The sequence below is a fragment of the Passer domesticus genome, chromosome 24, assembly GCF_036417665.1.
Source record: "Passer domesticus isolate bPasDom1 chromosome 24, bPasDom1.hap1, whole genome shotgun sequence".
In the NCBI taxonomy this organism is placed as follows: Eukaryota; Metazoa; Chordata; class Aves; order Passeriformes; family Passeridae; genus Passer; species Passer domesticus.
Window position 1 is genome coordinate 7,043,493 of NC_087497.1, and position 131,054 is coordinate 7,174,546.

Sequence of the window (131,054 nt, forward strand, 5' to 3'; positions counted from 1 at the left end):
CCTCCATGCCACAGTGCCTGCAGTGGGGACTTTGTCACCAGGGTGTTTGCCAGTGCCACCAGCCAGGCCCCTCACTCCCTGGGGCTGCTCCCCTTGTTGGCAGTGGCTCTGCTGGGTGCTCTAATTTTGGGCTCAAGCCACCCTGGAGAGCAGGAGCAGAGCACAGGGATACCAAAACAGGGTGGGAAGCTCTCCCTGCCCTGGTCCTGGCAGTGTCCCACCTTTTTGTGCAGGGTGCACAGGGGGTTTTGGGGTGCTCCTGAGCTAGTCACACCCCAGAGCTGTCCTGCTCCTTCCATCTTTTCTTGCTCCAGAGCTTCACCCCAAAACCTCAGAGGCATGGAGAAGCCTGACCACGAGCTGTGGGTCTGGGGCTGTTCTTGGGGTGTCCAGGCCACAGGCCAGCAGAGTTTGCAGGTTCATGGTGCCGTTCTGGTGGTGTCCCCCCGGGGATGGAGCTGGGCACTGCCAGGCTCTGCCCCCAGCTCCAGAGCCCAGTCAGCAGCAGGAGCTGGGAAGGGAAACCTGGAGGAAGGGAAATGTCATCCCCGACTTGTAGCTGCATCTGCACAGGCTCTGCCTTCCCCCAGATGGGGTTTTGATAGTTGAGAAGTGACATCCCCCACGGCTACACCCCAGTTTTGTACAGCAAACCACCGGCAGCACCTAGGGAGCTGCACTTCCCTCCAGGTGACACAACTGCTCTCATCAGTGCTGGCAGGCCATCATATCCCCTTGTTTTCTTTCACTTGTTCACCTGCTTATTTGTCAATTGGCTGATTGTTGAAGGGGTCTTTAATCATTCCCAGCAGGGAGGCTGGCTGGAATTCATGTCTGGGAGAGGAATGATCACTGCACAGGAATAATGTGGTTTATTCCGTGGGAGTCCAGGTCTCCAGATCTTTGATTCTCTTGACTGCAGTCAATAAAACATGCTTTGACTTTCAGGGAACCGTGACTTTCAGGCTCCCTTTGGATAGGTGCTGTCCTGAATTTGCTGCTGAACACAGAGGTGGCTTTGAGAGCTGGAAGTTTTGTATCCCCAGGAAGCATTTACTGAAATTCAGCATTCATGGCATTAGGCATATTGCAGCCCTGAGCGTGGGTAGTTCAGATGGCTGGGAACTTAAAAAACTATCTATTTATTATATTTGAAAAAGGGAAAAATAAGAAAGGACATACCTGAAGGGAGGTTTTCAGTTTGCAGAGCCAGATGTAGGTTCTGGCTCCCAGCCCAGCTGCGCTGTGACCTCCAGACTTCCCTGGACACCCAAACCTCAGAGAGGCTCCAGGTTTTGCAGAGCACAGCAGAGCACAGGCGCTCTGAACCCTGCTGTTCATTGGAAGCAAAGCTGGCCTAAAGCTCTGCATTGAAGGTTTCCCTTGGGAGAGGCACCTTGCAGGAAACTCCCCAAATGCGATACATGGGTGGCAAAATATTAGCTGAGCTTGGTGTTTAGTGGAGTGAGAGGATTTGGGAGCCACCTTCCACATCCCACCTGGAGAACCCCATCTCAGTCTGCGGGGTGGTTTGGGAGGCTGCTGAGCTGGGATCCTCCACAGGGAGGATCAGCTTTTCCCCTCCTGGGATGGGGATGGCAGCCTCGGGGTGATCTGGGCTCCAACCCACCCAGCCAGGGCCAGGCAGGACACGGGGAGCGAGGCAAGACCGGGGTCACCACCACCAACAGCTCCTGGGAGGAGCTCTGCTGCCGGTGAAACAGCTCCTCTGTGAGCCACAGCATCCAGATCTGCGGGATCAATCTGTCCACACATCCAGAAACCCAGGGTGGGCTGAGTTTGCCAAGCTAAATTATTCTCCGAGGAAGGGCGGCTGGGATTTCATCTGGGTTTGGTTTCTCGCCCTGCCCTCGGCTGTCCTGGATACATTTCCCTCCGGAGGCAGCTGCAGACCTCTGTGCAGCAATGCCAGGTGGCCAGAAAATGTGCTCCAGCCCAAAACCTGGCTGCCTTTCCCTGCTGGATGAATTATCTGTGAAAACCTCTCACGGCCTGCACAAAACAAGGTAATTATTCAGCAGGCGGGGGATAGGCAGAGCCAGAGTATGAAATTATTATCTGTTAGTGATTTACAGAGAGCCACAGACGGTGTCAGGGAACAGCAGCTGAATCAAACCTGCTTTGGCAACCTTGTGGCTCCCCAGTGCTGCAGGCACAGGAGGGCTGGAGGAGAGCTCACACAGCACTGCTGTGCTGGGGAGGGGGCTCGGGGGGCTCTGCCTCCCCAGGACACAGCCAGGTGCTCATACAGGGGAGGGACGTGCTTATATCAACTCTGTGCGGATATACAGATTACTTTTAATAATGCAGGTTACCAAAATCATAGTTGAAGGAAAGAAGAGATTTGGGTCATGTTACATATTTACATACAACCCTGAGATCTTAGGATAGCAAAAACCACCATCAGGGGAGACTTCTGTCTCACACGGCAGCCAGAGCTTTTTGGGGCACAAACAGAGGATGTTCCTGCCCATGGCAGGGCATTAGAGAGAGATAATCTTTCCAATTCCTCCCAGCCCATTCCACGGTGAAAGGGTGCATCCGGCAGATCTGAACAGCTCCCAAGCTCTGAAGGCTGGAGCTGCTTTGCTGCCAGTGTGGCTCTGCTGGAAAATCACCGAGGCAGCGGCTTTCCAAGCGTTCCTTCTCACACTTCCTTCAGCAGCAGCTTCACAAACTCTCCTCCTCAGCCAAATGCTTCTCCCTTGGCACCCGAGACTGCTCTGGCAGGTTTGTTGTTCACATTCTCCCACCATTCCTTCTCCTCCAGCCCCAGCTATGTGCCACTCCGTACCCCCCACACCCTGGCTTTTGGGTTCTAATTGACAGGATGAGGGGGGACGGATTCAAACTGAAAAAGGGCAGGGTTACGTTTTATGTTAGGGAAAAATTGTTGGCTGTGAGGGCGGGCAGGCCGTGGCTGCCCCTGGGTCCCTGGCAGTGCCCAAGGCCAGGCTGGGCAGGGCTGGGGGCACCTGGGACAGGGGAAGGTGTCCCTGAGGGTGGCACTGGGTGGGCTCTGAGGTCCCTTTGAACTCAAACATTTAGGGGATGCTCCGAATTTGGGGTTGGGCAGCGCTGCCCTTCTCCAGGTGCGCTGCCCAACCCCAAATTCGGAGCATCCCCAGCCTCCTCCTCCTCCTCCTCCTCCTCCTGCTCCTCCTCGCCGCCCCGGAGCAGAGGAGGGGTTCGTTCCCAGGCACCCGGGGCTGCCAGGCTCTGCCTCCCGCTTCCCACCGCCGGGCATTTCCCACTCACAGCCCAGCACCCCGCACGGTGCGGCTCATCTCGCGGAATGAAGCGCTTCTCCTACACACAGCACATTTGCCCGGTGATTAAAACGAGTCCCCGAGGTAGCCAAGCGCAGCAGAATTCCGGTTCATTATGCACACCCACGCAGCCAAGCTAAAAACCCAAGGCACTCCCCCAGCCCTTCTTGGGAAAGCCTGAGCAGCTCGGATTTCAGCTGCACCGGGAATACTCTGTCATCTGGTGTAGGAAAAAAGGTAAGGACAGAAGTTTCCCAAAGATTCCAAGGCATCCCCTAAGGTCTGAGAAAGAGGGCAGGGTGTGGGAGCAAAGGGGGCAGATCACACCACTGTGAGTAGCTGCTGCCTTTTGCTCCTTCCATCTTGGGTTTAGAGTGAACTTCTAACACCAAAGTGCCTAATTCCCCCCATTTCTCACAGCCTGTGCTGCGTCACGGTGTACAAAATGACAAGTCCTTGATGAACAGGGAGAACAATGACTGTAAATGTGCAGTGCATGACCTGTCCTTGCTGCAGCAGCCTCAGTCCAGCCCCATTCCCAAAATGAAAGGGGGCCAATCCTGTTCCCCGTTCCCACTGGAGCTGCAGCCTGCTCGGATCTGCTGTGAGATCACCGTGGCTGTGCCGGGGCCTGAGCAGGAGCAGCTGCTGCAGCCAGGGGCAAGGGGAAGCACGTTCACACCAAGGTTTTCCTGCCCCTGCAGGCACGGCTCCTGCCTCTCTCTCTCAAGCCTGCAGCCACAGCACTCCCTCTGCCCTGCTGGTGTCTGCAGCCCTCCCTGCAGCCGGTGCCTCTGTTCCTTCTCACCTCCCTCTCAGGGCAGACGCCTCCTCCTCCTCCTCCCCACACTGCTCTGCTCTCTTCCTCCCTTCCTGCAGTGCTGATGTCCTTCCCCAGCTCCAGAGAGACCTTCCCTGTCCATCCCTGTCCATCCCAGTCCATCCCTGTCCATCCCAGTCCAGCCCTGTCTATCCCAGTCCAGCCCTGTCTATCCCAGTCCATCCCAGTCCAGCCCTGTCTATCCCAGTCCATCCCTGTCCATCCCTGTCTATCCCAGTGCATCCCTGTCCATCCCAGTCCAGCCCTGTCTATCCCAGTCCAGCCCTGTCTATCCCAGTCCAGCCCTGTCCATCCCAGTCCATCCCTGTCCATCCCAGTCCAGCCCAGTCCATCCCAGTCCATCCCTGTCTATCCCAGTCCATCCCAGTCCATCCCAGTCCATCCCTGTCTATCCCAGTCCATCCCAGCCCAGCCCAGGTTTCCCATCCCTGTCTATCCCAGTCCATCCCTGTCTATCCCAGTCCATCCCTGTCTATCCCAGTCCATCCCAGTCCATCCCAGTCCAGCCCAGGTTTCCCGGCCCTGTTCTGCGCATGCTCCCTGGCCCTCCCCGGCCATATCCGGTCCGAACTGGCCCCGCCCCTGCCCCGCCCCTTTCCGCAGTCCCCGCCCCCTTCTCCCCGCCCGATCTCGCGCGACCTCCCCCGCGCGCCGCGTCACGCGGGGCCGAGAGGTTGCGTCACCGCGCCCCCCGTGACGTTAACGCTTCCCCGCCCCGCCCCGCCCCGCAGCGCTGAGTGACGGCGCGTCCACCAATGAGAAGCGGCCGAAGCGTGAGTGATGCGGAGAGCGGCCAATGGGCGGCGGGAGGGGGCGGTGCCGCGCGGGCCGGCCGGGCGGGAGGGCCGCGCCTGTCAGCGGGGCGGCGGGATGGCGGCGCTGTACGCCTGCACCAAGTGCCACCAGCGCTTCCCCTTCGAGGCGCTCAGCCAGGGCCAGCAGCTCTGCAAGGTCCGGGAGAGGGGCTGGGCGCGGGCTGGGGGGCGGCTGGGCGGGAAGGGCCGTGCGGGAGCCTGCGGGGGCTGGCTGGGGAGGAGGCTGGTGGGAGAGGAGTCTGAGGGGGGCTGTGAGGGAAGGGGGGGTGTTCCCTGAGGGGATTTGAGGGGGGTGGTCCCTGAGGGGATTTGAGGGGGGTGGGCTGTGAGAGGTTTGGGGGGCTCTGAGGGGTAAAGGGCCTCCTGGAGCATTGTTTGTGAGGGAGAGCACGCAAGGGAGTGTTTTAAGGAGGAACTGCGGGCTGTTTGTGGGGGGATCTGGGGGATTTATGAACACCGGGGCCTTGAGGGGTGTGCTTGGGCTCTGTGGGGGAGCAGTGGGAGGGTGTGGGTGGGGGCCGGCGGGCTCTGGGGAGGTTGTGAGGGCTGGAGCGCGGGGCTGGGGCTGTGAGGGCATGTGCTGAAGGGCTGTTCAGGGGAGCTCTTGGTCAGGGGGCACCGAAGGCACTTTGGGGCGTGTTTGGGGTGGAGCTCACGGGGTTGTTGGGAGTAGAGGGGAGGTGGGAGCTGCCCCTGAGCCTGGGAGGATCCGGGGTGTCTGCAGGAGATCTGGTGGTGCCTTGGAAGGACTGGGGTGGGTTTGGACACAGTCTGAGGAGGGAGAACAAGATCGGGGTGAAGCAGGGAGCACGGGGCAGGAGCTGGAGAGGCCTGGGCTCACTGAGGCCGGGACGAGGGCAGAGCACGGGCAGTGCAGGGCGCTGGGGAACGCCCGAGGCACAGTGTGTGTGCCTGCCCCGGGAGCCGCCCCGGCCCCGCTCTGTGCGTGAGGCACGGGGCTGTGCTGCCTCGCCTGTGACACCATCACCTTCCTCCTCCTCAGCGTGACTGCACAGGGAGGGCGTGCTTGCAGCTGTGGGGTTTGGGGAGCTCATGAAACGCCTCTGTTGTTGCAGGAGTGCCGGATTGCTCATCCCATTGTTAAATGCACTTACTGCAGGACTGAGTTCCAGCAGGAGAGGTAAGTGCTTGCTGAACTGGGGAGATCCAGGTCTCAGGTGGAGGGATCACACCTGGGGAGCTGCAATGCTTGCACACCTTCAGTGACTGAGCCTCAGCCTGCAGATTGTTGCTGTGGAGGACTTGGGGGACCCTTGGCCACCTCCAGAGGTCTGCTGGGCGAGTTGGGGTGTCTGTGGTGCACTTGGATTACACCTTTTGCTTGGGGTTTTTTTCAGTCAGATGCATCTTCCCATGAGTTTTCCTCTTGCCTGGTGTCCCACATTTATTTCCTGCTGTGTGTCCTTTAGCTGGGCTCTTGCCTCTTTGCATTTTGACAAGTGGTGTGGCTGTCAGAGGGAGGATTGGTAAGCACAGAGCTGTGCGTGGCCGTTGTGTGAGGTGTTCCTTCCTGTGTTTGCTGGACAAACACACCTCTGCCCTCTCCTGCCATGACCTGCAGAGTGCAGCCTGCCCTGATGCTGAATCACTCACTGCCAGTTAGTCAGTGATCAGACCCTGTGTTTGTGTGGACAAAACCCGGCTGTCGTCTGGGGATGCCTTAATTAAAACACACCTAGTAAGTTTTGGCCATTTATCCTCAGCCAGATGGGGATAAGAAAAGCATTTTGGTATCTGAGTTGCTAGAGAGGCTGAGTCCAGAGCCGAGGGGAGGCTGGGATCCTAAGCAGGGGTCCTGGGATCCTGCCCACAGAGCTTTCATTTCTGTTGGAATGTGTTAACAGAGTGATCTGTCCTTCTTAACAGCAAAACCAACACGATATGCAAGAAGTGTGCTCAGAACGTGAAGCTCTACGGCACAGTAAGTGAGGGGGCTCAGCCTCCCAGCCTCTCTTCTTTCATCTCTTGCCTTTATCCTGCTGAAATCTCAGAGCCTTTATGGACTGGCTCAGCTGTGAGACCATGACTGATCAATAATATGGGTCACTCAAGCATAGAGCTTTGACTTTTTCTGTTCTTTTTGCACAAAAAAGAGCTTTACATCGTCTGAGGCCAGGAAATGATCTGTTTGATACCCAGTAGCAACAAGACTGTGCTTACACAGACTGAGATTGCTGCAGGAAGCAGTGATAAACCTTTATTTCCTGCTTGTCTCAAATCTGAAATAGAGATTTTGATTGGTTCTATTTTGTTGTTTTCCTAAAGATTTCACAGCGCTTGATAAATGGTCTGAGTGCCATGGCTAAATTCACTTAGCTGGAGACCAGGGATCCAAATGGAGTTTTGTCTCCTGGATCAGCATTATACTCTGTGTAGATTAAGGAAATAAAAGTTTGAAATTATGGGGAGCATGGGAACGAGCAGTATACTATTGTAGTTCGAAGGCTGTAGCAGTTGTTCTTTTTTTTTTAAAGCCAAAACCCTGCCAGTACTGCAACATCATAGCAGCATTTATTGGAAACAAGTGCCAGCGTTGCACCAACTCAGAGAAGAAGTATGGCCCTCCTCACTCGTGTGAGCAGTGCAAGCAGCAGTGTGCATTTGACCGCAAGGATGACAGGAAGAAGGTCAGTATTTGTGTTAAAGAAGGCTGAAAATGTAAAAGGGCTGATCAGAGTGATCCTCTGCCCATCTTCTTTACCTCTTCTGCAGCATTGCTGACAGGACGAGGAGGAATGGCTTCCCACTGCCAGAGGACAGGGTTAGATGGAATACTGGGGAGAAATTCCTCCCTGTGAGGGTGGGCAGCCCTGGCACAGGTACCCAGAGCAGCTGTGGCTGCCCCTGGATCCCTGGAAGTGCCCAGGGCCAGGCTGGACAGGGCTGGGAGCAGCCTGGGACAGTGGAAGATGTCCCTGCCATGGCAGGGGGTGGGACTGGATGGGTTTTAAAGTCACTTTCAACCCAAACCATTCTATGATCCATGTCTTTTGGTTTTGAAGTGTTTTCTAGAGTTGAGCTTTGCTCATGTTTAGAGCTGTTTAATCTTTGAACCCCTGTGTGCCTCTGCCAGATCTTCTAAGAAAGATCTCTTGAACTTGGCCCAAGAGCTGGCAGAGGAACAGAGACCTCTGATTGAAGTGTGAGGTGCTATCTGGGGAGAGGGATGGGGAATGATATTTGTTCCATAGCCTGAGGAACTACAAGTGTCATACCTCCACCAGGAAACCCCTTCCATGGCTCTTGTACACCCTTTGCTCAAACACCCCAAGAGCTGTGTAGGAGGTGTGTCTTCTTGAGTGAACTGTAAACATCTGTTGTTGGGATGCTGCAGCCATAGTGGGTGCCCTGCTGGGCCTCCTGGAGCAGACACCCTTGCTCCTTTGGTCTCCAGTGACTGCCTGTCCATTCAGAACATTCTTTCCGAATCCCTGCTTGTTCATATGTAACCCTAACCTTGAAAGTGCTTCTTTTATTTTTCTCTATTTGCTTTGTGGGCAGGAAAACAGACCAAAACTTGTTTCTGTCTCCCCTTCCAGGTGGATGGAAAGCTGCTGTGCTGGTTGTGCACACTGTCCTATAAACGAGTCCTGCAGAAGACCAAAGAGCAGTGCAAACACCTGAGCAGTTCTTCCCGAGGCAGCCTGCAGGAGAAGGAGCAGTTCAGTCGGCTCAGCAGTGGCAGCCACTATAACAGGTGACCTTGGAGAGGGCTTTGGGCAGGGTCTGAGTTCAGGACAGTCTGGCTAAGTCACTCTTTGCTTGTTTGCAAACCTCACTGTGCTGGTACAGCCTTGTGCTCCTCAGTGATCCAACTTACTGAACTTACACACTATGAAAGCCAAGTTGCATTTGTAAAATTTAATTATTAAAATGCAGATTTTAAGCAGGAGTTCTTCACCTACATGCTGCTCTGACTCATTGTTTTCTGTTTATTTTTAGTCTCCAGCTACTCTTCAAGGAATGACTTTTTATCATTTTAGCACTGGGAAATACTGTTTTAATAGGATCAAAGTGGGTGGGAATATTTATCTGCCTCTCTGTCTTAGACTGAAAGTCATTCAGGTTCTGACATACAATTTCCTCCTTTTTCTAGCCAGAAAACCTTATCCACGTCTTCCATTCAGAACGAAATCCCAAAGAAGAAAGCCAAGTTTGATGCCATATCTGCCAATGGTGACAGGTGAGCCTGTTACATGGGGAAATTGTGGGTGGGGGTTTGTTTGCTGAGTTTATGTAAGACAGAGTTATGTGTGAATAACAGGAAGCTCTTATGCTAGAGCAGGGGCCTTGGGCTTTGAGACCTCGAGGGGCTGCCCTAGAACCTGGCAGGCAGTGCTACATGGAATCTAGACATAGACTTGAAGAGGAAAAGAATACTGAGCACCTGAACCTGCTTGGGTGGAGCAGGATTGAGGTGATGTTGGCTGAACTCCCCAACAGTCAGGAAAACTGCAGCCAGACCAACTTTATCATGTCTCAGGGAGAGAGGGGCTGTGAGCTCTGCAGGTTTTGTGCTTTGAGGTCTGTCAGACTGATCTGCAGGGAAAGCCTCAGAGGACAGGAGAAGATCCAGGCCCACTTCCCATGTCCCCTTCTGCTTTTGGGGGAGAAACAAGCAATCAAACGGCTTTGCCTGAAAGGTTGTAGACTCCCTGTCCTGGAGGGATGGGTCATGAGCAGCTTGGTCTAGTGGAAGGTGTCCCTTCCCATGGCAAGGGGATGGAACAAGAAGCTCTTTGAGACTCGTTCCAGCCCAAGCCATTCCATGGTTCTGTGGTTCTAGGAAAGCATCCACCCCATTCTGTTGTCACACTTGGTGCTGGATCACGTTGATGCCGGCCGCCTGTGCAGTGGAATGGGAGTCACTAGCAGAAGCAGGAGGTTGAGATGGATTTGTGTTTTTATGGTCTTGTGCATGCATATTTTCATTCCTGCCTTTCCTCTCTGATTCTCAGCGTTCCTTCCTCTCCCGAGATGCTTTGCCCCCTTATCCAGAGGGCCCCGTCCACGTTGGCGCAGTGGGCTGCTTCCCAACAGACTCTCGGGGCCCACCATTGTCCTGTTGCTCAAGGCATTGACATCCTGAAGTGAGATCACCTATTGTTTTCTCCCCTCCCTCCCTGGGAACTGCCTCATGCACGGGAACTCTCCCTCTCAACGGATCTCTGTCTAAACAGCAGGGATTTGGGAGCATGGACCAGAGCATAGTTAGTGCCAAAGGGTTTGTTAAAGACACTGGTAATTAATTCATCACTACCTGCCTTCAGTGCCTCTGAGATCACAGATCTCTCCTGTAGGTGCTTTTGACACGTTGTCACTGTAAAATGCTCCCGTGGGAAATGCCTGTCCCTGGAAGTGTTGGTGGCCAGGCTGGATGGGGCTTAGGGCAGCCTCATCTAGTGGAAGGTGACACTGCCCATGGCAGGGGGCAGAGCGAGATGAGCTTTAAGGCCCCTTTGACCCAAAACATTCTGGGATTCTATGATTCTGTGAAATAGAACTTTAATAATTTTATAGGGCAGTGGCACCCACAGAATGGTCTGAAAGACCTTTTATCATCTGAACAAAGCTGGAAAAATTTAAGGGCTAATTGTGACTTAGGAGCCGTGGCTGAGTGTGGAGGGGTTAGAATTCCATTGCCTTCAGTGCTGGTGGAGCCAGAGGAGAGAATGGAAACAGGGTCCTGGTAGAACTGGTGCAGCCCATTAGTACTGGTGCAGCTTTCCCTCCAGAGAGGCTGCTGCTCTGGGCTGTAGGACAGCACCAGCTGTTTTTATCTCCTCATTAAATCCTGGGCTCATTGTAACAGCCCTTCTGGCTTGAAAATACCCAAAAAGCAAAATGACCTGTGCTCTGGGTTGGTCAGCTGTTTGTTTGGAAAACAGGAGCATGTATTGAAGGACTCAACGGCCTTCCTTTTGCTCTCATGTCAGATATTGTCAGTCTGGCTCCTGCCAAGGCTGTAGGCCTTGCCACAGGCTTTTTTTGATGAGTTCCAGTAACAAACCAAGTGTAAATTTAGCAACTAAAGAGCTTCAGCGACATGCAGCAGAAAAGGCAAAGCTGCAGCTGCCCTAAATAGACAAATGGCTGCATGTCTTGAGAGGAATAATAATGGGGGTTCCTTAAGTGTGGGTTTGGAGTTGCTGAGGGTTCTTTTATGAGGGTGAACCCCCTAATCCTTCCCCTTTATACAGCTACCAGATTGTCCCTCCCAGAGTCACGTTGGTGTCTGGCACAGCCTGAGCATGGAGTTAAGGTCTGCTGCAGCACAGGGGTGTTTCCAGCAGCAGCAGAGTCTGGAGCAAACTGACACAACCAGCACCTCCTCCCTGCTGAGATCAGCCCCAACATCCTGTACCCTGGCTCCAGCCAAACCTCTGGTGTAGCCCTCAAATGGGCAAAATTTGGGCGTGTTTGAGCTCAGTTGATTTTGGCAACACCTTCAGTCAGGGTCCAGCTTCTCTGAAATTACTGCTTCTTCTTGGATATGGTAGAAATTCCTTTACTGTGTCGTACTGAATTCCCTGTTTACATATTTCAGGGTGGTTGTTGCTCACAATGGCTATGATATGTGGACAGGGTGATTTCCAGCAGTCATTTAAAGGGTGGTGTTGAATGGTTTGTTCTGGGTGAGTTCTGGGAGGAGCAAACAGCTCTGTTGCTGCTGCACTGGGAGTAGTTTTCTCTCCCAGGGACTCACAGCATGTCTTGCAGCAGACCTGGCCTTACTAATCCTTCTGTGCTGCCAGTGCCCCATGGTCTTGTGCTGCCCAACACAGCCCTTCACCTCCAGCCCCTGCAGCTGGTCCTAACTGGGGCAGTCTTGGTGTCCCCATCATGTTGTGCCAGTGCTGGCAAAGTGTTTTTATGCAGCAGACTCTGCAGATGAGCACACTGCGGTCCCTTCTCCTGTCACTGCAGACAAGGTGCTAAATTGTGCTTGTAACACCAGGCAGTGACAGCACTGCTGGCAGGGGGAGGGCAGCAGTGCCTCAGGATGCTCAGCAGTGAAGTTCATCTGTAAAAAGATTCTTATTTGCATAGGAAAGTCCTGGCATAGTTTAAAGCTCTGTGACTTGGGCTGTACTGCACTGAGTGGAGGTTGTTTTTTCATAGAAACCCAGAATGGCTTGGGTTGGAAGAGACCTTAAAGCTCATCTCATTCTGCCCCTTTCCATGGGCAGGGACATCTTCCACCATCCCAGATTGCTCCAAGGCCCCTCCAGCCTGGCCTTGGACACTTGCAGGGATCCAGGGGTAGCTACAACTGCTCTGGGTAAACTCTGCCAGGGCTTCACCACCCTCACAGGGAAGAATTCCTTCCCAAGGAATCTATCCCTCCTTTCTGGCAGCAGGAAGCCATTCCCCCTTGTCCCCACTCCCTCTCCAGCTCTCCTGGAGCCCCTTTAGGCTCTGGAATTGGCTCTAAGGTTTCCCCAGAGCCTTCTCCAGGCTGAACACCTTCAGCTCTCCCAGCCTGGGTTCAGAGCAGGGGGTTCCAGCTCTTGGAACATCTCCGTGGCCTCCTCTGGGCTTGTTCCAGCAGCTCCACATCCTTTTGATGTTGGGGGCCTGGAGCTGGAGGCAGCTCTGCAGGTGGTTTTTGTCTGAGGTGAAATGTGGATGCTGGTTTAGTGCCTGGTCTCTGCCTCTTCATGCCAGCCTGACTTGAATAGCAAAATCTTTCAGCTTGGCATTTGCCTTGCCTAATTTCTGCCATTTAACAGGTGTGGAGTTTAAGGCAGTCGATTTGGTTTCTGTTCCAATCAATAGAGAGAGGCAGGTGCCTTGGGAACAGCTCCATTTTTGTCCTCTGTCTCTGCTGAAAACAACAGGAGCTCAATAATTTCCCTTTAATTAGTGGTGTGCCTTTTAGGCTGTTCAGACATGGAGAGCTCATGTCCCCCTGACCTATCCCAAGGGGCTGCATCTTGAGTTTATTTGTAGAGGAAATGTGTTTTTTTTCTTTTTTGGTTGGTTGTTTTAATTTTGATCTGTTTGTTAAAGGAAAGGACTGACTTGTGTTTGGAAGTTTTCCTTCAAATTTTAGAGTCTCAGGCTGCTTCTGTAACATGGGGTTTACTGTCTTGTCTGTCTTTAAAAAAATGCAAAGGAAAAGGAAAAACACATTCGAAGGGGCATTTTGCAGCAGCTGGACAGGAAAATACAAGTCTGGTGTTTTATACCCCTCCAGGAGGAGGTCTCAAGCCGGCTTCTCCCCCCTGGTGGGTGCAGGAGCCCCAGGGGTGGGTGCTCTGTGCAAGGCTGTGGCCCTCCTGTCCCTTCCTTCTCCCCACTGGGTGGCAGGGCTGGCTCTCACCTTCCTGGCTTCACAGTGTGCTGGGCACCACAGTTGCCAGGCAGGGAGTTTTTCATGCTGGAGCTGCTCAGGGAAATGTGGACATCTCCTGGCACTCTTTATTACCCCAGGGTATGGTAGGAGGGAAGCCTGCCTGGGCACAGGAGTGGAGTGTCAAGGGATTGTTTTCAGCCAGAGGCAATTAGTGAGGAAGCCTTTCTTTTCTCTGTGCTGTTGGTTACTGTTGGTTTTGTTTTTTTAAATTTATTTCTGTCCTCCCCAGCATCTTTGCACTGAGTGGGGAATTAAATCTGCTGTTAATAATGTGCTTGCACACAGAAAGGTGCTGGAGCACACACCATCATCTTGCACAGCCTCCACTTGGGAAAAACTATTGGGAAAGTTTTAAAATGGAGCTGTTCCGTACTAGTGTGTGGGTATGAACCTCTCTGCCTAGCACAGAGCTGGATCCAGTGTGCCCAGAGAGCTGCCACATCTTAGTGTGGACTCTGCTGTCAGCACGTTTTAGCCCTACAGGGCTCCTCTGCTCCAGGCAGACCCTCAGTTCTGAGTTTCCCTCTGCCAGGTTTTCTCTCCCAGTGCCTCAGGGCCATCCTCTGACTCTCAGATCTGGGAAGCTGCCTCTGCTTGGTTTCCCTCTGTAGATCCCCAGCACAGTGGGCGAGTGAGCCTTTTCCCCTGCCACATCCTCACTAATGAGTCCTGTCAAAGCAGACTGTAGTGCTTTTAATTAGAAAATGGATCATTTCCAGGTGCTAGAGGAGACCCCGTGTGAAGTGAGCAGCAAGTACTCTCTGCCTTAGGGTACAGGTTGGGGACTGGAAGCTCAGAGTTAGAAATATCCTTGAGAGAGGCAGAATTTTGGGTTGAGACCATGCTTTCCCCACTCTGCTGCAGCTCCGAGCTTTAAAGCTGGGTGTTGACCTACTCTGGAGGCTTTAAAAAAAAAGTCAGGCTTTGGGTGACCCTGACAATTTATTTTTATTTATCTGATAGCAGCCAGGCTTGAAGTAATCTTCTAGGTGAAGCTTTGTTGTCTTATTACTGTTCAATTTTTATGCAGCAGTTTCAGGTGTGTGTGGCTGGGAGTGTGCTGCCACTTAGCACAAGGAGATGCAAATCAGCTTTAGGGATGGAGCAGAAGGCAGGGAGGATTCAGGTGGGCTCCCTGGGCCTTGTGGCTGCAGCTTGTTGTGTCTCATGGTCTGGCAAGGTCCCTTGGCACAGGGCTGCAGGTGTCTGCCTGGGTCACCGAGTGACTCGTGGGGAGGTTTGTGATTTACCAGTGCAGCAGTGACTCATGCTCAGATAGCTCTGCTGATGATTGCTCAGATCTAGAGTACCTGGTGGTGTACAGGTGGTGTGCTCAGCTATTTCTCTGTCTTCCTGGAGAGTTTTTCCTACTCTGGAATAATGAAGCTTCTCCCTAAATTGCTTTGTCATGGCAGAACCGTATTACAAGGTCCAGTATGTTTTTACCCCTTTTCCTTGCTCAGGACAATTTAGCTGTTTCCTTTTGCTCTGTTTGTTGAACTTGGAGGTTATTTGTTTGTCTTTCATGTCCCCTCCTTGCCAGAATGTTTGTTTACATTCAGTGGGAAGTTTTGCAGTGCATCCAAAGACTGCTTGTGAGCAAAGAGATTTCCAAAGGGATGCACTCTGATTGCTGTCTTCAGCTCTCTGGTTTGAAAAAGGATCATTAATGATCATGAAATGATTCCCATTCTCCTTTGAGTGCACCCGTGGGAGTTTCCCTGCCTAGTCAAGAGCAGGGTTTTGCTGAGGGCTCTCCCTGTTCTTTGCTGCAGTTTTTCTCCAGACCTCGCCCTGGACTCCCCTGGCACCGACCACTTTGTCATCATTGCCCAGCTGAAGGAGGAAGTGGCTACTTTAAAAAAGATGCTTCACCAGAAGGATCAGATGATTTTGGAGAAGGAGAAGAAGGTACAAGGCTTGCTTCCCCCCAGTAGGCTGACATGTTCTCACAGATCACACTGTGACACAGCCTGGCTTTTTCTCTTGGAGTTAACGTGTCTGGCTGTTTCCAGGCTGCCTCTTTCCAAAGAGGCCCTCTGGACCCACCCAGGGGATCTCATTTCATAAAGGGTCATTTCCTGACCACTTTCTTGGAGAGCTCTGTGTGTGGGCAAGGCTGGGAATAAACATGCTGCTGCTTGGAGAAATGCAGTGCTGGCCCTTGCTGCTGCTCTGTGCTCTCAGTGACACAGTTGTGGTCTCACTGCAGCCCCTCAGCACTGCCAGCATGTGTGTGACCTCAGCCAGTCTCACACACTTCTGTAGAGACACTTTCCATGCAGGGGGGTCTGTGGTGAGGGCAGTTGTTGCCTCTTCCAGCTCACTTGCTCCTTCCTGCTTTCTGCACAGATCACGGAGCTGAAAGCTGACCTGCAGTACCAGGAATCACAGATGAGGGCAAAGATGAACCAAATGGAGAAGACACACAAGGAGGTCATGGAGCAGTTACAGGTGACAGCATTGTCTGTGTTGTATCCAGGAGGGATTGAGGACACTCCTGATCAGAACAGCCTGTGAGCCACTGCACACAGAGCTCTGCTAATGTTTCTCAACCCTGTCCTACAGTCTCTGCTGCCATCAAGCCCCTCCTCAGCTCTGCATTGCATCCCAGCCACCATTTACACCTACCTTGCTGCTCTCTACTCAGGCTCACACTTCCTGTGTTATAAAGTGCTATGTTGTGTCCCTTATGGACTAGACAGGAGCCATCAAACTCATTTTACTTATTGCCAAAATCAGGTTTGAACCTGTTTCTCCAGTTTGCAGAACCTTTGTCAGCTCCCTGAGCCTCTAAATCACCTCCCTGTGATTTGTGTGAGCAGTAACCAGAGAGAACAAAGGAACAATTGGCAGTTCTTTTCACCCTATATCTCTAGTCCAAATAAAGAAGTCCCTGAGCTGATGGAAGCAGGGAGAGCAGGATTCTTGTCATGGCTGTGGAAACACAGCAGACTATCAGCATGAATAGCTTGAGCCACCGAAGGGATCAGGGATCGGGTCAAAGGGGCAGAAATCAGACCCAGGAATGAACTTTGCACCCTTTAATTACTTTGGGTATGTAAAGATCTAAAGCCCCAGCAATGAGAGGTGGGAGGGGATGAGACAAAAGGCCTCTGTTAGCCCTGAGGAAACAGCCCCTGCTCCATCCACACCCACTCTGGGGAAGTATCCCAGTGGAAGGCAGGTTCCAGCTGCTGTCAGAGTGCTGGTGCCTGTGAGAATCCCTCCACAGGGCACGTGGAATGGTGGGATGTGGTGTGGAGAGGGCTGGGTGTGCTGTTTCTGAAGGTAAAGGAGCATCAGATCCAGGAGCAGGTGTGCCCCAGCCACCTCCCTCTCTTGGGGCTTTCCAGTCTGTGCTCAGCTCAGGCTGGGAACTGCCCTGAACGCTCTGATGTCCAGATGCTTTATTTCTCCTGGTATTGGTTGAGTCTCTGGAAACCTTTTTCAGTGGCTGCAGAATCAAAGTTCAGATCCTCTCAGTGTGTTGTAGGTGCTTTGAACTGTTCATATGATTAATTTTTAAACAGTCTTGTGGGTTCTATCATTTTGTCTTTGTCTTTTCCTGTGGGGCTGGGATGGGAGAGCTCTCTCTAGGAGATCAGAGGTGAGCTCAACATCTGCCCCCCTTTCCAGCTGTGTGCAGGATGTCAGCAGCTTCTGCACAGGGATCCCAAGAGCTAATGATGATCCATGCCTCTAAATACCCATTTTCCCCATTTCCAGGCCAAGAACAGAGAACTCCTGAAGCAAGCAGCTGCCCTGTCAAAAGGCAAGAAGCCTGAGAAGTCAGGAGCAATAACCTCCCCTTAAAGCCAAGCCCCAGCCTGGGAGCTTTCCCCAGCACTGGCTGAGGAGTGTGGAGACCTGCTGGATCGCTGGAAGCCCAGACCTCTGCGTCGTGGACTCCGTGGGAATCCCTGGTGCGTTCCCTTCTGACAGCATGCTTGAGTGTGCCCAGTTTCAGTCCATGGGGAGAGGTCCCAGCCTTCCTAAATCCCCCCTGAAGTACTGTTTTATGGAAGAAATCTTTTTCCTAACCAGTTGCTACCACTGCCAGCCCTTTCCATGAGCAAACAGGAACCTGCTGCATTAGTGGCTCCTTGCTGGTTCCCAGCCTGCTGCTGTGAGGGAATTGCCATGGCCAGTTGTTCTGCAGATAAAATGGGAGCTGCGTGTGGCGGGAGCTGGATTTTTTTTTTTCCCCTTGAACTGTTCCTTCTTCAAAAGAGAGCTGAGAACTCACCAGCCCAACAGGTGTTCCTGGAAGGTTGTGCCACTGCTGACAACAGTTGATCCAGCTTTTTGAAGATGCTTCCAAAGTGGGGGCCATGTATTTATCTTGGAAGATTTTCGTGTTTTGTTTTTTTCTTATTTTCTCTGTCAACTTGGCAAACCAAACTGCCTGGTTTTGTGTTTCCTTGTTTTTATGATCAGAGCTTTTGGGTTGGGAGCCAGAGTGGAATGATACAGCTCCCAACCCACCCAGAATTCCCCCAGCCCTCTAGTGCCCTAGTTTTGTGGTGACCTCTGGGATTTTGGTGATTTCTGCAGCTTGGTGCGATCAAGTGTCTCTTACTCCATTTCTTTACACAGAGAGTTCAAGGCTCGGATATTCCCTCTCTTCCCCCTTTCCCTGCCTCTTCCAGATGCAGGGGCCAGGTTGGCTCCAGGAAAGCACTTACTCAGGCAGCAACCCGAGCCAGGGAGTGTTTTTTGGGGCACTCCAGGGATTTTTCTCACTGCTGATTCCAGCAGGATCAAAGGGCTATGAGAGTTCCCTGTACCAGGGATGTGCTGCCCCAAAACAGCACGGCTGCCACTGACCCTTCCAGCCAGACCAGCTGGGCTGGGCCCCCCAGGCACCTCTTTTGGGGTGATGGTGGTGGATAAAAAGCACTTGGAGGGGGAGCACCACACAGCTCCAGGCTGGCAGGAGCTCCTCGACGTCGCGACCGCCAGTCAGGGAGTGCAGAAACATCTCAGGGCTTGGAGACCCCCGAGCAGGGGCTGGAGGTAGGTGAGAGAACTCATGCTTTTGCTGCAGGGCGGCTGCTCCGTCAGGGCTTTGATGAAGCTTTTAACTACAGCTTGTGATTACTTTTTTCATCCTTTTGTTTCTTATTTGTTACTAAAGTTGATTTTGCTCAAAGGCACTTTTTTGGGATGATGTTGGCTTCTGGCATGGAAGGAACACATTTCATCGGACACTGCCATGTGTTTGTTTTTGGTTTTTCTAAGAGACTTTTGATGTGAGAACAAGCAAAACCAGAAATTGTTACACTTTGCCTGAGTGTGGCAAAAACTCACCCTGTTTTATACTTTTAGAAAATGAAGTGCATTGGTGGGAGTTTTTTTAACTGTGGGCTTTGCTGTTTTCCCTCCCTCAACATACAGAAATAAAAAGAGGGAGAAAGGCCCTGTAAATACTGTTCAGTAGGGTTTTTAATCGTGATAAATTGCTCCTGCCGTTGCATAGCTGATTTGTAGCACCAACATCGTTTCTTTGTATGTTTGTAATGATGAGATTTTCAAGGGACGCTTTGATTTGTACAAATGACACCTGTAAAAGTGGTTTAAAAAAATCCTCATCTGTGACTGATACTTTGTTTGCTTTGAAAAGGGGAAAAAAACCAAAACAACCAAAGTACCTCTCCCTGCCTGGAGCTGATTTATCTCCTGCTCTAGGGTTGGGAGTTCGGGGAATGAGACAATATTTTCCCGTTGTTTGCTTTGCTCCTACTTTTTTTTCTATCTTTAAATCCTCCCATCAAGCCTGTTGCTAGGATCCTGGTTACTTGGTTACATCCAGCTTCCCAGGACCCATCCAAGATGTATTCCTGATCTTGGCACAGACAGAGGGACCTGCTCCTTTGCTCCTTTGGCATGGAGGTTTTCCCTTTTCCCATGAGATTTCCATGAAGAAAATGCGGCTGCCCCTCATCTTTTTCCAAGGAAATCTCCACAGGTCCAGGAGCCTAAAGGGTTTTTAGCTTTGACTGTTTTCCTTATTCATATCCAGTCTCCTGGAGCTCGTGGGGATAGCAGCCCCCTCCTGCTGCTGCTCCCAGAGCAGTGAGGATCACTGACCAGTGCAAACCACAGTTTCTGATGTTTATTTTGCTGAAGCCACATCCATCTGCCTGCAGTGCAGGAATCCTGATGGAGCGCTGGCAGCTCCTGTGGATCACCTTGGGAGTCACCTTCCCTGCACGCCTCTGAACAGTGCAGCTGCAGGGGAAATGAGAGGAAACAGCCTCAAGGTATGCCAGGGAAGGTTTAGATTGGGTATTAGGGAAAATTTTTCCATGGAAAGGGCTGTCCAGGCCTGGCACAGACTGCCCAGTGAAGCTGGGGAGTCCCCATCCCTGGAGGAATTTGAAAGCCATGGGGATGTAACATCTGGGGACAAGAGTTAGATAGTGGCCCCAAGTGCTGGGGGAACAGTTGGACTGGATGCTCTTAAAGATCTTTTCCAGCCTGAATGATTCTATGATTCTAATTCCCTTCTCCACTCCACAAATGCTCTGGGCTTCCTTCTTGCAGCCCACAAAGCCCTAATGCCACAGGTTTTCCCACTGTAGTGGTGGGGTGACCAGGCACAGTGACAATCCAGCTCCTGATCTCTGAGCAGCGCATGTAAGGAAAGGAGACACTGAAACAATATTCCTCTGGTGTCCCGTGCTGCCCCAAACCCTGAGCTCTGTGCCCACCCTCCTAGCCCTGCTCGACATGCAGGAGTTGTCTGTGGGACAAATGTGCTCCTGGCACAGCCCTTCGTGTCTTCTGATGGGATATTTTTATATTAAATATTTGGCAGCATCTCCAGCCCATCTCTCCAGCTGGATCATTGCCTGATGCACACCCACAGCCCTGTCCCTCCAATATCCAGAGCTTTTTGGGGAGCAGAAAGGGGAGAGCAGAGGCAGCCTCCCCCTCTCTGCCATCCCCACTTTGCTTGCTCTGATGCAAAGGAAGAGATGTGTTTTCCCTCCAGGCTGATGCCTTCAGCCAGAGCAAACACAGAGCTCGAGGCCTCAGGTGGAACTGTGGAGTCATCATGGAATGGTTTGGCTTAGAAGGGACCTTAAAGCTCATCTTGTTCCACCCCTGCCAGGGGCAGGCACACCTCCCACTGGATCAGGTTGCTCCCAGCCCTGTTCAGCCTGGCCTTGGGCGCTTGAGCCCCTTCGGGCAGCCCCAGGGCTGGCTGGTGACCAGCAGCCCTGTGGGGTGTGACAGTGCCAGAGGAGCAGGTGACAGAGCTGGGACGGGGTGACAGAGGATAAACAGCTCCTCTGAGCCCTGTCAGCGAGGGCCACGTTCCTTGGATCAGATAAATGGATCTGTGTCTCTGAAATGACACAAATGGAAATACAGAAGTGGAAGCCTTGAGGTGGCCAGAGGCACCCAGACCCCACAGCCTCAGCACAGAGCTGTGTTTGCAAAACACCCTAAAAATAGTGCCAGGAAGGGACAAGGACAGGGAGCAGTGACCAGGGAGGTTTTCCAGCAGGGGCTGGGCCTGCAGGCTGTGCTGAGGGAGGTGTTCAGCCCTGGGCTGTGGCTGCTGCTGCAGTGCCCAGGAGCACTGAGGTGGCCCTGCTGGCAGGAGCTCAGCCCCGAGCCACAGGAGGCTGTTGCCAGGAGAATCCTGAGCTGTTTGTGCAGTGACTCCTGCTTGCTGTGCTTGGCTGTGTTGGGCTGTCAGGCAGTGCCAGGTTGGTACCATGTCTGGGGCAGCCCATGGATCTGAGCGTGGGGTTTTATCCCTTCTTTTCACTTTTTTTTTTTCCTGTCCCTTTGGAGAAACACCAAACCCAGTAAAAGAGAATCCCAGACCATTTTGGTTGAAGGGATCTTAAAGCTCATCTCATTCTGCCCCCCTCGGATGGGCAAGGACATCTCCCACCATCCCAGGCTGCTCCAAGCCCTTGGACACTTGCAGGGATCCAGGGGCAGCCCCAGCTGCTCTGGGCACCCTGTGCCAGGGCCTGCCCACCCTGACAGGGACGAATTCCTTCCCAATACTCATCTGTCCCTCCCCTCTGGCAGCAGGAAGCCATTCCCCCTTGTCCCCAGTCCCTCTCCAGCTCCCTGGAGCCCCTTTAGGCTCTGGAATGGGCTCTAAGGTTTCCCCAGAGCCTTCCCCAGGCTGGACACCTTCAGCTCTCCCTTCTTTCTCCAGTGCAGAGGGTCTCCAGCCCTCTTCGGAGCACTTTGGCCTGCTCTGGGCTCGCTCCAGCAGCTCCATGTCCTTCTGGTGCTGGTGCCCGGAGCTGGGGCCACCCGAGCGGCGCAGGGGCGGTTCCCCCCGGGGCGGTTCCCCCCGGGGCGGTTCCCCCCGGGATGGTTCCCCCCGGGATGGTTCCCCCGGGGCCGTTTCCCCCGGTGCTTTCCCTTGGCCCCGGGCTCGTTCCCGGCGCTCCCCGTGCGGGCTCGGCACAGTGCGGCCGGCTCCGGGTAGACCTGATGTCTGCCTGTCGGCCACGCCCCCTATTGTCATTGGTCTGATTATTGCTGGGTGGTCACGCCCGCAAGCTCCCATTGGTCCAGGCGGGCCGGGGGCGTGTCCCCGCCCCGTGCTATGTAAGCGTGGCGGGCGCGGGGTCCCGGGGGGGACCGGGGCCGACCGGGGGGGACCGGGACCGACCGGGGGGACCGGGACCGAGCGGGGCTGCCCGGGGGTGACCGGTGACCGGGGCCGTCCCCACCGCCCAGCTCCAGCTGATGCTGGTCGCCGGCTCGCCGTGCAGCCCCGCGGGGCCGGAGGATTACCGGGGCTGCGGGGCCCGGCGGGGCGGCCAGGTAAGGGCTCCCGGGCTGTATCGCCCCTGTCCTGCTCAGGAAGGTGCCAGGCTGCAGCAGGCTGCAGGGCTTTGACGATGCCGTGGTGTCCCGTGGAAGCAGCTCGCCCCGTTCACCCGGTGCCTCCCCGGGTGCTGCGGGAGTTTCCAGCCCTGGGCAGTGTGGGGCAGGAAGGACCCGAGCCCCGTGCGTGGAGCAAGGGCTCATTTCTGCATTAACTATGAATTTGGGGGAACTCGTGATAGCATTTGGTGCCCGGGGGGTTGGTGGCCCCCGAGGAGCCGTAAGCACGGTGCCGTCCTGCGGGCTCCCCCGCTTTCCCCCGGCGTGCTGAGCCCGGCTCGGGCGCGGTGTCACAGCTGCCTGTCCCGCTGTGTCACACGCGTCCGGCAGCGCAGCAACATCGCAGCCCGGTTTCGTCAGGCGCTGCCAGCCTGACGCAGAGGGCGTGGGGGACACGGCCCCCGGCCCGTGCCGGTGTCTGCCTGAGTCACCCCTTCCGCTGACGCCGACGGGGATGTTCCGCGGCTCCGCTGATTCCCGGCTGTGCCTTCCTTCCTAGGAAAGAGGAATCGAGGCTACCCGGGAGCTGGCGAGGGGCCCCAGCGCCTTCATTCCCCTGGGAGAGGTAAAGCGATCAGGACTGGCTTGGGTGGGGGATCTCCTTCACCCTTCCCAGCTGCGGGTGGGGTGACAGGAAGGATTCCCAAGCCCCTGATTCCTAGTTCCTGGTGGGGGTGGGATGCTGAGGATGGAGAGGGGTCACCCACCCCGAGCAGATCCTTGTGGCATTGTGGGGGTTGTTCTGGAGATGAGGGGAACTGCTGTATTTCACCCTGGTGTTTGCTTGCCCTGCCTGTGCCTCAGTTTCCCCACTCAGCCAGACACATCTGTGTTTCCCCTGCGATGCAAAGACGCGCACCCCTGCCCTGCCCGACCCCAGCGTTCTGCCCTGACATCCCCAGGGCACCTGAGCCCTATCTCAGCGCCCACACTCGCTCCTCCAGATGTTCCTCCTCGGGCAGAGATAGCGCCGTGGTTTCGTCACTGCGCTGGGGGCTGACCCCCATCTCCTCCCCCGCACTCCAGAGCCCAAACAAACAACCCAGCCCACAGGCTGAGCAGGACGGGCTGCGTGGGCTCTGTCATGGAGACCCCCAAGCCCCCTGTGCCCCCCGGGGCTGGCAGCGGGGACACGGGCAGCGGGGGCCCCCGGCGGTGCCCGTTCCGGAGGCGGGGCGCTTCCAGTGGGGTGAGGATCCAGCCTTGGTGCCCTTGGGCTCCTGGGTCCTGCTTGTTGGGGGGATCTCGACTTAGGTTAAAGGGGTTGGGAAGAGTGGGGGCCTACAGCTCACAGCCCTTCATTCCCTCCTCTCCTGCAGGTCCCTCAGGAAGGCGGGGAGAGCAGCCTGCACCAGCTCCTCAAGGCCTGTGTCTCGGCAGGCAGGGTGGACCACGTCGCCATGGTCATGGGGCTGCACCCCCAGTACCTCAGCAGCTTCTGGAAGACCCAGTACCTCCTGCTGCGCATGGACGGGCCCCTGCCCTACCACAAGCGCCACTACATCGCCATCATGGTGAGCAGCGGGGCCCTGGGGCTGTGGGGACACGGGGGGCTGTGTGCGCTCCCAGCACTGCTGCTCGGGAGGCACTTGGGACCCCACAGATGGGCCCCTCTCTGGTCTGACATCCCAAACCCCTTTGGGGCTGGTGCCTACCCAGGGTTCCCCAACACCCTCCCTCCGGGGCCCCTGGGGACTGGCACTGATAGTGAGGGGGGAAATCCCCCAGTCTGGAACTCGTATCCCCAGGGAAAATCCTCCAGGAGTGACGTGGGGTGAGTGGGCTCCCTGCCTCGGGTGGGCTCCCTGCCTCGGGTGGGCTCCCTGCCTCGGGCGGGCTCCCTGCCTCGGCTTCTCGGTGGGCTTGTAGCAGGGTGGGGGCCCCCAGGCAGTGCTGGGGCTGACTGCTGGCTGTCCCTGCAGGCAGCAGCCCGGCACCGGTGCTCCTACCTGGTGGGGTTGCACATGGGGGAGTTCCTGCAGGTGGGGGGCAACCCTGCATGGCTGCGGGGGCTGCACTGCGCCCCCCAAAAACTCCGGAACCTCAATGAGATCAACAAGCTGCTGGCGCACCGGCCCTGGCTCGTCACCAAGGAGCACATCGAGGTGAGAGCTGATGCTGCCAGCACAGATCCCCCCAAAACTGACCCCAGGGGCCGCCTCCTGCGTGCACAGCCCCCAGGGTTTAACCCTTTCAGGGCTGAGGGAGTCAGTGGGATGGGAAGGGGTGACTTGCCCCTGCCGGGTCTATGGGTGAGGCACTTCCCAAACACTCCTGTATCCCCGCCGTTGGCTTGCCCCAGCCCTGGGCTGTAGTGGGCGTGCAGCTGAGGGCTGGGGGGTCTCTCCAACCCCTGCTGTGTGTGGCAGGCTCTGCTGAGGCCGGGGCAGGACAGCTGGTCACTGGCAGAGCTGGTGCAGGCGCTGGTGCTCCTCACCCACTACCACTCGCTCGCATCCTTTGTCTTCGGCTGCGGCATCAAACCCGAGGAGGACCAGGACGTGGGGAGCAGCTGCTGGGCCCCCTCACCCCACAGCGACAGCAGCCCTGCCTCTGGGGACAGCATGGGGGGCTCTGGGGTAAGAAGGGCTTTGCCTTGCAGGGTGTGAATGTACCCTGGGATGCTTTATGGGGAATCACAAATTGGCTTGGATTGGAAGTGACCTTAAAGCCTATCTTGTTCCACACCCTGCCATGGGCAGGGACACCTTCCACTAGACCAGGCTGCTCCAGCCCCTGTCCAGCCTGGCCCTTAACGCTTTTAGGGATGGGGCAGCCACAGTTTCTCTGGGCAGACTCTGCCAGGGCCTCCCCACTGTCACAGGGAAAGATTCCTTCCCAATATCTCATCTATCCCTGCCTTCTGGCAGTGGGAAGCCATTCCCCCTTGTCCTGTCCCTCCAGGCTCTTGTCCCAAGTTCCTCTCCAGCTCTCCTGGAGCTCCTTTAGGCACAGGAAGGGGCTCTAAGGTCTCCCTGAAGCCTTCTCTTCTCCAGGCTTGTCTCCAGTGCACAGTGGCCCATCTCTCGGAGAATCTCTGTGGGCTTTATTGGGAACAGCTGATGCTTTAGAGCCATGCAGTACTTCCCCCTCCTCCCTCTGGGGCCTGGGGAAGGGTTATGGGAGCTGCTGGAATCTGGGCAGGACCAACCCAGAGGGAGACGCTCAGGGGTTCCCCCAGGTGCCAGGGCTGACCCTGCCCTGTGCTTTCCCAGGACACAGACGCCGTGCAGGAGGTGGAGGTGCTGATGGAGAGGATGAAGCTGCTGCAGGAAAACCAGCTGGAGGAGGAAGGAGTCACACAGGAGGAGATGGCGACACGCTTTGAGCTGGAGAAGACAGAGAGTTTGCTGGTCCCTTCCTCAGGTGAGGAGGTGCAGGGGGCAACTGTCTGGGGCAGGAGGTCCCCGTGGGCCAGGGGAGCCCCAGGAGGGGGAGCAGGATCAGCTCCCCAGGGCAGCTGACTCCGTCTGGGCTCATGGCCACTGCGTTGGTCCCTTGTAGATGCTTTGGATCCCTCCCTGCAGTCCAACATCCGCTGCTTCCTGGAGGACCCTGAATTCGGATACAAGGACTTCACACGGAGGGGGGAGCAGGCCCCCCCCACTTTCCGTGCACAGGTGGGTGCTCAGCTCTGGGGGTGCCTCCTGTCGGGGTTGTTCCCAGCATTGTGGACAGTGGGTGAAGGGCTGGAGCTGAGCAACCAGGTGCTGAGAACTGGGAGGAGGTGTCAACTTAGGGGGGAACCCCACCTTGCGTCCCTGGCTTTGGGGGGTGTTGTGGTTTAAGGCCAGCTGGAGATGAAACCTGACACAGCTGCTCACTCAGCCCCCACTTTCTTCCCCCCACCCAGGGAGGAAAATCAAAATAAAACTTGTGTTTTGAGATACGAACAGTTTAATAACTGAAAATAAAGTAAAATACAATGATAATGGTAAATAATGATGACAATGAAAAGGGGAAAAACAAACTATGCACAATGCAATTGCTTAGCACCTGCTGACTGATGCCAGAGCCCCCTTCCTAAACCCAGACTGGCCCCTTCTGGGTAACTCCCTGCAGTTTATACACTGGACATGATTTTCTCTGGTGTATCCCAGTGGTCAGTTCAGGTCACCTGTCCTGGCTATGCTCCCTCCCACTGGCAGAGCCTGAAACAAGAGGAATAAAGTCCTTGACTCAGGATAAACCCAACTTAGCAAAAAAACCAAACCATCAGTGTGTTACCAACACCCTTCTCATTCCAAATCCAAAACACAGCACTGGAACAACTACTGAGAAGAAATTAACTCCACCCTTCCTGAAACCAGGACAGAGGGACCCCACTTTTCCCCACCAGACCCCTACCCCAGCATCCTTTCTCCACCAGGATTACACCTGGGAGGACCACGGCTACTCGCTGATCAACCGCCTGTACCCAGACGTGGGGCAGCTCCTGGACGAGAAGTTCCAGGTGGTTTACAACCTGACCTACAACACCATTGCCATGCACTGTGGTGTGGACACCTCCGTGCTGCGCCGAGCCATCTGGAACTACGTGCACTGCGTCTTCGGCATCCGGTGTGTCCCAGCACCTGGCTGGGCTCTCCTCCGCCTTGGGAAGAGCCCAGGAGCAGCTCCAGAGACTCGGGCTTGTTTAGAGTGTTGCTGCTGCTGCTTCCCTAAGGCAAAGTGATGCTGGTGGTGGGCTTGGCTGAGGTTCAGAACAGCTCTGGGAAAGGAGAATTTAGTAAAAAGTTACAATAAGGGTGGTGAGGCTCTGGCAGAGTTTGCCTAAAGAGGTGGTGGAATCCTGATCCCTGGAGGTGTCCAAGGCCAGGTTGGATGGGACTTGGAGCAGCCTGGGACAGTGAAAGATGTCACTGCCCTGGCAGGGGTGGGACTGGATGGGCTTTAAGGTCCCTTCTCACCCAAACCATTGTGGGATTCTGTGAATGCACAAGGCTCGTGTCTGGAGTAACACACCCTCCTCTCTGCAGCTATGATGACTACGACTACGGGGAGGTGAACCAGCTCCTGGAGCGCAACCTGAAGGTCTACATCAAGACAGTGGCTTGCTACCCGGAGAGGACCACCAAGCAGATCTACGCGCAGTTCTGGAGGCACTTCAAGCACTCAGAGAAGGTGCTGCCCGACCCTTCCCCTGGCAGGGAGCTCGGGGTGCTGGCCCCGTGCCCTGACCCCGCTCTCCCGTAGGTGCACATCAACCTGCTCCTGCTGGAGGCGCGCATGCAGGCGGCGCTGCTCTACGCCCTCAGGGCTGTCACCCGCTACATGACCTGAGCCGCTCTGCTCCTGCTCCTGCCCCTGCCCCGGCTCTGCAAGAAAGGCCGGGGGGCAGCTGGAACCCTGCAAGTTCGTCTGGAGTACTGTCTCCCACTTCACGGGCTTAGAGCTGTGGAGTGGGAGCTTCCCTGCGCTTTCTCCCAGGAGGGGCGAGCCCCCAGGAAGCTGTCGGCGCTGGGAAGACCCCAAGTGCTGCCCTGGGCTGACCGAGCTGCGAGGCTCTCCTGCTCCATGCCTCTGGGGCTGCCCCAGTGAAGCCGGACAGGATGTCTGTGGTGCAGGGCTGGTGTCACACCCCCGTGCCGTGTCCTGGCACGAAGAGCACTGTCCCCCTGCCAGAGATGGCCAGAGGATATCACGGGCTTCATCCCTGCTTTTTGGGTCCTGCTGTGCTGGAGACAGCTGCTGGAGGGGGTGCTGCCCAGGCACCCCCTCCCCACCTTTCTGCCTCGTCCCCTGCAGTTTGGGATGTGAAGTGCCTTTAACCTAAGTGCCCGGGCAGGAGCAGGGAAAGGGCAGGAATACCTGAGTGTGTTTTACACCTTTTTGCATTGTTTTCCAGCCACTGGCGCATCTCCACTGCCTCAGCGTCAGGGGCTGAGGTGGGGAGCTGTGCTGGGGCATGGGGCTCCCTCAGCCCCTCTGCTGCTGTGAGGGTGGCAGGGTGGGACGGGCTGGCCATGGCTTTATCCAGACACGCCAGAGCATTCCCAGCAGCACATGGAGGTGCCTGTTGGGGAGCAGGATCCAGGGCCAGCACCATCACCACCCTTGGTTTGGCTGTTGAATGATCGCTCCAGTTAAGTTATTTCTAGATTTTTTTAATATATTAACTCCTGACTAGGCATGGAAATACCTCTGTAACTTTGCTGTTAATCTTGTTTGAAAAAAATAAAATAATTATTTTTAAATTCTTTTTCCCTTTTCACTTTCCCCTTGGTCAGCCCAGGGGCTATTCCTGTATGGCAGGAGTAGAGTGCAGGGCTCTTGCTGCTCTGGGAGTACTTGGGAGCATCCCTGAGCTGTCCAAGGGAGGTTGTGGGAGGTCTGAGTACTCCCCACTTGCCTGACGGGGATGGGTTTGACTTCACTAAACTCTCCTTGTGGTGGCTGTTTCCAGTCTTTCCTGGCTGTAGCATCTCCCAGGATTGAGGCGTGACACATCCCACCGTGTCTGCTCTGGTGCACTGCTGGCAGGGAGCGGAGCGGCAGCGCTGCTGGGGGCAGAGCAGGGCAGCCCAGGCCCGTGCCCCGGAGGTTATCAGGGCGCGGGCAGAGCCCCTGGGAGGCGCTGATAGAGCGCTGGGGAGGGCCAGCTCCGCTTGGCAGGCGCGTCCCGGCGTGCCTGGGGAGCCAGAGCTGCCTCCGGGGCTCTGGGCCCTCTGGGACCCTCTGGCGTCTGAGGGCAGAGGGGAGGCTGGCAGAGAGAGACAAAGGGCAGAGCCCGTTTTGGGGGAAGGAGGTTTGAGGGCAGCTTTTTCTGGGAAGCTGAGGCAGGAGGACGGGGCTCCCTGGGCCTGGCTGGTTGTGGCAGAGCTCCTGGTGGGGGGCACAGCAGAGCCCCGCAAAGCGCTGCTGTTTCAGGGTGCACCCTGGAGCACCAGAGGGACTTGGGGGGCTGAGCCGGCCCCTGGGTCTCCTTTAGCCCACACCCTGGGCCATTGCATCCCTTCAACCCCTTTGTTTTTCACTCGGTCACCATTACAAACCAATAAATTCCTCGTCCGGTGCATAACTAAAGCCTGCAATTTGTGTACCTATCTATAATTTATCCGCAGCTTTCACTGTTCCCTTGCAGGGCAGGTGTGTTAATAATCTCCCTACCTGAAGCTGATAGTTATGATCTCAATAGATGCTATTTTTTTCCCCACTACAATTGCCCTCAATTTAAAAACATGAGGTGTTAGTGGTGTTTAACACACATCAAAGCAACAGGAAATAACAGTAGTGGTAATAAAATAATAATAGTAATAGTAATAATAATAATAATAATAAATCTGTGCTGAAGGAACACTTTACAACTGACGGAGCCCGAAGCGCTTTGCAAAGTCGGCATTGCTGGGGCTGAGCTGTCCCCGCTGTGGGGTTCATGTGGGGCTGGAGATGAAGCACCTGGGCCCTGGGTCATCTGTCATTCCCGGCAGACGCAAGCAGACTCCTGGATCCGCTGCATGGGCTGAAATGGGCAATGGAAATGGAAACAGAGCCCAGGCGGGACGGGCCCGGGCTGGGTCTGGGGCTCGCCAGTCTCCCCGGAGCGGCAGCGCCGCTCGCTGGAGGCACGCACCGAGGGCCGGGACCAGCCCCGCCGTGAACCCAGGGATCCCCCATGGTTTCGGTCGGAAGGCGCCTCAGAGCCCGTCCCGTTCCACCGCGGTCCCCGCACAGCCCGGCGTGAGGGGGCTTCCGGGGGCGTGTCCTCCCGCGGGGGCGTGTCCGCCCGCCGCACTACAACTCCCGGCATGCCCCGCGCGCGGCTTCCGGCGGCGCGTGCGGCGGCGGCGGCGGCAGGTAAGGGCGGGCGGGGGCCGGGAGCGCCGGCACCGTGAGGGAGCCGCGCCCGGCGGGGGAAGCACGGCGCGGAGAGCCCCGGCACGGCCCGGCCCCCTGCCCGCGGGCGGCCACGGAGGGGGAGCGGGGGCGCCCGGGGATGCCGCGGAAGGGCCGGGGCTGTGCGGGCGCCGCGCCGGGGGGTCCCGGCGGAGCGGCCCCACAGGACCGGGCTCGCGGGGCTCGCAGCCGCCGCTGGCTCTGACGGCGAGGAGCGGAGTTGGCGTCCTGCGCTGTGCGGACGGCTCGGAAGCCGAGCGGCTCGGGTGGCACTCCGGTGAAACCCGGGCTCCGGTCCCTGCCGCCCTCCGTGCCTCGCCGTGAGTGTTTGCAGCTTCCCAAAGTTCCCTCTGAGGCAGCCCTGCTGGTATTTCTTTGTTTGATCTCTCCTGCCTTCATGTTGACTGAAATTTGAAACGTCCCCGTTGTGCTTTCTGGCTTAATTGCTCTTTCCCTATGTTTGCACGCAGATGAATTATTTACCTCTGTGCCTTGCACTGGGTTGTGTTTGTCCAGGTGGAGGTAGGCGAGGGCTTGGTGCCCTTCCTTGGCACTGGAATACTGCAAAGAAAGTGAAATGATGCGAGACGGTGCTCAGCTGAGGCTGAAATAAACTATAAAGCTCTTTAAGCTTTAGGATGTTTAAATGCTGCTTCCACAAGCCTCGAAAGAGAAGTGGAGCCAAGGAGTCCCAGAATGACTTGAGTTGGAAGTGACCTTAAAGCTGCTCGTGTACCACCCCTGCCATGGCAGGGACACCTTCCACTGTCCCAGGTGCTCCCAGCCCTGTCCAGCCTGGCCTTGGCACTGCCAGGGATCCAGGGGCAGCCACAGCTGCTCTGGGCACCTGTGCCAGGGCTGCCCGCCCTGCCAGGGAACAATTCCGTCCCAATATTCATCTAAATCTCCTTGTTGAGTGTAAAACTGTTCCACTTGTCCTATCACTTTCTGCCTGTATAAAAAGTCACTCTCTTTCTTTTTATAATCTTCCTTCAAGTACTGGAAGGGTGTAGTGAGATTTCCCAGGAGCCTTCTCCTTGTAATTGCTTCTTTATTGCTTAAAGAAAGCTGGAATTGTGCAGGAGTGAGTGCTAAAGTTGGTGTTTCGTGATGTTCCTGTTTTTCAAAAGCAAGTCTGGATCAGGGAAGGGGATTGATGAAGTTCCCACAGCCCACCCTGGGTGGGTGAAGGATGTTCAGCTGAGTTAGTCTGGTGTGCTACAGAAGATGCAAGGGAGTGGAACTGGATCCCTCTCCCTGCTGCGATTTCCTCAGGAGTGCCCGGTGCTCCTCAAGCAGACCTTTTAAATTAATCCAAGCTGCTTTTAGGAGTAGACAACACCTGAAATCGTCAGCTTACATGGTTTAAATTCCTCTTTGTGAAGGAAAGGGCAAAATAGAGCCAAAATGAGGCCGATTGTGAGGGACAGGGCTGTCACAGCTACAGCAAGTGAAGCTGAGTGTCTGCGCAGGGATGGCAACAAAAACCCTTTCTCATTAGGGTTTTGTTCTCATTAGGAACAAACCTGTTCCTCCCAGCAGTGCTGGGAATGACTGCGCTGCTCTGTCCCACGTGGAGGTGGTTTCAGACGTGTCAGTGTGTCCTTTCACAGGTGACAGACAATCTGCTATCTGACAGTGCATCAGTGTTTTTGCAAGGAGCGTTTTCTTTCTGGATTCCGAGGGACTGAGCTGTGTCTGAGGCCCAGAGCATTCTCACCCCGGGAGGTGGAGTGGGAGTCCTGCTGGGAGCATGGGCAGTGCCACAAACAAGGGGACTGTGATTGCATCCTTGTTTCCATGCTGCTGGATCAGTGATTATGCAGCCTTCTATTTCCTTCAGTTACTGGTTAATTTCATTTCCAGTTCAATTTGATAGCAGTTTTGAGAGCCAAATAATTTGTATTTAAACAAATGGCTTCTATTTTGATCAAATTTCATTGTGTTTGGCATGTGTTGGAGCATTCTATGTATTAAAATTTGCTGAGACTGTGGTTCCTGCAGGTTTATTAGCTGGTGATGAATATTTAGTTACAAGCTGTACAAAACCTGTGTCTGGGTGTGGGGGGGCTTAAAACAAAGCTGTGTTTTTCTGGCTGGTTTCATGAGTGAAGAAAGCTGCAGATATCCTTGGGATCATTTGGATTACCTCAAAGCATGTCCTTTTCAGGCAAAACTGGAACTCTGGGCTGCTGGGAAGCTGGTAGGGCTGTTGGGGGCAAAGACATCCCCTTGCTCCTGCATCCATTAAGGTGGGAGTGGAGATGCTCCAAGGTCATTCATAGTCAGTTCCGTAATTCTCTTTAGCAGTGATTTTCTGCATACAAGTGCCATGTGGGTTTATTTTTCTGAGTGTGAGAATGCTTTTATTTTTAACTAGCAAGTTTGGAGCCTGTGGAAAACTAATGTATGTGCAACTGTGGCAGCGTTGGGCCTGGGCTTTGTGTCGAGGGGGAAAAAGCCCTTTCAGAGATCTATTTTTATCAGTTAATTAGTCGCTGTTGCTGACGTGTCAGTGCTGTGGTGATAACTATTCCCAGTTCTTCCCTGCACAGTGGGGTCATGGTTGGGCAAGGAATGCAGCAGCCAGCATGGCTGCTCATCCCCATGGCTGGGGTTTAACTCCTTCCAGACTGTGCCCTGAATCCAAGGGCAGATTCCACGGGAGGAGCTGCCATACGGACATGCAGAAGTTTGTCAGTCTTCAGCGGAGGGGCTTTCCCACAGGTCACTGCCCTTAATTTTTCCTCTGCCCAGAGGATTTACTGTATCTCGGTAGGAGCTGAGGTGTGGAGGTGGTTGTGATTTGCCAGTGGCTGGGTGACGGGCCTGGAACCAGAGGTAAAAGGCTGCAGCTTTCCCAGTTCTTGCTCTTATCTGCTGATTTTGAATGACTCAGGACGATCTGTCCGGGTTGGAAGGTGACCAGGCAGAGCATCTAGTGATTACACGTTGGTATTTTGCTTCTTGTAGATGAGGAGTTGCTGTTTTCCTGATTTCAAAATGACGAAGCCCTTAATCTGAAAATCCTTGTGTTGTTCATTCTGTTGCTTGTGGTGTCACTTGTTTTTGATCCTCAGCTGTGCTGAGATAGGGAGGCGAGAGGCAGCTTTGGTCTCAGCTCTACCCTGGTTGTCACTGCCTGAATTTCTTTGTTTATTGGTGACTCTCGGCTCTTTCTGCTGAGGATGCGATGGGGGAGGGAGGACTAATTATCTCCAGAGAGAGGCTTTAAATGCTATTAGCCAAAAGAACAGGCTTCATCTCCTAACTTGAATGAGTTGAGAGAAATAACACAAAGCACTGGTGGCAAAGGTATGAAAATTGAGAGCAATCCAAATGGTTTCTCTCTGCTGAACCCTGGAAATAGATTTATTATTGCTTTTCCCTGAGCCTTTGGCTGGTAGCAGCTTTGGAGGAGTGAGGGAAGGGGTAAACAGATTGTTAACTTTACTCTTTAGTGTTTGTGCTTTATGCATACTGAATCGCTCACCTCCCAGCTTCGTGCAGTCGTGATGGGCAATTCATTATCAAGGACTAATTAACCGCAGCTGCTGAGTGTCATGGGGCAAAACAAGGTGCATACTGATGAGGTCGATTTGTGCAAGCCTGGCACTTCTGTGCAGTCGGTGCCTTTTGAAACGCTTTCAGGAAAGATCACTGAACTTCGGTAAAGTTTACTGCTGTTAGAGGTTTGGACCTTTTTGCTGTCAGCTCCAGAAAGCTGCTGCTTGGCTGCCAGTACCTAAAGGTTTTCCTTTAGTTAACCAAGCCCCAAAAGTTAACCCATTAATTACAGCTGTGTTGGCACGGACTCAGTTGTCTAAAATACATCAAGATTAATCCCCAGCACTGATTTAACCTGCAGGCTGCCCCGTATGGGCTTCCTTCATCAGCTCACACTTGCCTGTGGGAAAGGTGAACCTCTCTTAATGTGTTTTTCTCTCCCTTAGCTTTTAAGGGTGCAGTCAAGAAAAGTTTGGCTCTAATAGTACAGAAAAGCCTTGAATTGTAAACTTGGATCAAAGTTTGGGAGGCAGTGACTTGTTTGGTGTCTGCACAGTGTTTAGTAGTGGGCCACACTCAGCCCTCTCGCTGTGTAAACACTGTGTTGCAGAGGGTGACTTAGCAAAAAACGAGATTATTGCTGGATGTGGCCTTGAGGTTGGGATCACAAGCTGTGTCTCAGGCTGTGCTCATGGAGGTGAAGCTCCCAGAGGTGTTTGTGGATACGGAATAAAGCCAAAGGCTCTTGTCTTTGGAGTATTTGAGCTTTGAACAAAGCGTGTCACTGTGCCAGTTTTCAGGGGACTTTGGCTGTAGTCACATGCCTTTGAAGGTTGTCTTCTCCTGACTAATCCTTCTGTCCTACTGAAAATCAAAGTGGGATGTCTGTCACAGCTGAACCCGCTGCTGTGGGATCGGCCTTTCTCACTGTGCCTGCTGGAAGGGGCTTTGGGCACTGTTGTTTCTGTGCTGGCAAGAACTCTCCTGCAGATGCACAAAACTGCTGCTGCTGGTGTGTTTTCCATTCCTCTCCCCTCCAGAGCTGTCTAAAAGTTTTTGCTGGTTTGCTGCAGTGCCAAGATCCACAGGAAGCAGGTTTGCAGGTACAGCTAACACCGCCAGCCTTTGGATCCCAGTGCAGGGGAGACTTAAGTGGGTTTGAGCAGGGATGGAAGCAAGGTCAGGAGGATTTGAGCTGGTCTTTGCTGGCTGCCTCAGGTGCTGTGGGAATGCATTTTTAAAGCTGCCCTGCTGCAATACTGACAGTGGAAATCTGGATGGATCCACGGAATATCTGCTCCCTGATCCTGGATGGATGACCTTGTGCTGATGAGGTTATCTTTATCAGCTGGGACTAAGGAGGAGGAGGGTAATTACTGAAATAGGGATGTCAGATGTGTGCTAGTAAATTTGGGCTTTTATTTTTGGCAGTATTAAGTTTAGTGTCTGTTGCAAACCAGGCAGGTGAAGCAGGAGAAGAGCTATTAATGGAATCATGGAAAATGCTGAGTTGGAAGGTAACCCATCAGGGTCATGGAGCCCAACTCCTGCTAGATTTGTTCCCTTGTAAAGAGTGTTTGTGTGATGCCAGAGGAGAGCAAACAATTGTGTGATGAAGGATTGTTGTGAGGCTGCTGGATCTCCCAAATCAATGTGACACTAGTGATTACACTAACCAGTATTATCCACATCTGCTTCTAGCCTCCAAATGAAGCCTTCAATCTGTATTTTAATGACTGTGTTCTCTCTGCTTATCAGCTGTGAGTCCAGGGAAAATAAGGGTGCTCAGGTGGACAGGAGGCCTGATTTAGCTCCCAGCTATGTTGCTGTTGTGGTGTTTGATGTCAGGCAAGTCACTTTTTCCTTGTTTCATCCTTCTGTCTATCCTCTCCAAGATTACCTGTGGTTAGTGAGGATGTCATCCTCCTGTTTATAGCTAGAGGGACAAATTAATTCATCTCAGCCTTAAGGGCCATAATTAGCAGCCAGGTTCTACTGGTCTAGTCCCATCCTGCTCTGTGTCATATGGTGTGTAGGTGGGCCCTTTAGTAAACAGAGTATGAATAACAGGAGGAAGTGTTTGGGTTTGTTAGGTAAGTCCAGCATCAGCTGCGTTCAAGGAATTGTTCCTTGATTTTCACCTTGTCCTGTGTTTTGTGAATGTGTAATTTGAAATTTTTATTTAAATGTTTTTATTTAAATGCTTATTCAGGTTTCACACTAGGCTTTCCTGTCTGTGGATCTTGCTTTTTGTATTAAGTTCTTTTGCAAGAGGGGATTTTTGAGAGCTTTTTCAGTGAAATAGAAAAAAGAAGTTTGCCTTGATTCTGCAGTAAATTCCTGCTGCTCTTGGGAAGTGGGATTTATAAAGCTGCTGTGCTACATTTCAGCATGGAAGGGGAGGTGGGGGAGAAACTACCAGAAATCCATTTCTCCTTTAATATGGAATTGTATAGGTGATACTCTTGCATGGAGAGAAGCAGTCCTTGCATAAGCACTGGATACATTAACATTTCTAACTAGTAAATTTATGGATAATCTCTTCTTTTGCAGGATTTATTTAGATTTGAGAGCATTAGCCTCTGGGAAAATTAAACCTCTTTTAAATCCACTTTGTTCAGAGACTAGACTGAGGAACTGCTGGTAAGCCCTGCCATCTTCCTCCTGCTTTTCTGTGGGCTTGATTGGAATTGCAGTGCAGGGACACAGCTGGCCCAGAGGCACCAGGGCTCTGGCTTTAGGTGCTTTATCCAGTTGTGGCAAAATGGATTTGGAGCCTGTTTGCTGTTCCTGTAAGGGGCATGTGCAGCTCTAAGCACTGGCCAAACCAAGAGAGCCCCTAAAACAACCAGCCCCAGAGGTAAGAAATGTTTGTGGGAGCTGAAATGTCTGGCTAAAGCAGTTTTTCTGCATGATGTCCCAGTTTTGGGGCTGGTGGTGGCTGAAATGTCAGTGTGCTGGGTGCTGCTGTGCCTGCCGAGGCGTACCTTCATTTCAGGTGGCTGATTCATGGCTCTGTGTATTTAATCATAGTTTCTATAGCAGTGAAATCTTTAACAAGCAGGTGGAGTTTGCTCTCAGTCCGTGGCGGGTTCGCATGAATGTCGTGGCCAATTCATTCCTGTGTTCTTGCTGAGCAGAGTCATTTCATAGGGGATAACATTGAAGGCTATTCTGTGTTTCTGCTGCATGTAATGAGTACTGAAACAGCTCTTTCATTTTAATAGTATTACTGTTTTTAATATGATGCCGTGAGCATTGCTTTGTCCTGTCATGTTTTGCTGTGCTGCTGAGTAAATGCAGAGTAGGATTCCTTATGCTGATGTGAATGTTTATCTTACTACCTTTTGATTATCATTTAAGATAATTGAACCTGTGATTGTAGACTTCAGTCTTCCTGTGTTCTCCACAAACGCATCCCTCAGGGTTTGATATTACCTGTTGGCTCATAATACGACTGTGGTTTGCTCCTGTTGTACTGAAAGCTCAAATTCTTTAATTCTGTGAAATTCTGGAATTGTATCTCCATTAAGCAGGAGGGGAATGTTCTTTGCCAAGAGTCTGTCGGAGATGTTGGCTGAAGATTGTTGTGTTGAACTTCCCGTGCATGGGGATCAGCAGCAGCAGGCTGATGTTTGCCCAGGTGAATGTGTGGGGTTAATACATGCAGCACTAAAGCATTTGGGAGTGCAGTGCGTGGGGAGGTGGGTGCCAGCGCTGCTCAGTTCTGGGGGTGCAATTCCTCTCTCCTCCTTCATAGCTCCTGTTTCATTGTGGGTGTCCCCTGGAGCTGGAAATCAGAGAGGCTTTGCCTGTTAGGCACGCTGTGTGCAGGTGAAGTGGAGGTCCTGTTTATTTGCCATTTCTGTTGGTGTTGAAGGCAGGAACACTTTGTTCCCTGCTTTTGATTGTAGCAGTTTGCAGTGCGAGATCTTCCAAACTTGACTTTTGGAAGCTTTCTCACAGTTGCAGGCTTGATCCTGGAATTTAGTGTCCCTACAAGCTCGGTCTTCAAAATGAATTCTTTCTTGGAAGGCTGTGTTTGTGCTGGCTGATAGGAACCTAGCTCAGCTACCTGTAATCACTGTCTAGGTTTGAAGCAGCCATTGTGGGGTGAAATGTTTGCTGCCTTTCAGCAGAGTGCTTGTCAAATAGTCTCATTTAGTGCACCCAGATTTTTAACAGATGGGACAGATTTCTGTGAGCCTGGGCAACCACTACAGTTGCTTTGCAAGGTGAGACATTTCTGTTTTGATGGGCGGGAGAATTAATAACGCTGTGTGATTCATTCCAGTGATGTGTCTGGTTTTGGATCAGATTTGGATTTTTTATAAAGGATATTAGCATTTGTTTTCAAAGAAAGCTAAGTTGAAAGGCAAAAGATGACAGAAGCAGTTCCTGAGCTGTTCTGGTAGGATGAATGAATCTTGTGCATAGAGATCCCTGTACACTTGAGGGGACTGGGAGAATTGGTCTTGGGCAAGGTGATCACTGTGCTCAGAAACTCTTCCCCTTGTGCTGCCAAGAGGGAGAGAGTGGCAGCAGGGCAGTGCAGTGTGGGTAGGAGGCTGTGGAACACCAGCTCTGCCTTTGTCTGCAGGGACAGTGATTAACCACAGCAGGAGTCTGTCCTGTGGGTAGCCAGTTCCTAATGGAAGCGTTCTGCAGACTGGCTGAGCAGCACAGCAGCCACAAGCAGGGAAGGAGATGTCAGTGTCTGGTGCTTTTGGAGCTCGGTGTGCGCTGCAGGAACAGCCTCTGTGCTGATTTTGTCTTGGCAAAGGCAGCAATGTCTAGTGAGTATTCAGCAGTCTCTGGTGGCCAGGCCTCCATTTGCTGCGAATCCCAGGCTGCCCTAAATGCCACCACGCTGGAGGGATTACAGGGCAGGTCCAGCAGGGGTGAGCAAGGCAGAATTCAGGCTCCATCTTAATGTTTCATTGCCTGCTCTCAGGGCTATCGCTTCCTTTGGAAAGGGGTTATTTACTTCCTGCAGAATCACTCTGGGCAGAAGAAGGGTGTGCAAGAAAGGGAAAATCTCTGGTGAAGACTGAGCTGTTACATGTTAAATTTAATCATCTGGGGACATGTGGGGCAGGTGATACATTAGTCAGCTCTCAGGATGTGATCTGCCAGTGGAGGGATGTGGTCCCCAAAAGCCAGAGAGTGCCTGTGTGTTTTAGCAGATTGCAATTTAAGTGTGCTAGGAGCGAGTCTGAACTGCTTTTGTGGCTGGAGGATTGCTGGTTTATGTCATGATCCCTTAACAAAACAGCTCTGATGGAGGCAGCCTCTGCCACCGGGCTTTGTGTCTCAGCAGGACAAAGGCTGTGCTGGAAGCAGAGCGGGTGTCTGTGTGCCTGGTGTGTCCATCTGTGCTGGCTGGGAGAGAGCTGGAATTTGGAAATGCTTTTAACTGTGTGTGGGGAGCAGGTGGCTTTTCATCCCAATGAATTGTTTATTCCAGTATAGGTTGGGGCAGGGTTTTGTTGCTGTCTGTTGTTCCAAGAAAGTGGGAGGAATGAGGGGTAGAAAGCGTGGAACTGGTTAAACTGGAATTCCTGGGTAGTGCCTGCCCTTGAGTTATGATCAGCGAGGTCCTGCATATTTCAAAACCTAGGGCTGACAAATCCTGGTGCTGTGGGATCAGTTGGTGCTTTAGGTTTTTGCTTCTAGGTGTACTGGAGGAGTTTAAGAATAGTTTTGTAGCAGAGAACTCAAATAATCTTGTAAATATGAGTAAACAATCTTGGTTTGTCACAGATGCTCTGAGATTATGCAGGATGGATACTCATGGCCTGGTGATCAACCTGGCTCAAACAGCATGGAGGGATAAGGGTGGCACCTTTCCTGTGGTGTTTGCAGTGGGAAAGGGATGGAGGAGTGGGCAGGATCTGTGATTCTGTCAGATTTTTCAAGGCTGTTTGGTGTTGGGAAGCCTGACTCGATGTCTCCCCAGCCCAGTCCCAGTCCCTGAGTGGGGCTGCAGCTGTGTAAACTTCCAGAAGTGCTGTGGCTGCTGAGCAGCTCCTGTGTGTTCACTCCCTTCCCTTATTCCCCACCAACTGGTTGTGGCCCATGTGACAAACAAATCGAGGAACTGAGCTGTGTTCAGGCCAGCTGCTTCTGCACCAGGCTGGTTTTGGCTGCTGTCAGCTGCTCTCAGATCTCTGGTTCCTGCACAGGGAAGGGCTGGGAGCTCCTGGATGTACCTGGAGTGCTCCAAGGGCATGTCTTGTGGAGGATCCTGTGCTTGTGAGCCAGGGCTCCTCATGCTGGGTGTGCAGAGCCAGGTCCAGCACCCTTCCTGCTAGTACAGCCCATCCCACAGCATTTCCTCGGCTCCTGTGCCTCGAGAATGTTTGAGACGTTGATGTTTTCTCTAATTTTAAATTCCTCTCTGCTCCTTGGTGTTATAATGATTCCCTTGATTTAATTTGCACAGCTGGAGAAGAGCTTTTTTTCCTGGTTGCCTTCCTGGCCCAGGTCAGCTAGCCTGCCTGCAGGGCACGGGGAGAGATTTGTCGCTTCAGCTGGGTGTTTTTTCAACCATTGTTACTGTGGAAGGTCCTTTTGTGGCTGGAAAGAAGCCCTGATAGTTTTGTTGAGCTCTTAATGCAGCTAAATGTGTTGGCTGGAAAATGTCATTTCTAATGGAAAGTTAGAGTAGTGATGAGAGAAGAGAGCTGAAACATTCCTGTTCTTGGAGGAGTTCCAGGAGATTACTGTCTTTAAGATTATCCCACTTAAGATTTAATTAAAGATTATTTGGAGGAGTATATCAGACCAAAACCTAAAAGATGAGTGACCATGTGCTGAGCAACACAGTCTAGTGGAAGATCTCTGCCTATGGCAGGAAGGTTGGAATTAGATGATTTTAAAGGCCCTTCCAAGCCAAACCCTTTCACGTCTGTGTCCCTGCCTGAAAGCATTTGTAAGAGCACTAGGAAAGGCACAACTTCCACCTGAGATTAAAATCAACTTGGGCCCAGTAGGTCAGATGGCTGCACTAAGCACCATCCCCAGGCAATCAGTGTTGCTGCTTCATAAACTTTGTGCACAACCATGAGAACTACAAGAGATATTTTTTTGTTTTTAAGAAAATGTTCTCATTCAGAAGCTTTATGAGCTTATTTTCACAATGGGATGCCTCGCTCTCTACACTTATGTTATGAAGACTTTGCCAGATCAGTAGTGGGAATTAACTTCTCTGCTGTCCTAGTTAAAGCCTGGGCACCTTTTTATTAAAGCTGGAGCTTTGCAAGAAAATAATTGCCTGAGGAGGGCTTCTTCAAGGAAATTTGATATCTTAATTAGAAATAATTAGAAATTATACTCATGAGTCTGTGAAAGAAAAAAATAAGACTACAACTGAATTTCAAACTACCTGAACTGCTTGGCAAAGTCTGCTTCAAAAGGTGAAATGTAATGCTTCTATAGATTCAGTGATGTAATTCCAGAGTGTTGATTCAGAAAGCGCTTTAATTTCAAACAGGTGAGCTGTTCCCAGTTAAAAAGTGTTGACTCTGTGAGTTGACAACGACACCTACACAGCATAGGTTTTCTGTATCTTATCTCATATTTTTTCAAGTGGGAAAGTTGGACTGCCTTTGTGGAATTTGATTAGAGATGCCTGGTTTATGTGCTGGAACGTGCAGCAGGGAAGGCATGGAGTTTAATCTGATTGCACAAACCCTGTGGGCTGTTTATCTCAGGAAGCAGTTGGACATTCAGGGTGCTTTGGGAAAGACCCTTATGGCAGGATTGCAAATTCAGCTCTGCTGTTGCAGGATTTTTGGGAGTTCAGGTGAGCTTTCTAGCAAATTCATTTTAGTGCTTTGATGGTGGTTAAGCCCATTACTCTCACTTTTTAAATAGAGGCGAAAAGAAACACTTTTCAGACGGGTTCTGCAGTGGCTGAGACTAAAACTGGCCTCGTTCCGGGGAGGAAATGGTGGTTGCAAATGAAATTGTCTATCGAGTCATAATTACAGGGGCATGACCACAGCACTGAGTGAGTACTCAGCTGCTAAGTTTTTATTCAAAGTTCAATGGAAATGGAAACCGCAAAATGAAGGCAGAGGTGGTTTGAATTTTACCCCAGAAGCCAGAAGTAAATAAGTAACCCTGTTATTTTGTGCCTTTTGGGGGTGTGCTACCGAACTGACACAGATTATTATAGCTCATCTAATACGTGCGGCCCACAGTGCTGAGCTGCTCTCCATAGCAGTGGGTCCAGGATGAGAGTTTGCTTGGATATATCCAAACGAGCTCCTTTGGATCCTTCAGGGCAGGCAGGCACTTATATAACCTTCTCTGAAAGGTGACTTGTACTTGGGGTATTTCCCCATCTCCTCTGTGCTTTCAGTTGCTGCACTAATTAATTTATATGGGCCTTGTGATTGGGCTGAGGTCTGGGTTTGCAGAGGCCCAGCTGGTGTTTTTATAGCGAACTGGTGATGCCCCAGTGGCTTCAGCAGTGATAAAGTTCATCCTAAGAGGGATTTGTGTAGTCAAGAATTTGGTTTGTCATCTTCTGCATTTTGGAAAGAGGGAGAAACAGAAAGTACAGCTTAGATTGTGGGCAATTTAGCTCTGCATTTCAGATGTTGTTTTTTGCTTTGCTGAAGCAGGTGCTGGTAGAGCTGGTTCCTTAAGTCCCACTGTGCAAAATGGTCTTGTGGGCATCCAGAACTTCTTTAATCTCCTGGATTTCATTATATCAAGCAGTTGATCACAGAATAGCCTTGCTAGCTCCCTTTGGATCCTCCTACTCCTGTGTCAGCTTCCACAGTAATAAGAGCATCTGTCCTCTGCATGAATGGGCCATTCTGCTGTAATTTTACCCTCTGCTTTTATCAAGAAGGTAATTTTGGTCCAAGACAAGCCCTTCAGCCACTTTAAGGACAGTGAAGAGGGGAGCTGGTTTGCTCTATTAATACCAGTTTTTTCTCTGCATGTATCTGCACCTCCAGAGTGGTGGATCAGCTGTAAGCAGGTCTGGAGGCGAATTAAAGTGTCTCCCATACTGAGAGCTAAATGGAAAGAGCATTTGTCACTGGGGGCTGGTGCTTATAGGATGCTGGCTTTTTGTTCAAGGTTTGGTGAATACGGTTCTTTCAGTGAACTGAAACACCTGGGAGAGGCTAGGGTGGCTTTTTCAGACTCTGTATGGTCTGTTTCAAATAGAACTATGGAAGAACTTGCTGTGTTTGGTTTGTGAGATGAATAAAGTGCCCACGTGCTACTGTGGAGGCCTACATAAGGTGAAAGTTTCTAGGAAATTGAGTATTGCAAGTTTTAATTTGCATTTGAATTGGTTTACAGAAGAAGTTAATCTTGTCCAGATGGGGGAAACTGAGGCATGTATAAACAAAGGGCCTAGTCCAGTGTCCAGCCATCCCTGGAGGTGCTCAGGAACAACTGGATGTGGCACTCTGCTCTGGTTGACAAGGTGGTCATTGGTCACAGGTTGGACCCGTGATCCTGGAGATCTTTTCCAACCCCAGAGATTCTTTGCTAGAGCAGAAACAATACAGGGTCTGGAGTCTCACTCCATTGTTCTGCACAGCATGTCTGTGAGTACTTTTAGGGTTTACTTTTGCCCAGGTGTTGGAAAAAGCCGCTCGCCCTCCCCATGGCACAGCCCCGCAGGATGCAGCTCCCTTCCCTTCCCAGTTCCTCCCTGGTAACCTTATATTACTGTGCCACCCACAGGCAGCTACTGAGCTGCTGGAAAACATTTGCTGTTTGCATGGGGAGCCACTTATCAAATGTTCAATCTGTGACAAAAAGCCACTGGTTTCATTGACTGTAATATGAACTGTATTGAGGTTTTCAGTCCTGGTTATTCCAATTTTCTTTTAAATTGCACATAGAGTTGTTATGCTAATGTCTGATTTTTCCACTTCTTCCACAAAACCCATTCCTTGTGTAACCAGCTGCAGTGCTCCTGCTCAAAGCCATTGCTTCCCAACAAGTGCAAAAATGCTTGTAGTGTTGGGGTCCTTGGAAAGAGAGGGAAATGCTGGGCTGTTAATTAGTGGTGCACCCTGTTAATTGGCATGTTGCCACATTAGGCTGCAGAACTACTAGGTTTAATCTGTGTGGTTTTACTGAGGAGGAATATTCTGATTTCCCTCCAATTGACCTATCCACTGCTCAGTGTGTGATTAGTGCAGAACAAACTGGGTCAGCCGAGGCTGCTCAGAGGATTTTGAAACCAGCATTTGTAGTTCCAGCAGTTTGCAGAAACCAGCAAATGATGTTCAAACCATATGAGCAAACCAAGACTTCTAGGTGGAGCTGGTTTGTTTTTAGATGGAGTCAGAAAAATATATGAGTTTTTTGGCATCCACTGACTTGAAAAGGGGCTTATGCATCTCTTCCCCTTTGTACCACTCTATCCAACAAGAGGTTAATCATACCCTTACACCTTGTCTTGTAATCTGCACTAGGGCATTTGGCATGGTTGATCTATTTAGGCTTTTTAAGAATTTCCCTTGTAATACTTAAACTCCAGTTGTGCACCCGTGCTGTAATCTCTCCTTTGGGAGAATACTTTGGTGCTGTTGAAGTATTCTGCTTTGCAGAACAGCATTTTAATATTGTTTACCATGCTCTTAATCTTACCGCTGGCAGATGAAATGAGTTTCTTTAGCCCTCCCCCTGAGGAGCTGATGGAGCTTCATGGCCAACAGACCCATGGCATTAGGTGGAGTTATCTCAGCTTTGCAAAAATCCGCTCATCTGTCTTCCTGGAAGGAGTAATTATTGGTGAGAGAATAAAATGATTTTGTTTTTGAAATTGCCTTTATAAAGAGGAATGGGCAGCCAGATCCACGGGGTAGTTGGGGAGGGTTGGTGAGTCTGGTCCTTGAGAAGCATTTGCAGCTGGGGAGAGTCCTGGTGGCTTGGATTTGAGTGGAGGTTGGCAAGTCAGGGAGGAAGACTCAGGACATTCTCTGAGTGATGAAGCAGAGGCTGCTCTGTGCCTGGCTGCCATCTCCCAGCTGGCCTTATTCCTGGTGTCTGCTTTTTCTTGTTATGATGGTGAGCTATTATGGGCAGCATCAACCCTTTGCTGGGCTCTTGTCATCTGCCCCAGTGGGAGTCTTCTGGGCAGAAATGTCATTTTTTTAAGTAGTGTAAAGCAAAGGGCTGAAGGGACAGAATGAGCAACAAATAATATTTGTTTATTGGCTGTTACTAGCACCATATTAGGTCAAAATGAATAATTATCTGGGAGTTGTCAGGTGAGCTTGTTTAATTTCATGGGTCATGGTCTGTATTAATGCAGGACTATGTTCCTCAAGCCATAGGTGTGTGTTAACCCTTCCCTTTCCCTCCAACTGGTGGATATAGTTCCAAACAGTTACAAGAGCATCCTTTCTCTTCACATGTGTTTTTTTCCAAGACAGCCTTGGGTTTTGTGTCTCATTACAGGAAAAGCCCTGTAGTAGCTGCCCAGCTGCTGTCATGTCCCTCTCTGGAATGGTGATTTAGAGCTGAGCCAGCATGGAAACGGTTTCCATGCCTAAGGCAAGCCTGTTGGCAGCCACTGTGGAGAAGTAATGTGCCACTTCTGCTTGGAAGAGTTGTCAGTTTTCTACTTCAGTTGGGAAAAACAACCAACATTGGCTTAGGTATTAACTGGACTTTTGGAATCGTGCTGTAGTAGTCTTTTGAAGGAAGCTGTTCGTGTTACTGGAGGAGATGAGCAGCAAGGACAGAGTGGTCCAGCTAATGAGCTTCATTCTGAAGGAAACGGAATGCTTAATGTTCCAGAGGTCTGGGTAAGGATTGCTGAGAATGAGACAGTGAGGAAAGGGGGAAGCTGTAAAGGGGTATTCAGTAGAGCTCATGGATGTGGATTGCCCAAGGCTGGAACAAACAGCAGCACCTTGGTGTGCAGCTTTGGCACCTCGGTGTGCGGCTTTGTGGTCCTGTCATCCCCAGCCCACTCCTCTGGAGATGCTTGGTGTGCATCTGGGCCAGCTTTGACTGTTCCCAGAGCAGCTGGATCCATGCTGGTGCAGGGAATGGGTATAGGAGGGCATGGGAGGAGATCCAAAATCTGGAATTGGGCTGGTTTGCATTGCTGGGGGAGAATGTGACAGAGCACATGGGCAGAGCTGGGAAAGACAGAATTCCCTGTGCACAGGGAGTGTGTGAAGACTGAAGGAATAGGGTACCAAACACTCCAGCATTGCTGTGAAACAGTCATTTTCTATTGTGTGTGGATTAGCTGCCTAGCTGGAAAGAAGCCATCGCCTTTCTGCAGGAGTTCAGAGCCGGGTCAATGGAACAGGAATATATTCTTAGAGTGGTACAAAGAGCTGGGGAAAAAGCTGTAGAGTGTTTGAAGTCTCGAGGCAGACAAAGACCGTGGTTCTGCTGCTGTGGTGGCCAGAGTACCAGAGGAGCAGGGGAGAGTCCTGAGCTCTGCTGGCAACAGGGCTCTCAGGAACAGGAATTTCACACAGCTGTCAGGCCCAGGGAATGTAGGGCACTCAGAGGACATGAATATTCAGAGGAGCTGTGGCATGTTGTGCTAGAGGAAATGAAAAAGCAAAGTTTTCTCAGAAGTAGGTATCTGGGAAACCTGTGACTGTCGGGGATAAAAGCAAATTTCTTTTCTGTGGAGTGGGTTATCTCAAATGTTATTCCAGAATCCAGCTTTCCAATTAGCCACTCGTAGTTAGTGCTGGCAGCAGGATCTGCACTGCTTAATCCATTTCTTTGGTGAGAAGTGCCTGTTCTTAGTGCAGGCAATGCTGCAGGAGTGAGGACTTTGCTCCTTCTTCCTCTACCCTGGCATCGCTTTTCTTTCCCGTGTGCCTTTGTGCTTGTTCTGTTGCTAACCAGATCCTGCGGATTTAGTGTTGTGCTCAGAAGATCCTCCCAGCCCAGGCTGAGGTGCTCCCAGCTGTGCTGTCAGGCGGTGACAGATGTCTCGGGTGTGCACACTGAGTGTCCAGCAGTGCTGGCTGCCAGGATTGGTGTTCCAGGCACAAACGTGCCCCTTGTAGTGCAGAGCTCAGCACAGCCTGTGCAGCAGTGCCCTTGGAGGGCAAGTGAAACCCCTCTCCCTGGGAGCAGTGGGAGCGCTGCTGTCGTTTGTGCTGAGGTTCAAGTAGGCCTTGGGGTGGCAGTTTCAGTTTCCCTTCTGCTTTCCTCTCCCAGAAGGGCGTGCTGGAAAGGGCAGGCAGGGATGGTGGTGGCTCTTCTGCTTTCCGTGGGGGAGCATTCCTCCAGGAGACTGGAGCAGATGAGGGTCAGGCTCTGCACCTAGGGAGTAAGGCACAGCAAAAGAGAAAACAGCCTCAAGTTGTGTCAGGAAGTTCTGGGTTGGATATCAGGGAAAATTTATTCCCAAAAGGATTGTCAAGCCGTGGCACAGGCTGCTCAGAGCAGTGTTGGAGTCACCATTCCTGGAAGTGTTCAAAAACATGTGGGTGCGGCACTTGAGGACAGGGGTTAATGGTTGGACTCAATCATCTTGGAGGGCTTTTCCAGCCTAAATTACTCTGCAGTTCATTCATTCCAGTTCTTGCAAATGGTGTACTTGATGCAGCACGTGGATGCACCAAACCATGCATCCAAATGCATGTGAAAGCTGTATTTTAAGTGTTAATGGATTAGACTGTAGGGATTGAGGGTGTTTCCTGAGCAGCTTGTCTGCCTCTGAAATCAGAACCCTCTGATGTTCTTGATCCACTGTTAGCTGCCCAGAAGCTGTTTAAAGCTGTGATCCCCAATTATGTTTTGAGGGTTTAATGGCTCTGTTGAGTTGTTTCCCCCTTCCATTCCAAGAACATCACTGCATTGGAATTTGAGCTGCATCAGAGAGAAGTAGCCTGGAGCATGGTGGTCTGATCCAAAGAAGCATTTTTCCCCACACAGCTGAGCAAAGCAAAGCTGAAAAGCCCCACTGCAGAGCTTGCATGGATGGTGACATTGCAGCTGACACTGCAGCCCTGGGATGCTCCAGTGCTCCTGAACAAGCTGAGCACATGCTGCACAGTCAGCAAGTTGTCACGTGGAGATGACAAACTGATCTGATGTTAAACTAAAGCCACCAAACTGTGCTTTGCTGCTGGGACCAAAAGTGATGAGCTGGCCTGGGATTCGTGAGGAAAACGTTAGGCTGAAGTGGGCTGTGGATAAAGGCTGGCTTTGACTCCTTGGCACTGGAACAACCTTATTTTGTAGGTCTTCCCCAGTCACCCCATGCTGTTCCTGCTGACATGTCCAGTTGTGATTGTCTAAGTTTGAACTGCAAGATTTTGAGGACAGAACCTCCCTTTTTCCAAAATAGTGAGCCTGTTTTTACTGTGCTGCAGAATCTGTAAAAATCAAGACACATCGTGATTTCCCCAAACTTAGTTCCCCTGGCATCTCATTTCAGAACTTTCCCCAGAAAAAAAAAAGGCTTTTCTACTAAAATCCTGGTTCCTTTTTTTTTTTTGTGTTCTCCCCACCCCAGTATGTTCAGAAGTGCCTTGATGCTGTGTGACATCTGAAATACTTCCTGTGCATGTGCTTGCTGTGCTGCCTTTGCTAGATAAGCAGTAGGCTGTTCTTTTTACAGCAGGCACATCCCTTCCTGAAGAGGCAGATGTGGAATGTTTTCCCTGGGAACAAATATTGATGCCTTGTAATTATGTCACCTTAATTTTGTTTCTCTTTTCTTTCCATCACAGCACGTGTGTGATTAGAAGCTTCTGATGCCTTCAAAGAGGGGTGACAATGTCACACTCTTCCTAGTTTGGGGCAGGATTTCTGCTCTAGGTTCCCTCCACACTGGTTTTGTGTAGGCTGAGCAGAGCTGATAGAGAAATAAAACTAAATCTGAGCTTAGTGCACACTTGGAATTTTAATTTGTGTGGTGACTTTGTTTCCTGTTTTTGTAGGAATTTCTCTGGACCCTAGTGTACAAGAGGAATGGAAGAGAACGCTGGTGAGTATGGTCTTAGAGCTCTTACCACAGATTATGGACCTGGCCTGTCCTCCTTGGCTTAGCATCATAAAGAGCCTGATTACTTTAAACTTGGTGTCTTCATTTCAAGTGTAGAAGGTGACTAGAAAATAATGTAGTTTGGCAGATGCATCAGCTGCATTTGTACTGTGGTGTGGACCAGATCTGACTGAAGCTCTGTACATATGGAAGATCTTTTTTGGAATCTCCCATCTGTGAAACCTGGAATACTGGTCTCTTGGCTATCCCAAGTTCTTGAAAGCAGGCAACATCCCCTTTCTTAATAAGGAAGAGGCCAGAAGCAATGAGTTGATTTGAACAAGGCACAGGGCAAGGCATAAAGGAGGATCAGCTTCTGGTTGTTCCCATTCTGTATTTATTCCTTTAGGCTGTTCTGTGTTGCAGAAGATACAGGATACTTAATTTTTTTTAAATTAAAATTTAAATCTCCTGCTTTAGGCAGTGTGTAGTGCTTGCCCTGAAGCAATCAAATTCATTACTGGTAGGTTTAACTGATGCAAGGATATGGTTGTAACTAAAACTCACAGATTTTTTGCTTGGAGATTGCCTTGAAGAGCTCTTCCATCTGTTTGCCTAAAATGGCTACAGGAAAGGAGTTAAATGCCCATTTTTTCACTGCCATTGACATGAGATTTGCATGAAAGCTCTTGCCTGCACTGTGGGAAGCCAGTATCCATGCAGCATATTGGCCTCACATCTTCTGGACTGTGATACTGCAGTTGGTGATTCTAACTTGTAAATAATATTTCTAGGTTCTGTGCAGTCAGGTGATGCTATCCTGAAAGCTTTGGGAATGGTTGTACTTGTCAGCAGGGCAGAATGCTTGGTGAGGCAGATGAAGGCCAGGTTTTGGCTTCATACAGGGCTGGTGTGTTGGAGCCCAGTGGCCTGGTTAAATCATCTGCAAGCCAAGAGCTCCTGCATAAAAGTATATTGTGCTTGTAGTCCTGGTGGCAAGAACTGCTGTGCCCCCTCTTTGTCAGGCTGTAAGGTGCACATTTAATCTCTGGTTATTGCTTTCCCTTCTGATTTGCTCATGGCAAACTGATTCCAGAAGATGAGTTGTGGAGGAGGTGGAAGGTGAAATGAGTGTGGCACTGGCAGCTGGGGCTGGAGCAGTGCCTGTGGAGGTGGCAGCTCCTAGTGAGCCCTGGGACACAGCAGAGCAGGGCCATTGTTCAGTCTCTAGAGCTTTGATTGCTGGGGTGGCTTTGAGCAACATCTGGGCCAGGTTGGATGAGGCTCTGAGCAGCCTGGTCTAGTGGAACAAGATACTCAAGGTGCCTCTCATCCCCAGCCATTCTGTGGTCAGTGAGCTCTTCTCATTCACCAGGACTTGGCCTGTGCTGGGACTGCCACCAGCCACCTCTGTTCCCATCACAAAGCTTTCTGTCCCTTTCACAGGCAGTTGAACCCCATTTTTTGGCTAGATCAGTGAGACACAGAGCTGGAGCCTTCTGAGGTTTCTGAGTGTTTTGATGAGTGCTGGTGGCCTGGGATGTGGAAAGCCATATGTTCTGTTTGTATTTTGCCAACTTTACTGAAGTTACTTCCCCTTTCCCTCTGAACCACTTGAGCGGTGCCAGTTTAGGATGGAGGATCTGTCCTGAATCTCTGCATGCACAGACACCACCCATGGTTGGTCACGAAGCTTTACCTCCTTAGTGCTGGAAGCCAAGAGCCCTGTATTAAAGACAGAGTAAATAGATGGATCTTTAAATAATTTCCTTGAAATTCCTTTGCTTTTATGGATATCCATTCTCCAAGTGCTAAGCTCAGGACTGCTGGGTTGATCCCGGAGATGAGGTAAGATGGAGCTGTGCTGAAGTCCAAGTCGGTGCCCTTTGTTCCCTTCAAGCCTGGTGCTTTGTATGCATTGCTGTCCTTCCTGGTTGGATATTAACTGCACTCACAATGCTGCATGGCTGGCGCTTGTTTGAGCTGGTGTGCTTGGAATGGCCACTGGGAATGCACAGGGAAGCGTAAATCCTTCTGAGCTGTCAGTCTTCACCAGCCATGGGTGGGTGGGGGAGCCTTCCTTGGCTGGCTGCCCTGGCTAATTAAAAATGAAATTTGCTGTTGTCTTCAGATTTTAATTCATGCTCATCCCTGAGGACGAGTGGAAGCCAGGTCTCCAGGCAGCTGCAGTGAAGTTTCAGAGCTGTCCATACATGGTATTCTAGAACAGGTATGCAGCTTGAAATTTGCTCACAACCCTGCCTTGAGTTAAGTGTAGAGAAGAATACACAGGAACTTCTGGTCAGCTTTGGGACATGGCCCTGAGTAAGTGAGGGTATGTTAGGTTCCCACATGTGACCTTAAACTGAAGGAGGATGGGTTTGATTGAATATTGGGAAGAAATTCTTCCCTGTGAGGGTGGTGAGGAACTGGAATGGATATCTCAGAGAAGCTGTGGCTGCCCCATCCCTGGAAGTATTTCAGGCCAGTTTGGATGGGGCTTGGAGCAATCTGGTCTAGTGGAAGGTGTCCCTGCCCATGGCATAGGGTGGAATTGGATGAACTTTGAGGTCCCTTCCAACCCAACCCATTCTGAGATTCCATGATTTTACGTCAGTTCTCTGCAGTAAATTTGGGGGGGTGTGTTCTATCTAGGATTGTGTTCTATCTCGTATTTCATCTGTCTGTAAGTCTGGGGGATCTAAAAAGCAAAATATTGAAGTGGAAGCTTTGTGCTTGGCAGGGGAAGTCTCACCTTATTGCTCATGGTTCCTTGGAAGCTCTGCTGCCGTGCTGGATCAGCCTACGGTGGAAGCAGACCTGCAGTTCACTTGCCCAGTAATGAGCAATCATTAATGAACAGGTTCAGAGCAGCATGGAATGCCTTTTCGTGGAAGGTGTTTGCTGGTGGGTCCTTTGACCTCCTGTACTGTGCACTCTGACAGTTTCTGCCTATGCTTACACACTTCTTCTGCAGGTATTCAGATATGAACTTGTAAGTCCCTAAAAGGTCTAAATCTCTGTGGGACAACTGTGAAATTAGTGAAGTAGCCTTTGCACGTGCAGGCTGTGACCCAAAGCTGCTTTTTTAGAAAGCTCCTGAAGTACTAAGTTCATGGATGCTTTAAGAATCTTCTGCAGCTACTGCTTTATTCCATGCTGACTTTCATCCTCTTTGACTTTCATCCTCTTTATCTCCTGCTGTGCTACTTTTTTCCCAATTTTTTTCCTTCTAAAAATAGGAAATACTCTTCAAGTCCTTCACCTTTGTGCAAGCAAAGAAGTAATTTGTTTTAGCATCTAAGCTGAGTTACATGCCTCAGAAAGAAACCAGTGTGACATGAATCTGCTGCTTCTGGAGACTTGGACTCCAAATATAGTCTGAGTAGAGGAAAGAGCTGAAAACATGAATACTTGGTTCTTATCCCACCAGCTCTGCTGCTTTTTCCCAGCAGGATGCATGGCTGGCTGCCTGATTCCCATCTTTATCCCCAAAAATCAGAGCTACAGCTTCAGATGCTCGGAGATTCCAAACCATTATGGAGTCACTGAGTAGTTTGGGCTGGGAGGGCCATGGGTGCACACCCTTCACTGTCCCAGGTTTCTTCACGGCCTGTCCAGCCTGGCCTTGGGCACTGCCAGGGATGCAGGGGCAGCCCCAGCTGCTCTGGGCACCCTGTGCCAGGGCCTGCCCACCCTCCCAGGGAAGAATTCCAGTTCCCAATATCCCATCCAGCCCTGCCCTCTGGCAGTGGGAGCCATTCCCATCTCCTGTTCCTCCATCCTTGTCCCCAGTCCCTCTGCAGCTCTCCTGGAGCCCCTTCAGGCCCTGCCAGGGCTCTGAGGTCTCAGTTTAAGCCAGACTGGTGGAGCTGGCAGTGTAGCTTGTACCCATATCTCTGGCTGGGGGAAAGCAGAGGTTAATTCTGCTGGTTTTGTGGTTTCCTGCCTCGGCTGTGGATGTGCTGGGATGGAGATGCCTCCAGGCTGGTTGGAGCAAGATAGTGGCAAAGGCTGATGTTGAGTGAGAAATGTCTTTGCTGATGTACTTCATGACAGAACTGAACAATCTTATTCCTTGTGTGAAGAGATAAGACCTTTTAGGACAAGCAGTCAATCCTCTGGGCAATTCAGGGTGATTAGCTGTGAAACAGTGTGTGGAGTTCCTGTGGCTCAGTAAGTAGGGCATGGAGCAGGGCAGCAGGTTTCCAGAGTTGCTAGTTTTCTTTTTTAACTTGTTGGACCTTAAATTCACCTTGCTCCTGGAACACTGCCTGTAAATTCCGTCCAGGGATTTTAGTAGCTGATGTTATTGGGTTTGGGAGTAGAAGAGGAGCCTGCCTGGAACCGGGGACAAGCAGATTTAGTATAAATGTGATTTTTGTTGTTACTGTTTCTTCACACAGGAGCAATGTGTCCAGGTTGAGTGGCAAACCTGGCCCTTTAAAAACAAAATACCGAATGTTCTCATTATCTTGCTGCCTTTGTGAGCTGTGGCTGCCAGTGTTAGCTGAGCTGTTGGCTGGACAAAGCTACTCCCAGGCCCTCAGGCTGGTCCTGAGGTGCAGTCCCAGTGTGAACATTTGGATGTTGTCACTGCTGACATCACCACTTTATCTGCTTCGCTCTCCTTTGTCTTGGAAAGGAGCCCTGGCTCTGACTGCTGAAGGTGTCTTTTGTATCCTGAAACAAACAAGAAACCAGAGATATTGGTGGCTTTTTTACAGGTTGGACCCATCCAGCTGTGTGGAACGAGTGGATAACCTTGACTTGCTTAGGCAGAACATGGCTCTTCAGCCCAGCCTGAGTTTGTCTCATTTTGTGAGGCAGAGATTTTAAGATTTCAAAAGGATTTACTGTCTGGGTTATGATCAATTTGTATTCCCTGGCACATGAAGAATCACATTTGTAGGAGTTGCTAAATTCCTTGTACCGATCTGTTCAGCCTGAGGGTGCTCAGGCTGTGCAGGTGCTGAGCTGAGCTTTGCAGATGCAGGCTCTGCTGTGGATTCTGGTGTGTGTTCGAGCTGGTCTGAAGGCTGTGGAAGGTAGAGCTTTGTACATTGGTGTAACTCAGCTGTGCAGTTTTGTTACCACAGAATCCAGAATCCTTCAGGTTGGAAAAGCCTGCCAAGATCCTCAAGTCCAGCCATTCCCCCAGCTCTGCCAGGGCACCACTAACCCTTGTCCTCAAGTGCCACATCCACGTGGCTTTTAAACCCGGCAGGGATGGGGACTGCACCACGGCCTGAGCAGCTGTGCCAGGGACTGACAGCCCTCTGAGGAAGAGTTTTCCCCAACATCCAACCTAAACCTCCTCTGGCACAACTTGACGGTTTCCTCCTGTCCTGTCCCTTGTTCCCTGCTCTGTTCCCGTCCCTGCGCCCGGTGTGTCCCGCGGGGTCCGGCGGCTGCAGAGCTGCGCTGTGGCCGCCAGAGGGCGCGCGGGACCGGCCCAGGGCGGGCTGGGCTGGAGGAGCCGGGGGACCCTGGGGACAAGGGGACAGGGGGACCCTGGGGACAAGGGACAGGGGGACAGGGGACCCTGGGGACCCTGGGGACAAGGGACAGGGGGACAAGGGGCAGGGGACCCTGGGGACAGGACAGGGGGACAAGGGGCAGGGGACCCTGGGGACAGGACAGGGGGACAGGGGACAGGACAAGGGGACAGGGGGACAGGGGACCCTGGGGACAGGACAGGGGGACAGGGGACCCTGGGGACAAGGGACAGGGGACCCTGGGGACAGGACAGGGGGGACAGGGGGCAGGGGACCCTGGGGACAGGACAGGGGGACAGGGGACCCTGGGGACAAGGGACAGGGGACCCTGGGGACAGGACAGGGGGGACAGGGGGCAGGGGACCCTGGGGACACAACAGGGGGACCCTGGGGACACAACAGGGGGACAAGGGGTAGGGGACCCTGGGGACAAGGGACAGGGGGGACAGGGGGACCCTGGGGACAAGGGATGGGGGGACAGGGGACCCTGGGGACAAGGGACAGGGGGACCCTGGGGACACAACAGGGGGACAAGGGGTAGGGGACCCTGGGGACAAGGGACAGGGGGGACAGGGGGACCGGGGGACCCTGGGGACAAGGGACAGGGGGGACAGGGGGACCCTGGGGACAAGGGATGGGGGGACAGGGGACCCTGGGGACAAGGGACAGGGGACCCTGGGGACAAGGGACAGGGGGACCCTGGGGACAAGGGACAGGGGACCCTGGGGGCAGGACAGGGGGACAAGGGGCAGGGGGACCCTGGGGACAGGACAGGGGGGACAGGGGGACCCTGGGGGCAGGACAGGGGGACAGGGGGCAGGGGACCCTGGGGACAGGACAGGGAGACAGGACAGAGGGAATGGCTTCCCGCTGCCAGGGGCATGGTTGGCTGCAATGTTGGGAAGGGTTGTTCCCTGTGAGGGAGGGGAGGCCCTGGCACAGGTTGCCCAGAGAAGCTGTGGCTGCCCCATCCCTGCAAGTGTCCAAAGCCAGGTTGAACAGGGCTTGGAGCACCCTGGGATAGTGGACTGTGGCAGGAAGTGGAACGAGGCGAGTTTGAAGGTCCCTTTCAACTCAGACCATTCTAGAATTTTGTGAGTTGCATTTCTGTAGGAGATCTTCCCCCTCCCCTCCCTCCCCTTTTTCGGGGGTAGAAGAGACAAACCATGATGGTCCAAGCAGTGGCTGTGGACATTGGCTTTCCTAGGCAGTGCAGTGGGGTCTGATTGGGCACCATGTGAGGGTCAGTGCCAGCATAACAACACTGGCCTAATTGGGGTAGCACAGCCTCCCGCTGCACTTGAAAGGTAGAATGTAACAGTGTTCTGCACTCCATGAAAAACTGCCTTATAAAACACATCCCAGTTCCTGTGCTCTGTTCCCCTGCACAGTCAGAAGCAGCTCTGTGTACCCTTTGCTTTCTGTGCTTCCCCTTTCCTTCCCAGCCCCACTGCACTGAGGGACTCGTTTCCAAGGTGAGGTGAGCAGCAAGTTATGACTTGGCAAGGAAAATTGTTCCTGGAGGCTCTGTGGTGATCCTGGCTGGCTGTAGCTCTGCTCGCAGGGAACTGGGACTGAACCTTGATCTTTGAGAGGACTGTAACCAGCCTTTGTCATGTTTTTTTTTGTTGAAATTCAACCCAAATGATGAAAAAACCTGCCCTTCTCCCCTCCAGCTCTTTGGTCTTAACATTAACTCTTGGAAACTGAAGTGGTGATTAGGAAAGTAAACAGGGTCCCTTCCTGCAGGGAAGGCAGGAGTTTGTTCTGCCCAAGCGCTGTAGGTTGCAGGGGTTAAGTTACATTTTGCTTTGGGAGAGGAAAGGAAAATCTCTCCAAGTAATTAACTTAAGATGCTGACGCTAATGAAGGGGCTTTCAAGGCTGGGAGTCGTGGGGGGGTGATGGGAATCCCCTGCTGAATCAGTGACATTACCCTGTAGGAGTGATTCCGCAATTATTAGGCTGAAATTATGTTGAACATGAAGTTAATCCTGTTATCTCTCAGATACTGAGCAAACTGAGTGCTCTGGATAACTCTAATGGGATTATGTGTGTCAGTCTGGCACCCTTGCCCTGTTCAGGGCTTTTTCTTATGTTCCTTTTCAGGATAAAGTATTGATCAGGCTTCCTAGAGTTCATGTTGGGAGGTGGTGTCTGGGGCAGTGTGTTGCAGCAGTGCTGGGTTATTTTTTTTTTAATGAGTTTGACAATGAACACCCTGTTGCCTCCTGAAGCCATTTACTCCTCCACAGCAAGGATCCCTTAAGCCCATCCCCAAAGAGATGTTTAGGAAAAGAACTGAGGAACAAGGACGAGTTTAAAAGGAGACTTCCCTTGTCACACCTTCCTGGCACCAAGAATCTGCCACCATCTGAGTGAGATGAGGTCATTCTGTGATGGGGACATTCATATTTGCAGAGAATAATTAGTTCTGGCTTGAAAATCACATTTTGCATCCACGATAGCCTGTGGTGGTTGCTCTAAACACAAGTGGGGTGGGATGCTTAAAAGGCATTATCTCTGGCTTGGTTTTAAGCAGTGGAATAAATTGCAAGGTAACAATTGTCAGGAAAACCCAGGAGCCAAAATGATCCTGTAAGGAGGGCAGAAGAGCCATAGTGCATGCTCAGTCACTGGCTGTGGCCATTGCAGCCTGGCTGTTTTCCTGCTGGGCACAGACCTGCAGGCAGGGTTTGAGGGGGCTGGAGCAGGGTTGGTGTTGTCACTGCCAGGGCAAGCTCCAGCAGCACAAAACGCTGTGGCCAAAGATGACCACGTGCAGTGCAGAGGTGAAGCCCTACACCCCAGTGAGAACGAGAATTTGGGTTTCAGAGTCAGGGAAAATGTTTTTCTCTGCTCATTTACCACTAAACCAGGCCTCTTGGTTTCAGCATTGCCAGGGTGTAGAAGTGATGCTTATAACACCCACTAAATGAGCAGATGGTTTTGTGCCAAACCAGAAATCTCCATAAATACAGGAAAGTTCTGTTATTAAAGGATAAGTCAGCTTTTCTTTTCCAAGCTTTGATTCTCTATTTTTTTGTTTTTAAAGGCTGATCTTGTTAAGAAGTGCAGATTTTTTTTTTTTTTTTTTTTTTTTTGGTGAGGTTTTATTTTTATTTTCTGTTCCCTTGAGGAAGGTGAGAATTGTTTTGGAAGATCCAAAGAGCTCATTTACTACAGAAGCAGGCTTCAGGGCTGCTAATGACAAAGTGTCTGGGCTGTCTCAAAGAAGGCACCCAGAGGATGTGGGGGCTGCTATAGCCAAGGGGCCACTGGGGATTTTGGACCAGTTTAAGTGCCCAGAGGCCAGCCAGCTCTGCTGTTGATAAGATTTAGATGGCATTGCACTAGCCTGTAATTCCTGGGACCTCAGGGGATAATTCTCACAGCAAAGGAGTCAGCACCTTCCACAAGCTTTTTGACATGGGAATTCAGCACAAGAAAAAAATCCCTGATTTCAAACCCAAGGTGCACAGAGAAACAGTTTAATATTTGTGTTTATACACCATAATTTTTGTGTACCACACTGCTGCTGGTGCTCTACAGACACAGGATGAAGGGAATGAGGTGAAATGAGGAATCTGGGAATGTGTGAAGGGTTGTCCCTGCAAGAGAGGGGAGCAACTCAGGGAGAAATAGCTTCCTACAAGGTTAGGATTAGTTGTACCTTCAGAACTGTGGGTGTTATCTCTTGACATTTCCTTTAATTCTATGAAACGACCTTGACACTGTAAACAATTCCCATGGCATTGTCCCTGCACTCATGTGAGTCAGTGTGATGCATAAACAGCTTGGGTTTGGGGGACCCAAGGTCTATGTGGCTTGGGACACAATCATCCTGTCTGATTTTTGTGCCTTCTTCCTGGATGGCTCTTGGTGCCTGTGGCTGCCACCACCTTGTTTTCCCAAGTTCTCTTGGTACGGGCAGAAAACAGGAGCATCTGGGATTGGGATTTCAGGATAAGGCTGAGGGGCAGGTGGAGTGCTCTCATTTTGTTTTCAGCTCCTTTGGCCTTCCATAATCATCTCCCCAGTTCCAAAGGGGAGGAAGGGGATGTTCCACAGCTCAACCCCAGCGCTGCTTTAGTCACATTACCAGCAATGTTTTACTCATGTTTCCTCTTCAGCCTGGCTGCTGCTCAGAGGTACCTTGGTGGTTGAGCAAGGGTCAATATTTGGGGTGGAGGTTCCCTCCCTGTCTTGCTGATGGCTCTTGTCTGGGTGTGACCTGAGGTCTGGCTGTGCCCCTGTTTAGGGTGGCCCATGGCGGATCTGTGAAGCATAATTTGGGCAGATGCACTTCCTAAGCGTTATCTTGTTCCTTAAATAGAGAATAAAGCTTGTATCAACATGAATCACAGAGTTGATAAACTGGAATGGTTCCTCTTGGAGTTGTCTTCTCGTATTGGGCAAATATTTATCCACCTTGTTTCCAAAGGCATATTTGTGCAATAGAAGGAGGTCAGACCTGTAATTACCTGTTAAGTTTACTCTGGCAGAAATGGCTTGTAAAAACACAGTACAATTGAAAGGAAGCTTTTAAACCTTCTCACTGTGTGTGAACCTAAAACTGTGGTTTAAAATTTCAGATGTTGTGAGAGTTTTTAGTTGCAAGGGTACAAAAAGTATTTTCCTTGCTGAATTTAAGTGCCCCAAGTGAAACTGATCCACCCTTTCTTTTAATTCTTGAGCTGTGGCAGTGAATTTGGGTTTTCTCTTCCAACTGTATCTGCGGGAGATGATCAGAAGCTGAGGTTGTGTGCCAGACTTGCCTTGCATTTTAATCAGGAGCTCCTCGCCTAGTCAATAATTAAAGCAGAGCAGGTGCAGAAAATTGGGTGTTCCCCAAAAACTAAACCAAGGCGCTTTTGTAAGGCTCCCTGAGCAGAGCCAGGCGAGTGAGGGGTGGTAGGCTGCCCTGGCACTGCCTGGCTTGTGCAGTAATTTGGAAAAAATGTAACTTCAGACTGGAGAGCTGGAGGTGTTGAAGGATAATTTGGATTATTGGTGTGGTGCGGCTGCTGCAAGCCCGTTGGGTTGGCAGAGCAAAGGTGTTTGCTGCAGTTTCAGCTCTGGCTATGAAGAGCAAATCCATTTACTGAGATTTTTGGGAAATGTTTAAAAGCGGAAACAACTTTTACAGAGGAATCTTGCTGTCTTTCTTTCCAGTTACTGTGGGGGCAGAGAGGCTTGCAGCTGAAGTTTGACATCTTGAAGGATTAGAGGTAGGAAGAGAAATTTGGGATCATGAGTCTGTGGACCTTGACCTATACACTGAAGACTAACTTAAAATTAAATATACTCCTACCTCTTAGGGTTAATTGCAATTTAATCTGAATTTAGAGGTTTCGTATTTACTGATATTTTTGCTGTTAGCTTTTATTGTTAGTTTGCAGTGTTGTGCAAAACAGATTTTGTCCCATTGGTTTTTTTAAGTGGCATAGATGCACTTACTCTTCTGGAGGACTTGTTTATGTTGGATAATGTCTGCACAGAGCTGTAAAGTCTTAAGAGTTAAGTTTGTCCTGTGAGGCTGTTTGTGATGGATGTGACTGTGCAGCAGCCACTCTTGGGGAGAGCACTGTGTGCTGTGCTGGGCAGTGCTTTGGAAGGAGGGGAATATATTTTGATTTTCTTCATTCCCATGTTTTGAAGTGGGGGGCCTCAGGTGATGTCAGTTTATACATTTTTCTCTGAGTGTCTTGAGTTTTTGCTGCAGGAGAGGGTTAAACAAGAGTTAAGCTAAATGCCATTCCTGTTTCTTCTCTAAACAATGCACTAATTAATGCAGTTTTCTTCTCCATGTTTTTCTTAATGCATTCCTAATAATGTAGCTGGAAGTGGCAGATGGGTATCCTGCCTCTTAAAGCTTCCCTGATGGGAACACACTGATGCTTTGCTAATGCCTGATGCTTTGCTGGAATGTATCCTATATGTGTGCCTCCTTTGGCTTCTGACCAGACTTTCTTTTAATGCTGCTTCAAGGTGCTCCAAAAAGTTGTTCATCAGCTTTGGAGTTTCCCTTGCCTCGAGATGGCAAAGCTGTGAATCACCACGGTGATCAAATTAGGGTTAGGCAAGTTGGCCAAGATGTGACTGAATCTTTAATTTTGTCAAGACGACATTCCTCAGCATTCCCTCACTAGTAAACAAGAAAATACTTGGCCTGTGTTGTAATTGCAGAGAGTGGTGAGGGGAATTGATGGTGAGGCTTTTCCAGTTCTGGCTAAAACTTATTTCCAATGGAAGTTGTATTTCCCCCGGAAAACAAGACTGGGGGGTATTTTTGCCTTAAGCTCCTCAAAACCCAGTTTAGTTTATAATTTTTTGAGCCCATTCCTTGTGTTCCAGCCACCTGCTGTGACCACAGGGCTTTCCAGGAGCATGGCCTCACCTTCCCAAAGGTGGGACTGGAAGTGCTGTCTGTCAGCTCCTTGGCACAACAGTCTCTTCCTCCGGCTGTGCTCCATCGTGGTCAACATCTGGGCTGCTGTGGGACATGGCATGCTCACCTTCCCTGACCCCAGCACAGGGGTGGTGGCACCAAGCCCCTGGCATGCTGGACCTGCTGCTCTTTGCTGTCTGAGGAGGAGCACCATGCTGACTAACTGGTGGGGACACGGGGACTGGAATGCTCTGGGAAATAGGAGTTTCCCTCTTGGAAATGCCACAGGAAGCACGAAGGAAGTCATGTGGTGTAGGAGCAGTTCACTCCCATTTGTCTCATCAGAACCATCAAAGTCTGCAGGACGCAAACAATGTGATGCCAGCTGCCTTATAAATAACCCATTTTCCACTTCCACACTGGCTTTTCATCCCGTGTGAGGGGAGAGGAAGAGCGTCACGTTGTGCTCATTTGTTCAGTGGCTCCCTGCCTGCTGCCCTCAGTGATGCCTGCACTTGCCCAGGAGGGTTCATCTCTCTGGGCAGGCAGATCTCTTATGTGTACGTGTAAGATCTTTTCATTTTCTTGTTCTTCCAAAGCTGAAAACAAAAACTGTGGTGAAACCAAGCTGATTAGAGGGCTGAAGCACCTCTCCTGAGAGGAAAGGCTGTGGGAGCTGGGGTTGTTCAGCCTGCAGGAGAGAAGCTCTGGGGTGACCTAATTGTGGCTTTTCAGTACCTGAAAGGAGCCTGCAGGAAAGGTGGAGAGAGACCATTCACAAGGGCCTGAAGTGACAGGACAAGGGGGGATGGCTTCAAACTGACAGAGTAGGGTTAGATGGGATATTGGGGAGAAATTCTTCCCTGTGAGAGTGGTGAGGGAGTGGAATGGATATCCAGAGGAGCTGTGGCTGCTTCTCCCTGGAAGTGTTCCGTGCCAGGTTGGACAGGGCTTGGAGTAACCTGGTCTAGTGGAAGGTGTTGCTGCTCATGGCAGGAGTGAAATGAGGTAGACTTTAAGGTCCCTTCAACCCAAACCATTCCATGGTTCAATGAAACACATCCAGAGTCGTGCTGCCGCTTTCTCTCCTCCCTGCCAGCCCTCCTGGTGAGGTGTTCCCTGCATGAGGATTTTGGAGGGAGCATCTTCCACAGTGAAAGAGCCTTAAAGGCCCCATAGCTCCTGCTGACTCCCTGGTGATGAGCTCTGAAGGAAAACGCCCAGTATCACTGGTTTTAAATAGCTCCATTGGCAGGGATGGGATAATGCTGGAGTCCTTTTTAATGTTCCTGTGGCTGAATCATGGAACACAAATGTCTGAGTCACCGTGGGTGAATGTAGCATTTCACGTCGGTGTGAACCGAAATGTGAGCAGCGCTGCCTTTATTAGAGGAGCTAATACTGGGCTCATGGCTTTCATTAGATTTTGAAATGAAACAATACAGAAGAGTTTCTTTTACAATGTATATAAACAGATTATTGACATGGAAATGCCAGGGTTTTAATGGGATGCTGGGCTGGATGAAAAGGAAATGAAACTTCAGAAGGCCATGTACCCCATGTCTGAGTGTTTGCTGCCTTTTATTTTTTAATTTTATTTCTGCCGTCTGCCTCTCCTTAAATTACATAAAATTTTCATGTAACTGGCATTTCTTCGTTACTGTATTTTAAAAGGAAATGCTGAAGGGACAATCCGCTGTTTCCCATTTTGCTCTCCTTTAGAAAGCTCTTTGTTATTCCAACTTTTTCATCCTAAAAAAGTCATCACCTGTCCCTGAGGAGTAAAACAGTTGCTCTGGTTTCTTCTGGTTGCTGTGCAGCAAGGTCAGATGGCCTTTCTCATTATTATGGGAGTTTTTGCCTTTTACTGCTCTTCCTTGCTTGAAGTGTGGGTTTCTCTTTATCCTGGATGTCCAGTGGGATGGGGGCAGGTTGCTTTGTCCTGTATTTTTCCCCAGTGGTGAAACAAAGCCCCCTGAAAGCAGAGCGTTTCTTAGGAGCTGCTCTCATGCTCTGACCTCCGGCTGCAGTTGAGGCAGGAACATTTTTTGGCGTTCTGTTTTCTGGGACAGAATTTGCACCTTTCCTTCCAGATATGGAACTCAAGGATGGACCGATGGTTTTTCCTGGCCATGAGTTCCCTTGAAAATAATGATGCTGGTGTTATTTTTGGATTTGTGGTACTTTGTGCACATTGTCAGCTGTTTTCTGGTGGGGTTTTGCTTTCTCCCCCAAAAGAGGAGAGAGTGGCTGGTGGTCCTGAATCATGCTTAAGTCCAGAGCGAGCTGCAGTTGGAAGCACAGATTTGTATCTCTTTGCTTCTTGAGCACCACAGCCCTACTTTTCAGGAATATTAATGCTTCTGGCACAACCATTGCCAAATCTTGTTATTCTCTCTGTGATGGTCTTTGAGGCTTGATGAAGGATACAGAAATGTAAAGGACTTTATTTCACAGCCTGGTGAGTTCCTGTGTAGCGCCAGAGCCTGAGTAACTGTTGCGCATCTCTTGGGCTGCAGCCACTGTGAATTTAAATACCTGTTATTGGAATTTAAGGTAATGTTTTACAAATGTAGAAATAAAGGGTCAGGGATATGATTGTGCTGCAGTGCTTTAACAATTTACCACGTGTCGTCTGTTCTGCAGCAGAGCTTTGTGCCCTTTGAATTCACAGCAAATGCCTTATAAAAGGCAGTGACTTCAATTTTGTAGAAGCCAGGTAGGTTTGGAGGCAGCATTCTGTAGCATTCCCCAATGCAGGGATGTTTTTTCCAGACCTCCTTCCAAGCTGGGCAGCTGATTTACAGGCTTGGGGAAATCTTCCTGCCTTTATCTCTGACCTTTATGGGTCTCTGCCAGATGGCAGTGAATATAAATGGCTTTAAAAATGGCTTTCCCTTTACTTCAAAGCAAAAAGTCTTCAATGAGGTGGAGCATTCCTGGGAGTTGGGAGGTTCATTGCCCACAGTGGGATGCCCGTGGTGGGAGTGGAGAAGAGCAGCACTTGCAGGAATGTGCATGTGCCCTGCACAAGGGAGGACAGAGGTATTTGCTGTCTGCCTCCACAGCTCTGCTCAGCCCCTGTCTGTGGGATGAGGGGCACCTGCCTGGCATTGAGGACAAGCACAAGGCACATGGAGAAGGTGCACAAATGTTCTTCCTCCTCCTGTGTTTCTGCAGCTCTGCTTTGGGCAAGGAGAGGATTTGCAAGTTGCCCAATGGCACGTTTAGTATATCAGTGGGGAACCAGGAGCACCAAGGTCGCCTTTGTGGTGTGTTTCTGTAACACCTCACCTGAGCCACAATTTCAGAACTACCCCTTGCCATATTCTGGGGTCTGTTTTTGTAGCACTGCATCCCCCTATCCTTGAGGCTGGGAACAGCAATCCCATGGCATTTGCTCTGGGCAGTGTACAGTGTTTACTGTTCCCAGCTGCACCAGCCCAAATTGACAATTTTGAATCTGGTTGTTTCACAGAATAGAAGATTTTCTGATTGGGATTGCTGCCTGGGTAGCATTCAGTCAGACTGAAGTCCTCCTCTTGCTGGCCCCAACAAGGACACAGAGCACTGCAGCAAATCCTGTTGGTTAAAACTTCTGCACTGGGGAAGAACCAACCTAGATGTGTCACATGGGGTCAGGTTCCTGATTTTAATCCCTTTTATGCTGCAGCAAATTCCTGTATATTTTTGAAAATTGATTTTCCTTTTTTTCCTGAACTAAGCTTCTGGATGCTTAAAGATTTTCCTGCTTCTCTGTTGTAGGGTGTGTAGGGCAAATGAGCTGTAGGTTCACAGAAGTCTTAGCCCAAATTATAATGATAAATTAAGGAATCCAAATGGACATATTTACACTTTGGAGATCCTTTATTGTGAAGCAGATGGCTGAGGGGGATGTTTGTTACCTTAACCATCAAGCTGTGACACATGAATAGAACTAAACTTTTACTTTCCTTGTTAAATTTAAATCTTCCATTGTTAAATTTAAATTAGACGAGAAGACACGCTTCCTGGTAACTTTAGTGGAGAGGGGAATTGCATGAAATTGTATTTTTATATTTGGCTAGATGCATATCAGCTCAGACTGTCTTTGAAATTCTCTTTGCTCCGGGTAATGCAGCTCCCACAGCACTTAGAGAAGGGCTGCCTCATCCTTGAGTGCCTTAGTTTGTGTTCAGCTGGCACAGGTAGGCTGTAAATTCCTCCATCCCATTTTGGGAGGTGAAACCCCTTGGAGTGTTGCTGTGCACGGATTCTCCAAGCCCATCCCTGAGAAGAGCACTCTGCTCTCCTCCTCGCTCCCAGCTTTTCTCTCTCCTTGCTAAACTGGATGCGAGAAGGAGCGAGGGGTGTTGATAATTTGGATTGTGCAGCTCAGTGGCTGGATCCTGGCTGGCTGTCTCCTCCCCTTCCTGAGCTTCGCCCTAGCCAGCTCGGCTCTGGAATGACAGGCATTCCTGCGTGAAGGGAGCTGGCACGGACACTTATTTATGAGAACCAAGTGCCCAGCCATGGGGCACGGGGCGAGCAGGAGCTGTGCTGGACCATCGGACACCTGAGAGCTGGCACTCGCCTCGCTCCAGGCTCCTTCCTCCTCCGGAGTGTGGATTTACCGCTTTGAAGGGCTGAAGTGTTCTCAGCGAGGACTTTTCCTCTGTTCCCCTCCCACCTCTTCCCGGAGAGTGCTGTGAGCAGGATCCCATGGGGCAGCCGCACTTCTCGAGACCGGTAAATCCAGGTGCTCTTGGTGAGTAATGCAGGGCAGGGGAGCCCAGCGAGCCGTGGGGCTGCAGCAGGGCAGCACTGCAGGTGAAACGGGAGTGGAATGTGGGACTTGTGTAACCTGCGCCCAGCTGGGGAGAGAAACCAGAGAAATAACTCCATTTCCTTCCTTTCTCTTACTGATTTCACATGCAACCACTGTGCAACATGTTCTCTGGTCTTCAGACAGGCTCCCAGCTGCTGTTCTAAGGGACAGCCTCTGGATTCAGGGATACCACCTTTTGCACTTGGACAGTGGGAATGGTCAACTGCATGGGGCAGGAGTCAGCCCCATGTGAGAGTGAGCGGGGACCAAAGCCACCAAGAATTGCCTCCTTGTGATTGATGTCACCCATATTTTGGGGCAGCTGTAGCAGTTTCGGGGGGAGAAGGGCTTGGCAATAACCTCCCTGCTTGTTTTTCCTCTCCATTGTGAAGTATCTCAGTAACAGGCTGGAGAAAACACAACTGTGTTCAGCTCCAGGAGCAGCCCCACTCCCCGAGCACTGTGTGGGGTCAGTGTTGCTCCAGGTCTGTCGTGGGTGCTGTTCCCAGCACTGGCTCTGAGGAGACTTTCCACATCCCGCTGTTGCCTTTCTCTCATTCCCACTTGCTGTTAGCTGGCTGGGCTCAGTTGTTCACCCTCATCTGTAAAGCAGAATTTTCTAATTTTCAGGGAAGAAATGGACATTGGCAGACAAAGATCACCCTCAAGATGCAGACTATTATTTTAATTATTTTTAACTTCTATAACTTTGACCCATGAAGCATTTCTAGGGCTCAGATGAAACCAGTGATTCTCTTCCCCACCACCAGTTCACTCCAGCTAGTCTGGTTCAAGAGTTGCTAAAAATAAAGTGTTAGAGTGGAAGGGAAGTAAAACTTCAGTTGTCTTTGTACTATGGAGATTAACAGCATCTTCTGCTTGGATTTAGTCACTGTTAGAAGCTGACCTGGTCAGTCTTGGGCTCTTTCTCTCATCAAATGCCAAGAACAGTGGTAATTTCCAGGGAAGTGGGCTTGGTGTAATGATACTGTGCTTTCGGGAGACTGGGGCCAGCAGACCTGGTGCTTCCTCAACTGCTCATTTGCTCCCTGAAGTTTTTTTTTCATGGCACAGCTCTCAGAGTTCCTACTGATTAAATCTGGAACTTGAAGAGATGGTTCTTGCATTAACTGTGTCAGGATGCTGTTAAGGAGAGTCCTGTGAAGATTATGGTCATTAGAAACATACAAAACACAGGGAAGCTGAGGGCTGGGATTATTTGAGGCTGTTTTGTGACCACAACCTTTCATTCCTTTAAGGTCAGGATTCACGTCTTCCCTGGATGATTCAGGAAAGCACACACCAAGTTTTTAAAGCTGTTTTAGGGAAGCTTAGAAACATTTACCCAAAGTGCTTTTTGGATACTTTCAACAGCATTTCACTCAAAGTGTGTTTGCTTTTTGAGATGTTGCTGTTTGCTTGTAAGCTTCTGGGATTCTTGACTGCTCTGCTAGACACAGCAGGGAGGGAGGGAGGGAGCTGGGTTGCTCTCCAGCCTGTGCATCCACACCGTGGTGGAGCAAGGAGGCTTGCAGGGAGTGCCTTGTGCTGGCTGGCGGTGGAGCCACGGGCACTGGTGGATTCCAGGCACCTGAGGTGTGTGAGGAGCAGCCACGTTCCCTGCAGAACTTCCCCTGCACCCTGTGGGCCTGCTCGAAGGCAGAACCTTAGGGATGTGTGTTCCTCAGGGAAGGGAATAAAGGTGATTCAGAAGAGTTGCTGCCATGGCACTGAAGGACCTCATTACCCAAAGACAGAAATGCCCAGCAAGCTCCTCATGGACAGCAACTCCTGGCATTTGTGGGGATCCTGTAGTAGCTCCTACAAGAAGAGATGGATCAGGTTTTGGCTGAACTCTGGTTTGTGGATGGAATGAATCTGGCCTAAGCTCATGATTTAGACACTGCAAGTCTGTTTACACATCAAAATAGGGATGTTTCCTCATGAACATGTCTCTTAATGAAGGTAGAATTTACCAGCTCTTACATCTCAGAATAGGACTGGGGCAAAGAGCCCATGGTAGTGCAGGGAGGGTGATACCTGGCTTCTCCTACACTGCTTCACCAGCCTTTGGATGTCTGCAGAAATGTTTGGGGGAGAAAAGCAGCTTGCTCTTAACCTTTTCCTAGCAGCTCCATTCTGCAGTCCTGTCTTGAGGCTCACTGACCCTACATCCTTAAAGGATTGTGCCATTTTCCTCATGAGCACTAAAAATCAGTTTTTCTCCCAGGTATATTCAGGATAATATGAACTGTCATCATCTGAGATGCAATTCTTTGATTTCTTCACAGCCTTCAGCCTTGCTTTGTTGTGATCTCAGACTTGGATCTGAAGTGATTTTTAGCTTAAAAGCAAAATTTCTCCATAGCCAGGGTGACTTCTGAAGGATGTGTGGCCTGAGATAAAATACTTTAAAAACTCACCAGGATGAATTCTGGAATGCCTTGCACTAGATCCATGTTGGGTTTAGTTCTTTAACACTGTGCATCAGAGGCGCCTCTATTCCATGTAACTGCTGCAGGTATCTTCCACATCAGAAATGATCCTTAATGGAAGGAACTTTTTTTAGTTATTCCTGTTGGTCCCCGAAGTTCCTGCTGTGCCTGTTTCCAGGCTGGCAGTGCTTGGCTCTACAAAACAGTATTTTGGGGCTGATCCCTGAAGATGGGGTTAACTGTCCTTGCTCACACTTACAGGTGGGGTTCCTAAGGGCCAGCAGGGGTGTCCTGTGTGTGTGGCCAAGGTGTGACTGTGTGTGGGGTTTTTAACTGACCCCGTGGATGCTGGCTGTGCCAGTTGATCCACTGAGAGCAATGGTGGAAATGAAAGCTTCACCCTATTTAATAGGAATGGCAGCCCCAAGCCTGACAGGAGATTTTGGAGCAGGTGACATCACCACAGCCACTTGCTGAGGGTGGGAGAGACCAACTGTGGGTCTCCAGCTCCTTCCACTGAAATGGTTTCTCTGTTTTGGAAAAAAAAAAAAAAACAAAACTGGGGTCACTCAACACCACAAGATGCAGTGGAAAAGGAGCTTTTTTCTCCATGAAATTTAACTGCAAGATTTGAGCAAAAACATGTCTTCAGGGGAGGGTTGGAAGGACCAGGTGGCCAGGCAAAGCAATAGGGAATTGCATCCCAAGCTGCTTGGCACTGCTGGAGCTTCCTGCCTTCTTGTGTGTTCAGGCTGTGCCAGTTTTGTGACGTTTCCCTAGATTATTTCAGTCTAAACATTTTGGGTTAGCATAAATCTGCTGTTTTAAACAGCTCAAATTCACCTGCTTGTTTGGATAGAATGAGATCAGAACAGCTTAAGTGTTTGGGAGCGCAGATCTCGGTGGCAGGAGGCTCTGGCTGGGAAGCAGCTGGGGCATCATGCTGTCCTGGACCAGCTGGGTTCTGAGCTCCAAGTGCTGCAGGCCATCTCCTCTGGGAGCATCAGGCAACGTGCTGAAGTTGCAGCACATATTTTACTCCTGATTTTTCCTCCAGGGCTCTGCTGGAACATTAAGCCCAGCTCCAGGGTAGGCTCTGTGGGGCTGTCCCAGCTCCAGGGTCACTTTTCCTAAATGGGGACTACTGCTTCCTGAAGGGTTGAACAAGCTCCTGCTTTGGCATGGGGTCACTTAAGGGACCTGCCAGCTCTTCACCATTTCATAAGGGCTCTTCTGGCTTCACCCAGGGCTGTGTGACCTCATTTAACCTTTTCCATGTGTTTAAAGTGGGTTTTCCAGCCTGGCACCATGTGAGGCTGAGGCTGGTCTCTTGCACAGCCTTGCTGCTGGGCCAGATCGGGTGAAGGCATCAGAATCCTGATGCTTCCCACCCTTCCCTCGAAGTCTGGGTCCTCTTTTCTTGCCCTATTTTGTTCCCCTAGCGTGGTGCTGTGGTTCCTTCCCAGTTTTCCAGTGCATGACTCGGATAAGGAAGAGTTTCTCCCTTGCATTGCAAAGCAGCTTAAGGACCCTCCTGTACCTTGTAGAGCAGAGCAGGAGGAGGCACAGCCTCAGCAAGGTGGATTCTCTGCCTTCACAGGGAAGACATGTCCTCTCTGCACCACTTCATGGAGATTTGAGCTGGAAATGGGTGTGAATGGAAGGGAAGGTCCATTTTGGAAGGAGTGTGAGCACTATCTAATATGAACAATCACTGAACAATAAGGTTATTTGAATGCAGATCTGTAAATCTCACCTCCAGCTGCTGATCCACCCGCTCATTAGTCCTCAGTGTCATAATTGCTTCACAACAGACTGCTTTAAATGTCCCTGTGGTAATTGGGGATGGGAAAAGGAAGAGTGCTGTGGAAGGGTAGGACAGGCTCTCCTGTCATCTGCACAACAGGACAGAACGAATCCCAGTGAGGATCAGGGAAGGAATTGCTTCCCTGGCTTCCGTGTGAGCAGTGGGCTGGAATGGTCTCAGAACGTTTAGTAACATGTCAAGTTTTATTCTACACAGAGCAAAAGGGTGGTGGAAATGATTTGGACAGTTTTGTGTCCTAGTGTGCATGTCTCCCCCTCTTGCCTGGCTGCTTTTGGGCACAGAACTGATTATAAACCAAGAAAACCAAGTCTTTCCATGTTGGGCAACACCTGAGTCTCGGCAGGAGCCTGTGAGCATCTGTAACACCGAGGGAGCAGTGAGGCAGAGAAGCAGGACCAGGTGATTTGCTCTTGATGTGAAGGTCTTGTGAAAGCTCCTGTGTTCACCTGCGTGGTTGCAGCTCTGGCAGTGAGCTCCACCCTGGGAAGGTATTTGCTTTGACAGCTGGGCCTGGCCTGCAGGAGCTGCTGGAAGAGGTTCTGGCAGGAGCAGCCACATGTGGGTTCTCCCCACCCTCTCTGCTCTTAGCTCTCCTCCTTTGGAGGTACCGTGTGTCTCCTGCAGTTTTGGCTGGTCCTTTCTTGTCCTGTGCTCCTCACTGGCTGTTCCGAGGGGGCTGTGGCAGGGGAATGCTTGTCATTCTCCTTCTATCTGGAAATGGAGACATTCCACCGTGCCGAGGGCTCTTCATTAATCCCTGGGGCTGATGGTTGAGTTTTCTTTTAATAACTTATTTCGCTTAGCGCTGCACTCTGACATCTTGGGAGGTAGGCAGCACATTAGTGACATTCCTCAGAGCAACTCAGGGAAGAGTAGATATAAGGCAAGCTTGGTACTGCTGCCTTCAGCACTGTTCTCCTTGGAAAGGTGAGGGAAATGCCTTTGGTGACACTTGGGCTTCAAATTCCCTCTACAGCCTGTGCTTGGCAAGCGCTCATGCCTGCCTGGTGAAGTTTGGGAATGCTCTGTTGAGCACAGTGAATACTGCTTCTTAAAATTGCATGTACAACTCCAGGGCTAACGCTCTGGTCTCTGAAGGAAGTACTTCTAAACATGCAGACAATTCCTCTTGGGTTTCTGGGAGCTTGAAATGCCTTTCTGCCCTCCCCTGCCTACCCCTCCACTTCCACCCGCCCTCCCTCCATCCCTGCAGAAAATCACAGATCAGTTGGTGCCATGATGTATGTTATTTTCCACCCAATTTCTCTCCTGTTATAAAGTCAAGGTTGTTGGGGTGGTTTTTTTTTTTTTGGTTTTTTTTTTTTTTGGTTGGTTGGTTTTTTTTTTAGTTTAAAAGCATCTCAGATGCTGAATTGATCTTGCTTTTTCAAACAAATGTTGGCTGACATCAGCTTTTGATTGGTTCAGAGTGAGGGACTTTCTGTTATGGGGCTGATTTAAACAAAAGTACAACCAACAGGCAAACAGTGGCTCAGACACTCCAATTTCCCTCTGTGTTTGGGATCTTCCATTCCATTTGTGCTCAGACTGGAAAAGTGGGGTCTGTCTGTCCTGCAGTGACAGAGTGCTGGCCTGTCCCCAGCCCCGTGGCTACTCAGGAGCCCATGGCTGTGGATACCTTTCTCACTTTCTGGAATCTGAGCTCTCCTGCTGGGAGGCACTGCAGGGTTGCAGGTAGAGCTGCATCAAACAATGACATTTTTTTGGTGGGTTTTTTTCCCCCCCTCTGTCCTGAACATGTTCTTCCCTGTGCTGACAGGTATCTGCATTTTCACATCAGGGCCTGTATCCACAGTGGAGGTTTGTGGGATACAGAAGATACATTATTACCTCTTTGTCCTATATGTGTGAGGAGGCTTTCTCCTAATTTTTTTCCTAATCTCGTAGTCTCAGGAGATGGGATTCTTGGCTGTATTTTCCTGTTACTTACAGGGCATTGCCTGTTCTGCAGGCATATTGCACTTGCAGGCTTGTCTGAAGTTGACGAAAAGGTCTGTTGTGCTCCTGAGCTCCACAGTGTGTGACTTGGAGGCTCCAAAAGAAGACACCTGGGTGCAGTTTGTGTGAGGACTCTCCAGCCTGCTGGGCATGGTGGGGCTGCAGCACGTCTCTCTTCTCCGTTGGATTTTTTCCATGGAGCTCTGCAGTGCTCCTGTCTCTAGTGCTGAAGCGGAGGGATTCTGGCTCTGGAAATCCTGCCATGGAGTGGGCGCCAGATGGCTTCGCTTAGCTTGTGCACACTGATTTGTTTTTTTGCTGGCAGTGCTAGATTCTGCTCATTGTAAGTGCTTCTCTGTGTTCCATCAAATACCCCAAACCAGCAACATCAGGCAAGGCAGGATAAATAGTCCCCAAATTAGTATTTTGTGCTCTGGTTCTGCTTCAGAAGTGGGGGTTTTTGAGTTGGGGGTGGGGTTTTTTTCACTCCGTGTCCCTCTTGTGCTGCTCTCCAGAGACTCCTGTGCAGTAGGTGGAGCACAGGCCTGTATTGTGTCGCTTTCCTGTGGAGTTGTTGCTCTTGGCCAGCTTTGCTGCCCTTATTTATAGAAGGAAAATCAGAGAGGGGAAAATCTAGCACATGCAGCTGCTGGAATGGGTCTGGTGATTTCGGGGTGCGGACAGTTGTGGATGTCAGCATGGTGGGCTGGAGGGTGTTTGTGGTCATGAACTTGTGTCCAGCAGCAGTTGCTTCCAAATGAAGATGAGAAAATGTAGGGAAGTGGTTTGTGTTCATGGACAAAGCTGTGACACTGCAAAATTAAATTAATGTGTGGCTGAGGGAACTGGGGAGCTCAGCCTGGAGGAAAGGAGGCTCAGGGGGGACATTCTCACTCTCTCCAACTCCCTGACAGGCAGGTGCAGACAGGTGGGTGTCAGGCTCTGCCCCTGGAGAACAGAACAGAAAACAGCATCAAGTTGTGCCAGGGAAGGTTCAGGCTGGACATCAGGAGGAATTTATTTGTTTAAAGAGTTATTAGTCCCTGTCACAGTCTGTCCAGGGCAGTGGTGGAGTCCCCATCCCTGAAGATGTCCAGGGAAGAAATGGACATGACACTCAGTGCTCTGGGCTGGTGACAAGGTGGGCGTTGTTCACAGATTGGATTCAACAATCTTGGAGGTCTTTTCCAACCTTAATGATTCTGGGGTTCTGTAATCTTTGTCTCATCAGGAAGGCCCTTACCAGTTTCCCTTTGCCCTGTTTATCAGTGGAGCCACAGACAGTTCTTGTTCCCTTTCCTGCCTGAACATGTGCTACCATTCCCAGTGTGGGGTGGGTTGGTGGGAGATGGCAGCTGTCACCTGCAGCACAGAGGTAATTCTTTATTCTTTTCCTTTTCTGTGCAGCTGAAGAGGTGGATCACACCCCAAGTGATGCCAGCATGGGGGTAGATGTTTTGGAATCAGGTGACACCACGCCTCCTACAAAGAGGAAAAGCAAGTTCTCAAGCTTTGGCAAGATTTTCAAACCCTGGAAGTGGAGGAAAAAGAAAAGCAGTGACAAATTTAAGGAGACTTCAGAAGGTAAAGTAACAGGGCCTGGGTGGGTGTCCCTGCCTCCATCCACCTGAGAAGGGCTTGCTGTCACAAGCCTGAGTGCTGACATGTGTACGAACCAAAATGGGACTTTGGTGATGGGCTGGCACCTGCAATCTCTCCAGAAACACCTTGCCATGGAGCTGTAGTTTCAGACAGATTAATTCCTTTCTTTCAAGGAAGTTCCCCAAGCAGCTGTGGGGAGGGAGGGTTTGCTCCACAATCAGGAGTGCAGTGTGAAATGCAGGTCTGAACATGCAGTTCCTTCTCTCTTCTCTTAATCCATGCAAAACCAGTGATATTTGAAGCCCTTTTTATTTCCTCTAGAGAACCTCTTTAAAAAAAAAACCAAAAAACAAAAACAAACCTTCTTGAACTTCAAGCTTGCCGTTTTCTGAGTGCTTTTTTTCAATTTAATATCAGTTTTAGAACGAAAGATTTCTATGCGAAAGCCAAGAGAGGAGCTGGTAAAAAGAGGGGTTCTGTTGGAAGAGCCTGAGCAGGGTGAGTCTGCAAACGAACTTCTGTCTGTGTCTGTGTGGCTGATCTTCCTCTGGCCAAACCTCACCCTCGGGAGACAAATTTAAGGGCTTTCTGCTGAAGTGATTCCTGTCTGCCTCACCCTTTTCAATGCTCTCTCTGGTCTGTTTTCCCACCTGGGAGGAAGGCAGCCTGCTCAGGGAGGAAGATGGTGCTGAGGAAGTGCAGTGTCTGTCTGGCACCTTCCTGCAGGGAGGGAGGGCTGTGCTGTGCTCACTTCCCATCCTGTCCTTCTCTGTGTTCTGCTCCAGATACCTCTGCTGTCACACTGTCACTCACTATCTCCTGCTGTTCCAATGGTACTGCCCCCGGGGCTCAGGCTGGGGGAAGAATCAGAAATGGATGAATTCTGAGCTGCTTGGGTAGGGGCATATCTTCCAGGAGATGCTTCATGGTATGGTGTCATAGTGACCACTAGGCTTATTGAAGTTTGTACTGCTGTCTAGGAAGTCTTATCCCCTTTTCTTTCATCTTTGATGTCTCCAAGTTGGGATCATGCTGCCAAAATAAGTTATCAGATCACCATCCACTCACCTGCCTGGGATTTGTGTGATGTGGAAAAGTGGTGAGGAAAGCTGGATCATACTGTTCCTGTCTCCCTTGCTAAAAACTTTGGATAACCAGAGGCAGTTGCTGCCATAAAAATCTCTGTCTCATCCCTTGAGTTTCAGCCCTGGCTGGGGAGGAAACTCCCTCTTGTTGCTGTTTGTGCCTGCTGCATTTCAGGGAAGGGCAGTGAGTGAGTGAGGCAGCGCCGTGTGCCAGCTCCTCATAGGAACCAAGGCTGCTTCTTGTGGAAAAGAAATCCTGGGAAGCTTCTGAATAACACCAGGTTAGGGAAGGAGAGGTAGTTCTTCAGGGGGAGAGGAAAGGTGAGGAGGGCATTAGAATAAATTTTCAAAAATCAGAACAACAGAGTGTGCTGGGGTCTATCACCTGGGGAGCACGGACGCCACAAACTCCAGTTCCTTCAGAGATGGCAGACTGAATTGAAAAAGATTTTTAATTAAATGGGTGTTGTATTTATTTAAGTTTTCTTGAGTTGAAAATCAGTCCAAATAGGCAATTTCCCCTTAGAGGTGGATGCTGAACCTTTTTTTGAGAGTAATACTGTCAAAAATTTGTCGTGCCAGGGCAGTTACTGAGAATGGTGGAGTATTTCCTCATGGGGATTAGAAGTTTCAGGACCCTCAAAAGCATGGGTTGGGTTGGATGGGGTTTTTTCCCAAAAAGAGGTCTTGCTTTTAACACTGGGAACCTCCATGCTAGAATTTGTAAAAGCAGAAATAGTCAAAGTGAGCTACATAAAATTCTAGAGCTGTGTCATTACATCTGATTAAAACAAGGGTAAAGTGAGGAAATCTGCCTTGCTGATATTTTGGGCTGAGCAGCAATTTTTAGTGCCAAATTCAGGGTAGAAACAAGGAAAACAGAGGTGCTTCCACTAATGTGAAGACTTCATGTAAGTCCATTATTGCACATGCAGTAGATGACTTGGCTTGTGTTGGAATCTGCATTGCAGCAGGGAATTGGTGACTGCTCCCTGATGGAGCGTGGATGCAAAAGCTGCTGGAGATTTATTACTTCAGTTACAACTTCCTTGTGCTGCAGCACAGCACTGGACACACTAACCTGTAACACAAGAGCAAGGGCAGGACAGGGAGAAGAAAAACCCTTGATAGCATACAGAGCTGTGTGATTTACTCATTGACAGTGAAATCAAGGGCTCTCAGCTCCAGCTGGTTGGGTTGCTGTGCTGGTCTGTGCAGAAGGGGGCTGAGGACCAGCTGGTTCAGAAGCCAGAAGGAAGCTGGTGTGGCTCCATGGTGGTGGAGTCAGCTCAGCCACCTCTCCTCTCCCCTGCCTTCTGAGTGTTTTCTCTTTGCTTCTCTGTCCTCCCATCCCCTTGCAGATGGTGAAGAGCCAGAGAAGCTGAACCCACCTGCACTGAAGAATGGCCACACTGTCCCCATTGGGGGCCCTGGGGTCTGTAACCTGCCCAGCCAGGAGGAAGAGGCCACAAAGCCATCCAGCCTTAGGAAGCCTGCTCCAGTGGAGGAACCTAAGAAGAGGCAGGGTAAGAAACTAGATGTGTGCAAAATCAGGGTTTCACATTCTCCTGTAGCCAGTTTTGAATTCTCATCTGATCCTTCCCACCCTGAGCAGGCCCTCTGGTGCCTTAAACTGAACTGCCTTCCTTTGCAGGCTCCTCCAGCAGCCACCCTGGGCCTGAACTGGAACCACCTCAGGAGCCACATGTTCCCAGACAACCTCTGCTTCCTCCAAAAAGACCTCCCTCCACTTCCCAGGAGGCAAATGAAGTACAGGCAAAGGATCCAACACCTGCCAGCAGCACTGCAAGAACTGCCACCTTCAGCACAGCCTCCACGGCAGCAAAGACAGTCAATTCCACAGCTGCCCCTTCCCCAGCCCCCAGGACTCTGCTCCCTGCTCCTGCCAGTGCCAACACTACTGCTCCCACCAGTACAACCAGCACAGCTCCTGCCAAACAGCCTCCCGTCCCTCCTCCCAAACCTGCCAACAGAAATAGCAACTCACTAATAGGTAAGTGACCCCATAAACTGGTTTTTGTACCCTGAGATGTTCTGGAGCCACTGCTGCAAGACTCTCTTCCCCTTATAAGAGAAGATTTATAGTTGCATCAGAATGTCTGACCATCTTTCCTGAAAACAATCCAGTTTGGACTCAAATCTGCCGGTGTTCAGGCAGGGGACACACACTGGGAGCAGTGTAATTACTGGAGTCTTCTGCCATGAGTATCCAGTCTGTGCCCAACAGCTACCTGCAGGAAGGAATCCCTGCCTGCCTGTTCCCTGTCAACTCTAAGAGACAGTGTCTGAATGTTGATGCTTCACTGGGAGCTGGGATTGGGGATTGGTGGATGAGGTTTTGTGGTTAGTGACAATTTCTTCTTTCAGCTGCTTTTGGGGAAAAAAACAACCCCGAACCAAGAAACAAACCCAAAGAATCCACATCAAACCAAACAATGTCTGGTGGAGCTGTTACTGCCAGGCCACGTGGTTTCCACTTAGGGCAGAGACCACGAGCTGGTAGGAATAATTCAGATTTCCCTGGTTATACTCAGGCACCTCCTTTAAGGTCTCTGGCTGGGCTAGTGATATATGAGTCTTGTCCCATGGATAAATCAGCCCAGCTGTAGTTTGAACTGAATCTTCCCATTTAGAGAATTAAATGTTTTTATCTCCGTAATTTTTCTAAGCAGAAGATTTGGTGAGAGTTTCTTAAAGCTCATTTAATCTCTGTTCTCTGTGGGAGTTCTGGGGATCTTAAAGATGCAATTTTGAGAGTTGATATGACTTCCATGCAGCGATGGCCTGTTGGCATTTCAAGCAGTTCTTTCACAGACACCTCCTAGTCTTTGGACAGGGTTAGCAGAGGTTAGCACAGACCACGAGGGAGGCTCCTGGGAAGATCAGTCTGACAGTTTGCACTGTTATCACAGAAACTGGAGGTGTTACCCAGGTGTGGTTTGAGAGGCAGTGCTGGATGTGCAAGTTGCCAAATAGCCTGGGCCGCTGCTTTCAGTGTGGACAGATTGCTCTGCTCTGCTTGGGGCTCACCTTGCTCTGGCAGGTTTTGCAAGTGACCTTGGTATGGTATTAACAACCCCCCTGTGCCAGACCAGCTTGATTAGCCTGACCATGCTTGAGCACTCCATGAAATACCTTCTTGTTTTCTTTAAGCTGCTTGCACACACTGCAGGTGGCATTTGAAATACCCCAGCTCTAATTGGAGGAGGTACTTGTGGAACAAAAAATGTGGCTGGAAACAGCAGTGTATCCAACGCGTTTAGAGCCATCCTGCCTCTGCCCGCCAGCGTGGGCTGGGAGCAGCTGTGGGGTGTGCAGGGGAGGAGAGAACCAGCAGTTCTCTGTTGTCCTCTGGGTATGAATGCAGATGTAGAGGAGGCTCCACAGCTTTCTAGTCTGGCACAATGGAGCTGGCCTGTGGTGTTGCTTTGAGCCTTGTGTTGTCACTGTTGTTGAACAGCAGGAGTGGACTTGGCTTTGTGAGCCCTCCACGGGTCTTTGGTGCCTGCTCTGACTGCAGGGGTGTCCTCTGTGCCACTGTTACAGCCTGAGGCTTGGGAGGGAGTTACTGTGCAGGTCACCCCTTTGTCTGTCCCCAAGATGCTCATTCCCTGAGCAGTTCTGGTGTCTCATGCAGCAGCTTCCTTCTGCCAGCTGCTCGCTCCCTTTCAGATTTTGCTCTTACCCAGAGGTGCCTTAAGCCTGGTCCTGCCAGCCTTGAAGTGCTGCTCAGGAGACACAGGAGTCCCTTGGGCGGGAGCTGAGGACACTGTGTTTTGCACAATCTGGCCCTTAATCTACAAGGGGAAAGTCTAAAAATGCTAAGCATCTCACAAATGTGCCCACCTCTCTCCAGTTATGTGGCCTTATCTTGGGAAACTCTCCCACTTGCAGCACCCTCTTGTGGTGTCTGCACTGCAGATTCCCCCAGCTCTGTTCTGGGGGCAGCCATGTGTCACTGTCACCCACTCCAGGGAAATAATGTGGCAGGTCTGAGCCGCTGTGCTTTTTCCACACTGGTGGAGGTTATTTGGAAAATACCCTGTTAACATTGTGGCTTTTGTGGTTTTTGTTTTCAGCTGAACTTTCTCAAGTAATGACCAGTGGTACAGCCTTGTCCAAGCCTTCCCCTCCTCTCCCTCCAAAGAGAGGCCTCCTGCCTAACAACACGTCAGAGGCTGTCACCTCTAAGCCCCCAAATGACAGGACAGTGACAGCGAGTCGCCCTGCACCGATTCCACTGCACGTGACCTCTGCTTACCCACCGCCCTCGCCCTCGCCGCCGCTGCCCACCCACGTACCCCCTGACCCTCCACGTGTGGCCCTGCCCACCTCCACCCCTGTCCTAGACCCGCCGTGCTCCCTGGACCTGACCAAGGAGACTCCTCCTCCTCTTCCTGAAGACTTCAGATCCATGGAAGCATCGAAGAGGACAGCAGAACAAGGGTTTGGTGAACCCCACGTGCTGCCTCGCCTGCCCCAAATCCCACTGCACATTCGTATCCAGCAGGCTCTGGCCAGCCCTCTGCCTGTCACCCCACCTCCTGAGGGCTCCCACAGGGCTCACTCATTGCTCTTTGAGAACGATGGTTTTGGAGAAGACAATGGCACCCTGGGCAGGACGAGGTCCCTGCCTGTCACCATTGAGATGCTCAAAGTGTGAGTACCTCCCTGTAGGTGTGCCTGCTCTCCCAGCTCCTGCAGTGCTGTGATGATGGGGACAGCTCTGGGCAGGGCTTAGGTCTCTGCTGAAACCATTTTCCCTGTTGGCCAAATCTGTGTTTCAGGCTCTTAAGAGCCAGAGCATCTTCCCCATTAAATTACCCCTGGCTTTGGGATTTTATTGCTCACAAAGGCAAATGGGTTCCAGACTACAAACACAGGCTGATGCCAGGAATTCAGGCTGGGATTGTCTATAACTGCACCAATACCAAACAAGGTCCCAGATTCCATCCATCTGTGGCCTTCCTTAGCCTTCCATTTTGCTGTATAAGTGGGAAAAGAACCGTCTTGTGTTATAGCAGAGCTGAATCTCCAAGTCACAGAAGTAGTGGGGTCAGGGGGCAGTTTGGTTCTGCAGAACCTGCCTCTGCCATTTCCTTGGCCAGAGCTCCCTGTGCTTTGAAGAGAGGGGATGGTGCAGGATCCTGCCGTGGCTCTTGCACCTCTGGTTTCTGGGCTTCCCTGGGGAGAGCTAAGGGTGCATGTATTCTGGGGGTATTCTGCAGGCCCTGTGCCAAGTGTTCAGAGGTGTAATAGCATGCTTCTCGTTAGTCCAGACGATGAGGAAGAGGAAGATGATGACCAGGAAGAGGAACAGAATTCAGGTCCTCGTGTGTATATTGGAGATGTGCCATCTGTCACAGTCATCCCCAAACTGGTACCCCAGGTCCTCCCAGAGGAGCAGGAAGGAGACGAAGGGATGAGTGACTCTGACTCGGAGGGGCCCATCCTGTATAAAGATGATGAGGATGAGGAAGAAGATGAAAGCCATAACAGTAAGGCTTTGACATTGCAGTTGTCATTTTTGTTGCTCTGCTGAACTCGTGCCTGGCTGCACTGAGAACTGGATCAAAGCACTGGTTCCCACAGCGCCTCAAAGCAGCTCATTCTTGGTTGCATGATGTGGCACATGTCCTCTGCCTTGCTTTTTCCAAGGCTCTGCAGCCAAAGCTGTGCAGTCACCTGCTGAGTGCACCCTTTCAGTTGCAGATGGCTCCTGTGACAGCCTGTGCTGTCCCAGCCCCTCAGGTAGGACAGCATGGTGTCACACAAAAAGTGCTGGCTGCTGCTGCTGTGCAGTGAGTGCCGAGCTTGGGAAGAGCAAGGAGAGAGGACAGCTCTGCCTCAGGGAGAGCACAGCTCCCAGGGGCACAGGGCTGGGATTGCTGTGGCAGGCTCAGTAGCCTTGAGCTGCATCCTGTCGCTCTCCCTCTCCACAGGCACGCTGGCCAACAAAGTGAAGAGGAAAGACACGCTCGCTATAAAGCTGGGGAGCACAACCGCACCGCAGGAGGAGAAGATCATCTTCCCTCGGAAGAGCAAGGAGGAGTGGAATGAAATCCGTCAGCAGATTGGGACAACGCTGATCAGGTGCACATAATGATCAGTGTGTGCGGAGTGGGGTTGGACAAAGCTGGTGCCTTGTCCAAACAGCTTGTGCTGGAATAGGGTGGATGGTTGGGCACGGCAGCTGGAGCTGGGAGGTTGCGTTGCTGTTCCTCATTCGTTAGAAAAGCTGGGAGTTCCTCTGGGAGTTGGACAATATCCCCCTGACAGGCCCCTGTTTCCAGAGGTCAGATGGACTGAAAGGGGAAAATCTCAAGGATTACAGACATGTAAAACACAGGTGTGGATAAAAAAGGTGTGGATGGATGCAGGGTGGGTGCTGGTGGTGGATGAAGCTGGGACTGGTGGCAGTCCAGGATCTGCTGTCTGAGCTCCTTGCAAGGTTCTGAGCTGGAGAGCCCATAGCCCTTCCCAAAGCTGCACCTGAGGCCGAGCACCGACAAGAGCATAGTGTAAACCAGGGCAGCAGTGGTCCTCAGTGGTGAGTGAGGAGTATGGAGGAGGCTAGTGCACTGAAACCAGGCAGTTTTATCCTTCATCTGCTACTGATGAGTGACCAGATACAACATTCTGTACTTGTTACACTTTTCTTCAGGCGACTGAGTCAGAGACCAACTGCAGAAGAACTGGAACAGAGGAACATTCTTCAGCGTGAGTAGCATTTGTCTGGTGGTCCTGAGAAATACCATAATTTTGCCTTTAACATCTTAATGTATCAGGTGGGGATGGTTTTAAATTGAAAGAGATTTAGATTACATGTTAGGAACAAATTCTTCCCTGTGAGGGTGGTGAGGCCCTTGGCACAAGTTGCGCAGAGAAGCTCTGGCTGCCCCATCTCTGGAAGTGTCCAAGGCTGGGCTGGACAGGGCTTGGAGCAACCTGGGAGGGTGGAAGGTGTCTCTGCCCTTGGCAGGGGGTGGGACTGGGTGATCACTGAGGTCACTTCCAGCCCAACCCATTCTGGGATCATATGATTATGGCATAGTTGTCCCATGCCTGCCACCTCAGAGAAGAGTGTGTGGGCTGGTTCAGACTCTGCTGTTACACAGCAAGGACTGTGAAAGGTGTTTTTGTTTGGGCTGGACTTCTGTGTTCCAGACATTACAGCATTGCCTTCATGATCTCTAAAGCAGCAGTGCATCACAAAGTCAGGACTGTTTCTCTTGGCCATATCTTGTTCTGCAAAAGTTTTAAATAAACATCTCGAGGAAATGGGAATGTCAGTTCAGGAAGTTACCATTTAAAATATTTATCTGTGCTATTATTTTCTTTTAAATTATAATAGCTTTGTGAAGGAGCAAGCTGCACAGTGGCTTGGATGCATTTTGGCGATATGGCCATTAATTGTTGAGGTGAATGTGTAAGGGGCATGTTGCCCCTGCCAGTTCAGGAGGTGACACAGGGTATTGAGTTGTACTGCACTCTCTGCCTGTCCTAAGGCTTTAGATCTGTAGATAATCTGATCCAGCTCAATACCGTCTTTTGTTCAAGCCTAGAAAGCACTTTTCAAAGCCTGATGCTTACATGAAAAATGTTTTTTTCCCTCTTGGCAGCGAAGAACGAAGCTGACCGTCAAGCAGAGAAGCGCGAGATCAAGCGCCGGCTCACCAGAAAGGTACTGCGGGCTCCCGCGGTGACAGCACCTGGCAGGGCCGCCGGGCACGGTGGCACTGGGCACGCTGTAGGGGCCGTGCTGAGGGCGAGTCACAGGGCTCTTGTGTAAGTGTCCCCAGTGCCCTCGGACTGCAGTGACTTTGGAATGTGGACTGTCACCCACGGTGAGCCGTTGGCACCAGGGCCGTGTTTTTGTCAGTGACAGATCTGAACTGGCAGCTAGTGTAACAAGCGAGATGAGAACTAAATTTGGCGCCTGATACTTTACAGGTTTGCTGGCCTGGCTGCTTTAACACAGTGCTTCAGCGGCCACCACTTCACACCAGGCTCCCTAAAATCCATTTCTAAAGTAACAGCAGTGTGGGAGCTGAGCAAAGTAACAGCTGCTTTTAGCTGTTACATCCAAGTTACTTGAGATTGTTGCTCATGGCTGGGAAAAGCTTCCCCAAGGCCTGTGGGTGTGAAGTGTGAGTGCTGCCATTGCTGAAGCTGTGTTTAGTGGTGTTGTGCAGGGCTCACCCTTTTAGCAGCTGTTCCCACACCCCTCAGTGTCCTTCTCCATGAGAGTGTGGCCCAGGTTCTGCCCTAGCCTGGCTTTGTGAGCCCAGTAGGAGTATCCAGTCTGTAAGAGGTTTACCTCTTTGGAAGCCTGCCCTGGCAAGCTGCAGGCAGGACCTGGTAGTGTTTGTGCTTAAGGCACAGTGAGGGAACTAGTTTTAGTTTTGCTTGGGGCGCTTAGTCCTGGATCTGCTTTCTGGACAAAGCTCAGACTAACCTCCTTTGTTTTTCCTGGTGTTCAGCTTAGCCAGAGGCCTACAGTGGCAGAGCTGCAGGCCAGGAAGATCCTGAGGTTTAATGAATATGTGGAAGTAACAGACGCTCAAGACTATGACCGGCGAGCAGATAAGCCATGGACAAAGCTGACCCCAGCTGACAAGGTAACTGAGAGTGTCCTGTCCCCAGATGGGAAGAGGAGCCAGACCAGGGTGGCCCACACAAACAGCTGTGAGCCAAGGAGATTTGCTCTGTTCCTCTGGCTTCACTTCTTCATCTTTCCCTCTGCCACCCCACCTGTGTGCCTTCACTCGCATGTGCTGTCCCGGCTCTGCTTCCTGCTGCCTGGTGGCAAGGTGGAGCCCAGGTGGGCACAGTCTGAAAGCCTGCATGGCTTCTGCCTCAGCTTCTGAGTGATGTAAGCATCATAAAATCATGGCATTGTTAAGGTTGGAAAAGCCCTTTGAAGATGATGGAGTCCAACTGTTTACCCAGCACCACCATGCTCACCAGTAGACCGTGTCCCCAGGTGCCCCGTCTGCATATTTTTGAACAGTTCCTGGGATGCTGATTCTACTACAGCCCTTTCTATGGAGAAATTTTTCCTTGTGTCTCATCTAAACTTCCTCTGGCTCAACCTGAGGCAGTTTCCCCTTGTTCTGTCACTTCTTACCTGGAGAAGCGACCAACCCCCAGCTGTCTTGACCCTCCTGTCAGGGAGGGACTTGTAGGGAGTGAGAAGATGCCCCCTGAGCCTTCTCAGCCCAGCTGCTCTTGGTGCTCCACACCCTTCCCCAGCCCCATTGTCTTTTCTCGACACAGCAAGGATACCGAGTATTGGTCATAGCAGTGCAGTTCCCTGCAGGCTCAAGAAACTGGCAGGGAATTATCTGTCCTTGTCCTCCCAGGCCGCCTCTGGGCACTGCCCAGCCCTTCTCGGGGAGGGGCAGATTAAATTCAGTTTGGTGTTAATGGACTGTGAAAACTGGGCTGGCTGCTGCAATCTGAGCCCTTTTCTTTACAAAAAATTCTTCCTCTCTGTGCAGGCAGCCATCAGGAAGGAGCTGAATGAGTTTAAGAGCTGTGAAATGGAAGTGCATGAGGAGAGCAAGCAGTTCACGAGGTGAGAATGTGTTTTAGCCTAAGTCCTGATGGAGCTGTCAGAGCTGTGCTGCAAGGACAGTGCTCAGTGGCACAACACTAAAGCCTTAGAAAAATTAAGTTGGAGATTGAATGTCCCTGTCTGTCTCAGTCCTGGGGGGAGGCTGGAGCAGCAGCAGACACTAAGTGGGTTGTTTTTCCTTAAACTGGGGCTTCCATCCTGGAGGCTCAGTGACCAGTGTCTTGTTTGAGATGTATCTGAAACTCTGTGAAGCTGCAGGTGGGGTGAGCTTTTCTGAGGCTGGAGATGTGCAGTCACAGAACAACTTGCTAATGAGTTACCTTGGATGTAATCTGTGTAGTCAGGCCTGGATCGAGTGATTCCTTTCCTTCCTGCTCTGTGTGGCAAAGTTGAGTGCAGAGCACAGGAGGTGAAATTATATGATGTTCACAGCGTCCCTGAGGGCTGAGAGTTCTGAGATAATTCAGTTTACTCTCTGGCCATCTGTAGTGCCTAAGTAACCATCTAACCTGAGTTCCAAGGATAACACTCAGATTTTTCACTTGGCTTTCAGATACCATCGACCATAATATTCCAAGGAGGGAGCAAGAAACCCGCAAGAGCTGGACGTTCTCTGCATCCCTCTCCTAAGCAATACAGTGAGGGTGGAACCTCAGCTCTTCCAAGATTTGCCTTCCAAACATATCCAGAAAGGGCTTTTCGGCCAGGGAAGGGGAATCCTGTCTGAATGTAGCATTTCACTGGAACAAACACATCTCTGATGCCATCAGGCTGGAACTGACACTATACCTCGTGTGGCTCAGCAGTATGACTCTGCCAGGAGACCGTGCCCAGGGGAGCGACCCCTTCCTTCCTTCCTTCCTTCCCAGCTTGTACAGACTTGTCCTGGGGAGTGCAATTCCTCATTTCCTCCTCCTTTCCCTGAGGAAGGGAGATGAGAAACAAAGGCAGCTCTAGTGTTGGGAAGCTGAGGAGAGCATGTCCTCAGAAGCATCTGTGTGTATATTAGCTGTGTACAGAGAACCCTGGCAGACAACTGACATGGCACTTGCAATTTTTGGGGGTTTTGCTTTTTTGTCATGTCCTTAATGCCCTGAATCACTACTGACCAACGGTTTGTTGTCCTGGAAGGGAACTGTGTAGATATTAACATATGCTGCATCTTTTTGTTAAAAAAAAGAAAAAAGAAAAAAAAAACAACATATGTATAAATGCTCTGCACTCTCTCACACTTGCTGCGATCTTAATAACAGATCTTGAGATATTTAGGCTTGTTTAACAAATTATAGAACCAGGAAAAATGACTGTTGCCTTTTTAAAACTTTTTAATTTGGGGAAACTGTGAGAGTAGTCAGTCCTTTTTATCGTGGCTTTCTCTCAAATGTTTTTTACTCTCCCAAATCAGGGTTGAAGCTTGCCTTTTTCTCATTTTTACAGCTAAACCTACTGGAATCTTGATCGTTTCACTGTGTGGGTCAAAAGGAGGGGAAGAAAAGGTTTAAAAAGTGACCTTAAAAATGGTATTTCTCTTCTGAGAGAGAAATTCTTCCTCAGTGCGGGTTAATAAAAAAAATCTGGTAGGGCCACTGCTGTATTATGCACAAAACTAAACGATCTGTGAGATGCCACTTGTGCGGGGGTTTGGGGTGGGGAAGGGGGGGCGGGAGGGAGAGAACTTTCTCTTGTTCACAGACCAGTGTGGCAACACGCCGGCCGTGGCCCGGCATCTGCTGGGGCTCTTCCCTCACGGCATCCCCTGTACAGCCGCCATTACATTGTATATCAGTCTCCGCAACAACAGATTTTAATTATTAAATAAAAGTATTTTAGAACTTTTTTCTTAAACCCTGCTTGTGTGTGAGTCGTGTCTTTCCAACCAATTTCAGTCGGAGCCTGACCGGCGGCTCCTGAGGGGCTGAGGGCGCTCCGCCATGGCGGCGCCTCCCCTCAGGCGGCGGCTTTTCGCGCCCTGCCGACTGCGCATGTGCTAACCGTCCTTACAGCCACTGCGCAGGCGCTGCTGGCCCGGCCCCTTCCGCCGGGGGTTGGCCCCGCCGCCGATGCCCATATACGGTTTATCCCCGCCCCTCTCGCGCGACGCACGCGCGCATTTCAGCCCCGCCCCGCGCCCTATAAAAATCGCCTCGCGGCGTGGTTCGGCCTCTTTCCCCGTGAGGAGCAGGAGCTCAGCAGGTAAGGTTCGCTTCACTTTTAACGTTTTTACCCTTTAAACCCTTTGTGTTCCTATGGCGTGAGCTCCTGTTGGCCGCGCAGCACTGCTGTGCCGGAGGATACCCGCTCCATCCCCGCATTAACGCTGAAATGCACCGTGATTTACGCGTGGCTGTGGGCGCTGCGGAGTCACCCCGCGCCCCCTCAGCCGCCCCTCAAGGCCATTTCCTTTCGCTGCAGGTTCCACGAACGCCCGTTAAAGCTTGCTTTGTCCAGCCTGCTCCTCCACCGTGAGTATCTTTGGTGTGGCCCCGCCGCGTGGTTGGCGCTGGGACGCGCGGGAGCCTGGGGACGGTCAAGGCGGTTATAAATTACTAAAACAAAGGTCCAACGTGGATATCCGGAGAAGTCGCTCTCTCTTGGCTCTGTCCGTGTGGCGCATGGGAGCGCAGGCCTTCGGGCCCGTGACGTATAGTCCCGTTCCACGACGTTGGAGAACAAGCCGGGCCCCGAGCCTGCAGCCTGCATATTCCTACTGCTTCTCTGAGCCCTGGGGCCGTTACAGAGGAGACAAACCATGCAGGAAACACTGGCACGCGGGCTGGGACGGGGAGCGCGTGCGGGGCTGGGAGGGAGAAACAAAGACACAGTGTCCTGAGTAAATCCTTAAATTCCTTTTTTTTTTGATTTCCAGTACCAAGGTTGAAAAACCTGAAGTAAAACACGATTCTTGAAGGTAATACATCTGTTTAAAATGTAATACACTGTGTAGTTTCAATGATGTCTGTAGAATAATTGGGTCGGCTTAGTGATAAAATTCCAATCCGGACCATATAGGTGGTAGTAATGCAAGTTCAGATCGCAGGCTCCTAGCTTTGACGATTGTGTTCGATTTTGGGTAGATGGGGAAAAGAAATTCCTGAGTCTTACAGGGGAAAAAAACCGGTCATGAGTACTGGCAGACAGAAAAAAATCTGGAGATACATGTGTACTGAAATTGATGCATTGTGGGACAGAGAAGAAAGAGAAAAAAACACCTTTCTTCTTCCTAAAATGCAGGAACTGCTGAGGTGAAGGAATAAAGAAAAATCCGCCTTTAGTGTGGGAGAGGGTGAGTATATTAAAGGGTCTCCCCAGGCTAGGTGGCTGCCCGACTCCTGTTACTGCAGTAGGTGTAATAAAATGTAGTCACAGAAAGCAAAATGCCATAGAAGCAGGGGTGCGTGAATTCAGGGGTCTTCTAGAGCACGTGCTTGGAGCACGAAAAACGACAACGCGTGGCCGTGGTCCCTTGGTGGGGTGGGATGGGCGCTCCTGGAATTTGCAGAGCAGGGCCTGGAGTTGCACACGTTGTGGGTAAGCTGCTCGGGAAGGAAAGAATGCGGTGAGGGGTTCAAAGAGCTGCTTTTGGGGTGCTTCAAACTGGGGAAGGGGGGGTGGAGGGAGGCATGAGGGATAAGTAAACTAGGCGTGTGCTCTCCTGTGAACTACACTACACAACTTTCACATCGATTCGACCTTCTGGGGCCCGGATGTTGCAAGGAAGAGGGTGGATTATATATGGGATGGGGGTGTGTGTTCAGGCCCTGAAATGCAGCTCTCACTCTCGTGTCCATGTCTGAATCTGTACCCGTCTACAGTAGACAACTCAATAAACTGAACTTGGCTTTGGCTTGGTGTGTGTTTTTGGTGAGTGAATATGAAGGAAAACTTCATGCTCTGGGTGGTGCTTCTTTGTGTGGAAGTGCAGTTCCTGTTTGCTGCTGACCCGTCTCGAAAATAAAGTGTGCAGAAATGCTCTGTGGCACGCTGTTGGGGCTGGATTGGGAGCAGTCCTGCCTTCAGTCCAGGTTTGGGTCATCTAAAACCTTCATACCATCAAGGGCTTGATGGAGTCTGTTAGCCCGGGGTGTGGGTTTAGGGGAAAAAGGGAGGGGATCACACATTGCCCTTGCCCAGAGTGTCGCTGGTGGCTGGGTGTAGGGGATGAACCTGCAGCAGTTTGCGGGGTGTCCTTGGCCCCGAGTGCCCCGGGAGAGGATCAGGGACTGGGTCTGTATCAACAGCGTGAGCCTGGGATAAATGCTCCTTGGTGATGCCTCTCGAGGGTTTTCCGTGGGCTGTGGGTGACCCCTGGGATGACAGTCTGCATAAGCAGAGGAGGCTGGTGTACCAACCAAGATATTAGCTAGGTTCATGACCTTATAAAGTAAAAGGTGGTATGGACAAATGGAGGCCTCTCTACTGGAACAGCAGAATTAATCACTGGAATAAGGGTAATTACATTGCATGAATGGGGAAACTCAAAAGTTTGGTGTCTTCCCATTAACCTGATAAATTTGGTCTCGTTCCAGTTTCAATAGTTAAAAGTATATTTTGTGCTTTGAGAAGCGGTAAGTAGCTGGGCGAGATGGTATCTCAGACTTTCTGGATTTCAATACTCCGTCCTTATCGTTGTTCTGCTGGTTTAATTGCCATTTTTTTGCAGCAGCTCCGTTCCATCGCGGCCGGCTGCGGCCTCGCAGGCTGGAGGCGTCCCTGCCGGTTAGAAGCAGCATGAGTTAGTGACACGGATTTATTGTCCGGGGGCCAGTGTATTGCCAACCGCGAGCCCTGCCTTGTACCGCCTGTCCTTCTGTGCTCTTTGTCCCGTTGTCCTGCCCCACCGGTCCTCACTGCGTCCGTCCGTCCGTCTGTCCGTCCGTCCCGCGGGGTGACCTGGCGGGCGGGGCCGCCGGCCGGCAGGGGGCGCGGCGCCGCCGGGAGCGCGCGCGCGCATGCGCAGAGCGGAGCGCGGCGGAGCCGGCGGGCGGTGAGGGAGCGCGGCGGGGCCGGGCCGGGAGAGCGGCGGGACACGGCGGCGGGGCCGGGCACGGGCATGGGCACGAGGCCGCGGCCGCGGGGGGCCCGCCGAGGCCCGGGCCGTCCTCGGCGCCGCCGGGCGGCCAGCGGGAACACCAGCAGGCAGCGGCAGGAGCGGCCGGTCCGGGCCGTGGCCTGCGCGGCCCCACGTGAGGCGGCGCCGCGGGGAATTCGAACGGCGGGAAGGGGCGGGGGCGGTCTCGGGCCACGCGGAACCGGGAGGGGGTGAGGATGCACGTACGGCTTGGCTCCCATTCTTCCCTTTTCCTCCCTTCTCGTTTTCCTTCTCCTTTCTTTTCCCCTTCCCTCGCTCCTTGCCTGCCTGGACCTGAGATCTTCACATGTGCATGAAGTAGGGAGCACGGATGAAACGCACAAGGGAAAGCTCTGTTTTCCCAGAGCAGGAGAAGGGATCAGTGTTCAAATCCCAACTCAGTCACCAGTCCCTCAGGTGGTTTTTTAGAGTGAAAAAACAGTGAACAACCCGGTTCACCGGGTGGGTGACTCCTTACAGGCTCTTTTTGTCATTTAGATTCCAGGATGCCAGGAAGACGCAGAGAGCAGATTCTGGTGCCAGAAGAAGAGTCTACTGAGACGAAAAAGGTTAAAGGTAAGAAAAAGCCCTTGGAATTTTTCTCCCACTTTCCCAGGGGTGATTTTCACCTAGAAACTTGTTCCCCCATGTTCTTTCTCCCCCTCCCACCCTGCAGTCAGCCACCCATCACACCACTCATAGCCTGGGTCAGGGTAACGTCGGCTCTTTTTTGGCATTTAGATTCCAAGATGTCAGGAAAACGCAGAATGAAGGTCCTGGTGTCAGAAGAATCTACTGAGACGAAAAAGGTTAAAGGTAAGAAATCCCTTGGAGTTTTCCTTCCACTTTGCCAGGGGTGATTCTCACCAGGAAACTTGTACCCCAATGTGTTCTTTCTCCCCCTCCCACCCCGCAGTCAGCCACCCATCACATCGCTCACAGCCTGGGCTGGTGTTGACCCTGGGCCAGGGAAACGTTGGCCAGCTGGGTCTGGGTGAAGACATCATGGAGAGGAAGAAGCCAGCTCTGGTCACGCTGCCGGAGATGGTGGTGCAGGTGGAAGCTGGAGGCATGCACACAGTGTGCCTCAGCCAGACTGGAAAGGTAAGTGCGGTGGGTTTCTGGGATGTGTTCTGGAGCAGGGGGTAGGAATCAGCCACTGCTCTGCCCACATGTTGTTCCAGCTCTAGGGGTGAGCATGGTCTCACATGGACCACAGAATTTTAGGGGGTCAAAAGGATGATGTGAAAGGGGCCTGCGAGAAAATTGGAGAGGGACTTAGGACAAGAGCATGGAGTGATAGGTCAAGGGGGAATGGCTTCCCACTGACAGAGAGTAAATGGGTGACACTGCTATTTTAGATGTGGTACTGGGAAGTTCTTCCCTGTCAGGGTACAGTTCTTCCCTGGTACAGAGAAGCTGTGGCTGCCTCATTGCTGGAAGTATTCCAGCCCAGGTTGGACAGGGTTTAGAGCAACCTCATCTAATGGAAGGTGTTCCTGCCCATGGCAGGAACTTTAAGGTCCTTTCCAACCCAAAGCATTCCATGCTTCTATAATAATTCCGTCTCGTGAGTCTCTGTCCCCTGGCTCCATACTCAGCCTGTTGCCCCTCTGAGCTCCGTCCTGACCACTTACACCAAATCTGCAGATCTACACCTTTGGCTGCAATGATGAAGGTGCCCTGGGACGCGACACCTCGGCTGAAGGGTCTGAGAGCTCTCCGGGGCTGGTGGAGCTGCAGGAGAAGGTGGTGCAGGTGTCGGCGGGGGACAGCCACACGGCCGCGCTGACGGAGGACGGCCGCGTCTTTGTCTGGGGCTCCTTCCGGGTACGCTGATCCCTCTGGTGCTGCAAGCTCTGCTGGTGGCTGCTGCTCCTGTGGCTCATCCCTGTGGCTCTCTCTTCCCTCAGGATAACAACGGAGTGATCGGCTTGCTGGAGCCCATGAAGACGAGCTCTGTTCCTCTGCTGCTCCAGCTCGAAGCCCCTGTTGTCAAAATAGTTTCAGGTGAGCCAGTGTCATTGTTGAGATGGTCCTAACAGAGGAGCACCATGTATTTAAGAAGGCTTCTCTTTTATTTTAGCAGCATGCTGTCTTTTTATACCCTCTTACAAAGTTTACACCTGTTTGTTGGCCACAATAAATCAACATAATGTTCATTGGTGCAAGGTGGTCAACACCACTGTTTTCTGTCAAAATCTAACTGTAGGCCCCCTTGTTTATCTTTTCTTCTTCTCTGTTTCCATGCTGACAGCCTTGATAGAACTCCTTTCAGGGGCAAAAGGTTCTCTTCTTCAACTAACTCTTTCTGACTCACAGACCAGGTTGTGAGCCCCTTCCACAAGCAAGGCCCTGGGGTGTGCAGGGTCAGACAGGTACACGAGGTTGTCACAACCCTGGAGGAACGTCCGTGACCTTTTCCTCCCTCTTGGCTGGTTCCGAGCCTGATACAAGGGTGTACTTGCTGATCTCTGGCTCTTCCAGAGAGCAGACCTTTTAGCCCAAACATATTTTAGCCCCAACACATTCACATATTGAGTTAATATTTGACCAGTCTAATGTAGAATGCCTTCCAAGAGTGGCCTGAACTGTGACCCTGAGGGGCAAGAGCACTTGCTCTCTAATGAGACCTGGGGAAGCTGAGCACAGCAGCCAGGATGCTTGTCCAGGGTGCAGGGGAGTTTGGGGGACACCTGTGTCCTTCTCACCTTCCCAGAAAAACTGCTTTGAATTCCTGGGATCAGGAAGAGGGAGGTCCTGGAGTTTCAGGTGGTGGCACAATTGGTGTTGAGGTATCAAGTGCAGTAAACCCCATAAGCTGGGAGCGAATGGGGTTTACCTGTGGGGTCTCAGCCTCCAGAACTTGCTGAAGATTTCTCCGTAACTTCTCTTTCCTTCCTGTCCCAGGAAATGACCACTTGGTGATGCTGACAGTGGATGGCGACCTGTTCACATGTGGCTGCGGTGAACAGGGCCAGCTGGGCAGAGTGCCAGCACTCTTTGCCAGCCGAGGAGGACGGAGAGGACTGCGTGAGTGGATTTAGTTCTCAGAGGTGCATCCTTTGGCTCTGGCTCTGCCCTTTGCGGAGGAGCAAAGGGACCCAGGCCCTGATGCTCGAGGGCTTACGTGTAATCAGTGATGTAAATGCAGTGAGCCAGATCCTTAGATGCAGGGTGTAAATCCTTAGTCCTTGTATAACGCCTTGTCTCCTGCCCCAGAGCGGATGCTGATCCCCCAGCTTGTCCCTGTCAGAGGCAAAGGGAGAAGAAGCAAAATGCGTTTCCAGGACGCTTTCTGCGGGGCGTATTTCACCTTCGCCGTCACCCGTGAGGGACACATCTATGGATTTGGCCTCTCCAACTACCACCAGCTGGGTGAGCTTCCCCTGTGTCCCTCCACATCTCCTTCAAGTCCACTGCTGCCCTGGCCTGGTGGGGGAGGCTGCTGGGCGCCCCAGAATGTGAACACTGGATGCACCAGAGCTGGAAATGGGGGTGGGGCTCACCCTGCACAGCTCTGGGTTTGGGTCCCAGCCCATGTGCCCACTGGGTTTGAACAGAAATTAGATTTTGGGGCTGGGCAGCTGTATTGGTGTCTGGTAGGGTGAGCCCCAGGGTGGGTGGCTCAGTGCCAGAGCTGTCCATGCACATGGGCCTGATCCACCCGGGTTTGTGCGTCCCACCCTGCAGGGACCCAGGACACCGAGCCCTGCTTCTCCCCGCAGAACCTCACGTGCTTCAAGAACTCCACCAAGTCTTGGGTTGGGTTCTCTGGTGGGCAGCACCACACGGTCTGCGTCGACTCTGAGGGTGAGTGACACTGTGACAGGTGGGCTGGCACTCACACAGCAGGGTGGGGGCATCCCATGGCCCTCAACCTGGCCAGGGAGCTGTTGGGATGAGGGTGATGTGCTGGAGCCCTCCAAGCTCTCAGTGTTCAAGGAAACAAGGTTGGTGTGAGATTGCAGCGAAGGGAAGCTGACAACAGAAACCTGGACTCTGTTGTGAGCTCTGCTCTTGCACCTATCCACTTTACTGATTTTGGGGAGTTGAAGGGTCTCTGTCCCACCCTGCTCCTTCTGGGCGGGTCTCAGGATGTGCTATGGAGGAGTCAGACCTGGGAAGAGGTCCTGGTCTGCTTCTGCCTGCCTCAAGTCTCCTCTCTTGTGTATCTGCTGTGCTCCAGGTAAAGCCTACAGCCTGGGCAGGGCAGAGTATGGCCGGCTGGGCCTTGGCACAGGGGCAGAGGAGAAGAGCACACCCACAGTTATCCCAGAGCTCCCCAGCATCATCTCGGTGGCCTGCGGAGCGTCAGTTGGTTATGCTGTCAGCAGTGATGGTGAGTGCCAGCCTTTGGGAACCCTGCCTTCTGTACTTCATCCCTCCATCCTGCCCTGCATACCATCACCACACCAAAACAGCTGGTTTGGGGCTGGAGCCAGGTCCTGGTGCCCATCACCTGGGGGCAGCTGGGCAGTGGCTGCTCACATGTGTTTGTGGGCCTGTGGCAACAGGGTTGGTCATGTGGTGCTGACCAGGAGGGCGCTGTTGGCCTGACAATCTCTTCTCTGATTCCACTGATGCCAGACCTCTGCTCTGGTGCTGCATCTGCCTGTGTGCAGTGTCTGCAGGAAGGGGGGTTTGGAATGGGCTGTGGGTTTAGTTTTCTCCCCCAAAGGGGTAAAAGTTCCTTGGCTCTGTGGTGGAACACCTGTTTGAGTTGCAAGTGCTCCTCCTCTTCCTCCTGCTTGTATTTTGGACTCATAGAAACACACTGTCTGGGTGCGAGGTGTCCTTCCCATTGTGCAGCCACTTGGAGCTCAAAGCTTGCTTCACCTCTGTTGCAGGACGAGCGTTTGCCTGGGGAATGGGCACTAACTACCAGCTGGGCACCGGGGAGGAGGATGACGTCTGGAGCCCCGTGGAGATGACTGGGAAGCAGCTGGAGAACCGGCGGGTGCTGGCCGTGTCCAGCGGTGGGCAGCACACTGTGCTGCTGGTCAGTGACAAGGAGCAGAGCTGATGAAGTGACGCCGCAGCCGGGACCAGCGGAATCACAGCACCCCCAGACCCCCCACAACTTCTGCCTGCCTTGGGGAGCCGATTACTTGGGGAGGGAGGAGGCTCATGGAGCTCGACCCAGCAGCGCCTGCGAGGCTGGCACAGGGTGCCCATGGGTTCTCTCTGCAAGCTTTTGTCTGTTTTCCTGTGGTGCCCATGTTCTGTCAGCTCCCCGGGTCAGCTTGGTCCTAAACTGATCCCAGTTCTGTGCCTGGATGGATTTCCACTTCTTCTCGTCTGTTTTTTTTAACATTTCCTGGCCCAGCAAAGCTGAGGGTTTTGTTCTTCACTCTGCAATCAGGTTTGGGTAATAGTCTCCCTGAGGTCCCCATGTTCCCCAGATCTGGGTGCTCCCCCACCCCCTTCACCTAAATACACCTCTCTGGCCTGGATTTGTTTGCTGCCACCCCCCAAACCCTTCTGAGCCCATTCCATGTGCCCAGGAATCTATCCAGAGCTTGTGGCTACTGTGGGGATATTGTGCCCAGTGAGGGAGGATGCTGCTGGATGCTGCCCAGCACCGTGTGACCTGCCTCCCACCGCTCAAGCTGAGCCCCCCCAGGCAGTGAGGCAGGAGTAGGTTCCCCACTCCCCATGGCCTGGAGCAGCCGCCTCACCACTGCTTTTTGCAGTGCTGGCCACTCCCTCTTTGCCTTTGGAAACCCAACCAAATCCATCCCACAGGTGGGAACACTGTTACTTTAGTTTTTTCACTTTCCCTTGCTGAGGAAGGAGCTTCATTTACTGTTAGGGCCTTGCTGAGCAGACGCTCAGACCGCAGCTGAGCATGGAGACGCTGGAACAACAGGACTCCTCCCCATTGCCTCCCTGATCCAACTGGTCCTGCTTCCTGTGCCCAGCTTGCTCCATCCTCTCCTTACAGGAGGTGCCTTCCAGGTACCTGGAGTGAGGAGGGGTCTGCAAAGAACTAAATTATAGCAATAGGAGGGGGGGGTATGGGGTTATACAATGGTTCCGAAGGGGTTGGATTTTTTAAAAAAGAAAATGTATTTTGGTTGATGAATCAAGGCAGAAAGGACAAAAAAAGAGATCTTTTAACATTTGGAATAAACTGAGTTTTGATAAACCCAGGCTTTTCCTGCGCTTTGGAGGGCTGGGCAGCTCTCCCGTGGTGACAGTCGGGACAGGGGGCTGCCCTTTGGGGGCTGTCCTGCTCCCGCTGTGTCCCAGTGTCCTGTGGCCGGCAGATGGCAGCAGGAGAACGCGGGACTGGGAGAACTGGGACGGAGAGGGGACGGTCCCTGTCATCCCTCTTCAGTTCCTCGTCTGTCTGATGGGTCACCCCTGGTATCTTTGGGTCTCCAGGAACACGACCAAGCCCGTGGCACAGCTGGAAGGATCCTGGCGTGTCCGTGCTGGGTGCTCCCAGCCAGACCTGTGCGGAGACTGGGAGCCACGGGGCAAATTCCCACACCCTGGTGTGGCTGGAGCCCCAGGTCGCTGTTTACACGTAATTAATTTGGGCAGGAGCAGGTTCCTTAATGAGCCTGGGCACTGAGAGCAGCTCAGGCTGTTGGCAGCTCTGCTGCTCCCGTGTGGGTGAGCTTGGATTTACAATCAGGGATGGCCTCAGTGGGTCTAGCTTTGTCTGGGGGGCACCCACCTCCCATCAGGTGGGTTTGTTCTGGTGCTTGCAGTCCTAGGCTTGCAAAGGACTTTATTCTTCCCTCTAAGCATAAGGGCACGTTGTGTTGTGAGGGATTGAGCCCATATTTTGCCATCACTGCAGGCTGAGCCATGGGGCAATGCTCTCTAATCCTGTGGATAATTCTGCTCCCTGGGGACCATCACCATTTGGTGCTCTTCAGTAAAATGTGACCTGATGGAGAAACTGCTCTTTGACTTGGGCTTCATTCCCAGCAGCATTTATCCAAAAACAGCCTCAGCTACTGGGGAGATCCCACATCCCAGTGCTCCCAGTTCCTCCCTGTCCCCAACACTGGCAGGTTTTTGCATCTATTTCCCACGTTTGGGCAGCAGAAACAGGATCAGAGGTGGCACAACTGTGTGGTCACCACAGGGTTGGATCCTGCCAGGAGCCAATGCAATTCCCTACAGCTCCTGTACGTGTAGAGAAAACAGATCATTCCAAAAAAGATGGGATTGTACCCCTCCCTGAGGGGCTGTTCTTGTTTCTGGAAAGGGGAAGACATGTCTTTGTGAATGGGAAGCTTGCTGGTATGTTCAAGAAACAGGGGAAAAGGGCTGGGGGAGAACAGTAAGATTTAAAATATTCAGAACTGATGAATAAGCAATTGTCTTGGGAACCAGCGACACTTCAGTGGGAAGCTGCTGGAAACTGGGGGAAGGATGAGCCCCCACACAGGGGGGAGAGGGTGGGTGAAGGAAAACAGCTTAATTGAGGAAAGGGAAATGTCTCATTAACAAGGTTTAGTGCTCACAGAATGAGTTGGGGGAATTTGGAGATTAGAAGGAGGAATTTGGGTCCTGTGGAGTGGACCATTGGCTGTGTCAGGATCCAGCCTTAGTCAATGGGGAAGTTTTTCCAGCACTGACCCCTCCAGAGTCTCCCTCATCACCAGCTGGCAGCTCCAATCCCATACTCTGGTCTCCATCTGCTGCTATTGGAGGTACATAAAAGGCTTTTGCTTTATAGACAAAAGCTGGGAAATTGGAATTTGAGGGCTTTAGCATCCATGCAGGATGAGGCCTGGCAGTGTGAAGATCTTTTGGGCCCAGAATAAAAGCACTTTGAGTGTTGTTTGTGGGGTTTGTGATTTTTCCATGTTTTTAAACATGTTGCTGTTTTAGATAGAAAATTTCTGCCTATGCAGTTGTGTTGCAGGATCTGCAGGGAGAGAATTGCATCTTCAGAAGGGTTTGGAGGCTACTGAGATTGTTTTCTTGTTATTCCTTTCCTGCCTGGAAGAGGAAATGAGCTTTGATTATGGCCAAGCTGCCTGTGACGGGGTTTGATGATGGGTCTGCAAGTGACAGCTTGGTCATTGTACTGGGCTGTCTCTCCAGTCATTAAGGCTGTAGCCTGACCAGTATATCCCAGGATAACTGGCACATGCAGTGCTCTGGTGTGGCTCCTGGCAGAAGAGTGTCTTGGGTCTCTTTAGGATGAGAGTTGGGCTGAAATAGGGATGTGGGGGTGTCTCTGCTCCCTCCCCAAACTGCTGACTGTGGGGGGATAGAATGTAAGAAAATAAAGATAGTGCAGAAGGTGATCTCACCCCTGAGCTGCACTGTACCAATTACCAAAGACTAGAACAGGCCTGCCCTTAACAAGCCACAGCTATGTCCAGTGAGGATGAGTGCTATAAAAGAGTGGGTTAGGTGGCTGAGAGGGGAGTTGGGGTTTGTTGGCTGTGCTGTGAAGAAGTCCGTGCTGTAAGGAGCTGCCCATGAGAAATCACCAAAAATGTATGGAACTTTTTGCAATAAGATGACAACAGCTGATGTCCTGTTCCTTTTCCATTACAACAGGCCAAAATAAGGAAAGTCTCATATGGCTCACACAGCTCTTGGGAGCTGGGGAAGGGGATCCTGGCTCCATCCCTGCCTGGAGGAGCTCCAGTGCTCACACAGTATCCCAGACATCCCCCATCCCCTCCCTGCACATTCCTCCCCATCCCATTTGCTCAGGGAATAAAACAGTACAAATTAAGCAGAATTTGTAACTGAAAGGAGAAAAAAAATCCTCTAGGAATTATTCATAGTGATTTTCTTTCCCTGTTAAATGATGAATTGCATGACAAGGATCTCTGTCAAGCTGACAGCCTGGGTCCACCCCAGGCTGCTCTGAGGTCAGGAAGGTGGGAGCTCTCGCTCCTGTCCTCCCCAGGAAAGCCAGATCCATTCATTTCCATCTGCATATTAATGCAATTCCAAAGTCAGCCTAAACCTGCAGACAAAGAAACTGGCATCATCATCATTAATCACAAGCTCAATACATCAGGGTTCATTATTTGGTGAATTAATTGAAGAAAAAAAAAATGGGGAAAGGATGTTTCCTGCAATAACACGATTTTGGGCTGCAAATGTCCCTGAAATAGCTGGTTGGTGTGTGCCAACACAGGTTGCTGCATAATTAATCTGGGCTGGCTGCTAGTTTAACAGGGCTGTGAAATCTCTGAACTGGTGCCTGGCTCAGCTTTCCCAGGGTGCTGGGTAATGGACGGAGGTCCTCGAGTGGTTTTCACATCCACCCTGCACTCCTTTCTGTTGCTTTTCCGCTAAATCCTCATTTGTATTTAAATTACAAATGTAATTTGAGCCAGAATTTGGGTTGTTAGTCTTTTAAAATAAAATTATGTCTTGATAACTGTTGGCAGAAGAGATTTTTGGTAACTGGGGCTTGCAAACAGTCTCAGCTAAAGGGCTTTGGGGGTTCACAAAGGTGAGTTTTTGGAACTTGAATTCAGAATCATGGAATGGCCTGAGTTGGAAGGGACCTTAAAGCCCATCCAGTTTCATGCCTTGACATGTGCAGGGACACCTTCTACTGTCCCAGGGTGCTCCAAGCCCCATCCAACCTGGCCTCGGACACTGCCAGGGATCCAGGGGCAGCCACAGCTGCTCTGGGCACCCTGTGCCAGGTTATCCCCACCCTCACAGGAAAGAATAAATTTAGAGGTAGTTTCATCACTCCCCAGACCACCCCCTGAGCCAGACCTTGCTCATTTTTGATGCCTGGGAGTCACAAGAGAGCTGGAAACTGCTTCCTATTTCTGATTTTATTTTAGGTTAATTTTTAGAAAGCAGGGCTCCTGTACAGAAATGCCACTGTAAGGCAAATATCCCAAGGGCTGGAGCTGGAAATAGTGTCTGAAGCACTTTGTGAGATGCTATGGATGCGGCATATTCAGCTCCATCACACGTGGAGCAGCTGCTGTAGTGGGAGGTGTGACGGGAGGCCTTGGGGTACTTTAATTTCATACAGCTATAGATATACATATATATTTATAAAAGTACACAAAGAGTTCCCTCCAAGCATCCTGGATACAGCATGGCCCGGTCAGGGCAGGATCTCCCAGGGCTGTTTGCCTGCACTAGGATTTGTCCCCAGTTTTCCAGTCCAGCATCACATCCATGTCCAGGGCAGCCTTAGCTGCAGTCAGAGGTCTCTAAATAACACTAACCTAACAATGACATTAACCGTAGAAAGCTTTCTCTGGGAGCACTCCCAGTTTGAGGAACTCCAGGAGAATTTTTACAATGGATCTGGAGCTTTTTGAAAACAGTGTCTCTGAAGTGGCATAAGTTTTTCTTCCCATCTCCATTTGTCTTTTGGACACAGCTCAGAGGGGGATGGAATGAGGTCCCATGATGTGGCAGAGAAAATGGCCTCAAGTCACTCCAGGGAGGATTAGGCTGGATATTAGGGAACATTTCTTCCTTGAAAGGGTTGTCCAGCCCTGGCACAGCTGCCCAGGGCAGTGGTGGAGTAACAATCACTGAAGAGATTTAACCATCACTGTGTGGATGTGGCACTTGGGGACATGGGCTAGTGGTGACCTTTGTAGTCGTAGAGGAACAGTTGAACTTGATGATCTTGGAGGGCTTTTCCAACCTGAACAAATCTGTGATGCTATGATCACCTCCTGGCACAGTTCCTTTCTGCCATGTGAGCGTTTCCCCGTTTGCCATGGGCTGTGGTGTCACCCTGGCCCGTGCAGGAGGACAAGTACATGGACATTGCAGTTCTGGTGCCCTGGGCTCTGCCCAGAGCCGTGTGTTGGAAGGTGACAGCCCCTCGGGGTGTTGTTGGTTCAGGCGGTGGCATCAGTGGAGCATATTTGCCCAACTTGCCTCTTGTTCATGTCCTCTCCCTACATCATTTGGTGAGTCCCAATTCTCCCATTTTTCATTCTCAGGACGTAAAAAGCTTTTGCAGTCAGTCTGTATGCAAACCCAGCAGTGTTACGGAGCAGTGCCCAGCCCAGCACTCTGCTAGAGCTCTGTGGTGGTGACCTGGGTGACTTCTGAGCGCAGCTCATCTGCTCCGCGTGCGCGGCAGCCCCGCTGGGGGCTGCCCACCTCTAGTCATGCCGGCTTGTTGCGGGCCTCAGAAGGGGTGCAGGTGGAGACGTGCTCCCGCGTGGTGGTCCTGGCACGGGAGAAGCTGTTCTGGTCCACACGGGCTCGGAAAGGCAGGCAGAACTCTCGGAAGCACCTCTTGAAGTTTTCATCCAGGAAAGCGTACAGGACAGGGTTGAGGCTGCTGTTGGTGTAGCCCAGAGCGATGCAGAAGTGCAGGCTGGCCACCACATAGGGGTTCTTCTTGTCTATGTCCACCAGCGTCCAGACGATGACGAAGATGTGGATGGGTGTCCAGCAGATGATGAAGGCTGCCACCACCACCAGCACCATGCGAGTGATGCGCCGCAGGTTGCGATCCTTCTCCTTGGAGCCTGAGAGGAGCCGGACGCTCTTCAGGCGAAGGATCATCAGCCCGTAGCAGATGGTGATGACCAGAATGGGGACCAGGAAGGCAAAGATGAAGACACAGATCTTGGTCACAGTGTCCCAGTAGATGGGAGGGTCGGGAAACTGGAGAGTGCACAGGACCACACCGTCTGTAGGAGAGAGGAGGGTCAAAGAGGAAGCTTAGAGTCTGCTGAGAATATTCTGCTCAGTCATGGCTTGTTAAAACCCCAGGGAGATGCATTCCTACCTGCCTGCTCCTGGCAGAGGTTCCCCAGGAGCTCTGTGCTGTCAGACTCCACAAGACACTGAGGGGAGGCAGTGGATGCAGTGACCCTGGAACTTTTTCCTTGCAGAGCCTTCTGGGCCATTCAAGGCCAATCCTCCCTTCTCCCAGCCCCCATGATGGACATCCCCATGTCACATCCACATATCCTCCACTTCCTCAAGATGCCCAGAGCTTTCCTAGCAGCCAAGGACCAGTGTCCCCACACAGGAGCTGCAGATCTTAGGGCCACTTGGAGACTTTGCAGCATCACTGGGTTTTTTTTTAGGCCCCTGCTTTGCATCCCAGGAGGTGGGGAGAGGCACTGGTTGGACTGGAGATGGGGAAAGGTGTGGGATCCCTACCCTTAAGGGGAAGGGAGGACAATTTCTGGGACAGTTTCTAAGATGGGAAATAACACCATGATGCTTTTTCCAAGACAGGGCACATTTATGGTGTCACAGACAGGTGTCCACCACTGACCACAAATCTGCTACAGGACCAGAGGTCAGGTTTGCCAGGTCACCCCTGGGATTGACTGATGGGACAGGAGGGGACGTGTACCCTGAGACACTTGCCTTTTGACTTGGTGACTGCCATGATCATGATGGGCACCCCGATGAGGGAGGAGAGCACCCAGATGCAGACGTTGATGATCTTGGCTTTGGCCGGCGTGCGGAAGTCCAGGGCCTTGACTGGGTGGCACACGGCGATGTAGCGGTCCACGCTCATCATGGTGAGGGTGAAGATGCTGGTGAACATGTTGTAGTAGTCAATAGAGAGCACGACCTTGCAGAGCAGCTCCCCGAAGGGCCAGGTCTCCATGAGGTACTTGGCGCTCTGGAAGGGCAGGGTGCTGGTGGCCACTGCATCAGCCAGAGCCAGGTTGAAGATGTAAATGTTGGTGGCTGTCTTCATCTTGGTGTACCTGGGGGAGAAAGGGCATGTTACAGGTAGTCAGGGCACTCGATGTGATGAGGAGGGGGCACAGCCTGTCTGCTCACGAGGTGACACCAGCCTTGGTGGGCAAAAGTGTTGTGATGTGCCTTTCTGCAGCACCAGGGTGCTTGGCATTTCCCCAAACCAGTTGCGCAATGTCCTTTATCCCCTCAATCCTCCTTCATCTGATTTTCCACCTAGTAAATTGTGATTATCCAGCCTGCATCCCTGTCAAGTTTGCTTGCAGAAATTGGATCGATTACCCCCGGAAACAGGCCATCTGGAAGCAGCCCAATTAGCCAGCCTGGAGCTCCAGAGCCTTTGGGGAAGCCTGCTGTATCCCCCAGGGCATTTGGGAAGGGCTGGCTCTGCTTCTGGTTCTTGTCACACCATGGCAAGAGAAATGCACGGTCCCTCATGTCCAAACATTTCCTGAAGGGATGAGGCAGAGTTATGGCAGATGCCAGAGAAGCAGGGGTGTGTGTGTGTGTCCCAGGAGCATCCAGCCCTGCAAGTGTTGGTCAAAGGGATACTTTGAATGGTCTGGTGGCTTGGAAATAGATACTGAGGGATCTGCTGGGTACCCCCAAAGGGCAACACACATGCGGTGGGAGTGGCTCTGTGGAAGACCCTGCTCTTTGCAGGACTACACCAGCAGCTCCAGCTCTTCCTGTGCTCCCTTCCAGCAAATCCCCATTGCTCAGAGAGCACCCTCCCCGGCCTCAACCTTTTTTAGATATACCCTAATTAATTAACATCAGGGTCAGTTTGCCCAAAACCATCTCTGTGCATGGCTAAACCTGCCTGTAGCAGCACTGGGATAAGGCACAAGGGGGGAGATTACCACTTTGTTGCTGAGATGAAAAGATTGTTTTCCTTGTACTTATAAAGTAGATAGAAAGTGACTTTTCACATGTGTGATAGGGGTAAGACAGTTTTAAACTGACAGAGGGCAGGTTTGAATCAGATATGAGGGTGGTGATAACCTGGCACAGCTTGCCCAGAGAATCTGTGGCTGCCCCATCCCTGGAAGTGTTCCAGGCCAGGTTGGACAGGGCTTGGAGCGACCTGGGACAGTGGAAGGTGTCCTTGCCCATGGCAGAGAGTGGAATGAGATGGGCTTTAAGGTCACTTCCAGTCTAAAGCATTCTAGGATTCTGTGATAATTGGTACAGCTCATCACATGTTGGGGGTACATGAAATAAATTGAGGTGGGGGGATTGAGTGGCTCCCATCACAGGTGGTCCTGCCCTGGCTGCAGCCCAGGACAGCACGTTGGTGTGGTAAAGAGGCTTCTGGAATTGATGGTGCTACCCAATCCCTTCCCCTTATCCTTTCCCCATCTCAGCAGCGTCAGGAGAGAGTGGGGACAGAGACCCACCAAGTTCCATTGTCAATAGAACTGGGAACTGGAGCTGAAAAACTAATTTCTTTCTGGGAGAAAATAGAAAACAGCAGCTTAACCCAGCTCCCAGCTCCAAGAGCATTCCTGTCTCCTTCACCATGGCTGCAAATGGCAGCCCGTTGCCCAAGGGTGGAAATATTCAAGCTGAGCTTTTTTTTGAAATTTAAATATGGCATTAAAAATGTCTTGTCCTTGAAAAGTCCTTTTCCATTCTCTTTAGTGTTATTTTCCAAGCGCTTTTGCAGAAAAGTTTCCTCCCAGGTTAAACAAAAAGCTGAGAATTTGTGGTATTGTCAGGTTTTGCCTCTCCTATGTGAACAGTCAGTTCAGGTAGATTCACACATCTGTGGTCTCTGTTTTTTGAGTAAAATGGTAAAAAAAAAATCTGTTATTCATTCCATGATCTGCCAGATGTGGTTAGCTGTCCTGGGTAAGCACTTCCCAACCCCCTGCCAGATGTGCCAGGGGGACCGGAGGGCCAGAGCTGTCCCCCATGCCCAGGCAGGATGGGGCTGGTGAGGGCAGAGCAGTGACAGGGATGACTGGGACAATGGAGATGGCTGGGATGATGGTGGAGATGACTGGGATGATAATGGGAATGTCTGGGATGATGGGTTGACTCTGCTGATGCATTCAACTTGAATGACAGGGATACCTGGCATGAGGCTGGGGATACCTGGGATGATGGGGTTGATGGGAATGACTTGGGATGGTGATAGGGATGACTGGGAAAATACAGACGGCAATTTAGCTTCTAGCACTGGGGTTTTGGAGCAAGATTCAGCCCCCTCCTGGTTGGGGCTGAGGTTTCAAACCCCTGCACAGGGTGAGGTGTCCATCCTGGTGAACCTCCTGAGCTGCAGATGAAACTGCTGCTCCAGGAAAGAGGTTTATTGCCCACATTAGAGCAAATCATCCACTGCTGCTGATGGACCTCCCCAGGCTGCCAAACCCATTGCAATTAAGTGAGTGCCTTGATTGGGAAGTTATGCACTTGAAGGAACAATCTGGGAAATGTTGATGAAGAGAAGAGATGGGAGGGGATGGGGAAAGCACAGGGCAGCTCCGCATTCCAGTCTCGACTCCCAAGTAGGGATGCCCTCTCCAAACCTCTTGGAAAATAAATAAGTGAAAGAAAACTGAATAATAATGAAAGAAAAAACTCCTGGAGCTGCTAAAAGCCGCTGCCTGCAAGAGCCTGGCTCGACAAAGGCTGCACCCAGCTGTCCCTGCAGCCTGTGTGGGAGCTGGTGGGGGGCTGATGGGCTCAGTGGGGCTGAGGGCACTTGCAGCCCTGAGCTCACAGCTGCAAATTGTTTCCAGGAGTGTTTTTAAAAGCACCTGACAATACAGTGGGCATGGCAGTGCTGGTCAGAGCTGTGCTGGGGAGGGTGCTGGGTGTGCTGGGCTCCCTCCAGATGTGTGGATGGGTTTGGCTGCTCTGGACAGGGATTTATTTGGATTTTGGCTGTGCTTGGCTCATGGTGTGTCCGTTCACAGAGCTATATACCAGGGTCCTGTGTCTGCATCTGCCAGCTCCTGGCACTCATGGACTTTGTGGCAAACTCAGTGTGGTCCCAGAGGTCCCAGACCCCCAGGATGTGCTCCAGACCGCCTGGACCCCCTGCTTGGACCCCAAGGGCACTGAGAGCTGGCACTAGAAGAGCACAAGGCAAACACCCAGAATCTCCCTGGCAGGGAGGTCCAAATCCAAGCTGAGCCCTTTCTTTCACAGACACAGGTCTCCCCTAGTCTGACCTAAACCCTGTCAGCATGGAGCAGCTCTGACAAGAAACTCCAGGTGGCTTTGGCCATGGAAGGGGCGAAGGCATGTGTCCCTGCAGCCCCTCCTGTCCCAGGGGCTTGGAGGATATTTGCTCATTTCATGGGATATTCCCCATCCCTGGAAGTGTTCAAGGCCAGCTTGGACAGGGCTTGGAGCCACCTGGTCTAGTGGAAACAAGATGGTCTATAAGGTCATTTCCAATCCAAACCACTCTGTGATTCTGTGTTTAATTCCATCATCAGTTGGAAAATGCGGGGCTAGAAGGTGTGGCGATGGGATCTGTGGCTGTCAGGCTTGCTAAAACCTTGGTAACATGGAGTTACTCAGTGAGTAAAATAGGGAGGATGTTGTTTGCATATGAAATTACTCTCTTTAAAATGCCTTCCCTCTCCTCTCACAGAAGGAGCTGGAGGGGGTCTAATAACACTCATCCCTCACCCTGACATTGTTCATGGCATCTGTCTCTGCCGCAATTACCTCAATTTGCTTTTTCAGACCAGGGCTCATTTTTGATGCCACTTTGAGTGGGTGAAAAATCCCATTAGGAGTCAGGTCGGGTCAGTGAGTTACTCCCCCATGGCACTCCCTATTGCCCACCCTCTTGGATGGTTAAAAACACACAGAGAGTGGGGAGCAGGGGCAGCAGAGCCTGATGCCAGGGCAATGGGCACTCCAGGGTGGCTCATGGACACGTTTCAGGATGGTTTCCTTCCCTCCATTGAGTCACCACATTTATTTGTGCGCATGCAGTGCCAGGCTGTGCTGACCTCCTGTGATGATAGCTAGGGACTAAAAGGGATAAGGAAATTAGGGTTGAAATGGTTAAAAGTGTGGATTTGGAGGGTTTGTTTAAATCCAGCCACCAGCTCTGGTTTGGCTCTAGGGTTTTGGCCAAGCTAGGGTTACAGCATCACCTGAGGCAATGGAAATTGGAATTACCCCACAGATTCTGAACCTACAGGACCAAGCCCCCACCAGTGCAGAGGGGGTGGCTGTGAAGCCCAGGCACCCAGTGAGACCCTTCTGCTCCCTCCTGCCAGGCTGGAGGTGTTTGGGTCTGTGCCCTCACAGAATGTGACTGCAAGCACAGCCCCATCCTTTGCTGCTGGCAGAGCTGTGGAGGAGCTCTGTCAGCCCTCACTGCTGGCACTGGTCCTGTGGACTGTAAGGCTTGGCTTTATGGTCCCATTTTCCATGTCAACCCATCCTAACCAGGCAGGACCACCCAGTGTCTGGACAAAGGGACTGACGAGATTTTGTACCTTAGCACAAGTGCCTGGCTGGATACAGCAGCATCTTGCCATGCCCCATCTTTATAATGGGGGGCGTTTGGGTCATGCTGTTTGTCCTGGGGTGCAGGGACCCTGCGGACCCTGTCTCTGCCCAGGGAAAGCCTCACCACAGGTGCCCAGGTCTTGGACGCAGCCACAGTAGGTCTCTCGGCTACTGGAGATGGTTCCCCACGCTGAGGGGACCAGAGGACAGCTCAGCTGCTGTGGGAGATGGGGCTGGGCCATGCAGTTCCTGCTCTTTGTTAGAGAAAAGCAGAAGTCAGGCAGCTGCAGGAGGTGCTGGCACAAGAAGGAGCTGGGAATGGGCTGGGTGGGTAATTCCCGCTGATGGAGTGAGGTGGCAGCAGCGGGAACCCACCAGCCCCTGCCTGGGGCGGGGGAGTCTGGACCCACCCTGCAAACAGAGCAGCTCCCAGCCCTGCGCTTCTCTTCCTCACAAAGGACAAGAGGCACCCGCTCGGGGCCGGGCTGTGTCGCCCATGCCCCCTCCCCGTGGCCGAACACAGCTGCCCTGCACTCCCCGAGCTGCCCCCGGCCCGCACGGCCGCTGCTTTCACCCTTGCACAGCTCACACGCACATCCCGGTGCACACCCAGCCCTGCTGCCGCTGCTCGGGGAACGCTCACACGCGGGGCAAACTCACACCTGGTGCACACTCACCGCCGGTTCACACTCACTCTCGGCTCACACTCACTTCTGCTGCTGTTTGGCACGCAGCACACGCTCACACCTTGTCTCAGTGCAAACTCGCTCCCGGTCCTGTCTCAGCCCCGGTGCGCGCTCAGCAGCTCGCACTCCCGTGCGCTGCACCGGCACAGCCTGGCTCCACACCTGCTCACACCTGGTGCGCCCAGGGTGCCCCTTGTCCCTCACACTCCGCAGCCCGGCTCTCACCTGACGATGCCGTACATGACCAGGACGTTGCCCAGCAGCCCCACCACGCACACCACCGAGTAGAGCGCGGTGATGACGACGGCGATGAGGATGGACGCGGCGCTCCTGGCCCGCTGCAGGCCCGTGTCGTTGACGCCGTGCCCGGGCAGGGTGGCCCAGGCGCTGCCGTTGCCCCAGGGGGCGGCGGGCAGCACCGAGGGCAGCACCGAGGGCAGCACCGAGGGCAGCACCGAGGGCACAGCCATGGGCAGCTCCATGGCCCGCGGGCGGCCGCGGCCCCGCTGCAGCCGCCGGGCGCATCCGAGCTCCGCGGGTTCGAGCCCCGCTCCGGCCGGCGCCGCCGCCGCCTCCCGCACCGGCGCTTTATAAACCCGCGTGTCCCCCGAGCCACGTGGGGCCGGGGGCGGCCCTGCTCGCCGCCCGCCCCCTCGCCCGAATGTCCCCCTCCTGCGGTTCTCCCCCTTGCTCCCTACCTGTCTCCCCCGTCCCCGCCTTCCTCCACCTCGGTCGATGGCTGCCGTTCTCCACTCGGCAGGTCCTTGTCTTCCCGTCTTCCCTCCACGCTCCCGTTTCCCCCGCATCCCTGCCTGCCTCGCCCCATGCTTGCATTCCTGCCTACCTTTTCCCCCCACAGCTCCCTCCTTGCTCCCCCCTCCATGCCCCCCCGCCCCCAAGCCTGTCTCTTTCTCCTGCCATCCTCCCCTCCCAGTTCTTCTCAGTCCCTGCCTGACCTCCGCTCTCCCCAATCCCTGCCTCTTTTCCCCTTTTCCCACCGCCCAGTTCCTTACCTTCACCCCCCTCCCTCATTCCTGCCTCTGCCTCTCCTCCCTGCTTGCCCTCCTGATCCCCGTCTCTCCCCCCAATCCCTGCCTGTCGCCCATCCCGGAGCCTGCACGGGTCCCCGGCTGGAGGGGGAGCGATGGATCGGGCGCTGTGACTGCTCTGGGTTTCCTTTGTCTGCAGGCAGGCAGGGGGACAAGCAGCCCCCTTGTCCACAAAGCAAAGCCGGCCGGTCTCCAGTTCTCCCTCGGCCTCTGCTTTTTCTTCCTCTCCTTCACTCTCCCCATCACATGCTGTGGGGTTAAGGGGTGCTGCATGAGTTTGGGGGTGCTGAGGAGGTCTGGGAGGGTGTTGCAGGGGGATTCAAGAGGGATATTGTTGGTGAAGGAAGGAACTGGAGGGGTGCTGGGGGGAGAGTGATGCAGGAATGCTGAAGAGGGATTTGGGGAGCAGTGTTGGGGAGATTTTGGAGGAATGCTTGGAAGGCAATAAGGAATGTTGGGGGTGCTAAAAGAGGTTTCTGGGGGGCTTGGGAGGGATGCTGCTGCAGGATAAAAGATGTAGGAGATGCTGCAGAGTGAAGGTGCAAATACAGACCCAGCAGCAGCACCTGCTTAGCTGAGCTGGGCTTTGTGGGCTGTTGAGTTCACCTTCCCCTTTCCAAGGAGCCTTCCCAGCCTTGCGGCAGGACCGCCTTCCTCTGGCAGGGCTCCCCCCTTTCAGGGTCTGCAAAGCTGAGAGGCAGGAACCTTATTTTTCCTGGAGCCCAAATGGAGGTGGAGGCTCTGGGTACACATGCTTGGGGTGTCCCCATCTCCTGTTTGCTTTGGAAATAGATTAATTCATTGCCCTGTGCCCTGGAACAGCTCCGGCCCAGAGAGAGAGGATGGTTTGCTGCAATTTTGGGTACATCTGGCTCCAGAGAGACGGAGCAGGAGACACGGGACATGGAGGAGAGGCCAGCAGCTTGTTCAGCCCTGGAGATGGGGTTTTCAGTCTGCGCAGAGCTCTGCCAGTATCAAAACCCTGCAGTGCTGAAGCAGACATTTCACCAAGAGCTTCATAAAAACGCCCAGGAGGGAATTAATGGCTTTTCAATCATTCCATGGTTCAGATGGTAACCACGGGATGGGAGCTCCAGGGCCTCTGAGCAGGGAGGCAGGAGCCATGAGCTGTGTGCTCCTGTCCTCACGGCGTGAGGTGGCTGTGGCCCTGGCTGTGTCCCACAGGGCTGGTGGGATGGGTAAAGGCAGGATTGGGAGCACAGGGATGGATTTAACATGTGTGTCTTGGTTCCTGCACTTTGGATGCATCAGCCTCCTTACCTGGAGGGTGTTCCCATTCCTGCAGTGCTTTTACAAGCCCAGGCAGGATAGAGGGGGATGTTCTGCATCTGTGTGTGGTCCAGAATATGGGATTTAAACACCTGCCTGGGTGAAAAGAGCCTCCCAGACCCAGATCGAGGTGTTGAGTATCTGCTGTGCCCAGCTCTGATGCAGGCTGGTTGCTGATCTCTCCCAGCGGGAAGGAAACATCAGGGTGGGGAGTGTAAAATAGCTTTTAGCATGGCTGAGGAGCTCTCTGGAAAAGAACCCATCCCTTCGCTTGGCTCCTGGCATGGCCAGAGCCCCCACACTGACCCTTTTCCAACGGGTTATCTGCAAAGGACTAATCATCCTGGCAGGTTCCAGCAAACACGTCCTCTTGGCTCAGCTCCAGCATTTCTTTAGAATTTTTTTTTTTCAGCTGGAATGTTAAAAATAAACCCAGTGGACACATAAAACAAATGGAAAATCTTTAAAGGGCTTTGGTGCTCATCTGCCTGCTCTCAGTTGTTGCTGCTCCTGCTGCCAAACCTGGCTGCTGCTACGAGTGGAGTTCCAAAACTGGGGAAACTGAGGTATCTTGGAGGGGAGAGCATCACCCTAATGCAGCCTGGTGGCTGATTCTGACCCCCAGCACTGGTCCTGGGACCTCTCTGCATCCCGAGTTTGATCAATGCCACTTTGGCCACCCGGGGGGATGGTGAGGCCCTGGCACAGGGTGCCCAGAGAAGCTGTGGCTGCCCATCCCTAGAAATGTCCAAGGCCAGCTTGAAAAAGGCTTGGAGCAGCCTGGGATAGTGAAAGGTGTCCCTGCTATGGCAGGGGTGACACTGGAAGGGCTTTAAGGTCCCTTCCAGCCTGAACCATTCTGTGATCTCGGATCAAGTCTTGCTCTCCTGCAGGGATTGCTTCTCTTAGGAAGTTCTGTGCGGCAATGTCTTAGCTCTTATTTCCTCACCCACATCCTGAAAAATAAATAATGTATCAAATTGAGATGGTGAGAGCAATGCTGAGGATGCTGAGGCTGTCGAGGAGCACAATTCATGTCGCTCCTTTGCCTGGTGAGCTGAGGTCCATCCAAGGGGATTTATAGCTGGAGCCACTAATGGCAGTGTTTTGATGTACTCAGAGACTGAAAACTCGACAAAGTGTATTTCATGGTGAGAAGACCCTCTCCTCTGGAATTTATTGCTTTTAATCAAAATGGACAGAGAAATAACATGCAAGAGCCATGAATCTGCTCTGGCTGGACTCCAGTCAAAATCCATGGCAACCTCTGGAGGATGATGAAGGAGGAAAAAAGGGAGATGAATTCTCCATGAGGATTTTTGGGAATTCAGAAGGACACTGAGGCTCCCTAGCAGTACCATGGCTCTCACCTTGCCATGATGCTGTTAGGGAGTGCCTTGCACTGGATCTCTGGTGACACTGGAACGGCTTTGTCCTCTGCTGAGGTGGGGACCAGGACATTTCTGCCAGGTATAGAACTATGATAGACATAGAACAATATCTAAAATGTAAATATATAAAAATATCTAGATATTTTTATATAATTTACATTTTGGCAGCCAGCTGGAGTCCTGTCTGTACATTTCAGAGCTGTGATGCAGAGAGGGGAAACTCCATTTTTTATTCCCCCTTCATAGTGCCTATCTTCGTAGAATCATGGAGTGATTTGGGTAGGTAGGGACCTTAAAGCCCACCTATCCCACCCATCCCAACTCAGAAAACCAAGAAGTCAGCACAATGAGGGCACCAGAATGGATCTCAGCTTGTGGTGAACCACTTTGGGGGGGGGCTCCATTGGCATCTAGCTTCCCTCATTTATAAGGATGAGCCAGGACGTGCACAGAATCACACCTTGGGGAATTGCAGCAGAAAATGTCACTTTGTTTTCTGTAGATCTGAGGTGTTTTGGGGCTTGGGAGAGAATGGACCAGATGCTCAATGAGCATCAGCCCAACTGCACTGGTAACCACCGAGTTGCGAGTCCAGGCTGCTCCTCCATCTCCCCAGGGCTCATCACTTCCCCTCCCTCCACTGACAGCTCCAGATAAATCAGCCTTGAAGAGGAAAATGGGCTGATTTGTGTGTTTTGTTTTCCCATGTCAACATATCTGAGTGTTTTCATACCTTGCGGGGCAGCTGCTGCAAAGAACAAAGCCCATCCGTCAGGGGAGTTAAAATTAGATGAGATTCTTCTCTGCCTCGCCATTCTGCATGGCTGCACGTGAGGTGGGGGGTTTGCAGCATTGTTTCCTCGGCACTGTGTGTGGAGAGGCTGTCTCTTGGGGCAGGGTGTCTGCACACCGCGACGGCCAGAGTCGGAGCTGAGGCCAGAGGCTGGATGGAAAATCTCTGCTCACCACCTTGCAGGCAGCAGTCCCTCTCCCAGAGGTTGGTGATGTCTTGAGGGGGATGCCACCTCTATCCCTGAGATGTTCTTGGGATGTGAGAGGGGCTGTCCCTGGCGGGCTCAAGCTGGCGACAGTGCCAGCCTGCCCCTCGCCCGCTGCTCCCACCAAGGCTGGGGGCAGCAGGGCTCCTTACAAACACAGGTGAGTGCATCTGCACCTGCTAGTTCATCCTTTTCCATAAAAAATGCCTCCAAAGTGATGATTATTTCACTGGAGGGGTTAGTGAGCCCATTCCTTCACCCAGGCTCATGCCTGGCCTCGTGGCAGTGACAGGGACAGGGGCAGCGATAGCGAGTGGCTCGTGGGCACCAAGTTGTGCTGGCAGTGAAGGAAGGATGGGCATCACACCCCATCCCTGGGGAACTCAATCCCCACAGGAGCCTTCTTCCCTGATTGTTGCTTATTTAGGTATTTTCACCACCTCATTGCCCCCTCTGTGCTGCCTTTTTCTGACAATGGAGCATTAACTGGGAACTGGCAGGGTCTCCCTGGATTTTGGGGAGCTAGGAGCATGAGCTGTGCCCCCCTCAGCTGGTGCTCAGAGGTGGCAGAGCTGCTTCCTTGGGAGCATTAACAATCTGTGAGTCATCTCAGAAGTGAACCATCACAGGGAGGGGGGAAACACAGCAGCATGCTGCTCCCAGACAGATCCGGGCTGGAAAAATAAATCTTTTTGCTGCTGGTGGAAGGAATTGGTGTCAATGTGACCCCTGGGCTCCCTGTGGGGCTTTCACGGTTTTCCTGGAGAGGTCCTTTGGGACTGAGGCATAGGGACTCAGTGTCCTATTGCTTGGGGCTGGGTGTAGCATGGGAACCAGGTGTCCTGCTGCCTGGGGCTGCTCGTGACATGATGGAGGGCCAAGGACCCTGTGCACATGGGCAGACACACATGCAGCGCTGCCAAGGGACAGGGAGGAGCGTTAGGTCTGGGTTTCCCAAGTGATAAGGTCTGTTTGTCTGTCTCCTGTGAGTCTGACAGGAGATTTGCCAATGTCTGTTGCTGTACTAAGAGCATGGGGGTTAGACCCATGCCAAATGTGGCTTAAACCCCTCGGGCCACCTTTGACCACCCTGATGATGGAGGAGGCAGGCTTCTTTCTCAGCATATAAACATTACATTTTGTGCAGCTCTTTAGCTCTGAGCCACAGTGCAGGGGAGATGGTCCTGCCATCACCCGCAGCCCTGGATGCCAGTACCAGATGAGATGGACACGTGGCTGTTCAGCTCATTGAGTCACCTCCTTGGAGGGCTCTGGAGATGCGGGCATTGTCTTTGATGTTGGGAATCCAGGTCAGCTGCAATCCTGCTGCTCTCTAACTGTGCCAAACCACAGAATGCAGCTTCAGAGCCTCTTGCTCTGGACTCAGACCCTGGGTCTTCCCTCCCCTTTTTCATGCTACTGCAGAAGTCCATGGGATGATTAGGTTTGGGACTGGGAGAGGACAGGAAACCTATTTTCAGTGTAAACCTGGTGAAAAAGCACAGGAAGGTTTGGATTTGGCTTGGTTTGGGGGTAAAGGATTGAGATTTAAGTGATTTGGACCTGGAGGCATCAGGAGCTGCAGAAAGAGCACCAGCTCCCACCAGCTGTTAGTTTTTGTGCCAGTCTTTCCCGGCCAGGAGCCAAGATGTAGAGGTCAGGGAAGCAATGGCATGGGAGCAGTTGTAGTTACAGGTTACAATGTGGGATTAAGGCTGTTTTCCAGGAAATCTCAGAGCTCTCCATATCCTGTGCTTGATTTGGGCGGGGCAGCTGCCTGGCTGTGGGGCAGCACAGGAACCAGCCTCTGCCAACACTGCCAGTCCATCAGCCAGCACTGGGAGCCTCTGGAGAGCAGGTGGGATGGCACAGCTCTTCCGTGGCTGTGGTGTTACCCAGGGAAAAGCCAGGGACACCAGGGAAAGGAGTTGAAACCCATCAGTGCTGGGTCTCAGAGGAAATCTCTGGCTCTGCTCGTACCCTGCCATGAGAGCACCACTGACATCCCAACGTTGGGTGTTTTGGCCATCCTGAGGGTGGGCTTCCAATCCAGGAGGAGGACAGGAACAAGAAAGAGCCAGAGGAAGAGGAGCAATGACAGCAAAGGCTGCTGTGCTCAGCCTCTCCCCACTTCAAAGGCAGCTCCCCCTCCTCCAGCCTCTCTAGCCTGCAGAACCTCAGACAGCTGATCAGAGAAGGTGATTTCTCTCCCTCTTTTCTTTCTTCTTTTGAAAGGCACAAAAACCACCCTTTCACTGCCTGCATTTTGCAAACGTGCTGGGATCTTCCTCCCACCTGCTCTCCCACTCTTCCTCTCTGAAAATATCCCAGCCTAGCAGGAAACCAGTATCGCACTCCAGCCACACCATTGTCCCCTTCCTGAATGCCTCTGCCTTGGGAAGACATTTTCAGGGAAGATGTCCTCTCTGATTATCAGCTTGGGGTATTTTTTTTTTTCTTAAGATCACTTTAAGAGCTGCAAACCTGCTGGGCTCAGCTGGGCTATCCCCAGGGAGCACTTGGCCAGCCTGACCTGGCTTTAAACGAAGACTAACAACAATAAGGAAAAATTGAAAGTGGGGATTTAATGACTGGAACAGCTCTTCTTCCACAGCTATCTGTCTGCCTATCTAAATACAGATATACATTTTCTAAACACAATGTGCCAGCATCCCTGCTCTGAGATGGGTGAAGCAGCTGAGAGCCAAACACAAGGATATAAAAGAGCAATATTAAATAACTGATGTCCAATGAAAGCCTTAGGCGGAAGGAAATACTCTGCAAATAGATACTTATTTACTTGGAAAAGAAAACAGCTAGAAACAGATTTTTCCTCTCTCCCAAGGTTTTGGCTTCAGCAGGTTGAGGGAGAGGATGTTTGATGTGCAAATCCCTTCCCACCGCCCGGTTTGGTGGAGGCAGAGCCACGTCAGGAGCAGCCCTGGCTCAGGGAGGTGTTGGATTAGATAAAATGTTGTTGATTTAAAGGATTTTTTAAAATTTGGGTTTTTAACTTGCCCTTCTTGGCTTGCCCTCCCATGGCACAGTAGGGAGAAAAGCTTGGTTGGGGATCAAGGAGCAACACATCCATATGGATGTGGCAGTGACTGGGAGCATCAGAGCAGCAATGTTGCCAGGGATGAAGGGAGGCAGCGTTTGCCCATAACCACCTTCAAGGCAATGCTCCAACCTAATTCCCGATCCCAGAATGGATTTTTCCCATCAGCCTGGTGGAAAGACCCATCCTCCTCCCTTTCACTAATAACTGCACTCCATTAACTACTTGAATGTTCTAGGCTAAGTGTTCCCATTTCTCCCACAAATAGGGCCCTTCTTGCCCACCCAACAGCACAACACCCCCTCCTCCCCACGGCTGTGGGACCAGAGCTGAGGGTGGGTGCCGAGGGGACAGTTTTTAGTCCTTGCTGTAACCAAGATATCTTCTGAGCAAAACAATTTTTCATTTTGCTTTGTGCTTCTACCTTCCCCGTATCCAAGCACAGCCAGGATCCTCTGAGGGCCTGGATGACTCACCACAGCAGAGATGTAAGGGCATTAGATTCCTCCCTGGGCTCTGCATTTCCCACCACCAGGAGTTTTTATATTCCAAGCATCTTTCCTGCCCCGAGGAAACGCCACGTTTACCTGCAAAACGGCTGGGGAGAGGGAGAACGTCCAGGAGACAGCAGGGACGGGGCTGGACTGGGGAGGGATGGGAGCACACACAGAGGGTCACAGCCTCGCTGATGGCAGCGTGGCACGCGTGTCTCCAGTGCCATCGGTGCCCTCACCCTGGGTTACAGCTGGAAGCTGCAGCGGGTCCCTCCTCCGTGGCTGCTCTTCCCCACAGCCCCAGCACCGTGGCGGGTGCAGTTGGCTCACTAATTACATGCCGTACCCAGACCGGCTGCTCTGCACAGTGCTATTAATTAGCATTTGTTTCCCTGGTGGTTGCTGGCCCTGCCAGAGCTGGGAATGAATTGGCTGCTGTGGGTGACGGGTTTGCACAGCTCCTGGGCAGTGGCGTCGTTACAGGACGCACTATTTATATTCCCATTTTGGAAAGACAAGGCGGATTGTTGGAGGAACGTGGCCGTCAGTGCCAGCTGCTCTCGACTTTCAGGCTTCCAGAGACCTTGGAGAAAAGGCAAAGAGCTGAGACACTTGGGATTGTTCAGCCTGGAAAAGAGGCTTTGAGGTCACCTAATTGTGGCCTTTCAGCACCTGAAGGAGCTATCAAGAAAGACAGACAGAGACTATTTACAAGGGTCTGGAGTGGCAGGACAAGGGGGAATGGCTTTCCATTGCCAGGTGGCATGGTTAGATGGGATATTGGGAAAGAATTCTTCCCTGTGAGGCTGGTGAGGCCCTGGCACAGGGTGCCCAGAGCAGCTGTGGGGGCTCCATCCCTGGAAGTGTCCAAGGCTGGTCTGGATAGGGCTTGGAATAACCTGGTTTAGTGGCAGGGGGTGGGACTAGATGGGCTTTAAGGTCCCCTCGCACTCCAAGGACTCTGTGGTGCTTTATGTTTATAAGAATCAATGGGAGAATAAAAAGGCACAGATAAATAAACAGAAAGAATTCCCAGAAAAACAGAGAAATTACAAATTTTGTCATTTGACTATAAAAGGGGGCACAGATATGGCTGGGGGAAGAGCTTGGGACCCGTCCAACCTGCCCTCCTGGGGTATTTTTCCTCAATAAATAATTGACATGGGGCTGGGAGACTGGGATGATGTAAAGCAGGTGGAAAGATACTTTGGGGACATTACAAGCAAATCAGGGTTAGAAACTGTGCAAAGATCATTTTTCTCTGCAACACAAGCCCTGCCTAGTCCACACATTTTGGTGCAGAGGATCACGGAGTAGGGATGAGCCTGAATATCCCACTGAGCCCCCCAGGTTCCTCCTCTCTTTCCCATCACCTTGGGTGCTCTACCTGCACTAAACCTGTCCTAAACCCTGTTAATCTGTAGATGAACTGTCCCCCCCTTCCCCTCCCCACCTCGTTCACCAGCTCTGTCCTCCAGCCACCTGGCACTTCATTATATCACTCGAGATTAATCCACAGCTCCTAATTGCCGAGAGCCCAAGAGCTCCTGGCAGGGAGGAAAAAAAGTGTCAGGCAAAAAAAAGCCAATGTCTTTTTTTTTTCTCTGCAATATTTAGGTCGACCTACTGATGTGGGAAGCACAGAGATGGGAATTTGTGTGGTTTGAGGGAACTGGGGGGATTTATAGCATTTATTGGGGTTTTTTTTGCTGTCATCCCCTCCATCCTGGCTGTAAGAGGGAGGAGTGTGCATTATTCCAGCTGAAAGTGAGGAAAAAATGTATTTTGTGGAGGGATTTTTGCATTTAATGGATCTTTGCTCAGTTCTCTGAGTATTCAGCTAAGGGAGGGGGGAAAAAAGCCAGTGCCAAGCACTGTGATTTTGGGCAGGCTTAGATCAAAGTGCTGTGCAGACTCAGCAAACCTCTCTGGCCAGGAAAAAAAGTGCATGGGGTTTTTCTTAGGAAAGGTATATTCTGTAATTTTCCATGCAACACATTTCACTTTAGAAATAAAGGTCTGGGTCCAGTTTAGGCTCTTTTGATGCTTTTAATCATCACAAAGCCTGGTGTGCAGAATTGCAACCATACACCTTGACAAATAATTTCCTTCCAATGGACTGCAAACACTGCACATGAAAACTGATTTTCCTCCTCTTTTTAATTTTTTTAAATTTTTTTTTTCCCCAAGAGAAAAACCCCAAAGCAAATACCCATTCAGCTCAAATCCATGGCTTTGCTCCAAGTATTTTGGCTTGGCTGAAGATCCAGGCTGGATCATGTGGCTGTCCTGGGCAATCACTAATTTTTCCAGAGCTGCTCCAAAGCAATTGAATCACTCACATCAAGACAAAACAATGAAAGAGTGCCTGTGCCTAAGAGATCTTTACCTATTGATTGGAAGCATGAGAATGGGCAGGGCAATCTGCTCAGTTTGTCACAGGGGTTGCCAGTCACGGAATCATGAAATGGTTTGGGTGGGAAGGGACCTTAAAGCTCTTCTCACTCCACCCCTGCCATGGGCAGGGACACCTTCCACTGTCCCAGACTGATCCCAGCCCTGTCCAGCCTGGTCTTGGGCACTGCCAGGGATCCAGGGGCAGCCACAGCTGCTCTGGGCACCTGTGCACAGCAGGAGCACCAGGACCCACACGGAGAGGCTCCAAAACTGCTTTAATTCACTTCAGTCAGAGACACGAACCACCAGCAGCTGCTCCATTCCTTCCCAAAAGCTTGGGAAGCCCCGGCTGAGGGTCCCTCTGGGATCAGCTGTGCTGGTGGTGGGCAGGACACATCACCTCTCACTCCATCCCTGGGCACAGGCACCTGCCTCTGTGCTCTGGGGGTCGGTGACCGGGGCCGGGGGAGATACAGATGCATAAAGTGAGAGGATGGGGAAATGGGGTTGCCAAGGAAACCACAGAACAGCAAAGTTCTGATTGTTTTCTCAAGGCTGGAAAAATGCGGGGGAGAAGGGCAGCAGCAAAGCCCCGTGCAGGGGGGTGCTGGGGGGGCTGGAGTACAGGGGTGGTGACCCCTGGGCAAGTCAGGACTGCAGAGTAAAACTGGCCATGTGCCAGGTCCTGTGGAAGAGGGTGTCCCTGGGGGGGCTGAGGGCAATGCTTGGGGAAGGATGTGGTCTGGCAGCACCAGTGGTGGCTGTCCCCTCATGGGGAAGCCTGGCTGGGGTTGGACACTCTGTGGGGTTGTTTAAAGTGTTGCATGTTGGAGGTTGAATGTAAAAACTCCACCAGATAGAAGATTCAGCATCTCCTTGGAGTCACCTGGAGGGATTTAAAAGACGTGTTGATGTGGCACTGGGGACATGTAGCTAGTGGTGGGCTTGGCAGTGCTGGGAGAGCAGTTGTGCTCAATCATCTTGGAGGTCTTTTCCAACTGACATGACTCTGTGATCCATGCAGAGATAGGCAGGGAGAGGCAGCAAGAGACACCAGCCTCTGCTGAAGCTTTGGAGCATCCACACCTGGAGCCTCAGGGTGGGTAAATCAACCCCTGGCAGGGACTGTAAGGGCCTCTCCATCATTGCATGTGGGGCTGGAGCTGCCACAGAGGTCCTGAGAGCTCTTGTGAAGGACACAGAGGGATGCCAGGAGATCCATGACAACACGCTTGGGGTCTGGCTCCCTCTGGTATCGCTTAAACACCTTTATTAGACTGGACTGCAAGAAAATATAAGTCCAAATCCCCCTATTTCAACCTTGTCCCAGGCAAACATGCCCTGAGGCACCCTGGGCATGGCTGGGAGCCCCAGTCCTGCCCTTCCCGCACTCCCCTCACATCTCAAGGTCACACTGATGTTTTATTCATCCCCTACAATCCACTATATTCCTTAATTGCAGCCACACACACTGTCACAAGTGTAAATAATTGCCTTGGAGGCTCATTAATCACTTCAGCGTATTAACGAGCACCACAGCCCAGAGAGCTCTTTCAGGGGGCTCAAGGGTGGTAGGGACCCCCAAACATGGAGGGTTTAGCACCCAAGTTTGGGTACATGACCTGTGAAAAAATTCATACCTCAGCCCAAGATTAAAAAATTAATGATGGATTAATTAACAGCTTCACTGTCCTCTGCTCTCATACTCATGGAGGCATGGGAGCAGCACCCTCATCCCCATCCATGGTCACCATGACCTTCCTGTGTCCCCATCACATCCCACTGCCACTGGAAGAGGCTGGTGGTAACAAGGGATGGGTTTGGTGCCAGAGGGCTCCATCCCAGAACTCCTGCAGCCCAAGAGATGTCTCCCAGCTGGTCCCTGATGCCTTTTCCCTGGAAAATGCTCCCCACTGTTGGTGGAAGTTCTGCCCTGCCATGGGGCAGCCTGCAGCATCCAGACCAAACCAGGGAGCTGCTCCAGCCTTAATTAAAGGTCTTTAATCACCAGTCAGGTGATGGGTGAGCAGCAAACCATGGTTATATCCCAAGCTGGTGCTGGTGGATTTGAGATATATGTTGGAATTCGGTGAGGGATCTTGGACGACCTTGAGGGTCAAGCTGGGGAGCTATAAACTTGAGACAGAGGTCCCAAACCCATCTTAGGAAAGAGTCTGTTCTGCAGAGATAGTTCACACCTTTATTACTCTGGCTGGAAGGGTTCTTCCTCGCTCCTCTCCCTGCCATCCTTCCTTCTTTCCCGGGACACAGTGCCTTCAAGCCAGGATGGATCGTCCATTTGTCACAGAGCAGAGGGGCACAGTGGCATCCCAACAGCAGCTGGACACGCTGCATGCACCCTGTCCCCTCCATGTCTCTCCCCTCCCTCTGTGTGCACTTAGGTGAGGAAGAAGGTCTTTGGGTTAAAAACTGGCCCTCTGCCACCCTCAGCTCCCAGGCACAGCCCCATGCCCATGGAGCAATGTCTCTGCTGCCCCCACATCATCCAAGTCCAGATTTCTCTCAAGGAAGGACATGCTGCCCAGGTTGTACCAGCCTCCCTTGCCAGGAATGAGTCTGTTCCCAGTGGGATCCCAGCACACCCCAATCAAAGGACAGGTAATTGCAGGGAAGAACCATTGAATTCCCAGGGACCTTCTCCAGTGAGCTTGACATTGCCAGAGGCCAGGTCCCCAGGGTGTTTGAGGGAGCAAGGGAACAAGGAGCTGGGGTTTAGGGACTGGTGCCACCCTGACCCCTCCTGCCCAACCCAGCTGCCCAGTGTGGTGTCACAGCATCTTGTCTTGCACCATGTTCCCTCCAGCCCACTCGCCAGCAGCGTCAGCAGAACTGCGGGAGAAGCAGAGCCCAGGGCGGATGGTGAGCCCAGGATGGGTGGTAAGCCCTCACCCAGCACCCACAGCACCATTTCAGGGGGCTCTGCTACCCCTGAAGGCTAGGAAAGGGGTGGGCTGCCCAGAGCCTCTCCCCAGGTGGTTACAGACCTTCCAGCGGTTCCCGCACTCGTTGCACAGCACAAACGTTGTCATGGGCTCATCAGCGCTGCGCGTCTGTACCTGGGGTGGAGCAGCACGGGCTCAGTGGAGACCCTTCTGGTGTCCCCCGAGCCAAGCTCCCCTGCAGACCAGGCCTGACCTGGTTGTACGTGCAGTTCTTCTTCTTGCACTTGCCACACTGGAAGAGGTCGGTGACGGTGCCGCCTGTCTTGGCCATCTGGTGCTCCCGGATGGCCTCCTGGGTCATGGCATTCCGCAGCTTCTTCAGCTCATCACTGGCCATCTCCTGCCACCAGCATTGGCCCAGATGGTCAGTGTGGCCATGGCGCTGCTCGCATCCAAGTACCACAGTCCCCATCTCCCCCATCCTCTCCCAAAACAGGATTAATCCTGCTGTCTGTGCTTTCTGGAGGACTCAGACCCGTCCAGATGAAAAAAATCACCCCATCTTCAAACTAAAGCTGTTGCCTGCAGGGCTCTGTCTCCCCACAGGGGAAACTGGGCTTCTGAGGAGCCTGATTTGTGGACCCTGGTTGAGGAGGACAAAAGGCGGTTGCTCCAGCCTGATTCCTGCCAGTGTGACATCTCTCAGCCAGATCTGTGACAGGCTGGGGTTCTGCAGGGCTTTAAGGGAACCTAGAAGTGCTGCCAGCTTTCTCCTAATTCTCCCTGTGTCTCATTCAGCCCTGGGGTGGGACAGGGAGGTGCTGGGACAACCCCACTGTGGACATCACCAAGCCAAGGCCCAGCACCTGGGCACCACAGAGGCAGCATGGAAGAGACCCAGGGGCAGCAGCCCCATGCACCCCCTGCCCACCTCAGCAGTCATGCGGGCGATGAGGCTGGGCTCGATGGCTCCACACAGCACATTCCTCCTCAGACCAGGGTTCTTGGGGTCCTTCAGGTTGCTGATCCTGCTCCTCACCCGGTTGCGATACTTCATGTCTGTGCTCTTCAGCTCCTGGAAGATATGTGGGGTCTGTCAAGGAATCAAGACAGGGGGATGCCAGCTTGGGTGCTGCTGTCACCAGGGCCAGTGGCCACGTGGAGGTGGCTGATCTCAGTGGGGCTTTCCTCCCTGTGGGAAGTGTCCTCATCCTTGGCTTTAAGAGGATGAAGCACAGCTTGAGATGTGGGGAGGAAAATGATCTTGCATTGCCATGGAATGTCTAACATCCAGGCAAGGCTGTGGGGCTCAGGGGCTGTCACAAAGCCCTGTGCTGGGACAAAAGTTTGTCATGCAGAGGACTCTATCTACTCCCTCCTCCCAAAGAACATGGGTATGGACAGGTTGATGTAGCAGCTTTGGGCACAGAGGCTGGGAAGGCACCAAAAAGGGCACCCAGGAGGTGAACCACCCTGGGGTTGGTCCTGGTCTCAGGGGGCTTCCAGGAGAACCCCAAGCCTTGATTTGGGGGTGGGCAGAAGTGGCTCCATCCAGCATGGCACAGCCTGGACATTGTGACAGACTGGTTCTGGCAGGACACACAGGCATCTACAGCAGGCTCATGGAAAAAGCTGTGGCTGGGTTTGGATTTATTTCCCTAGGGATGAAGGCATGTCCCTGACCAGAGGGGAGTGGGGAGGACACGCAGACCCCTGCACGAAGGCAGGTGCTCAGGAAATGCTTTGCTCAGCATCAGCTTCAGTCTCAGCATCCTCTCACTGAGGTCTTGGCTCCCTCTGCAGGCAACGAGCACGGCAGAGTCTGTCACCCTCTGTCCTTGTCCCCGCCACCCTCTGTCCTGTCCCCAGCAGGACTCTTGAGCCCACACATGCTCCCCCAGCAGATGAAGCCTGGGGACCCCTAGCCCCCCAAAGGATATGGTCTTCAATCTCCGATGCCATCTTCTCGCAGTTGACACTGAACTCCTTGTAGTCGTCTAAAGGGTAGAGAGTAAAGGGTGTGAAACCAGCCACAGGTCTCACTGTACCTCCCCCAGAAAAACTCACCTCTCCCCCTGTACTTGCTCCAGACACTCCATCTCTAAAACACCTGGTTTTACCTATCTTGGACCTTACAAAGATACATCCAACCCCCTTATCAGAGACCCTACCAACCTCCTTTTTCCTTTTGGGGCTGAACGCTCCTATCAGGACTGTCCCATAGGAGAAATAGCCCAATCTGGGGTCCAGCACCCTCAGAGCTGCTCACCATCCATGCGCAGTGCAGCCGTCAGCATCTCAATGCACTTGTCCCTCACGGAGTCCCCTGTGAGGTAGCAGGGGGCCAGGAAGCAGGGGCTGGCAGAGAACGAGGGGCTGGTGGGGCTCCGCGGCACCTCAGGTTTGACCTTGCTGCTGTTGGCTCTGCAGGGCACACGCAGGGGCACGGGCAGGTGGGAGGGTCCTGGCACAGCCACAGGGCCCTGCCGGGGTCCCTTGGAAGTGGAGTGGGTCTCTCCTACCTTTCCCCCTCTCTCCTACCTTTCCTCCTTGCTGTCGCTGGAGTTTCTCTGGGAGCTGGTGGGAGCTGGAGAGAGGCTGGTGCCCACAGAGGCTCTCCTGGGAGTGGCACGAAACAGGACAGTGGGGATGACACCAGAGACAGGGCAGGGGGTAGGGATGGTGGCAGGACCTCAGGCGTCAGCACATGGATGAGAGTCCTCACTCGGAAGTCAACAGGAATCTCCCCAGGGAAGGATTTGCTCCTCCCAGGAAATATCCCAGTGCTGTGGCAGGATCAGGGCTCCCAGCCACTTCTCACCCCCTCCATGGTGAGGGTATCCCCAAGGCATACCCTAAAAGCATCCCCAGGCTGCCCAGGGACACCTCCTCCTTACCTCTCCCCTGACAGTCTCTTCTGTGAGGAGGAAGAGGAGGAGATGGTTGAGGACCTGGAGTCAGCAGAGGCTCTCCTGGCAGGACAAGCTCCATGTCAGAGGGCAGTGACTGGGACAAGTGGTGGGTCCACACCCCCAACCACAACCTAGTGAGGGGCGAGGGTCTCGCCTCTCCCATTTCACCCAGCCCAGAACCCACCTCTCTTTCTTGCCATCCAGAGGTGGCTTCTTGGAGGACACAGTGGGGCTCCTGCCATCACTGGACTCTCTTCACCACGGAGGCCCAAAGGAAAGGAGAGAAGCTCTCAGCAAACCCAGCACACTCTGGCAACCTGCGAGCTGGATCATGTCCATCTGCATCCCCCATCCCTGAGCCCCACCCCAGGCTGCCAGCAAAGCTTCCCCTGGGCTGGCAGTGCCTGGCAGAGCCTGGCGTGGGGGTCAGGGCATCCTTCAGCAGGTACCTCTCTGGGCTGGAACTGGCAGAGTGGCCCTGGGTGGTGGTGGCAGGAGAGTCACACTTGCTGGGCTTCCTAGGGATATAGAGAGCAGGGGTCAGATGAGCACTGGCCAAAATGACCTCATCTAAGGATAGTTAGTTTTAGAGAAGGGAAAATAAAAAATGGTCACTTCTCCCTCCTCCCTCCCTCTGGTGCTGTCTCAGAGGCAGTTTGGTCTCCAGAGGTGCTGCCAGCATCCATGGGTAGGCAGAGGTGGATAAACTCTTAAAGACCAAGCAGAGGGTGGTCTCATATTGGCCCAAGTGTCCCGCAACAGCAGGCAGGAGCCCTCACCTCTCCTTGTGCTTCTCCCTGTGCTTCTCAGCTGTATTCTTGCTGTGCTTCACCCCTTCACTGGGGCAGCTGGAAACATCCAGCCCCTTCTTCTTCTCCTTGTCTCCATCTGTGTCCTTCTCCTTCTTCCTATCTGCATCCTTCTCTTTTTTTGTGGTGGTGGACTCTGGGGGAAGGATTTGGGTGTCACAGTCACAGCCCAAACCAGCACGGGGCACCTGTGGAGTCGCATCCTGGCATAGGGAATGATTGTGTCGATGCTCAGGCCTTGGTGGGGCACACATTGATTTACACCACTCTATCCCAGAGTGAAAACAAGCCCTTGGAAAATCTGGGTTACGGGTTATAGGAGCCTGCATGTCCTAGCTCTGGACTGATTCCACTCCATCCCCCCTAGAAAGCAGTGGGGCTTGAGGTGCAGGGAGGACCCAGGGAGGATTGAGGCTTTGGGGGGTTCTTGTCTCCCTCCAGCATCACTCACCCAGCAGTCGCTTCCAGTTTTTGATGAGGATTTTGGCTGAGGCCACCACCTCTTCATCTGAGCAGTGTTTCCTCACTGAGTTCACAGCCACTCCAATCCGTGTGGTCTGGGGACACACCGGGGACACATCCTTAGGGATGTGCTGGCTGGCACAGGGCACAAGCTACCCCAGGGGGTGTCCCCCCACGCAAACCCCTCACCTGGAGCAGCTGGATGGTCATGGTGTAGCCGGTAAGGGATTTGAGCAGATCCAGTGCCCCTTCCTACAGCAGGGAGAAGCCACAGGAGCCCTTGAGGAGGCACCAGGCAGCAGCAGGAAGGGCATGACAGGAGAATCCAAAGCAGCCCTGGGCTGCTCCCTGGGATTGCCTGACCCTCTCACACCGATAGAGAAGCCCCACACCCAAATCCTGCTGGACCATCCCAGCACCAGGTCACATCTCCAGCTGGATAGCACGAGATTTTCTTAAAACTTGGGAAAACCCCCATCTGCAAGAAAAATCTGGGCTGGTGGGAGTTAGGGACAGCTGGGGGATTTCCCAGTGTCCCCCACCCAGGGGTGTGAAGGTCCATGGGACACAAGCCCCAGGATTTCATCCTGATACCCTGCAGTGGCAGCTGGGATAAAGATAGTCCAGCACAGAGCCTTCCTCCTCCTCCCTCTCTTTCTCCTCCTCATCCTTGGTATTTTTAGAGCCCCAGCAGCAACACCGGCTCCCAGGTATCCCCCCCGTGGGGACACTGTTCCACGGACTCTCACCATGAGGAGCTGGATCAGAACCCCCTGGTTTGATGGTGCAGGGACATTCCTGTGCTGTAGGTGGACCCTGACTCTGTCCCATCCCAAAGTGCAGCAAGAGAGGACTTGGAACACCCTTGTCCCGTGACCCCTGGGTAATTCCTGGCAGCAAGCAGAGCCATGGGATCTAGTTTGATATCAAGCACTGGCGTCCCAAAAAGCCACCAGATTCATGGAGCTGGCAGTGCTGCTCCCCCAGCCAGGAGCCTGCATCTCATCAGGGCAAAGGCCAGTGGAAACAGTCAAATATTAACTCTGAGAGCTGGGCTTGGCACATGTAACTGGCTCACCAGGATTCCCAGAGGGATCCTCACTTGGCACAAGGGTGGCAGGGCTGGGTCCCGGCTGCCCCAGAACACAACCAAAACCACCCAGGAAACAGCGACTGACCACCTCCCTTTGCACACTTGTGGAACAGGCAGGGCTGTGCCTGAGGGTGCCTTGAGGGTGTTATCCCCCAGCCCAGAGCTTTTCCTTGCCTGTAGACGAGCCTCTGGCCCTGGCAGGGTGCTGGTGCACAGGCTGGGGGCCAAGCACCTGTTGCCCACAATCGGGCACTGCCAAGCAGCGTCAGGAGCTGCCACCCATGGGACAAACACCCCCTTACCCCCAAATCCTAGCATCTGGGAGCAATGGGGTACAGGAGACCCCCAAATTAGCGGCAAAATTAAATCCCCTGGGTGCTAACTATAATGTCCTGAGGCTGGGCTGGGGTGACACAGGCAGCACCCCTTAAACCCACTCAGCGCCTCCAGAGGCAACATGAGGGGTGTGAAAAGCAAACAGTCCCCCCAGTCCCCCCTTTCCCAAGCCACACAGGATTCAAACGTGCATGTAAACAAGCACGTGTGTAAATATGCACACCTGCAAATACGTATGTGTTCAAATATGCGCGCACGCCCCGAGGAGCTCAGCCACCTTACCGTGCTCTTCCTGGCCACCATCTTATCCAGTTTCTTGGCAATCCGGACCAGCTCCTCAGCGGGCCCCATGGCGGGGGCTGCAGCCGAGCAGGACGCTGGCTGTGGGCACAGCTGGGCACAGCTGGGCACAGCTGGGCACCGCGGGCATGGGGGTCCTGGGCAGGCGGGTGGGAGGGAGCAGAGAGGAGGGGAGAAGGGGGAAAGGGACGGGAGAGGGAAGGGAGAGAAAGCAGAAAGGAGGTGGGGCTGTCCCGGCCAGTTATAAACTCCTGCCAGGAAAGCAAAATAGCACGGGGGAGGGCTAAATATAGCCGAGAAGCAGGGCTGCAGGAGCGGGGGAGGCGAGCCCTGGGCTGTGGCCCTGGGGTGCCGAGGCACAGGGACGGGGCTCTGCCATTGGGCTGGCTGAGGCAGGCAATCCTCAGCACCCGGCAAGCTCTGTTTTTCCCAAAGCTGATCCAGCAGCAAGATCCCCGGCGGGAATAATCTTTATACTCCACGCATGCTAACGTTCCAACGTACGTGGAATTCCAGTATACAGGAATAGTTCTTATGCTGGAGTACTCCACATGTTGGAGAGAATAGCCTGTTCCTGGAAATGTCCAGGGTCAGGATGGACAGGCCTGGAGCAACCTGGTCTGTTGGAAGGTGTCCCCCCCCGACGTCAGGGGATGGACAGAACGATCTTAAGGCCCCTTCCAACATTCCGTGATTGTGCACTGACAAGTGAAGTGCAGCAGGGACGGTGTGGCATCAGCGCCAGCAGAGCCAGCTGATGGTGTGCCAGCCTGGGAGCCCCGCAGGCCTGGCTGGACGGGCAGCAATACGGGGCACAGGCCATTGGGATATGGAGGTGACAACAGCCTTGCCATCCTTGCTTGTCCCTGCTCCAGCTGTGGCTGTAGGATGAGCATCCTGCTCTGGATTCACGTCCCAGCCCAGCCCTCCATGGCTGCCCCCAAGGGCGATCACAGATACCAGTGACTGGGAACCTGCTCCCATCAGCAGCATCACCGTGCTGGGGACGGCCAGGGCAGGGGTTGTCCCCCCGCAAACACACTCCCAGGTGCTTAAAAAATGATGGTTTATTAGAAATCAGACAGAAAACATTTAAAAAAAGACTTTTTTGAGATGAAGCATTTGAGAAGGGTAAAGTGAGGGGGTATGGAGACAGGTGGCTCCCAAGGGACACTGCTACAGGGGTATGCTGGTCCTAGAAAAAGCTGCAAAACCCCCTCTGAGAGCCCCCCCAGGGAAGGGGCAGTGATCCAGCACCCACCCCACATGAGGGACACGGGGCAGGGGCTCTGCGGTACCACCTGAAACATCCCCCACCCTCCAAATCAAGGAATGGAATTTCACTACCAGTTTTGGAGAAGCTTTGGAGCATCCCTGAACTCCACCAGTCCAGGAAGCTCCCAGAACCTGGGGTGGGGGATGGACACAACAAAAAAACCCCTCTCCTATTTCTTGCCCATCCCAAAGGCTTCACAGTTGGGGTACAGAAGGAGGCTGGTGGTCCATGGCTGCCCCCAGGATGAGGAGGAGGCTTCAAGACTATCTGGCAGAGGGTGGGGGATACCAAATACAGCTCCCCCATCCCAAATTCCTTGCAGAGAAGGAAGAAGAAAACCCAAGGGATGGGCAGAGCCACGGGAAGGACAGAAGAACAGCAGGAGCAGGGGCTGGCACAGAAACCTCAGCCCACCAGTGCAGCGAGCATGTCTGTTCTCTGCTCCTCAGCTCCCCACTGCTGCCATCCACGGACGCGTTTCCCAATGCAGGGAATCTCTGGCCCACTTGGAGGGCAGTGGTCTCATGCCAGGATCCTGGGCACACGTGCCCTGTGGCCTGGCTCTTCCAAGCCCCCAGCAGGGAGCTGGCTCTACTCCCAGTCAATGGGACGGTGACAAATGGGCCACCCCCACACGGTCAGTCTTGCAAGAGGTGGACGAAGCTGGCAGGGAAGACTCCGGTGCGGGAGCCATCGCCCTCGATGAAGCCGACCTGGGGGTGCAGAAAGAAGGTTTAGGGGAGAGCAAGTCTTATCTTGAGATATCAGCCCCAGAACTTCTTCCCCTGCTGAATTCCTAACAGGGATTTAGAGAGGCAAAGCAGTGGTGGCACATCAGTGGAGCCCTCCCAGTCCTCCTCCATGCATACATGGGTCAGAAGTCCCCCATCTGTGCCCCCCCAGAAAAACCCAGCCTCCTTCAGAAGAGAACTGGAGGGAGAAAAGGACCAGGATTTGGATCCCAGCACCTGTCCGTGCCATGGTGACTCACCCAGATCTGCTCATCCTCCTCCCGTGTCACCACGATGACCTCCCCCTTGGAGAAGGTCAGCTCTCGTGCCTTGTCTCCCTTGCAGTCAGCCACTGCCTTTACCCGCTTCTGCCTCCCCTTGGCCTGAAACGGGATGAAAAGGGGGTGAGAGACCCCCCCCCGAGGCCATCCAAAAGGTGGCAACAGTGATAGAATCCCCTGATCACTCCATCTGCCACCCCAGGATAAGAGGAGCTGGGATGCTTGGGGATGCAGAGGAGGATTTGCACATACCGGAGCAAATCTTCTGGGCATGGGCACAGGGGGCACCTTGCTGAAAGCGGGGTCCTCGGGGCCACCAGGGCTCTGGGGGGACCCAGACGACCCCATTTTGCCCACCATGCCACCAGTGCGCCGGTACGAGCGGGTGCTCTCTGACCTGTGGGTGACAGTGGGCACAGCGTCACCCCCCCTCTGCTGCTGCCTTCCCCCACCCTGTTCTCCATCCTGCGAGGTCTCAGGGAGGTCAGGGCTTCCCCCGTGGGACCTGGATCTCACCCACAGCCCCCTGGATGCTGATGAAAAGCGTCCCCAGCACCCAAGCTCCCTCAAATGAGCCCATCCCACCACATTTTCCCAAAGGAGAGAAAAAATATATATGATAACTGGTAGAGGATCTTGGTGTCTTCCCAAATAATCTGCATCATTGTCCCCAAGGTCAACCCAGCATCCCCACAGCTGCCCTTGTCTCCTCCTGCATCCCAGAGTCACCATCAGTTTCTTTGGCGATCCCAGAAGGTGGGGACCCCTTTGCTTCACAGCAATTCTCCACGCCCATGGGGGTGGCAGAGGTTGAAGCTCCCCCACCAGCCCTGTGCAACGATCCCCCAACACCAAGTGCAACTCCGATCTGGAGCAGGGTCCCTACCCAAACTTGACAGGGGGGATGTCAGGGACTGTGCTGCCTGGCAGGGGCTGCGTGGCCGGGGGACTCAGCTCTGGCCCCCGCCGACTGCTGCTGGGGTCCGTCTCGGAGCGCGTTTCCCAGTACGCTGCCCGCGGGCTCTCGGTGGGGCTGCGGCTGCTGGGGGTGCCATCCAGGGCACCCATGCTGCTGGCACAGGGCAGGCTGCGTGGTGCCACAGCCTCTGCTGGCCCAGAGAAGTGGGGTTCCGATGCCTGTCGGGGCAGCTCAGGGCGCTCTGGTGGAACACAATGGAGACAATAAACTTGGTCTCTGGGGGAGGCACAGACCCACCATGATGACCCCCTGCTCTGACTCACCGGTGGGGCTGTGGCTGGGTTTGGGGCGAGAGCTGCCCCGTGTGGGGTTTTTTAGGGGCAGTGGCGGGGGGATCTCCTCGCTGTGGGCCCGGCGGGGTGCAGCGCGCGAGGGCACCAGGATGCTCTCGTAGGTCTTGTTGGTGATGTCCATGCCCATGCAGCTCCAGCGGGTCTGGGGGCAGGCAGGCAGCGGGCTGGCGGCCAGTGGTGATGCGCCCTTGAAAGAACGCTGGAGGGGGCTCACCTGGGGGTACTCACACAGCTCCAGGGATGTCCCACTGCCACCTGCCCCCCAAAAGGGTCTGCACTCCCCCCGCTCCCTCACTGGGGATGTGGAGGCCCCACCATCCCACAGTACCCACCACCATCCCACAGTACCTTCTCGTCCAGCTCATCCTCACTGTCATATGGGAACTCCGATGGGGGCTCCCAGTCATAGTCCACATGGATTTGCAGGGAGAGCTTCCCTGCCTGCGCCTGCTCCAGCTGCCACAGGGATGGAGCAGGTCAGGGGGATCTCAGGGTGGGGCAGCCCACAGGGGTCTCAGCACTGGAGGGACACATTCCAGAAGCCCCCCCACCTTCGTGCCAGCCCTCCTCAGGGTCCCCTCTCCCCACTTTAAGCTTCTCCCCCATTCCTCCATCCCACCTACCAGCTCCTCGCACTCGCTGTACTTCAGCCTCCTCGCTACATCCAGAGCTGTCTCACCTGCCGTGTTCACTGCCCGAGGGACAAAAGGGGGACAAAGCCAAGTTGCAGCCTTATCACTCCCACCAAAGAACCCCAAAATCCCCATCCCAAGCTCATACCTGTGGTGAAGCTGGCTTTCCCTTTCAGGAGCAGCTTGAGGCAGTTGGGCTGGTTATAGAGGGCACCATAGTGCAAGGCCGTGTTCCCATCCTGCGTCACCCGGTCCAGTGTCCCCCTGTGCAGGGCCAACACCAGGAAAGTCAAGGCTTTGACACAAGCATCCTGTACATGCCTCCCATGAGGGAGACGGGCAAGGAACACTGGGAGCCCTTGGGTGCACACCCATTCTGGATGATGAAGTCCACCAAGGGAAGGGATGATCTGTCGGCATGGCGTACGGCCATGTGCAGCGGCAGCTCGCCTGCATCCTGCCAAGAGATGGGAGGGAGAGATCACCCTGAGAATGCTCATCTTGCCTCAGGATAAAGGGAAAAGAAGTACTGGATCCAAGAATGCTCATCTTCCCCCCTGAATGAAGGGAAAAGGAGCGCTGGACCCGCGTATGCTCATCTCCCAAGATACGGAAGGGAGAGAAGAGCTAGCCTCAACAATGCTTCATCTCCTACGTGTAGGAGAGAAGAAAGCTGGACCTGAGGATGCTCATCTTCCAACCAGCACATCCCTTCCCAAAGCTCAAGACAACGCAGAGCACAGCCACCCAGAGAGGCAAAA

At 52.2% G+C, this 131,054-nt stretch overlaps 7 protein-coding genes and 1 non-coding gene across 37 annotated transcripts; 5 read left to right on the top strand and 3 right to left on the bottom strand.

Moving 5' to 3' along the window:
- The first annotated feature begins 4,959 nt into the window (after positions 1 to 4,959).
- Positions 4,960 to 18,760, top strand: FAM76A (family with sequence similarity 76 member A). Of its 2 annotated transcripts, XM_064398527.1 has the most exons (10): positions 4,960 to 5,082; positions 6,023 to 6,087; positions 6,834 to 6,888; positions 7,442 to 7,594; positions 8,507 to 8,664; positions 9,064 to 9,150; positions 9,926 to 10,057; positions 15,102 to 15,237; positions 15,679 to 15,780; positions 17,056 to 18,760. In XM_064398527.1, the coding sequence occupies exons 1-10, from the start codon at positions 5,002 to 5,004 to the stop codon at positions 17,140 to 17,142; spliced, it is 1,056 nt and encodes a 351-aa protein (XP_064254597.1). In that variant the 5' UTR covers positions 4,960 to 5,001; the 3' UTR covers positions 17,143 to 18,760. The 2 variants fall into 2 exon arrangements, with proteins under 2 accessions (XP_064254597.1, XP_064254598.1); XM_064398528.1 differs by lacking the exon at positions 9,926 to 10,057.
- Positions 18,761 to 21,990: 3,230 nt separating this feature from the next.
- SESN2 (sestrin 2) lies at positions 21,991 to 28,394 on the top strand. Of its 2 annotated transcripts, XM_064398525.1 has the most exons (10): positions 21,991 to 22,137; positions 22,700 to 22,765; positions 23,520 to 23,714; positions 24,123 to 24,305; positions 24,570 to 24,779; positions 25,416 to 25,566; positions 25,705 to 25,820; positions 26,570 to 26,760; positions 27,180 to 27,324; positions 27,397 to 28,394. In XM_064398525.1, exons 1-10 carry the CDS (start codon positions 22,060 to 22,062, stop codon positions 27,481 to 27,483), a joined length of 1,422 nt encoding a protein of 473 aa, XP_064254595.1. In that variant the 5' UTR covers positions 21,991 to 22,059; the 3' UTR covers positions 27,484 to 28,394. The 2 variants fall into 2 exon arrangements, with proteins under 2 accessions (XP_064254595.1, XP_064254596.1); XM_064398526.1 differs by lacking the exons at positions 21,991 to 22,137; positions 22,700 to 22,765 and adding an exon at positions 23,242 to 23,389.
- A 1,511-nt stretch (positions 28,395 to 29,905) lies between these two features.
- Positions 29,906 to 85,552, top strand: PHACTR4 (phosphatase and actin regulator 4). 19 transcript variants are annotated; one of them, XM_064398530.1, is made up of 17 exons: positions 33,782 to 36,186; positions 37,080 to 37,186; positions 48,459 to 48,505; positions 50,634 to 50,732; positions 51,246 to 51,409; positions 72,827 to 73,003; positions 73,439 to 73,519; positions 75,468 to 75,632; positions 75,761 to 76,120; positions 78,207 to 78,786; positions 79,402 to 79,625; positions 80,070 to 80,220; positions 80,792 to 80,847; positions 81,750 to 81,811; positions 82,611 to 82,748; positions 83,631 to 83,707; positions 84,261 to 85,552. In XM_064398530.1, the coding sequence occupies exons 5-17, from the start codon at positions 51,268 to 51,270 to the stop codon at positions 84,274 to 84,276; spliced, it is 2,229 nt and encodes a 742-aa protein (XP_064254600.1). In that variant the 5' UTR covers positions 33,782 to 36,186; positions 37,080 to 37,186; positions 48,459 to 48,505; positions 50,634 to 50,732; positions 51,246 to 51,267; the 3' UTR covers positions 84,277 to 85,552. The 19 variants fall into 19 exon arrangements, with proteins under 19 accessions (XP_064254608.1, XP_064254602.1, XP_064254612.1 ...); XM_064398546.1 differs by lacking the exon at positions 51,246 to 51,409 and adding an exon at positions 59,175 to 59,230; XM_064398534.1 differs by lacking the exon at positions 33,782 to 36,186 and adding an exon at positions 36,207 to 36,403.
- A 280-nt stretch (positions 85,553 to 85,832) lies between these two features.
- RCC1 (regulator of chromosome condensation 1) lies at positions 85,833 to 94,926 on the top strand. 8 transcript variants are annotated; one of them, XM_064398151.1, is made up of 15 exons: positions 85,833 to 85,900; positions 86,120 to 86,169; positions 86,574 to 86,615; positions 86,939 to 86,990; positions 88,368 to 88,439; positions 89,274 to 89,351; positions 89,517 to 89,591; positions 89,692 to 89,879; positions 90,426 to 90,605; positions 90,689 to 90,785; positions 91,686 to 91,808; positions 91,998 to 92,153; positions 92,469 to 92,588; positions 92,965 to 93,117; positions 93,626 to 94,926. In XM_064398151.1, the coding sequence occupies exons 5-15, from the start codon at positions 88,436 to 88,438 to the stop codon at positions 93,799 to 93,801; spliced, it is 1,350 nt and encodes a 449-aa protein (XP_064254221.1). In that variant the 5' UTR covers positions 85,833 to 85,900; positions 86,120 to 86,169; positions 86,574 to 86,615; positions 86,939 to 86,990; positions 88,368 to 88,435; the 3' UTR covers positions 93,802 to 94,926. The 8 variants fall into 8 exon arrangements, with proteins under 8 accessions (XP_064254221.1, XP_064254222.1, XP_064254224.1 ...); XM_064398152.1 differs by lacking the exon at positions 88,368 to 88,439; XM_064398154.1 differs by lacking the exons at positions 86,939 to 86,990; positions 88,368 to 88,439.
- On the top strand, positions 86,267 to 86,471 carry LOC135285938 (small nucleolar RNA SNORA73 family). Its single transcript, XR_010350551.1, has one exon. It is a non-coding gene; the product is annotated as a small nucleolar RNA SNORA73 family (small nucleolar RNA).
- Positions 94,927 to 98,545: 3,619 nt separating the features above from the next.
- OPRD1 (opioid receptor delta 1) lies at positions 98,546 to 107,451 on the bottom strand. 2 transcript variants are annotated; one of them, XM_064398161.1, is made up of 3 exons: positions 107,308 to 107,451; positions 101,097 to 101,446; positions 98,546 to 100,405 (listed from the first exon to the last, which is right to left on the bottom strand). In XM_064398161.1, exons 1-3 carry the CDS (start codon positions 107,433 to 107,435, stop codon positions 99,873 to 99,875), a joined length of 1,011 nt encoding a protein of 336 aa, XP_064254231.1. In that variant the 5' UTR covers positions 107,436 to 107,451; the 3' UTR covers positions 98,546 to 99,872. The 2 variants fall into 2 exon arrangements, with proteins under 2 accessions (XP_064254231.1, XP_064254230.1); XM_064398160.1 differs by lacking the exon at positions 107,308 to 107,451 and adding an exon at positions 106,835 to 107,257.
- A 12,021-nt stretch (positions 107,452 to 119,472) lies between these two features.
- TCEA3 (transcription elongation factor A3) lies at positions 119,473 to 126,301 on the bottom strand. Of its 2 annotated transcripts, none has more exons than XM_064398446.1 (14): positions 126,084 to 126,301; positions 124,562 to 124,624; positions 124,362 to 124,467; positions 123,881 to 124,046; positions 123,551 to 123,619; positions 123,286 to 123,354; positions 123,087 to 123,161; positions 122,731 to 122,808; positions 122,459 to 122,613; positions 122,125 to 122,186; positions 121,121 to 121,270; positions 120,443 to 120,589; positions 120,292 to 120,363; positions 119,473 to 120,136 (listed from the first exon to the last, which is right to left on the bottom strand). In XM_064398446.1, the coding sequence occupies exons 1-14, from the start codon at positions 126,150 to 126,152 to the stop codon at positions 120,128 to 120,130; spliced, it is 1,290 nt and encodes a 429-aa protein (XP_064254516.1). In that variant the 5' UTR covers positions 126,153 to 126,301; the 3' UTR covers positions 119,473 to 120,127. The 2 variants fall into 2 exon arrangements, with proteins under 2 accessions (XP_064254516.1, XP_064254517.1); XM_064398447.1 differs by having other exon boundaries at positions 124,562 to 124,651; positions 126,084 to 126,143.
- Positions 126,302 to 127,150: 849 nt separating this feature from the next.
- Positions 127,151 to 130,955, bottom strand: LOC135285789 (arf-GAP with SH3 domain, ANK repeat and PH domain-containing protein 3-like). Its single transcript, XM_064398454.1, has 9 exons — positions 130,665 to 130,955; positions 130,442 to 130,557; positions 130,285 to 130,352; positions 130,010 to 130,117; positions 129,632 to 129,875; positions 129,276 to 129,549; positions 128,642 to 128,786; positions 128,369 to 128,491; positions 127,151 to 128,090 (listed from the first exon to the last, which is right to left on the bottom strand). Exons 1-9 carry the CDS (start codon positions 130,724 to 130,726, stop codon positions 128,016 to 128,018), a joined length of 1,215 nt encoding a protein of 404 aa, XP_064254524.1. The 5' UTR covers positions 130,727 to 130,955; the 3' UTR covers positions 127,151 to 128,015.
- Positions 130,956 to 131,054: the final 99 nt, after the last annotated feature.

Excerpts from the sequence above, each read along its gene's own strand:
- FAM76A (XM_064398527.1), top strand. The coding sequence starts at position 5,002 with ATGGCGGCGCTGTACGCCTGCACCAAGTGCCACCAGCGCTTCCCCTTC. Across the intron at positions 5,083-6,022 it reads AGGGCCAGCAGCTCTGCAAG|GAGTGCCGGATTGCTCATCC; the intron begins GTCCGGGAGAGG and ends CTGTTGTTGCAG. Across the intron at positions 15,781-17,055 it reads AGGTCATGGAGCAGTTACAG|GCCAAGAACAGAGAACTCCT; the intron begins GTGACAGCATTG and ends CCCCATTTCCAG.
- SESN2 (XM_064398525.1), top strand. The coding sequence starts at position 22,060 with ATGCTGGTCGCCGGCTCGCCGTGCAGCCCCGCGGGGCCGGAGGATTAC. Across the intron at positions 22,766-23,519 it reads CCTTCATTCCCCTGGGAGAG|GTCCCTCAGGAAGGCGGGGA; the intron begins GTAAAGCGATCA and ends CCTCTCCTGCAG. Across the intron at positions 23,715-24,122 it reads GCCACTACATCGCCATCATG|GCAGCAGCCCGGCACCGGTG; the intron begins GTGAGCAGCGGG and ends CTGTCCCTGCAG.
- PHACTR4 (XM_064398532.1), top strand. The coding sequence starts at position 51,268 with ATGGTTCCTTGGAAGCTCTGCTGCCGTGCTGGATCAGCCTACGGTGGA. Across the intron at positions 80,221-80,791 it reads ATTGGGACAACGCTGATCAG|GCGACTGAGTCAGAGACCAA; the intron begins GTGCACATAATG and ends ACTTTTCTTCAG. Across the intron at positions 80,848-81,749 it reads ACAGAGGAACATTCTTCAGC|CGAAGAACGAAGCTGACCGT; the intron begins GTGAGTAGCATT and ends CCCTCTTGGCAG.
- RCC1 (XM_064398150.1), top strand. The coding sequence starts at position 88,758 with ATGGGCACGAGGCCGCGGCCGCGGGGGGCCCGCCGAGGCCCGGGCCGT. Across the intron at positions 89,592-89,691 it reads TGAGACGAAAAAGGTTAAAG|TCAGCCACCCATCACATCGC; the intron begins GTAAGAAATCCC and ends CCCACCCCGCAG. Across the intron at positions 93,118-93,625 it reads TTATGCTGTCAGCAGTGATG|GACGAGCGTTTGCCTGGGGA; the intron begins GTGAGTGCCAGC and ends CCTCTGTTGCAG.
- OPRD1 (XM_064398160.1), bottom strand. The coding sequence starts at position 107,091 with ATGGAGCTGCCCATGGCTGTGCCCTCGGTGCTGCCCTCGGTGCTGCCC. Across the intron at positions 101,447-106,834 it reads GTCATGTACGGCATCGTCAG|GTACACCAAGATGAAGACAG; the intron begins GTGAGAGCCGGG and ends TTTCTCCCCCAG. Across the intron at positions 100,406-101,096 it reads GGCAGTCACCAAGTCAAAAG|ACGGTGTGGTCCTGTGCACT; the intron begins GCAAGTGTCTCA and ends TCTCTCCTACAG.
- TCEA3 (XM_064398446.1), bottom strand. The coding sequence starts at position 126,152 with ATGGGGCCCGCTGAGGAGCTGGTCCGGATTGCCAAGAAACTGGATAAG. Across the intron at positions 123,620-123,880 it reads AGGGAGAAGCACAAGGAGAG|GAAGCCCAGCAAGTGTGACT; the intron begins GTGAGGGCTCCT and ends CTATATCCCTAG. Across the intron at positions 122,614-122,730 it reads AGCGACAGCAAGGAGGAAAG|AGCCAACAGCAGCAAGGTCA; the intron begins GTAGGAGAGAGG and ends TGTGCCCTGCAG.
- LOC135285789 (XM_064398454.1), bottom strand. The coding sequence starts at position 130,726 with ATGGCCGTACGCCATGCCGACAGATCATCCCTTCCCTTGGTGGACTTC. Across the intron at positions 130,353-130,441 it reads GAAAGCCAGCTTCACCACAG|TGAACACGGCAGGTGAGACA; the intron begins GTATGAGCTTGG and ends TCCCTCGGGCAG. Across the intron at positions 129,876-130,009 it reads AGGATGAGCTGGACGAGAAG|GTGAGCCCCCTCCAGCGTTC; the intron begins GTACTGTGGGAT and ends GAGTACCCCCAG.